The sequence below is a fragment of the Python bivittatus genome, unplaced genomic scaffold, assembly GCF_059951505.1.
Source record: "Python bivittatus isolate LINGU-HERP-01145 unplaced genomic scaffold, Pbiv_v1 ctg000670_np1212, whole genome shotgun sequence".
Classification (NCBI taxonomy): domain Eukaryota; kingdom Metazoa; phylum Chordata; class Lepidosauria; order Squamata; family Pythonidae; genus Python; species Python bivittatus.
The window spans coordinates 2706317-2828907 of NW_028277094.1; the positions used below are offsets into that span (position 1 = coordinate 2706317).

The 122591-nt window shown below is 45.4% G+C and overlaps 4 protein-coding genes and 1 long non-coding RNA gene across 10 annotated transcripts; 3 read left to right on the forward strand and 2 right to left on the reverse strand.

Annotated features, from left to right (window-relative positions):
• Nucleotides 1-1123: 1123 nt before the first annotated feature.
• Nucleotides 1124-34508, reverse strand: LOC148214424 (uncharacterized). Of its 3 annotated transcripts, none has more exons than XR_015798088.1 (4): nt 33232-34508; nt 11635-16134; nt 3307-3478; nt 1124-2670 (listed from the first exon to the last, which is right to left on the reverse strand). It is a non-coding gene; the product is annotated as an uncharacterized LOC148214424 (long non-coding RNA). The 3 variants fall into 3 exon arrangements; XR_015798087.1 differs by lacking the exon at nt 33232-34508 and adding an exon at nt 30016-30168; XR_015798089.1 differs by lacking the exon at nt 33232-34508 and adding an exon at nt 20551-20865.
• Nucleotides 34509-34982: 474 nt separating this feature from the next.
• Nucleotides 34983-64883, forward strand: XPNPEP2 (X-prolyl aminopeptidase 2). The gene is made up of 21 exons (XM_007422643.4): nt 34983-35131; nt 38743-38816; nt 39965-40075; nt 40502-40565; nt 42854-42958; nt 44163-44249; nt 44506-44652; nt 45214-45315; nt 46236-46317; nt 48111-48309; nt 49752-49841; nt 50808-50917; nt 51566-51643; nt 54068-54139; nt 55166-55226; nt 56741-56810; nt 58281-58385; nt 59604-59663; nt 62830-62906; nt 63901-63999; nt 64094-64883. The coding sequence occupies exons 1-21, from the start codon at nt 35071-35073 to the stop codon at nt 64292-64294; spliced, it is 2055 nt and encodes a 684-aa protein (XP_007422705.3). The 5' UTR covers nt 34983-35070; the 3' UTR covers nt 64295-64883.
• Nucleotides 64884-68240: 3357 nt separating this feature from the next.
• SASH3 (SAM and SH3 domain containing 3) lies at nt 68241-83377 on the forward strand. 2 transcript variants are annotated; one of them, XM_025162966.2, is made up of 8 exons: nt 68241-68369; nt 74501-74599; nt 74963-75106; nt 77236-77347; nt 78448-78596; nt 79478-79684; nt 81613-81763; nt 82224-83377. In XM_025162966.2, exons 1-8 carry the CDS (start codon nt 68313-68315, stop codon nt 82352-82354), a joined length of 1050 nt encoding a protein of 349 aa, XP_025018734.1. In that variant the 5' UTR covers nt 68241-68312; the 3' UTR covers nt 82355-83377. The 2 variants fall into 2 exon arrangements, with proteins under 2 accessions (XP_025018734.1, XP_007422706.1); XM_007422644.4 differs by having other exon boundaries at nt 82220-83375.
• A 1371-nt stretch (nt 83378-84748) lies between these two features.
• ZDHHC9 (zDHHC palmitoyltransferase 9) lies at nt 84749-100271 on the reverse strand. Of its 2 annotated transcripts, none has more exons than XM_088151752.1 (10): nt 100119-100271; nt 97965-98230; nt 88886-89046; nt 88609-88767; nt 87664-87801; nt 87457-87505; nt 87179-87281; nt 86381-86484; nt 86005-86167; nt 84749-85747 (listed from the first exon to the last, which is right to left on the reverse strand). In XM_088151752.1, the coding sequence occupies exons 2-10, from the start codon at nt 98129-98131 to the stop codon at nt 85643-85645; spliced, it is 1149 nt and encodes a 382-aa protein (XP_088007878.1). In that variant the 5' UTR covers nt 98132-98230; nt 100119-100271; the 3' UTR covers nt 84749-85642. The 2 variants fall into 2 exon arrangements, with proteins under 2 accessions (XP_088007878.1, XP_088007879.1); XM_088151753.1 differs by lacking the exon at nt 100119-100271 and adding an exon at nt 99570-99821.
• Nucleotides 100272-100407: 136 nt separating this feature from the next.
• Nucleotides 100408-116385, forward strand: UTP14A (UTP14A small subunit processome component). Of its 2 annotated transcripts, XM_025162965.2 has the most exons (15): nt 100408-100541; nt 100981-101238; nt 101747-101820; nt 101917-101981; nt 102533-102669; nt 103029-103184; nt 104907-105026; nt 105146-105240; nt 107213-107336; nt 107463-107540; nt 108438-108789; nt 109995-110326; nt 113270-113460; nt 113818-113917; nt 115244-116385. In XM_025162965.2, exons 2-15 carry the CDS (start codon nt 101167-101169, stop codon nt 115529-115531), a joined length of 2184 nt encoding a protein of 727 aa, XP_025018733.1. In that variant the 5' UTR covers nt 100408-100541; nt 100981-101166; the 3' UTR covers nt 115532-116385. The 2 variants fall into 2 exon arrangements, with proteins under 2 accessions (XP_025018733.1, XP_015746988.1); XM_015891502.3 differs by lacking the exon at nt 100408-100541 and having other exon boundaries at nt 100586-101238.
• The last annotated feature ends 6206 nt before the right edge of the window (nt 116386-122591 follow it).

A 122591-nucleotide genomic window follows, 5' to 3' on the forward strand; every position in this document is an offset into this window, starting at 1 on the left:
TCCATGTTTGAATTTAGAGGTCAGGTAAACGTTGAGGTTAGGATCATCTGTTTTTTCGCAAATGACTTTCCCCCCACCTTTTCCCTGTTGTGTTTTCAAACAGCTGCTTGGTGGGATTAAACCCAGAACAAAATATTTCCAGTTTCAAAGAAGAAAAAAATGACAGCCCTTATCTTGCTTTAATTGCAAGAAGTTTGAAGTTTCAGTAAAACTGCAGTAAGAGAGGACATATTAAGGCAGTTCATACATTCTTGTATGCAGCATCGGGCGTGACGGAGCCACATAACTAGGGTGCATAATTCTGCTCAAACTGTTCTTTCAGCTGCTCAAGCTACCAAATCTGGATTTCTTTATTTCTTAAGCTCTTGACCTGTCCCTACAAGGAATGCCACAATAATGCGACTCCAAAGACGGTTGAAGTAAGCTAAGCTTCGGTTAGTGATTCTCAACAGACAATAGAGGTGCATGTTTGAAACCTAGCTAAGCTGTACAGCTGAGCTGGTGGTGAATGAAGTCAGCACTCTAGACCAGTGTTTCTCAACCTTGACCACTTTAAGATCTCTGGACTTCAATTCCCAGAATTCCCCCAGCCAGCATGCTGGCTGGGGAATTCTGGGAACTGAAGTCCAGAAATCTTGAAGTTGCCAAGGTTGGAAAAACACTGGTCTAGACTTTTTTTTGAAGAAGGGAGAGGAACACCGTTGAGGACAAAACAGTAAAATTGCAAGCACAGCTTACAAGATTGCAGATAACTTGGCAGAGGAATATTTTACCTGAAATTCTACAGAGCTGTTGCTCAACTAGGCTCCTGCAGACCAGACTCTCTCATTACACCACACTGCGGTTTACTCAACCGTTATTTGTTGACTATAACAGAGTTCCTAAGCTGCTACCACATGGTTGGCCAAAAGTTACACACCGTAGTAGCTGGGTTCAAGCCACACCAGCCTCACAAATCAACCACGTCTAGCTGAAGGTGAAATGTGAAGCGGGGCCTTGGAGCTGGGGATGCCAGAGCTGGGGATGGCCCACTGCACCCTTGGCCTCCTTGATGAAGGGAGGAGAAGAAAGGAGGAGGAAATAAATACGGTCTACAACTCCAAACAACCCAAAAAAAAAAAGATTTTATTGTTTTCATATCTCTTTATTATAAAGCCATATTTACATAGAACAAATCTTTACAGATACGCACACTGGTAACCCAGTTACCAACAAGGGTTTAAACAATTAGATGCCCCTGGCTGGTATAAATTAGTGTTCTTTACAAAGAAAAGTAACAGCCACCTGAAAAAAGTTACACAGATGAGAGTTGCCACAAGCAGGCTTGTAGGCTCTCAGCACCTCCCTGTGACCCAACACCCCCGCATACACACACACACACACACACAAGTGCAAAATGAGAGCACAGGCAACCTGTCTTACAACCCAGGGGTGCTTTGCAAGTGCTGAAGCCCCAAGCAGAAGTCAGTAAGAAGGTTCCTCCAAACCAAAATGCGGTTGCAACAATAATACCACTTACAGAGCGCATTTCATGCATTGAAAGAGCTTCCACATCTGTTTCGGTCATCTGTACAACCTCCCGGTAAGGTAGGCTCATGTTATTAATCCAGCTTGGCAAGAGAGGAGGAAAGAGCAGGCTGCAGAAGGCCAACTGACCAAAGCACGTGATTTGAACCTAACTCCTCCCCTCTGACTTTAGCTGGGCCTTCCTTTGGACTGTGAGTGATGTTCGCTGCAGCTGCTACCGTAAAAAGGGGGAGGGAGTCAAGCAGGAGACCACATCCTGGCTCGCTGAAGGGTGGAGAAGACAATATGCAATGGGCCCGTCTCCGTTGGTCAAAACTCGTTTGGGGGAAAGGCACGTGGATGGTCTTGTGCGGGAAAGTTTTTAGAAAGCGGGGTATGATTAGAAAGGGGCCCTGGCAGGAGGTCCTTTGGGTACCCAGAAAGACTAGGCTTGAGACTTGGAAGAAGTCCAGCAGCGGGCAGGTGCAGGACAGAATGCCCCACTAGATCTGCCCCTTTCCCACCCCCTGTCAGCAGGTCTCCTGTATCTAAGGGCTGCAGGGCAGCAGAAATTTAGCAGCTCAGCTTAAGCATCCAAGGGAGAAAAGCTGTAGCTGTTGAACGCTGCATTTTGTGCAATTGACGAAACTCTGCTCTTGGGAATGCTGTGATGGGAGGAATGCCAGAAGAGACGCGGCAGGCACCAGGGAGGGGATGCTGATCGGACAAAGTGCTTCTCGCCGGCCAAAGGACCTTGGGCTCCAGGCACACCCTGGCAGAGGAAGGCCTTGCAACCGGCTGAGGGAGACCCGAAGGTGTTCTCCAATACGCCGCGCCCTTGACCTAACTTCTGTGGCAGCAAGACAGAGACCCAAGGCAACCCCTTCCTTCCTCTCTACCCTCCCCAGGTTCTGGGTCCTCCTCACATCCTTTAAGCTTTGCACGGCGTGGAGAGAGAGTCAGAGAAGTGTCACCCGCCTGAATAGGAGGCACTACGAGACAAGAGAAGGCGAAAATGCTGGACTCACACGCTCCCTCCCCCTCAGGGCTTCCCGGGGCAGGCAGCTCTGGATCAAGCTGCCATGGATGGAAGCCCTTCACAAGCAGAGTTGATCAAGCAGAGAGGACATGAGAGGGCGGGTCTTTCCCAGGCAGTCACCGATCCTGTAAAGATCAAAGGAAGAGCAAGTTAAGACCCAAAGCCTTCCTTGATGCATCTGGGGGCAATGTCTTCCCCGTCACCACCCTGTGGCCTGTATTGGGTGTTTAGAGAAGGCAACTTGGTAAATTGCAGTGACACTTCTTTTCCCCATGGATGTGCCAGGAGGAAAATAAAGACCACGAATGATCTCTTTGGAATCCAAGTTGTTACGCCAAATCATCAAGCAGTCCTCACTCAGGACTGCAGTTGCCACCAGCAAATGACTTCAAGAGATCTTACAAACGGATCCCCCAAAGGGAGGGCACACTTCGTTTGATTTTCTTTTGTAGCAGAAAGGCTATTATAAAATATTGCACCATCGGAGCCTATCCAAGATGAGTAAACTGCCTTGTTGTTGTTGGCTCTGCAAGTTTCCTCTGAGGCGTGTTCAGCTCTGGGTGACTTTATGGATACTTCCTTGTAGGACTTTTTGCAACCATATGGAATTGGTTTAGTAATGGCACCTTCTGGGAAGTTTCTTCAACCTTCTACTTTAGCCTACAACCCCGGGGTTCCTTGGTGATCTCCTATCCAGGTATTAAGTCCCAAATGCCCACCCTACTCTTCCATTCCCCGTCAAGAGTGCCCACCATCTCTACCTGCACTAGAAAGGCATGGGTCCTTTATGCGAAAGACGAGGGCGAGGACGCCGATACCTCCGCCAGCCACTGTGCCGGTGCCCCCCAACACTCCGGACCTCTTTGGGGTGCACCAGGTTCAAGGTGTGTCCTTCCATGGGTTCCTTCCCATCAGTTGCTTCAGAGAGTGGCCCTGCAGGAAGAAAAGGAAAGAGGTGATCATGGGTATGGTTTTCTTGCCTCGGAATCCATCAAGCTAGTCTCCCCCAACGCTAGAATTCCAAGTTTTGTTCAAGAACGGGCAGACCGTTGCGTGTCTGGAGGAAAGACCCTGGAACCCTGCTCATCCCTGTACACAGTGAGCTTTTATTCCATGCACAAGAGTACCCATTATTGTGTGGTAAATAGATTCTCGGTTATTTTATGGAAGAGGCTGCCCCAAATTTGCATATATTTTTTTCAATAATTACAAACAGTTGACAGATGAGACCATGTATTGGAACCACCATCATACACAGCAGACATTGCATGTTACTTTGATATAAGGGTCTCACGAGGTCTTCTGACGCCCAAGCACTAACCATAGCCCTGGCTGACACCGAGTTTCAAACATCTGTTTGACCTGCAACAACAATTAAATGATTTTTTTTTTTAACGTGCCTGCATATGCCAGCATTGACGCTTCATCTAGTCGTGCCATTTTCAGTCCCCAAAAAGCATCTGCCTGTAAGGACTGACAGCTAAAGTGAAAGACAGACCTTTGAGAGTGCTAGGACACTGCTATTTTGATTTTTTTTTTTTTTAAGTACATGAAACACGCATACCAGGCTACAATCAAAACCTCAGAAAACAAGCTAACCCCAGAAAGACATTGCCTTCAGTCCAAAATTAAGCTTAATGTTCTTCTGGTGTATCTTTAATCTTTAACTCTGCACGGTCTGGTGCAAAAGTATTTGCCAGTGCAAATGTTTGTCAGTTGCTGACGGTTGGCTAAAGATTCCTTGCACGTGTGAAATGGCCACTCGCTCCAAGGGGCTCCGAAGAGAACAGTTCTCTATCCGATCAGTCCAGCACTTTGATATCCCACAGTGGTAGTTAACACTCAAAACTGTAAGCCAAGCGCTAAGTGAGAGGCATGGCATGTGTCGTTGGCACTTTTAGGAGGGAAAAAAAGAGATTTTGTGGTTACCCTGATACAACTATGCACAAATCCACTTCTGTCTGTCCTACTGGGGATGGGAGGTGGGGGGGAAGAGCTACGAACAGTACTAAAGTTTGTCTCCTCCATTTGACCCCTTCTCCCAGTCTTTCCAATTTAGGGATTTCACTCCATTCCTCCTTCACAGCTTCAGGAATGACCAAGTGGCAGTCTTTAAACAAAGGAGAGTCCCCAGCGCTTTGATTTCGCGATGAGAAAAAAAAAGAGGATGCACGCCAGCATCTTTGAGTCACTGGGGTTCAGTCTTTCTATTAGCCAGCGCTAATTTGGACCCTGATGAGGCCCTTCCAAAAAAAAGCTTCTGCCGTGCCTAAACTGCAAGTGAGCACCCACCTGGGCGTGAAGCCACTCGTTTTATCCTTACATTGGCCACAAAACAAGCCAAGCTCTCCCAACGTGCAACACCTTTGGCCCTAGTGCAACAACATTAAGAAACTGGCCCTTGGTCTACCAGCAAGTCCCAGAATCTCTGGTCAAGGTAGAAGAATTTCTCTCCTAAAAATCAGGGAAGGCGGTAGGATTAATGGGGATCACGCCCAACAACCCACAAAACCAGAGACTTCTGTTACAAACGTGAAGATCAGAGGCCGTTTTTCAAGGAGAGCCAGAAACCCGCTCCGCCTCATTAAGAAGCCTGGATTTGTCATTACCTGTCCTACACTGGTCCCAGCCATGAAACGGGATTCAAATGAAGCTCTGCTAAATGAAAATTATAATTTCCTGTTCATGAATCTGCTGGGGGGCAGCACAGGCCTCCTTTAGCTGTCCCAGTCATGAATAGAAGAGCAAAAGTCCAGGGAAATTGCAAATTTGCACCCAGAGAAAGTTCTAAACTGCTTCTTCCCTTAAATAGAGAAGTGGCCGTCTTCACTGGATCCCAACTCCTACAGTCATAATGTTACATCTCTGTACTGTACTATCCTTCCTCCAGAAAGTTTGGGGCATTGTGTGTAATTCTCACCCCACCACCCTGCTTTGTCTATTCTATCCTCCTGCTAACCTATGCGGGAGATTAGCCCGAGATACCTCAGTAGTCCAAAGTCATCCACTGACTGGGCATTCAAACAAGGTTTGATTCCTCAGTCCTATAATCTGGTTAATCACCTTGACCATCAAAATAGCAGTAAGCTGTAATGTGTTTCCTTTACCTTTGGCCATGTCTCCACTGTGATTTGCAAGCCATGATTTGGGGTTAGTTCTACATGTGAGCCTAGTCACTGACAAGAGATCCCACAAGGAAATCTTGCCCCCTACTTGCCATCTTTACCCTCACTTTCACGCATATTTCTCACACCCAACCCAGCGGGGCTTGCTACATCCTTGAACCCAAACCCAGCTGTTTCAGGCTGTTGGAGACAAACCTTCCAATGGCCATGGCAGGAGGCCCAAGCCTCCTGGTCTGCTTCCTGAATTGCCCCCAACCGGACCAATTCAGCGATGAAGTATTTCCTGGAAGTTCTTTAGTCCGAATCAGACGATATTTTTCAGCTTTGGCCCTTCAACCACTGGATTTCCCTCAGCTTGTCCGAGATGTGCCAGCTATGTGAAATGCACATGAAATGCCAACCCTGCTATCCGTTGATCCAACTTCATAAATATACCTGGCCTTTTCCAGAGGTCAAGGTCTTTACAATCACCACCGAGGAAATTACAGATAAACACGAGGAGAACAGAAGGCAGGCTAGTCAGGAAAAATACACAAGATTGCACCAGCAGCCTTCCCCAACCCGGAGCTTCAGATCTGTTGGGAGTTCAACTCCCCAAATTCCCAGCCAACAGGATGTCCCTTTAATTCTAGGGGAGCCATCTCCCCAACCTGGGCATCTTAGAGATGCCTGGACCCAAACCCCCCGAGTTCTCAGCAATGGCTATCCTGGCTGGGGAGGTTTGTGGCTGCCCTGTGGCAGAGATGGCACTTGTCCTGGCAACGCTTCTCAGGCCCTGCTGCCTTGACAGGATGGGGTTTGTTATGGGCATGAAAAGCGCTTTGTCCAGGCTGTTATTGGTGGTGGGGGGAGAGGAGGAAGAGAATCCAATTCCTGTCAACAGAGGCCTATCGGCAAGACCCGTGTAGCGGCAAACATCCGGCTGACACACAGCCACATTCAACATGTTGCTGACAGCCCCATCAGAGCCTCTTTCTTTAAATGAGGGCCAGCGGGAACAGTCACAACCGAATCAGTGATGGGGGAAATGAAAGGGACGTAACTACAATGATACAGTCCTGCCTGCCTTTGAAGAAGACTTTGTCAATGAACTAGGTAATCTTTGATCCGATGCAGGAAACGGTGCTTAATTTCTACAGAACAGAAAAGGTTTATTTCTAGAGTCGAATTTCCAACTTCTTTGGGGGTGGGAGGTTGCTAACCCTTCCCTCTTTAAGTTCTCTGAAGGCACCTTGCCCTTTCAAGGCTCCTTACGAAAACCAGGCACTGATTCTTCATCCAACAGGAACGAGTTCTTCGAATTCTTTCAGGGACGGAGAAATTCTCCCAACAACTCTCAAGGGCAGGAATCCCTTTTAGGCAGTACTGCTGAAAAGCACTCCAGGAGGAAGTCTTCCGTGGAAAGCCAGGGAGCCTGCAGAGCGCTGGAGGGAGGGACTGAGCAGTGAAACATGGGACAGTCACACATATACCTTGGCCAGATTGCTAGACTCTAGGCAGGACTTTTCCAGACTTGGCTGGCAATGTCAAAGACCGACCCTGGAACTTTTTGCATGCCAAGCACTCATCTTCCACCAAGGACCTGCCCCTCTTCACGCGAATGGTCCATTCTCTCCTTTAAAAAATTGAAATCCAGCCGTTCTAGGGACTATTCTGCCACAGGCAGGTAGCTGTAGCCGCTAATGCTTTCTGCAGGGCACTTAACTCAGCTGCCAAGAGAATCTTCCCCCCAAGGAAATACTAACCTGGAATGTGGATTTTCACTGGAAAAAATGCAGAAGTTGGGGGGAAAGTTTCCAAATCTTTCCCTGAACCTAACTGAGGTTGGTTCCCCTCACCCACAGCTGCCATTTGGAGCGAAGCAAAGACCTATCTGCAACATGCAAGGTGGCCTCGCGCATTGTTTTAGCCCCAAATCTCACCCTTGTGATGAACAGCAAAACAAGGCTCTTTAGTTCATGCAAACCTATTTGTGTAGAGAAGATTCCCTTGCTGCCTTTCCTCTAGACTGAGGTTGCAAGCTTCTCTGAAGCATCGTACGCGGGTTGATGGCCATCATCATCACACAAGCGTCATACTGGGACTGAAGTCTGTACTTCAAAAGACTGACAACAGGGTGGGTTATACGGCTTTAAAACTGATTTCTTTGAAGGCCATTTCTTGATTTTAAGGGCGTATTATTGAGAACCGGCCATCGTATTTCAACATAACAAGGAAGCATGAAAGCAAGCATGTCGCCATACATACAAAGGCCAGATTCACACTAAGCAATGACTTAGCTGTGGTTGACTGAATAAGCTACCATTAGCTGAGTTTGCCCAACAGGTTTTCTGAAAGCCAAATAAGCCATATTAAAGTGCTGTGTGAATCCAGCCTGATCTCCTGCAATCCGATCACCCTCTTGTTCCATCCTAAGCTGCATTAGAATGTGCAGTTCCAATTATGCACACTTTTAATGACCTAAACTTTTAATTCTTGTAAGCTCCCTTGACAAGAGCGGCTTAAAGTACTGAGTGTTGCAATGCCTGAAGACTAGCCAGTTTCTAAAGGCGTTAAGCCTTCGTGTGGATTAGACTCCGCCATCCAGCATCTTTCCTGCCTTTAAAGAATTACAGATTTCTGTTATCGTTTTTGCAAACAGGGCTCGGAACTGGGACAAGAAGTCAAGCCGACAGCCTGCGCGTCCTCCTACGGCTGAAAGCAAGCACGGGACTCCAGTTTGGGGTCCCTGAGAAAGGTGATGCCCTAGAGCGCTCCGACAAATTCACAGCCAACGCGGCCCACAGAATTTCCTCCCTCCCCGCAACCCGCCTGGCACAAGCCAGAGTGACGACACACACGTCACATCATGCAAATTACATAATTTGTGCAACGGCATGAGATGTGGGACACCGCTCACCCTCCTTGCCCCCTGCAGAGGGCGGTGACCTGATTCACCTGCTCAGATGTGCATCACGTACACATGGAGAAGCTCCTTTGGGGAGGTTTCCTCACCTCCATCTGAAACCACAGGGGGAAACCTCTCAATTCAGCACATCACTCACCCCTTTTAATTAACGAACAGGAGGCCTTAGCGCACCCAATGCCGGCCCTCCCCAAACAGATCCCCGTGATGCTGCAGGAGTTAGACTTCCACATCCTCAACCCGCATGGCTGCTCTTGGCGCTGGGGGGAAGGCTGATCTGGAGAAGTCTGCCGCGACCTGTTCCAAGCCAGGTCACAGATACCAATGGCCGTTATTTCTGCTCAAAGCAGGCTTTACAATCCAAAACTACAACAGGGCAACTTTACTGAAAAACAGGGGCAGGCCCATGACCACACCCCTAGAGGAAGCACTGGGAGAAAACGCAGGTTTGCACAAGCCAGGGCCCTTCCTGCGCAGGCTGACCTGCAAGATTTGGAGAGCCCGTTGCGAGGGCTTGCTTATGCAAAAGCTTGCCGCCCCTCCTGCTCGCAAATCCATCGTTTTTCCTTGTTAAGCAGCAGATTGCATCACTTTCTTCCACCCTGGCCCATGCTCAGCACTTTTTCTCTTCCCCTTCAAATGTTTCTTCCTTTGTCTCTTCATCCCAGGCAGGTGATTCCTGGCACCAGTTACTTTGCACCACCTAGCTCAAATGCTGCAACTCCCAATTATTTTGTTCCAGAATCCCAAAATGCCACCTTTCTACCTGAACAGTGGCTATAAAGACCATTGAAGGGCTAGGGCTAAGACGTCGGTGGCCCAATCACTGCATCTAGTAGAATTTACACCCAAGTAAGCGCTTGCAGGAATACAGTAACCAAGGAGGTCCTGAGTTCAACTCTCACTTCTACTATTTGTTAACTTCCATATTTGTAATACAGGGATCTTAATACAGGTAGTCTTCATTTAGTGACCACAGCAACTCGGTCATTAAGCAAAGTGGTCACTAAGTGAAACATGATTTTACATTAGCTTTCTTTTGCTTTACAGACCTGCGAAGGTCATAAATGTGAGAACTGGTCATAAAGTTACTTTTTCATCACCGTCGTAACTGTGAATGGTTGCTAAACAAGGCAGTCACTAAAGGACTACCTGTATGAGTCTACTGTATAGTGCTGGTATGGAGATTCTTAAATAATCTAGGACACATCAGCATTAGTGCTATTTAATTCTAACAAGATTCCCCCCCTCCCCCCCATGCCTTTGGCTTCACATACACGCCCCAGTCCAGATTATCTTATCTGAGTTTAACATTAAGAAATAAACAAAAATCCTGCACTGTTCAATCTTTCCTGGCTTTCTAGGACCAGCGAGACAAAGCCGAAGCCTCCAATGATATCTCTCATTAACTACAGTATTCTATTTCATCCACACTAGGAAAATGGTTTCCATTGGGAACAGGCTAGGACTTTAAGCCAACTTCAAGCAGTGGTTTAAAATCTTTGCTTGTTCCAAATCTGATAATTTCTCACTTGGGGCAGAATGATAAATTGTAATCAGCTGAAGATGAATTTTGGTTCAGGCTGAGTAGAGAAACAGAAAAGTGGGGGGGGAGGGGGAGTCACCTGCACAGGCTAAATCATAGCTCAGCTTACAAAGCAAACATCAGAGGGTCCAAACTGGGTCAGTGTGAGAAATCCACAGCGACTGTAATGAGTTAGATTCTAACCGCGCATTTACTCAGCACATTTGAAATCTGACACATGGGCACATTCAACGGAGGTTTGCGATGCATCCTGCATGCCAGCTTGTGATCCGCCACCGTGATTGACAAGAGCCAGCAGAGGGAAAGGGCACACAAAGGCCTTCTCCACAAGGGTGCATGACCCACAAAACTTTCCAGCTCTTCCCCTCTGGAATGTGGGCACCCATCGGGGGCTTCTCCGTCGCCGCGAAGCTCCAGCGCCTCGCAAAAGGGTCATCGGGGATCCCAACATAGCAACCACGGGGAGGGACTCGGAGGCGGGAGGAGGTTTAAGCTGCGGCGTGAAGGTCACAAGAACAGAAAATGAGGCAGGCAGGCAGGGGGAAGCGAGGGCCGGCGTTCACCCCCGAAACACCTTCGGCCCTGATCGCCTCCCTCCAGAGCGTGCACGGGCAGGTACCGGGCAAAGCGCGCTCTGCTCACGCTCAGAGGCACCGTTTCTACACACGGGAAACGGGTCTCGCGAAGGCCACCCCGGCGGCCTGCCTGGGCTTCACCTTGCCCCGCCACCCTTATCTAGGAACGGCGGATCCAGACGCGTAGAGCTTTCCCACAACGGACGGCTTCCAGCTGCAACGCCTCGGGGAACAGCGAAGGAGAGCCGCCCCATTTCTGGCCCCCGCGGTCCGGCTTGCCAGGAAGAGGACGTGTCCGGCTCCGACGGGGCGGCGCCGCGCATCCCCCGGAACGGGCTTCCTCCGTTACCTGGCTGCGCCGCAGGTGCCTGCTGGAGTCCCCGCCGCCCGCTCGGGGACCCCTGCCCAGCCCGGCTCTCCTTGGGAACCCCTTCCTCAGGGCAAGCCTCTGCAGCCAGGATCCTGTGCTGCGAAAGGCAGGCATTCAACAGGTCGAGCCTCCCCTCCGGGCGCGCTCGGAGCGCAGCGCCTCCTGCCAAGGGCGCCTTTGAAGCAGCCAAGGAGGCAATGAGGGGCGGGCAGCGGGACGACCCCCCCAGCCCGGCCCTCCAGCGCTCCCTCGCCCTCAGCGGGACGGAGAGAGGCGGAGCGCGCCGGGCTGGGGCTGGCAGGCGCCGTCCGCGCCCGGCGCTGCCTTCGCTGGAGGGCAGTTCGGCCGGCCGGGCGCTGCGGCGGCCGCCCGCCCGCCCCGCCGCCCGCCCCGTCCCTGCCCGAGCCAGGCCGCCTTCACCGCGCCGCGCCGCGCCGCGCCGCGCCCTCCTCGCCGCTGGAGGAGGAGGCGACGTGCGCCTGGCACGGCCCCGCCGGGCAGAGCGCCCCGACGGCAGCGCGAGCGGGCCCGAGCGCGCGTCCCCCCGGCGCGGCAGCGAGCCACCCACCTCCGGAGGCCGAGCCGAGAGCCAGCCACAGCAGCAGCAGCGCCAGCAGCCAGCGCCGCACGCCCATCGCGGCCACGCCGCCGCCACGGCAGAGCTCGGGCCAGCGGCGGCAGCAACCGAGCCAGCGAGCGAGCGAGCAAGGCGGTCGCTCCCGCCGTGGCCGGGCTGCATTTGTAGCCGCGCGGGGGTGGAGGCGGCCCGCCCGGTCATGTGGCTGCCTCCACGCCCCCCCGCCCGTCCTCCCCCCGCCCCGGGCCCCACGCGGCAGCGCCTCCCGCGACCGCCAGGGACGCCCCCGCCAGGCGAGCAATCCCCGCCGCCCGCCCATCGGGATTGCCCCACCCCTCGGCGGGCCCCCGGCCAGGCGGGCTCGGCTCGCGCGCGCACGTGCCCGCCAAGGCAGCGCGCCCTCCGCCAGCCAGCCCTTCGCCCGGACGCGCCCCTTCCTGAGCCCCCCTTCACATCTGCCCATTTAGGGGCACCTCATCTGCTCCTGGGGTCCCGGCTCTCACCCTTGGGATTTCTCTGCTCTTCCTGACTGTGGACCTCTAAGCTGTTTCCTCCCCCTTCTTTGCACCCCCCCATTCGTTGAGCCTCTCCAGGCCAGGAGCATTCTCACCTGTGGAGAGGTGAGCCTCAGACGGTGCTCCCCGTGGGCTGGACCAGCCCCCTTTGCCCCCTGCGTCCTCCCCTCAACCCCACCGAGGCTTCCCCTGAGCACATGGGCTGCTGTAAGCAGCTTATGCATTGACCCCTTGCCCGGTGCAAAGATCCGCCCTCTGCCTGTACCTCCAACGAGGCACACGCTATAGGTTGTGTGATTTTGGGGGGTTTTTTGTTTAAATCACAAAGCAAGCAGAGAAGCCCTTTGCAGATAACCCGGCTTCTCCTTGGTTCAGGGCGAGCGTCAGCGGGAGACAATAGTGGTTTTTCCTTAGCCTGGGGAAACAAGTTCCCCACAGCTGCAATTTTTCTCACCACTGGATCCAGCCAAGCATCTCTCCAACGCAGCAGCAGCGTGGGGGAATGGTTTGGAGTTTGTAACCAGATTGAAATCCTCAGTCGGCCCAACGCTCGCTGAGCCAGCCTCTGCCTCTCAGCATTATCTGCCTCACAGGGTTGTTGTGAAATAGAAGTGGAAAGAGTGAGCGCATCTCACACCTTGAGCTCCTGGAGGAAAGTGGAAAAAACTCTTCTAAACTCTGTGGCAATCAAATGCAGAAACATGGTGCCAAGGATTCATTATACAGTATAGGAGAAACAAATTGCTTTCAACAAAGGCGATCCGTAGGCACCAAAATGATGAGAGCTATTCTCTTGGGAGAAATCAGCCCTGGGACTGGAGAGACGATGACTAGCTCTCCCGCGTTCATTGCTCTTGCTTCACATTCCCTTTTTTTGACAGCATCATGGTATTCTTTCTTCCTTTTTCTGCTCTTGTTTTTGGGCCCCCCAGAAGAAGACTCAGCGCCTAAGCATTACACCTCCCCATCCTCGTCTTTCAGTGTGCAGCCCTGTTAAGGTCAACCCCATCAGTTGCTATGCTTAGCAGTGAGAAGGTTGCCCCGTGGAGGAGACAGCAAGGACCAAACAGAAGGGCAGCCAGATGCACTGTAAAGTACATCAGGACCGATTTGCTCTGTGAGCCAACTTCCAACATTCTGCGTCTCGTGGTGACCAGTGGGTTGCCTTTAATAAAAGGGAAAAAGAAAAGAGTGCTGCCATTTCTTAAATTGTTGCCAGAGTGAGTCCTACAATCAGATTAGGAATGTACAACCTTTTGGTGATTGGGGGTGGCACTTAACTTGGAGTGGGGAGGGAAAAATGCTGCCGTGAATATGGCTGAGATTTTCTTTTTTCCCATTTTTTGCAAGGAAGAACAGGATATAAAAAGAACGTTGAGCCTGTTTTAGGATTTACACTCTTATTTTCAGGCGTTCGTTGCAGAAGAACAAAAATCCAGGCTCCCAGTTTTCAGCTACGTTGCTGCAATAATTTGATGCCATTGTTGGAGGACATTTCAAGATTTGCATGCAGAGTCCCCACTTTGCATTTGGCCGAAGGAGGCAGCCACACCCAGCAGCCGATCTGGGGATCAAAACAAAAAAAAAACCCCAGCTACTTTTGTTATTCTTGAAAAAGTCATTATAGCAAAGGAATGATAATGGTGGGGGGGGGGAGCCCTTTTAAAGGTATTTGTTCTACACTGTTCCACATTCCTTAGGAAGATGCAAATGAAATACTCTTCTGCAGATGTTTATTGAGCATCTGCTTGCAAGGAATTGGGTTAGATTTTGCAACTTGATAATACAATCCTTTATAAGTCTTTTTAGAAGTAAGGTTTGTTGTTTTCAGCAGAGTGCCTAGAGGTTACCCTCTTCAATCTTTGGGGAAGAAATACTGATATTTCAGAAATGGATCTAAATCTCCCATATGGATTTTGATGCCTATAATGCCAGGAGAAGCATCTATCTTCTCTCCCAAATGCATATGATTATTCCTATTGGCTGAAAGCAGATCTTAGGCTTAATCAGCTCTTCTCCAAAATCCTTCCTATCCCCAAGTTCCTGAACTTTCGGTTTCCAGCCTTTTGCAATCTGCATCTTGGCAGCTCCAAGCAATTTTGCCACTTGACTCAAGTTCCAAGTTGCTGAACTCGTAGAACATTTGGAGGCAAAGTCATGCTGTAATCAACATTTTGGTTTCAAAGGCGGTCTCCTGCCCCAGACCTCTACCTTCGGTGTCATCACCACAAAACATGCGAGTACGTGCAGGCTGCAACCACATCCTCTCCAACCGACTTCAGATTTGACCTTCGTAGAGTTGTTTTAGCCAGTCTGGTGTGAAATACCACTTAACCAGAAATTTACATGAAGCTCCTCTGTTTTCATAGAGGAGCATCTCATGCTTGAAAAGCATTAATCTCTCAGTTGTGGAGATTAAGGTAAAAGACAATCTCGAGCAATGTTTCTCAACCTTGGCCACTTGAAGATATGTGGATTTCAACTCCCAGCATTCCCCAGCCAGCCATCTTCAAGTGGCCAAGGTTGAGAAACACTGATCTAGAGCGAATTTTGGAGTTCTGAAGTTGGCTATGGAGTTTGGGTCAGGTTGCTTCTCATCTTCACTACGATGAAGCTGCAACCCAGAAGGAGCAACCAGTTTCTCTTCTTGAGGTCAAGCACACCTACTGGTTATCTATCCATTTCCAACTTCTTCCACTTAGCTCACTCCAGAGTTTGGGGAGACAGAAAGGACAAAGTCCATTTCTGAGTCTGTATACTCTGTCCCCATTAGATTTTTGAAACCTACATTTTCCATTCAAAGGATACAGAAATAGGGAGCCAGGGCGCGCTGCTGTTCCTCCTCCCACAGTAGATCCCTCCATATGCTTTCTGAACTCCTTACCTGCACACCCTATAAAGTGAAATTGTAGAAATGTAGATACCTACACTATCAGGAAATATTTTAAATCCCCCTATTGTTTATACCAGTGTTTCTCAACCTTGGCAACTTGAATACATGTGGACTTCAACTCCCAGAATTCCCCAGCCAGCATGGGGAATTCCCCAGCCGTACTGGTTTATACAGAATGGGATTGCTCAGTGCTTGCAAAACCTGGAGTGGATTACAAGCCCCTTCATTCCATTTGGTGCTGGCTGGAACGATGGCAATGTTGTCCAGTGCAGGAAGCTGGCTCCAGATTGCAAAAAACAGAGGTGGTGCTGGTAGACGAATGCTTCCTCGCCTCCCAACAAATGCTCTTATAAACAGGCAGCAAATCGAGCCTTCAATAAATGTTTACAGTAATCCAATTCTTTATCTAAATGCTGCTGGAGTTCCCAGGCAGGCAGAAACAAACTGAACCACTTGGGTGTCAAAGGCACGCCGTCAAGCTTGGATTGAAGAGAACCAGGGCAGAAGCAGGCAGGCCTCCGACGACCTCCAGGCTAAAATACGGTGCTTGATTTTCAATTCCATCCAACAGCTGCAATCAGTAGGGAATGAAGCTGAGAGGTAATGGCAGGAGAGAAAGCCGCCAGTCTCCATGGGCTCTGTTGACCAAAGGGGTGGAAAAGAAAACAGCCCCCTGTCAGAAGCCTCCTTACCCCAACCATATATCACCAAATGGAGAAGGTGGATTTTGAAGGAGAACTGATTTCTGAAACAGTCCATTGATTCTATCCGAGTCTCTTGTTGAACTTTTTAGCAGTAGCGTATCAACTACTTATGGGCCAGAGTCCACTTCAGCCATGGTTAGCCCAAAGGGGCACCCCCAATGTATTATTAAGATGCTGCTGATTTTACTGCAGTTGACAGCAACCTCCTTGGAAACAGACAGCAGATCTTTTGGAAGCTTTCTGCAGCCTAGAAACCAGTGTTCATGGTCCTTCCACTGTGGGAGAACGGCGCTGCTGCTCTGATGCTTCTCCATCCATTAAGCAGCCGATCAGATGCACTGGGGAATATTCAGATGTGCATCCTTGCAAGATGCATGACCTGTGGAAAAAAGGAAGAATGCCTTGTTTGAGATGTGTAACATGAAGGTTATAAATAGTAATACTAATAATAAAGTGGATGGCATTCCAGAGGAGTGCTGAAAAGTGAGCTTGCAGGAGCTGAAGGAAGAGTAGAAATTGGCCAGAAAAACAGGCCTTCTTGTTCTGTTTATGGGAGCTTCTGCCAGATCTAAAACTCATCCAAAATTGAGGCGTACCATGGCGTGCAATCCAATGGCTAGATTTCCACAATGCATAAAGCCCAATGGGAGTTTGATTAGTGTGTGAACCCAGCCAATAATGATTGGCTAGTTAAATCATGGCCAAAGAAATAATGACTCAGTGCAATACGTGGGGAAATAAACTTGTGGATCTCAGATGACGACATAGAGGGCTTTTATTTTTGCGCGCAAGACACCTGCCCGCCATGCAGAGAGGAAAGAGGTTATTGTTGTGAAAGCATTTTTGCAAGCTTAGCTGGCAAAGGCTGGCAGGTCCCTCCCGTGATGCAAACATCTGCAGGATGGCCAGAGCCAAGACAGCAGAAGTGGGGGGGGAGGGGGGAGAAGACAGAGCATCATTAAGTGCCCCAAGAGGTCTCTCCAAATGGCTCAGCATCTGGGGGATAAACAGGAAATTCAGAAGGAAATACTCTTGAAGGAAGGATGCAGGTTCAAGGCGCATCATGCGTTTGGAATGTCAGGACCAAGGGACCGAACTGTTGGAAAGTCTGGGCAGTGGCTGTTTCGGGGGGGGGGGTGTTACCCTCAGCACATCTGCCATGAAGGCTCTTTGACCCCCTGCAATTTCAGTAGCCCAGGAGTCCTTGGCTGGCTGAGCCCCGCCTCGTGCAAAGCCATACTGCGGTTCATTTGGTTGGGCTCCGGTCATTCTGGAGTGCAAAGCACCATTTGCACCTTGACATTGCACAAACTTGGCCAACCAGGGCTTATTCAACAAACAGTAGTTAAACAATCCAGGAGTTAGGGCAAAGTGTGGACCCATTCCGTTCTTGCCCCCGTTCCATCCTTGCTGCCCCATTGCTCATCCTGGGGTCCTCCAAATGTGTAGGAATGCAAGCTCCCGAATTCCCACTGAGCTCTGAGCTCTCTCATTTAGAGAGTGATGCTACTTTCTCATTAACCCCCACACACACACACACACCACATTCAGAAAAGCACATTTCTTGCACTTCAGTTGAATAGTAACATGCAGTGCAGGGTCAATACTCAGCTCCCCATAGCTTTCAGAAAAAGCGAGAAATCAAGTTCATTTAAGGTTGGGAAGAAAGGCGTTGAACGTACGCAGGCAATTCTGACTAACAAATCCAAAACCAACAGAACTGAATAAAGTTTTCCGGGGTTGTGGGATTGGATCTCAGTGCTGTCTCTCCAATTTTTTGAAGAACCAGAACCAGAACTTTGCAAAACAGCAACAGTAATTGAGGCCTGGGTTAAACCAAAATGAGAAATGAATATGCTGCTTGTTATGAATGTGCTTAATTTCTAAAAATTACAGGATCTGATTTTTTTTCCTGGTTCTTTATTTTAGCATTATGGGACAGAATGTCCTTGAAAAGCACAGACACACACGTTATAGACCGTTCTGACCATTTCTCACCTGTTCAACCAATGCATAACGCCTCTAAGACAACCATCTTTTCCTTCTGCCTGTACAATGCCTATAGCACGCCCTCCACCCTTCAGCAACTTTGGTTTTGCACACCAACCTCCACCACATTAAACTGGATTCAGATGGCTTGGACCTCCCACTGAACACAGTGGCCACTTAAAAGGCTTCTGAAGTCAACACTTTAACCACACATAGATCCAGACATGAATTACAATGATCAAACCCACCGTTATTCCTCTCCCCCATCCATCGCTGTTCTGAAATCTGGGGAAGTGGAGAATACTGACAAGGTAAACCTTTCCAAAAACCCTCTGTGGCTGTCTAGATCAGTGTTTCTCAACCTTGGCAACTTGAAGACATGTGGACTTCAATTCCCAGAATTCCCCAGCTACCCATGAATTCTGGGAGTTGAAGTCCACACGTCTTCAAGTTACCAAGGTTGAGAAACACTGGTCTAGGGTATGGACTGATCTGGGACTATTAGCTCAAAGTGTCTGCTTTAAATGATCCAGTTCTGAAAATTACCTATCCAACTCCTGGCCATTCGAAGTAATTCTGAAGTCTCCAATATATACAAAGATCTATTCTGCTGCTTTAAATTTGAATATTAACTTCATCCAGGGGCCAATCTTGATTTTAACTCAGCTCCCCCTTTGTCTGGAGGCCTCCAACTCGAATGGGACATGTCCAAGGCGACAATCAAGGCCTTCTAAATTATAAACACACATGGTAGGCCACACGCTGTGCATGAGTGCCATTGTTCTTCCTGACGCTTCCCCAGAGACTGCCACAAAGCACTTTTCACATACGAATTCTAGCTGAATCGGAGAATGAAAATTTAAACACTGCTCCAATGCTCCGCATGCTAATTTAAAAGCTAACGCCAGTGAAGTCAATAGGTCTTTAAGGCAAAATACATCTTTTCTCTTTCAGAATTCTGACAAGCAGGACCAAGTTTCCTCTGGCCCCTTTTTTCTCTTGTGTCCATTCTAATCTTTCCTAATCTTTTTCCTTGGCATTTCTAGCATCCAAATGACAAAGAAACCAACCCAAATAGTCCACCAACTTTCACACAGCACGCTAAGCCATAACATGGTTTGTTTGATTGATGGTATAATGAGTTGTATGAATCCAGCCTAGTTTGGGTAGATGTGCTAAAACACCGTTAAGCAGATGATGGCTTAGGGTGTTTGCTGAACCAGATCATCCCCTAATTTCCTAGACTGTTGAGCCATCTGTCCATGTCTAATGTCCAGGCAGGGATGCTCTTGCTGATGTAGCTACAACAATATCAGCGATGCCCAAGAGATTGGTATCAGCAGGCTTGAAGGAAGCCCATGGACTGCAAAAAATAATTATGAACAAGAACAAGAAAAAAACCCATAGAAGACGTTATCTGTGTGAATAGAACGATGGAGAGGCACAGTCCACATTGCAACAGTTTGCGGCCGGTCCCACTCATCCTCTCCTCTGCCTCTGTGCTCCCCATTGCTGTAGGGACTGCCACCGCTTTGTGTCCTCCTGCAAGCCAGGGCCTTCCCAGTTTCCCAGAGGAGCCCTCCTCCCCCTCCCAGCTTCCACATTCCTGCGTCCCTTGGCCCCAAGCGCAGGCCACCCCTCCGGTGAGCATCCTGTTTCCTAGAAGCATAGCGAGAGCCTGAGTCATGCCATCAGTAGCTCCTGCAGGTGACGGAAGGCTAACAATAGCCAACAAAAGGAGGATGTTTCACTTGCGCAGGATCCTTGGGCCAACCTGGAAAGTATCCTGCTGAGGGCCTTCGAAGAAACTCCCGCCGAAGGCCCAGCCCAGATAAGCTTGGCAACTCAGCCGACGTGCCTTTGCCAAGGAGATTCTTTTTCCTGTTTGCAAAAGAAGGTTTTGTTTAGGGGTGGAAAGAATGAGGCAGCGTTGGGAACAGGTGCTTGGCAGGGGTGGCCTCTCCAGCCTCGCGACTCCTCATTGCAGGGCCCACATCAACTACGGTTCATGCACTGACAGCACTGGTCCGTTTCTTTTTATAAAGGAGCCGGCATGGCTAACGAAGGAAATAGAGAGCCGACTGGACCAAACAAATGTATGACATTCAGGGATCGTCTGGAACACGCTCAACCTCTGTGGAAGTCGATGCGCTCCATGGAAGTCGACATTTTTTCTGGATGTTTCTTTCCTCAGAAATAAGGTCATAAGGGTGGTTCCTAATCTCGGAGATTAATTACAAATACACAAGCTCAATAAGGATAGAGATATGCAGCTTTGCATTCTAACAAACGGTAACTGTTTCTTGCTCCATCGTGGGCAGTCTATTCTCCAGATGGGTGGGACTTCCCTTCCCATAATTCCCAGCCAGTTCACCTGGGGCACAGTTGATTAGGACGGCTGCCCTAGATTAACTGACAGCCATTGCTAGGGCTACCATCATGTTCTAATAGCAATTTAGCTACAACCCAGGTGGACTCAACCTGTTTTTTCACAGGACCCAGAATGACAGAGAGTTCAGTCAGCAAATTGCAGTTAAACGAATCAAACTTAGCCTGTGAACTCCTCAACGGCATGACCCAGCCTTCACTGTTCTCAGTTTGATTTGTGGCCTATGTTAAGCGTCAGATTTTTTTTTTGATTTTTTTTTTTGGACCACGGGAAAAGCAGCCAAGAATGTATGTAAAAGCTATCCTGCTTCAGCTGGGATTTCCAATCTCAGCAGGCATGCCAGGAAGACCGAAAAGTGGATAATCTCCCTTTCTGAACCATCACCCCTCTTCCCCCCGAGACCCCAACTGTACAAACCATCTGAAGCCCCGAGATTGATGGAGATTAAACAGCAGCCAGCCAAGTTTCTCAGAAAGCCGGCTCCCAGCAGCTGGATCCATCCGAGGGAGGCTGAGATTAGCCTGTGCCCCAGCGGGCTGTGACCTCTGACCCGGCTGCAAGCGATGATGCTTTGCAGACCAAGGTGGACAGGCAGGAAACACCCCCCTGCCATTGCCTTGCCTTGCCCTGCTCCCCACTCGCTGCACGGCTGCAGCCAAGCCGCCGCGTCATACAGCTCCCAGGGAAACCCTGATTCGCCATCCTCCCGGCGTTGGAACTGGAAAATCTGATTGCATTCCCCTGGTGCAAACACATAATGAAACGGCCACTTACGCTGCCAGCCCGGAGCTAATTTATGTCAGTTTCACCCCTCTCCTGGGGCCATCGGTTGATGTTCAACCCAAGAGGGCATGTTCATGGCTCGGATCCCAGGCAGGTAAAAGATCAGCCGACAACGTGCAACCCTGATCCAGGGGCACCGAGAAAAGGACCCTGATCTCTCTCCGGTAGGAGGGTTTGCTTGTTGGGAACGATTTTTTTGATTGGAACAGAGCTTCCCAAGCAGGCCAAAGTGTCAGGGGCTGTTTGCTTGTAATTTGTAATGTATTCCTTCTATATCTGCTTCCTGACTTTCCCCTATGACAGTGTTTCCCAACCATGGCCACTTTAAGATGTGTGGACTTCAACTCCCAGAATTCCCCAGCCAGCATGGGCGTTGAAGTCCACACATCTTAAAGTGACCATGGTTGGGAAACAGTGCTGTAGGAGATCAAGATGGTAGAGATCTCCTTCCCATTTTATCCCTGGCACAGCTGAACAGGGGTGGATTCCCAGAACCACCAACTGTGGCTTAGCATGTTGGAGGAATCCAGCTACTAATGTTTACTGGTTAAACCACATTTAAACCATGATACAAACGCAGGCCTTAACTGATCCAAGACTACCTAACCTCAAGGCATTGTATATTAACAATTTCTAGTGGGTTTTTCCCCCTATCGTTTTAAAAGCAGAAGCCAACAGGTTACATTGGCTTTTAAGTCCTAGAAGACAGGCTATTGCTGAATAACTAATCACAACAGGAGATCTGGGATGGTGTAAGGGCTGGAAAATAAACGAATATTTGTGCTAATGCAATAGGCTTCTATTTGGCTTAGCCTGGTGGGTAAACTCAGCTATTAGGGTTTAGTCAATAAGCTATATTTAAACTAAACATGATACACAAACTCAGTTTCTCCTTCAAGTTGAGACAGATTCCTGGTGACTTTGTGGCCCCATCCATGCACAGTTCTTTTTGCCCACCAAACGATGTTTTGCCTTCTTCTGACTGATAGACAGAGAGACTTTTTTAGTTTCTGAATGCTCTTTCATCCAAGTACTAATCACATCCTATCAGCCATATTCAAAAGGGCAGAGGGTCTTCTGCATCGTTAATTGGATGCTTCCAGGGTGAAGGGTCTGAGAGCTACAAGGAAAAGGCTTTGCAGTGCTGCAGCCATGAAGCTCATGGAAGAATCTGGGCCAGGCATAGCCTCACTCAGTTCTACTAGTATTTTGTTGGGTTGTTGGGCATACATTAGTTTTCTCCAAGAAGATTGGACTCAGAATATAACAATATCCTAGGCCTCCTTGCATCAGGACTGTATACATCAACCATATCCTGCAAATGTCCGTCTTTCTTTCTTTCTTTCTTTCTTTCTTTCTTTCTTTCTTTCTTTCTTTCTTTCTTTCTTTCTTTCTTTCCCTTCCTTCCTTCCTTCCTTCCTTCCTTCCTTCCTTCCTTCCTTCCTTCCTTCCTTCCTTCCTTCATTCCTTCCTACCTTCCTTCCTTCCCTCCCTCCCTCCCTTCCTTCCTTCCTTCCTGAGCTGGAAAAGGAAAGGAGAAGAATCAGAGAGGACAGAAAAAGAAAAACAGCACCATCTGTCAAACTCAAGGGCAAAAGCAGAGGAGACAGTGCCCTTGTTGTGAGGACATTTCTGCTGAAATGTTTTCTTTCTATGCAGTTGTTAAAAGGGCAAGAGCCTACCTGATGGGGTTGTTGGGTGGGATAAAGCACAGCATTCCACCACTGCTGGGAATTTGAAGAGTTAGAAAAAAATGTCCAAAAGGGAACATAGGAAAAGCAAAGTTCTGCCCTAAATAACTTCTCCAGGAAAACTGTGGTGTAGGTTGCTGTTCAAAAGACTTCTGGAAGTGCTTTTGAAGTGTATAACAGAAATTAAAATAGGCCTAATTTGAGTGATTATTTTGGACAGAAGCCTGCCCCGCCTCCAGGGCCTTGCTTCATTTTTCCAGTAATTATATAAATTGAATCCCTGAAACAATCCAGCCTGCGTCTCTCTCCTAGGCTGAGATATTCATACACTTCAATATTTACTGCTGAACATAATCCGTTCTACTGGCATAAAATGAGCGCCAGAATATGCCAACGGGCTCACCTCTTTGCCGACACAAGTCAGCAAGGAGAAGGGGGAGAGAAGGAGGCAGAGAAGGGCTCAGCCTGCCGACAGGAGCATTAATATATCCAGCGGCAGCCTGGAGGAATGACCAGTTTCAGGGTGCTGTTTTAATTATGACAAGGAGGGGAAAGAGACATTTGTCTCCTTGTTGCTATGGCAATGCTGGTCCCTACCAACCTGGCGCTTCAGTTGCCATGGCAATGCCAGCTGCCCGGCCTTCTCTATCCATCCCTCCAAAACTGAATCAAGATGGCTTTTGCAGTTGAAACCAAGATTGCGGATGCCCACCTGCAGCATGATCTGCAGTCGGGAGGAGGGAGAGAGGAAGAAAGAAGTAGCAAGGCGGACTAGCCTCTCTGAATTCACACACGTTTCAGGCTGCGCCGCGCTTCAGTTCAGTTCCAAAAAAGCTGATTTGGACTGAAGAGGGGTGCAAACTTTGTGCAACCCTTGAAAGCAATCACGTTGCAATCCTGGCAAACAAACGTGTCAGCTTTAAAGAGTGGTAGGACGGGTGACCTTTCCTCCCGTGCCTGCTCTAAAATGACCCACTCCAAGATAATGCCTTAAAATCATGGCCAGCTGACCAGGCATCGTAATTCCCCCACTGGAGGCTCCCACTCCAGGGAAGAGGATCAGGCATGGACTTGTATCTCCTAGCATCTTTACCTAGTTATGAAAGCAGTACAGGGAGTCCCCAGTTTAAGAATGAGTTCCTTTCCCAAGGTCTGACCATAAGTCGAATTTGTACATAAGTCAGAACAGTATTATTGTATAGCAATGTATAACCAGCATTGTGTAATGAACTTGAACCATTGTGTATTTAACTCAAATCATTGTGTATTTAACTTGGATTTTGCTACAATAGGCTCCGTTCCCAACTATGAGTCATCTGTAACCTGGGTGTTCTTAACTTGGGGACTACTCCAAACAGCAAATAAGTCTCCTCTCCCTTTAAATTTCCCACAATGCCACGTAGTGAGGCTCGATCAGAGGCATTGTGGGTAAGTTGAAAGCTAAGCAGATACAGCTGGAAGGCTGGCCCAGGAAAAGGAATATAAAAAGAAACAGGAGTGGTCTTCTTGGGGCAGCTGGCCAAGGTGCTGATGTCAGTTCTGTTAGGAAGACACCATTCAAATTCCAGCTTAATCATGAAAGTTATGGAGAAACCATAGCCATTCTCAGTCCCACTCATTTTTGATTTACCCCTTGCAAGGTTGCTGTGCATAAATTAGTTCAGTGTTTTTCAACCGTGGCCACCTGGAGACGTGTGGACTTCAACTCCCAGAATTCCCCAGCCATCCGTACAGTTGAAGTCCACACATCTTCAAGTGGCCACAGTTGAAAAACATGGAATTAGGTCCTTCAAGATGAGCCTCCCAGTTTCTTTTTACAAAGGGTTTTATCAAGCAACCAGCACTGCAAAGTTGGACAATTGTAGGAGCAACTACAATGCAATTGGAGTGCCACCTAGTGTTATATCCTGCTGATAGATTGTCACGTTACTATCATTTATTGTTGGTTGCATTAAAACAAAAAAAGTGTTTCTCTTATGGCAATGCTTGCCTAACACTGTTTTGCTATGTCCTTTTTTGCAGCCGTTGATATGATTGTTCTCTTAATTACCTTCCTGCGGCTGCTGCTTTTTACCAATAAAATGTTTCCTAGCATTGGCACAGAATTTGGTTTCTCCTGAAGGAATAAACAGAACGGTTGGTCATTTACTGAGATCAGCGACTACTGTAAATGTTAAAAATGCAAGTGTCGAGATGTAATTAACCCTTTATCAGATGCCTTGCACACTCAAGCATTTAGCAGCTTGGCATTTTGGCCTGTCTCCAAACTCCAAACCATGCTTCTCCTCAGCTTCATCAGATCCATGGACCAACATCCTTCCATTTTACAGGTAGTCCTCATTTAGCAACTGCCTTGTTTGGCGACTGTTCATAGACGCTGATGAAAAAGTAACTTTGCGACCAATCCTTGCACTTACAACCTTCACAGGTCTGTAAAGCAAAGGAAAGCTGAAGTAAGATCATAAGCACAGTTGCGGTTTCACTTAGCAACCACTTTGCTTAACGACCGAATTGCCAGTCCCAATTGTGGTCACTAAACGAGGACTACCTGTATTTCTACAACTCACTGCCCACCTGTGTAGCTCTATCCCACCCAGATACTCATTTAGGGAATGGCTTGCAACCATAACCTTTTTAAGCCCTTGAGAAATCTGGAACAAACTATTGATCCCCCAGTATTTTCTTCTCCTGGGCCAATGCAATTCTTTCCCCCCACATTTTTGATCCATTGACATTCAACAGCCCAGTAAATGGGAATGCTTAGGGAAAGTCAAAATTAAGTTTCTTTGTGCTGATAATTCAGCTGCTTTATTTGACTGCCTAGAATGACAAGCATTGATCTGTTTGATCATTTCAAATATTGGACCATGTTTGGGATGGGGGCTTCATTTGTTCTTGGGGTGGTGGGGGCAATTGGCTTTATTACTCCCCTACCCAAAGACTCTGGCAAAGCAATAGCAAAGTCCTGCCAAACAAAATCTGAGTTTCATTTGAAACTGTTTGGCTCCTCTTTTTCCAATGACCTAACCACTCAGCTTCATTTTTGGCCTATCTCAAGATGAAAACATAAAAGGGGCCCCACACTGTTGGTCTTCCTCCTCCTCCTCCTCCTCCTCCTCCTCCTCCTCCTCCTTTTCAGATGATCTTTGCAAATCCGTTATGTTTCAGTCATTGGCTGTTCTTCAGTTTCAACAGATTGCTGAACAACTTGGCTTGTTTTCCAGAAACTCAGTGTTTGAGCCAATGTCATTCCTGCCCTGCCCACAGCTTTGGGGATTCTAGGAAAACAGAACACTAAACAACTCTGAGAGGGTGCAAAAGTTCCAGTTGCGACTGTTTTTCTCTCCAGCAACAGGCAGGGCTCCAGAGACGCAGGGGAGCACATAACGTTTTAATAGGAGCAAAATGTTGCAAAGTGCTGCTTTTGCTGCAGCGCCCGGTGGCACGTCGACCGCCATTCTTGGGAGAGAATGTCGAGCCACACATCCTGCAGCTGGACTTGTCTCTCTCTTGTCAAGTCCAGCCCTTCATCTCAAAAGCAGGTGGTCCAATGTCAGCCTTAAGGAAAGACACTGGAGAATAACCTTGTGAGACCTTGAACAAGCAGCTTTGCAGTTCTGCACACCGTCCCTCTGACTGAACCCGGGAGCCTTGCTCCAGAGCACAGGAAATCGGTTCCTGCAGAGAATGTGATTCATCTGCCAGAGCAACAGACATGCTGCCACAGCGACAACGTATATCAATATGCAGCAAGCAAGATCAGCCCTGTACTAGGCTTCTGGACGCGGGGTTTCTGATGACAGGGGTCCTCAACTTTTCAAGAGGCCTTGGTGTCTTTAGCAGCCCAGAGTTGTCCAGACAAAGTCAAAGACTCCCTTGGGCTAAACACAGCTCCTTGTGACAACATGGACATGTTGGTCTAGTTTTCTTGGCAATATTTCAGGAGTGGTTTGCCATTGCCTTCTTCCTGGCTCTTTCTCCAACACTGAGATTGCCTGTTTGTCTCCCATCCAAATTTTAACAAGGTCAGGTGGTGCTTGCTAGTTTCAAGATCAGCCAAGGCCGGGTGGGTGCTGCCACCTGCTGGACTGGCGTGAAATAAATCAGCAAGTGGTTATATTAGTCCATGCTTGCAGTGAGGGAGAAGAGCTCTTTTTAAAGGCAAAATGTATTTATTTTCCAGTTAATTATTTCACCCTTGTAAAGCTCCATTCCTAAAGGGTAGGAGACCTGTAGCCTCCAGATGTTGTTGACCCTATTTCCCATTGCTCTACTACCTGGGCCTTGCTCAGAAGGTTGGGAGTTGTCCAAGAATGTCTGGAGGGCCTTAGTTCTCTGCCCTCCAATCCTACTGCACCACAACTTCCGAGCACCACATTGCATGTTAATACCTGCAATGCCTTTCCCGCAGCTTTGATGTTGCCCGGGTAATCATCATCAAAGTCGAGCAATCAACAGGAAGGAAATAAAACTGCAATGCACAGTTGGTTGGTTCCTCTGAGTTGTAAACCTGTGAGAAGGCTTCCATGGACAATGATGCATCTCTTGGATTCCCAACATCGGGAATCAGTTTCTCTTGGAATTTGCATTTGGCTGGCTGTATGTTCTCCAGGGGCCAAGGGTCACCAGCAAGTAGCAGTCGTGGTAGAAAAACTATGAGGTAGGATGGCTGTTTTACAAATTACAAAAAAAAAGGAAGAGGAGGAGGAGGAGGAAGGGGAGAAACATTAAATAATAAAGTGCCTCTATTATTTAGGGCATAAGGGGATAGTCGATCAGTTTTCATGCTTCTGGTTGCATGAATTGTATGTTTGGTTTTCAGACTTATAGTATGTCTGGAGGTTGAGTCATGGCAACTGGACTTCTTTTCTTTTTTGGTAGAGACATTTCACTACTTGTCCAAGCAGCTTCTTCAGTCTAAAAAAGTTGGTTAGGGGGACCCCATAAAAGTCTTCCAGGGAGGCTGTGTTGCTTAGTCTATTATCAGGTACATATTTACTAATGGGCTTCCTCAAGACTCTTTCTCTCCTTCCCTCTAGTTTCTTCTGGTGCCACATGGAAAAATTTTCCAGATTTTTTTTCCTTTCAGTTTTCATTCATTTTGATGAAAGAGAAGTTGCTTTTGAAATGCCATTCAAAGGAGAAGAGAATTTTGGACACATTCTAGTCAGTGGAGATGTGTCTTGTACTGACCTAATGGCCAAGGGTAGATGGGTGTGAATCTCCTGTTTTTCATCGTACAATTTTCTCCCCAGCAACCTGCAGCCTCCCTGGCTTCTCCTGCTTCCATTCAGTTCCAAGAGATGCATCATGAGACTCCCCCCAGGGAGCTGTTTTGCTCTGGGAAGTGTGGGCAGCCAGGGAGGCTGCAAAGGGATGGAAAGATGTGGAACAGAAAGCAACCCCACAGTAGCACCATCTGCCACCAAGTCAGCTGAAGAACCCCACTGGAAGAAATGTCAGACATATCCTCAACCACCCTGAGAATAAGATAGCCAAGCAGAAGCTTCTTTTTGCAGGGGGAGAGCTGCCTGAGAAACTGCAAGACAGATTTCACAGACATTTCTTCATTCTCTTTAAACTGGACTTGGGCTGAACAGCTCTTTGTATAAAAGAAGACTTTCAGAAGAGGGCTGTTCTCTTCAGCAACACTTCAGGTGGCTTTTATTGCTGGGAGTAAGGAACTGTATATAAAGTTTGGGCTCCATTAAATAAATTCACTTGGCTTGTCTGGGTCAACTAAGAATGTTCTAGATGGATGACGGTGACTGGACATATTTTTAAGGTGCTGGGATGTGAAGCAAAATGTGGAATTAGTAAATTCATTACGATGATGATGATGATGATGATGATGATGATGATGATGATATGATGTCATATTGTCATCATAGGAAGGAATTAGTCTAAGACTGAAGACCTAAAGGGTTAGTACTTTAGAAGAAATCCCACATCAAACAAAAAATGCAAATGGAAGAAAACAGCAAATGAATCTAGCAAGTCTTGGGATGGAATGAAAGTTCCTTCAGTGAATAATAAGGTTTAATGTAACTTGGGGGCAAATCTATAGTGAAATCCTTGTAACCAAACTCACTTCTGCCAACCATGGAAAGTAGAGCACAGATAGAAAACACAATCTGGCACTTTGGGTTCAGCCCTACAAAAAAGTTGTACAGTCAGCATCCTGCCCCTGAATTACTGCAGAGGCTAAGCTCATTCCACACCAAAGGGAAATAAAATAACTTATTAGCATCTGCCCACCCATAGTTTCAGTATACTTGTGTTCCTTTGTCTAGCGGCTTATAAAACAAATTCTGAGCTGTTCCTATGAGAGGAGGCTTCCAGCCTGCAAATTCACCATTCAACTGTTGCATTTAATAGTCTCTTGCAAGCTGTGATGGTAAAATGAGTTCCTATAAACATTTTTGCAGCCAGGAGCTTTTCCCAATAACTCTAACTATAGTTGCAGGACGACTGCAGTAGCTGGAGCAGGGAAGAGGAGAGATACAATTAAAACAATATCTGCAGACAGACATTAGGAACAGGATGCTAAAGCTTGACTTTGAGTCTAGGACATGAGAGATCAAGATTCCTGCTAATGGGAAAACAGACCGCTTACAAGCTCTGCTGAATTGCCACAAATCAGGGAGTGAAACCAGATTTGTTGTACAGTAATTTCAATTAAATCAGTGTCAAGCCAGAAATCGATTAACTCAGCTCCCTAAATGGCTGACCGCATGAGATAGGGTAGGACCAGAGCTGAAGCACTTCATTTTACAGATGGAACCGAAGCATTCATGGCATATCTTTATATCCTGGGTTAAAGTGATTGTGGGTATAACATCTCCCTCTGGTGTCTGGTACTGAAAGTTCCTTAGAAAAACTATAATGACCCACGAACGATCAGAGTGAGATTGTACAGTAAGTGAAAGACCCTGAAATAACCTTCTGAAAAGTTGCCAGCAGTTCTTATCTCAGGCTAACTGGAACCTTTGAACAAGCAGCATGTTTGGCCCATGTTCCTGCCAGGCTCTAGCTGCTGTGGTGAAAAAACACCAGCGAGACTCTCTTGCCACAAATTTGTTGCTAAAGGCGGAATATGGTTGGGAGAAGCTCTTCTGCGGGTGTGTGCATTCCTGCACGTTAGCAAAGTCACAGACAGTTTTCCTCAGGGGAGGGAGGGAGGGAGGGAGGAGGATAGTGTATCTCAGGCGGGACCTCTGAGTAAGGCTTGCCATGCCTGGAAGGGGAAAAAGCACACCAGCTGTCTGCCGAGTGCCAGGACCTTGGCATTGCCCATGGAATGGGAAGCAGCTGACTCTCTCTGGCTTTGGGGGGGGGGGCGTTGATGGCCCTGGCCTGCAGGCAGAGATAGGTCGGTTGTTCTTTGATGAGTATTGATGATACTTACATAATCAAGGCGGGTCTTGGCTCTGCCTCCCAACTGCCTTCTCAAACATGGAACAAGGATGTGGAAAACCCAGGAGGGACCAGGAGCAGAGCAGATCTTCCCTCTCCCTCCCTCTCTGCTGCTCTGCAAGCAGACGTAGTAGAGTAGGAAGCTGCAAAGCTAACTATACCAAGCCTAGGAGCCAATAGAGAGCTGAGTGTTCAGTTCTCATGGTTACAGCATCCCTGAAGGAACTCAAAGCAAGACTGTTCCCAGAGGTGGACATGCACGGAGCAGTCCTGTGTTTGAGCAGATTAAATGCTTGCTATCTTGGATTAGGGGATTGCCTTGAAGATACTCGGGTCTCACAAACTTGGGCAGGCTTCCTCCCCAGATCTGTGTGATATAGTGTTGGATCTAAGTCTACAAGCCACTTGACTCCCAACCCAACAGGATAACTCTGGGTCAGCTACTTTCACTCAGCTCAATCTACTTGCCAGGGCATAAAATTAAGGGGAGGACCTTCAAAGAAGCTGACTCAAGCTTTCTAAGAAAACACAAATATAATACAGTGAGGAAATAAATATAACTCTTAGGTCTGGGCAAAACTGAGGTCCTCTTCTCCCTCAGTTTCACCTCCCTAGCCTACAGTTGCAGCTGACAATATCTGGGTTACCCCACATGACAATTTGTTTTGGACTAGCAATCTTCCACCTTTACATTGGTTGTTATCCAATGATTTTTAATGCTTTTATTTTAAAAATATTTTCTAAAACATTTTCTTTTTTCTTTGTTTAAAGTTTTTATTTTAGAAAAGATTAAAAAGACCAGCCGTTGGGGCAGCACGGTCATTTGTCCCCTACTTGTCACTCCCAGTGTATTCCAATAGGGAAACATTAGAACACCATATAGCAAAATATAAAATTAGAACAACTTGCTGACTCCCGATTAAAGTCTTTGCCCTGTGAGAGGACTCTGCTCTTATTTCATTTTTTTACCTCCTGAAAGTGCTGATATTTTTGAAAAAAAAAAAAAAGATAAGTGGTGCAATCAGCACAGCCATAAAGTACTATCAAGCTACCATCCCATGTTGCTTAACATGGTCACTGACATACCAGCAAATTCACTCTATCTTTATGGGAGTTACATATATTGCCACATATCTCCTTTTAACCCCACACCTGTGTTTTATTTTTCTCAACGGCTCTTTCTCGCATTAAAAGATCTTTTCTTTTGATTTTTACTGAAATATTGTCATTAAAAGGCTTCAGTGAGAAAGAACATTTGTGCAGACTTGAAAACGGATTTGAAGGGAAAGCAGGCTACGTTGCCTTGCGTGAAAAGAAATGGGCCACCCACTATCCTACAAAAAAATTTAAAAATGATCAAACAGAACCACCATGACGCAATTAAAATACATAAATAAATCAAAACCTACCACCAAACAGAATGGAAAAACAGTAGTCAATCTTAGTTACTAGAATTGATTGATTACGTGCCATCAAGTTGGTGTTGACTCTTAGCAACCACATAGATAGATTTTCTCCATGATGATCTGCCCCCAACCTGGTCCTTCAGGTCTTCTGATGTTGCACCCATGACCACTGTAACTGAGTCCATCCCCCTTGCTGCTGGTCATCCTCTTCTTCTCTTTCCTTCCACATTTCCCAGCATTAGAGCCTTTTCCAGAGAGCTGGGTCTTCCCATAATGTGTCTGAAGTAGGGTAACTGGAGCCTGAATTACAAAAAAGGGCCTGGTTATCTGAGGGGCCATCTATCTCTGACAGTTTCTGCCTGTCCTGTAAGATTGGGCAGAGTGGATACACTCCAGGACTCTTCAATTAAAGAATATCGCCTACTGTATTGAGACATAGGAAGCCTGACTTCGCTGCCCTGTGGAACAACGTCCCCCCAGAGATCCATATCGTTCCCCCCCCCCCAAAATGATGTTCAGGATGCTGCTGAAACCCTGCCTGTCCTCAGGGCCTTGGCTAGGGTTGGGTGCCAAACCCCTGCAGATTTTTTTTTATCTATGATGTCTCTGTTTTCTTCCAACGTATATGATCTGTGTTCTTAATTATTACTGCTTCTTGCTTTTAAAATTGCAAGCTGACCAGAGTCTTTTCCCCCCCGGTTTTATTTTTTTAATTAGATAAAGCAAAGAACGAAAAAGCAAAAGGAAAGAAAAGAAAAGGGGAACGAATGTGTATATATAAATGAAATACACTTTACACTAGAGTGAAGGTTGAAGTAAAAATATGATGACTATAAAAAAAATAATTAAAAAAGGGGGGGAAAAAGGAAAATGTTATACTGGATCCCCTCTCTTTTTCTTAGTTGCCCAGAGTCTTATGGAGTCAGATGGCTCTAAGTTGTATGAATAAATAAATACATGAATGCATTGTTTATCTTGTTTCTTTTACATGTGATTTCAATTAACTGTGATTTTTATTGTAGTGCAGGCAATAAGCATGTCTTTCTGTTCATCCTAATAAGGTCAGTAAAAGATAGATGGTTTGAGTTTTTCACATTATGAAATGCTATTGTGCAAATGCATCATCACCGCCCCCCCCCCATTTTTTGCAGCTTCCAGACCTGTTCAAAGTACAGCTGTTCAAAATCAGTGGCCCAGATCCCTAACATTTAGTCCTGAGACACCCCCCCAAAAACCTCCACAGTATAAAAGCTAAAGAAGGCAGGGTGTGAAATCTTGACATGATCTGATTCCCTACATTGGCAATTTGTCTAAAATGGACTGGCCCAATGGTGTTGGCAGGGTAAGTTTGAAAAAGTCAAGATAGCGGTCACGGAGGAGGAGGAAGAGGAGGAGGAGGAGGAGAAAATATATATGTATATGTAAAGAAAGGAAAGGAAGTGATTACATAGTTTCAGACTTGCTGAGGAGAGGTGGGTAGTACATATAGAGACATAGATTTGGCAGCCTGGAAAGATATGTCTGAAGACTGATTAGATAGGAGAAGTAACAAAGATGTCATGCTCTCCACCAGGAGAAATAAAAATTATCTGGAATTCCCTGTAGAAAAAGCAAGGAAGGAGTACATAGCTCAAAGACTCCACTAAACTGTCTCCACAAGAACATCATATGTTGAAGAAGAAGAATATTTTTGGAGCCCGCCCCCCAGGAAGACAGAAGACAATCCATCCACCTTGACCATAGTAAAGGCCCAGTGGAATTTCAGGACTGTGATAGATGAGAGATAGAAGGCTGGAACCTACCCATCTGAACCGACACCACATGCTGCAAGGTTGGAATCAGACTGAGGTCGATTTGGAGATCAGCGTCCCAAATAGGCTGTCCAAAAATACTTCTGGTATTGTCAAAACTGAATGGGCAAATTTCTCCGGTGAGCGAGTTTGCCAGTAACTTTAAACAGGTTGACTTACATGCAGCTTGGAAGTGAAGCTTGTCAATAACTTCAACCAGGTTGACTTCAGTGACCTCTGAGAACCACTGGGGAAAATAATTGTAGCCATAAGTTTAAAAGATGATACCAAGCTTTAGTTTCTATGGAGGTCAGGCCCCCACCTCTAGATAAAGTGCAGGGTTTTAATGCATCTTGGGGCTGCAAAGACAGCTCTGATAAATTTAGACCAAAGGGCTTCAAGGATGTCTCTCACAGGACCAGGAGGAGCTGAAAGGTGACCTTGGCTTCAAAGACTGCACAGGCTGCAGGGATGAAATGGGCTCCTTTCGAGTTGAAAGATCTCAGGATAGCTGAGGACCTTCGCTGAGCAACACTTGCCTGATAAAGAAATGCTCTCTCCAGCATAGTGAGGCCTGGAACATCCCTCCAGGGCATTTATAAATCCACATCTGCTTGATAGCATCCACATTCATTTGCCAATCATGAATTTTAGGATAATTTCGTGCATAGACTAAGCCTTTGGTTTTCTTACTTATAACTAGTTTTCCCTTTGAGCAGAAAGAGGCCAAAGTCAGCCAAAGAAGACTGTGGCATTTCGGATGTTTCTTTTAAGTGGCACAGCTTACATCTTGACGCAATTCCATCGCATCTCCATATCTCTCACTCTTAGGCCAAAGAACACTGAATCCACTTCTGAGGTTGTGAACTCACCGTTTGGTTTGTCCGCCGGCATTTCCGGGCTTTTTTATTGAACGAATTTTTACGTTTCAGTTTTTTAAAAAACCATCATTCGTTTCCTTTTTTCGTTTTTTAAACCCTTCCCCTTTTCAGGCTGACTGTTTTTATGAGAAATGCCATGCTGCTGGTTACCACAAACTTCCTTTTTTTAAACTTCAGCTGCATCAGAGGCGAAGTTCCTTTGTTTATTCTTAGCTCCTTTGAAGTCACCACCTCCCACTGAAAGCATTTTTCAGCCCAATACCAAAAGCAGTTCAACTGGAGTATATTACTCAGGGCAAGACCTCACTCAACCAGGCACCCTGGCTTGTGGCCCAGCTTGAAGCAAACATGGACTGCCCTAGTACTTAACTCTTGCTTTGCTTGTCAGTTGAATTTTCTTCTCCAACACCCATATCCACCCACTGCTGACATTCTTCCCCCTGCCCCTCCTTCAGGCTCCAAAAGCACAGCTTGTATGGTGAAAACCCCATTGGGCCAGGGAACAGCTGGACCATCTCTAGTCTGTTCTAGGGTTCCCAGAACTGGGCTGCAAAATTCTGGATGACCCCTAGATGTTTGGTATCTCCTTGCTGCCCCCTTCTGGTCTTCATGCTTTTGCACTCCAGATCAGGAAGTCTTGGTTCCACCCGTAGACATCTGGAGTGTAAAATAAGCAACAAAACTCATTTGGTTACTTCTCACATTTTGTTTTTAAAAAGCAACATAAAAGCACCAGAAGTTCCAGGATAAAATGCACTTTCCAATGCTGACATTTGGACTTTGCATCTCTATCACATGCTGTTTGCTTTATTGGAGAAGGAGAGGCATAACAAGCGGGATAATCTAGGAGGTTGTTTGGACTGTCCTCTGCAGCTGTTCCGCCCTTCAGACGTTGGCAAGGGTGGACTCTCACCTAGCTGATGGATTAATCTGTTTTTGAGATTATTCTTTTAGCAACATCACCCATCTGATGAAGGACATGGCCTCCGTTTCCTACATCCTACGAGCCTGGAGTTTGCTCTTCCTTCATGGTATGTATTGTGGTTTGAGACCTGAACACTCTTTCCTGGAACACAGAATCCAGGAGAAAGGATGTTCTTATTTGTATTACCTCCCAAGACCACTTTCCATGACCTCAGTGGTCTGGTGAGTACAGCAAAACTGAAAGGACTCATCTAGGTTGATTTGACAGACAACATAGCAACTAGCAATAAGAGTTCTTTACTGGGTATCTGCTGCACATTCCAGGTGGCAGTTTTTCATCACTTTCCTACTTTCCTTAGTTCTGGAGGGTCTAGTGATGTATCATCTGGGGACCACGGAAAAAGCCTTGCTTAAGTACACTCCCAAGGACAAAGCAGAAAGATATGGGGTTTTGGGAAATGCAATTCCACTCTCTGCAATATTAATATATTGTTAATGTAAGATGAGGGGGAGATCAATCATAGCCAATCAATGGGGGCATACGTCCAGAACCCGCTGGACAATGATAGGGCTAATTTATCCCATTTTGAAGTGAAGTGATGCAAATTATCTCTTAATTACATTAAGTCCAGAGTCTAAATTAATTATAGCTGGAGGGGATCCAACACGCACTAATTCTTGCCTATAATTCTGGCAGGGCCGGCCCTATCATTAGGTGAGATCTAATGGCTAATTAAGGTATTGATTCTAGGTATCAGCAAATTGGGGACTATTTGATGCATTAACATGGTGTTTGCCACTGCCAAGAAAGGAAATGAGAGAAGCACTTATGGAAAGTTCTGCCTTGACTGCTGCAATAAGTTGACCAACCTTGACCGCTGTATATCTTGACTTGAGTGTGGAGCGGCTTCTTAGTTTGTTTTGAAACCTTTACTAATGTTTTGTTATGCTAAAACTTTAGCCATTTTAAGATGTGCTAAGTCTTCAGACTGCAACTGACTCAATATGCTTCTAGGGACAAATGATGTTCAAATATCACATTAGCAAACAAGGTCAGATCAAAAGGGAGCAACATAGATTCGAACACGCCATAACATTAAACATGCAAAATGTGCATTTAACATCATGAATACCTTGGCCCTTTTTCACTGAATCGGATACTCACAGCCCTTGTCTTACAGCAGTTCTTGCAGTCAGAATCGAAGTTGGGTTTGATCTGAAAACAGAACTCCAGATTCTAAGAGGGTGTCAGGAAAGTTAGGATCCTATTAGATTTGGAGGTGGAATATAGCAATGAGAATGACACCCAGGTCTTAGGTCCTTTCCAACATTGCTGTCCACCACTCTTTGAGATGGCTGGATGCTATACCTTCGTTGTCCCTATTGCTAATCCCTCCTTACACCTATTTTGCTGTTTTGGCTCACCGATGAATGATGATGTCCTGATTTCAGGTGTGCAAGGCATATTAAGCAAAGTGTTTGGTTAATCCCTCTTGACTGATCCACCAAGCTAGACAGGGATGCTGGGATGGAGTGAGGATGGGACTAGAGCAAGGGGTGAAGGTCTAAGCAGAAGACCTAAATGTACACTCCAAGCAGGAGACCATGTCTGTCAAAACTCATCTGCTTCTCATGCTTGCCAGGTGGACAGTGGTCTTGTTAGGGGATCAGATTTCTTACTGTTTCAAAACTCTACACTTTCCCAAGCCCAGAGATTTTATTAGGAGCTTCCACTCAGGAAGCTTTTAGATGTTTTGTGTGAAACAGAAAAAAAAATGAATTTAAGATTTATGGTTTTGATAATCAGACAGGATAGATTATAGAAAGAAGAGAGTTCTGTTGTAGCCATAGAGTAAGAGGTAAATTTATCATTGTACTTATAATTGCTGTAAAGAAGATCGGAAGCTACTTCTTTGTCTCTTTTTTCTTTCTTTTCTGTTTTTCTTTTCCTTTTTTTCCGTTCTTGCCCTTTTAGCTCTCTCTTTGATTTCTTTCTTTGCCTTACTTCATATTAGTTTGCATTCGTTTTTATTTTCCTTTTTAAAAATCTTCCATAAAAAAAAGAGGTAAATTTATCATCGTACTTATAGCTGCTGTAAAGAAGGTCAGAAGCCACTTCTTTGTATCTCTTTTCTTTTTTTCTTTTCGCACTTTTCACTCTTTCTTTGTTTTCTTTCTTCTTATTCTTTTTCATACTCTATATTAGTTTCTGTTAGCTTTTATCTTTCTTAAAATGGTAAACAAAAATTATATTTTAAAAAATGATATCAAAAAAAAGGAAGTGAGTAAAGGATTTCAAGCTCAGAAGTGGACAACAGAACAATAACAAAGTAAAGTTTGTTTGATGTGGGGTAGACTACTGGCAGCCCAGGTTGTACATGCAACTGGACCCTTTTTGGCAAACCCTGGAACTAAGCAGGCGGCGCTGCCAAAATTCAGAAAACTTACTTTAAGTCTTGGGGGCGGGGTCAAAAACCCAGCAAATTTCCCTGCCCCAAATCAGCAGTTTTGCTACCAAACTCCAGCAGCGTGAACTGGAAGTCCTATGGTACAAAAATAGGCCAGGAAGCTGGAATACTGTAAAATGCTGTTTGGGCACTTTGAAGGCAATCTGGTTTCTGTGCATACTCTTTGGGTCGATGCATTTTGAGGCTGAAAACAGAGCGGGCAAAAGGAATTCTCTGTTTAATCTTCGCCTGTCACCAGGTGGCTGTTAATAGCATGGGACCGGGGCTATAAAAAAACAGACCTTGCTCATTTTTCCTCCCCGTCCATAACGATCCTCCCCAAAGATGTTTCTCGCTGTGACTCACTGCGTCTCTGCTGTTGCAATAGGTACATGTTGGGCTTGGTTTGTTCTTTTCCCCTTTAAAAAAAAGGAGCCATTTGGGTGCCAATTTCTAAAGTTTTCTTGCCATCCTTGCTGGTGGATTTGTCAAGGTTTTCACGCCAAATTTACACTTTTTACTGGAAGCTGGCCAGTGTTCGGACTGGACATCTTATCTAACTGGATCAGCTCTGCGCTGCCTCTTCTTTCTCATCAAGACCAGAAAGTTTGTATAGTTGCTTTGGTTATGTTTTCGGCACCCCCCTCCACAGACAGCAAGACAGATAATGACAGGAACTGAGCCACCCCCAGGCCAGACAAAAAGATGTCCGTTTCTTATTGGTAAAGTTTGTGAGATAGGATGCTGTGTGGTTACACACTATAGTCTCCTCACTAGAAAAATCTCCCCCCAAACTGACCAGCAGCTTTGAACAATACTGGGTAGGTAGATTCAAGTGCCCTACTGATTTCCCACAGTGCCCTGATGATGCTTCACGCCAGGGCATGGTGGGAAAATAAAATGGTACCAGACTCAGCCTCCCTATCCTGTGGATGCACCTTCACAAACTTAGCTGGTGACAATAAGATGTCTCAGAAGATAAGCGTCTCTTTTTGTCACCAGTGAAGCTTGAGAAGGTAGGTAGGGACAATCTGCCAGAGGGCACTTGGCCCTTTTTCCAACCAGGAACTGGTGCTGCTTCTGGCCTTTTGATTTACAGAGATGCAAGGGGAAATATGCAGGTGGTCTCCCCATCTCTGGCTTCCAGTGTTTTGACAAAAGGGAATAATAAAACAGACATGGCTCCTAAGCACTTAGCTGGCCAGCTGTTCAACCTCCCAGGCTACTCAAAGAAGACTTGCTTGAATGAGAAGTTTCTCCTTCCATCCTAGGCTGCATCACAGGTTATCCCAACCAAGCAAATTCTGAGCAGGAAGACACAAGAAACTGTATGATCAACCCACCGGTGAGTTCCTGAACTTTACTAAAAATGTGTGTTCTACTAATGGGTTAGAACTGCTTCTCCCCCAAAATAGCTTTCTGTTCTGGAAACTTCTGATGCCCAAGTGAAGCCCCAGTCCTTCCTGGTAGGAAGAGGCAACACCAGCCCCACTTTTGTAGCCCCCCAAGTCCTTCAGGGTCACACCACTGAAATTTGGGAGCAAAATGACCATTTTCAACCATAAAATTTCTCTCTGTGTCTTCCTCTTTATAGTTTATGGGGTAAGCAGATGTGTTAAACCAGTGGGAAACTTAACACACCTATTTTCTATAAATCATGCCAACCCAGGGGTGTCCACAGGCAGATGGACAGAAAAGTGAAGATGAGAGCCACAACAATGCAATCAAAGCCCCCTGCCCTCATGTCTGGGGAAGGAAGGAAGGAAGGAAGGAAGGAAGGAAGGAAGGAAGGAAGGAAGGAAGGAAGGAAGGAAGGAAGGAAGGAAGGAAGGAAGGAAGGAAGGAAGGCTGCCCTTTTTAAAAGGGTGGGACTTTGATCACATGGTTGGGGCCCACTATTTTCTTTTCTTTGACCCCCTCCCTGTGGATACCCTTGTCCCAACTTCTAAGAAAAAAAGGGGCAAAAATAACAATCATTCTGGTGAACTCACTACTTCATTACCATAACAAACATATATATATATATATATATATATATATATATATATATATATATTAATCCTCCAGGCAATCCTCCGGGCAATCCTCCTGGCAGCTGTTCACTCCTTCCCTAAAAATCAAGACCCTTTCTCAACTCCTAGCTCAGCTCCTAGACTTCATGGATGCCCTGCTGTATTCACCTATTGACAGCCATTGGCATGCTGCCTCCTACCCAACTGATCTGATGGGTCTTGCAGTTCTAAAGCCAGGTCATTTTTTGCGGCAATGAAACAGAACTGGTTCATCCTTTTCTAACTTCCCAATCCCTCTCTGGGATTTCCTCCTGATCTCTCCCCCTGAAGTAGTAACCACATCTGATCCTGTTTAGCTTTTCAGAATCAGCTGGGTGCTGGTTATACACAAAAGTAACCGTGCAAATGCTGACCTCTATATCCCTTTGTTCCTCCCTCCCCTCTCGTAATCCTCTGCTGCCATGTTCCATTATGCCATAAGTACCTGCCTCCCACGGTGACTATGACGGGCGATCGGCTGAAGACCCTCCGTGAGCACATGCAATCCAACAACCTTGCAGCCTATATTGTCCCTACCACAGATGCACACTTGGTAAGTTAAAGAATACAGGATCAGCTCCACTTGATCCAAGGGTGGAGCGCTGAGGCAAGGAGGTAGACCCCAACCATGGTTGAACTACCACCACAGGATGGACAATTTGCAGGCCCAGGGCTCCCTTTCTACACCCTTCAGAGTTGATCCTCCTTGCAGAACATAGTTTCTCACCATTCTCAAGTGGGAAATAAAGATATAAGCCCAGAATTCAAACTCCTACCCTAACTCAGCTTCACCCCTCTGTGAAGTCCATGCTGAGTGCTGTTCTTGGCTACAAAAGGTTGCTTACATGGTCTGCTAAGACAAAGTGTTGAGTTTTCTGAAAAGTGAAGCGTATAGATAGGTCTGGGATCCTTTTCACATAGGACAGCTATCTCTAGGGCCAGGGCCATCTCTTGGTCTGAAAACCTTCCCATTTTTCAGAGTGAATACATCGCTGAACGGGACAAGAGGCTCACTTGGATGTCAGGCTTTTCAGGATCAGCAGGTGAGTCCTATTCTAGACCTTCAGCAACCTAAATTTCGTAGTTGAGCCTCAGGTCATCAGGAATCAAAATAACATCTGTCCTGAATGCCAATTGGTGATCACAAAGTACCTCTGAATTCATTCTCAATCATCACAGGAAACAACCACATTTCACTCCCAGAGTCATAAGATAGGGCCTCAACAGTCAAAAGATACAATTTTCAAGGCCATCTCTTTGGCTGTATTCACTCAATAGGTTTGACCAAGACAATCAAAGACCTTGACCCGCATTTGAACAACATACTAAAGTTGGTAGAGTTAACTATTTTTACTTTGATTTTGTAGTTTAGTAGTAGCTTAGCCTGCTATGCAAACCCAGGTTGCTTGGTTAGTTTATGGCTCAACTGGATTGTGCAAACCCAGAAAAACCAGATTAATTTCATAATGAGGTTAAGTGTGTTGTGAATGTAGTAAACACCTTTGCCAGTGGTGTATCACCATCACCAGTGTTTCTTGCAGCACCCATGCATGGTAAGAGTAAGACCCACCTACATCCACTTGAGAGCCCAGTTCCCAGATGCTTGCAACAGAAGATGAGAAAAAGAACAATCCAAGGGGCCAAGTGGGAGTAGGACATCTGCTGCCATGCTTTCCCTAAAGCTTAGCCTATCAGGGAACCCAAGCAAGGTTCACGTGGGTGAAGATTGATGCTCCAAGTGGTCAATGACTGAATGGGTCTTGGGGTTGGGAGGTGAAGATGTTCATGCATCAAATATTGCAGACAGGGCTTTCTGAGACAGCTTTCAGAGGGACCAATTCGCTCCCTGAACTATGGGCTCATGTTCTGAGATCTTTTCTGACTATGTGTATCTAATATAGATGATATCCACGTTGCCTGGTGGTGCCAAAAACTGGAGTATCCCTGCCCTGAAGCCTAGACCCCAGCCCCAGTTCAGCACCACTAGAAATGCAGCCTGAGAAGGGCTAGGGAGAGAAAGAATGGAAAATGAGAATGGAAATGGCCCATGAATAGGAATAAAGGAGTGGGGGGGGGCTCCCCAGATGGCTGCCTCCCCCAAGGGCCCTCAACTCTAGCAGCCCCACTGACTTTTTCTGGTGAAAAGAGCCCCACTGATAATCAGCACATGAGCACTAGGAGCACAGAAAGCCACTGCATCAGCCTTGTGACCCTCTGAACACAACTACCCAAAGTTTGGACCTACTCAGTTTCCTCCGACAGTGTACTACATCAGTCCTCATCCATTTCCATTTGGCCAATTTTCCTTCTGGACAAATGTTATAGCTCTAAGTCATTTAGTTAGAATATACAGGACATAACAATCTTGGCTGCTTTTGCTGCTACAGACAAAGAGAACTCCTTCTGGGACTGTAGACAAGCATGATGCAAGTGGTATGGAGTCATGGTATCATCTTAGCCATGCTCATAAATCAGTTTATATGGGTTGGTTCCTCCTTTTCCTTGGGCATATGGTGGGTGTTGCTCAACCATGTCCTGAAATTAGGGGGCAACAGTATAATTCCCAAGGAAGTTGCAATGGCCGGGGTATTTGAGTGGGATGTAGGGATTATATTTTATTTTTTCGCTGTGTTGGATACACAGAAGCCATTCTGCTGGGGTTACAATGGGTCATCTCCAGCCCCAGGATAAATGCAGTATCAGATTACTCCACCCCCAGTTGAATTATGAATATATGCTAGAAAGAAAAAGAGCAAATGTATTTATACAAAATAATAGTAATAAAAGACTCTTTCTTACTAGATCTTGCAATCAGAACTGCAGTGCGATAGCTGGATTTAATGTATTCAAGATGCTTAAATGTGCTAGATGGATTCACACTGTATGCATTTTTTAAAAATCAACAAAAAGAGACATAAACCTCCCACATGTAATTTCCCACATCTGTCATCCAATTGCTGAACCTACATATGTATGTAAACTAAAAATGTCTAAAAAGCTTTCTCTAGTTTGATGTTAGCAGATTTCAGAAAAGATGCACTTGAGTTTTAAAACTCACTCATAGCATCAATTGGCAAAATATTTTCACCTTCTTTGAAAGTTGGATTTCAGGGAATTTAGGACCTACTCTCAATTTAAACCTAAAATCTTAATTTACAATAAAGATACACATGCTATGAGATGTCCTTTCTGCTGAGTGTCCTGCTGAGTGTCCTTTCTTCACCAACAGAAGAAACTGAACTGGGAAACAGAAGTGAAAGCTGAACATAAAAATATGTTTTTCAACTACATTTTGCCCTCAGCCTCTCTGATTTTAGAAATTAATCCTTAGGAACTGGCGTGATCACCCTACAGAAAGCTGCCCTCTTCACAGACAGCCGCTACTGGATCCAAGCTGAGCGTCAGATGGACTGCAACTGGGAACTGCAGAAATCGGGTTCGTCCTTGTCTTAACTTTGTCTTAGTGCTCCACATTCTCTCTTTCCAACTCCAGGGCTGCCCACTAGCTCTTGTCCATGAAAGTGATATCCTAAAGCAGTATTTCTCAGCCTTGGCAACTTTAAAATGCATGGACTTCAACACCCAGAATTCTGGGAGTTGAAGTCCACACATCTTAAAGTTGCCGAGGTTAAGAAACACTGCTCTAAAGCAATCTTCTCCAAACTTCCTTCCTCCAGATGTGTTGGGACCACAACTCCCAGAATCCCCTAGCCAGAAGGCCAGGTGGGCTGGGCACCATTGGATTTGCTGAGCCAACATAGCTGGAGGTAAAGCAAGTAGGACAAGAAAGTGGTCCTACGATGCTTTGCTGTAAAATAGATGGCTGGTTCCAATACAAAATGCATCTTTGAAGGCAGGAAGAGTTGGGGACCAGAAGCTGCAGGACAACATTGTCTCGGAGAAGAAACTGGGTCATGCTCAGTTCGAGAAATCATGGGCCAGATATTCTCCTTGCAGAGTCCTCTTGGACAAAGGGCCATCTCTTCCTCTTCCTTGCTGCTTTCCTCATTTATTTGCTGTACCCTCTGAGCCAAATCAAGTCCAACTCCCAGAAAAGAAGAAAGCAACAGAGTCTGGGGCAGCTCCTTCTCCTTCAGCAGTTGGCAGCCTCAGAAAGGGCAGATGGACAGTTAACACAGCCAGAAGAATGGGCAGCATCTGTAGGAAGAGGCTGCAGAGATCTTGGGAGGTGGACCTGGTGGTGCTGATAACCAATGCTGGCTTCGAACCTGTCTAACCCATCTTACCTTTTCAGGTCTGCGCTAAGAGCCACCACCGACTTGATGGCACATAATCAATCAAGAAGAGACTTAATTTCTATCTTTTTACCATAAGATTGTAGGAAACAGCCTCTTACTCTTGAATCAGACCATTGGTTTCTTTAACATAGTACTGTCTACATTGACTGGCAGTTTTCCACCTCTCCCTGGAAGTCCTGGAGATCAGATCTGGGCCTTCTGCCTACTCAGCAAGTGCGCAACCACTGTTCCATGGCCCTTCCAATGACTGACTCATGGGCTAGCTCTTGCGGCCACTGCAGTGGGAGTCAGCTCTTGCTGGGTTGGTCCATGATTGCAGCCATCCAATCCTTCAGCTAAAGCACAGAAAGAGGCATGGCTGACATGTCCTTTCTTTTGCAGCGTGGACTGACGCTATTGGACAATGGATACTCAATGAAGTTCCTACTGGGGAAAGAATTGGACTGGATCCCTTCCTCTTTTCTATTGGTATGAAGCATCTTTGAACTGAGTTTCTCGGGCACATCTGGGTCAGATTCAAGAAGCAGGTGACCAGTCCACCAAGGAAGATGATGCTACCTTGTTTTCTTTCTGTTGCTTGCCCTTCATTAGCAGCTTGCACTGAAATGCTTAAGTAACTGCATGCTGCCATGACTTCCCCTCTCTCCCATTATAGTCCCCTGGCTGAAGAAAGCAGGTCTGGTGTGATTTTCCAAGTTCTCTCCTTCCCATTCTCTTTCCTTAGATAATGGGGAAGACTATTACCAGATCCTGGAAGGTGAAAATAGGACCTTTGTTCCCCTTGAAGACAATCTGGTAGATCTCGTGTGGGGCACCCAGCGGCCTCCTCCACCCACCAACATAATCTACCACCTCTCAGACGACTTCATTGGTATATTTGGGGCACAAATGAAGTGACAAAGGGAGACTGGTGGGGAGGCTTGGCCATACTGGCTGGGGATGAAGGATGCTGTAGTTCAATATATCTGGAACACATCCATTTCAGAAGGATGGTCTTAGGGTAATCCTCCTCACCTTAAATTGGCTGCCTATCCGTTCTGCTGTTTAGTAGAAGCAGGATTGCAGATGATAAGAAAACGTTTTTCTTGCTATATTGGGGCCAAACTGGACACTATTTTATAGTGAAGGCCAGGAGGTGTAATTTCTCATCAGTCAGACCTCCCATTCCTTTTTGTGATGGAATGGAATTATGAAGGCCAGGCTCGGGGAGATAAGCATTTTCTTAGCTCACTGAAAGAGCGTGGGAACCCCAAGAGGATGAGGCTGGCACCTCCCTGAGGAATTCACGGTGTTGTGGCTGCCTGGCTTGGGAGCTGGGGTTTCAGTCTGGGAAGATTCTTGCTAGAGGTTGTAGCTAATAAACATAGCTGAACTGATTTTGCACTGTCTCTTGGAGTTCTTTGGGCTAAACCTGACACTTTTCTTCCTTTAGGAAGTATATGGCAAGAGAAGATTGCCAATATCCGGATGCAGATGGAACAACACAGCAAGAAGCCCACAGCAGTCTTGCTCTCTGGTCTTGAGGAGACGGCATGTAAGTCACTTACTATTTAACATGCATCCTCACATTTCCTTCTCTCCTAGAATTATGTCATCCTTTCTTGCCTATTTTCCTACTCCTTTCACCACTGGCTTCTGTGGTGACAGAAAGATGCTGGAACCCTTACCTAGGCAAAAGGGGCTGAAACATTTTTTTAAGTCCAGAACATCCAGATAACATTCGGAAGCAGTTCAGGCAGATGTTCTCCCTAATTCACTGAATTATAAGAAGGAGGGGAGGTAAAGCACAATCACACTTGCAAGATGCTGTTATTATAGCCAATCTCAGCAAAAATAGTTTTAGCCTTCCTGCGGAGTGGATTTCCTGGTCTGGTCTACCTAGCGGGGTTGACACTTCTCAGCTTGGCCTGCAAACGTTTTCTGATCAGTCTTAAGCTTAGCAAGTGGAACTACTAAGGCTTCTCAAGAACTCAAGCCTGACGTTCAGTTGTAGAGTACCACTTTGCTTGCAGAAGTTTCCGAGTTTACTTCGAAGCATGTCCCGATAAGATCTGGGTGAGTACAGAAAATGTTTTGGATGATTCCACCTCGGAATACCATTGCCCTACCTCTTCCAAAACCTCTGCTCATCCAACTCCCCTCTTTCCAGTTAATATCTGCCAGGATCCATCTGTATACTTAAAGACCACTTTGCAGATTAGAAACCTCTACAAATCCAACAGCTGATATGCCCAGCATGTTAAAGATTCAATCTTGCCTCTCGTTCCCCCATTACTCAAAGGCTCTAGTTACCTCTTCTTCCCACTTTTGTCTCAAATTCTCCTTCCTGGCTCCCTGTCATGCCCTTAGCCGCTTCCCTGTCCCTCTTCTGCTATCCTCTCTTCTTTTAATTGCTTAAAGACTCTCCTGATTTAAAGGAGGGAGATATTAGAAACTTCTTTTTGTTTCCCGTAGGGCTCTTCAATCTTCGAGGAGATGACATTCCTTACACCCCTGTCTTCTATGCTTACACTCTTCTCACCAAGACAGATATCAGGTACTTGATCTCCCTGCAACGGTTCAGACAACAGTCTGGTTCCCATCATAAAGTGGGAGCTTCCACAAAATGTGGTCAGGTTCCAACCAGGCAGTCAGCCACCTCCTTTCCATTCCATTCCATTCCATTCCATTCCTTTCCTTTCCTTTCCTTTCCTTTCCTTTCCTTTCCTTTCCTTTCCTTTCCTTTCCTTTCCTTTCCTTTCCTTTCCTTTCCTTTCCTTTCCCCTCCCATTCTCTTTTTCATTTGATTTTCCAACTCCACCCCCACAAATCAGCACGCTCAGACGTTGTTGGGCTGTCTTTAGGAGAGAGAATTGCTTTCTTCATCTTTTTGGGTTTTTTCCTAAAGATCTTTTGGTCCTGTGGTGTCTTTGGGGTTTCCTTAAGCTTCCTAATATCCATCTCACGTGCAGAGTCATGTGGGCTCTGACCATTGGAGTTGCTGAGGTCCTGGCAATCATCTTTGCTGTACTGTATAGTACGATAGAGAAGATAACAAAGCCCCAGGTGCAGGTCTGAAAGCCTTGTAAGATCCAGGACAACGTCATGGTGCTGTCATCAGCTTTTAGACCTGAGCCTTGAGTCCAAGTTAAATGTTGCTTTGCAAACAGGGTGCGGGAATGTCTTAATGAAGAGACTCATGGCCTTGGCAGCTACATGGCATGTCCATATTTAGGGACGGTAGTTCTCTGATCTGCCAGGGGACTGAAGTTGCAATTGCTATAGACACAAAAGTTTTGCCCACAAGCTTCTAGAGCCTCTTGGCTGGATGCCACAAAGGAATCTGAGTGCCAGCTGGAACTTTGAAGCCAGCTGGTACTTTGAAACAACCTCGAACTCTGATCTGATCTGACAAGACAAGGCTTAAGCTCTTAAGGAGGAAATCAGTTACTTGCAAAATCGTGGGGGGCGGGGGAATGGGAAAAGAGCCATGTTTATATGGAGTGTACTTTGTGTATTTGGAAGCAAACATACAGCTTACATTTGAATTCACAGGCATGAGAAGGAGCAGGAATGCTTTGGGTTGTGAAAAGCATGCAGTGGGTCTGTCTAATACAGCTTTGTGTTAAAATAACTTGACTGTTTAGGCTATTGCAGATGGGGAGATTTTAAAAGAAATGAATGATCCATAATAGTTGGTGTTATATTTGTGTATATTTTCAGTGAACAGCAAAACAAATGTGGGGGAGAGAGGCCTTTGCCAATGTGATGTCCTCCAGATGTGTTGCACTACAAGTTCCAAGATCCTTTGTCCAAATGGGAATTGTAGTTCAGCATATCTGGAACATACCAAGTTGAGGAAAGCTGACCTAAGCCATTTTCTTCATTGCACTGAGAAAAGTAACAAGGGGGCCTAAAAGAAATGCCTTTGGACCCGGGGAGGCCCGTTTCAGTCTTCCCTTTAGCCAGTGGGCAGTGGGTTGAAAGCTGCAAGATGTGGGCTGAAGTCTTGGCTTGGCCCAAATTCAGTGGGCTGATGTTAGGCCAATCATCCACTCTTAACCTAGCCTAATTTGCAAGGTTGTTACGGGGCTAAAAGGAGGGAGCGTGGCCAGGAAGTGCTATCCGCCAGCCCATGGGGCAATGGTGGGGTGAAAATGAAGAATTCCAGAGGTGTGAATGGGGCTGTCCTCTGAATGCTGAACCACCACTCCCAGCAGCCCAAACGTTCAATGGTGAAGGATGCTGGGAGATGTAGGTAGGCAACATTTGGGAAAGTCACATTTTCCCCACTCCTGGAAGAAACTCTTCTCCAGTTGGACATCTCAGTTTCCTTTGATTTGCCCCCAGTCTGTTTGTGAACCGGAGTCGCCTGAGCACCGAAGTAGTCCAGATGCTGACGACAGAATGCCCAGGATCTCTGTGTGTGAAGCTGGAAGACTATGGCCAGATAGGTGCCAGCGTGAGAAAATATGCCCAGCAGGACGGGGTGGTCATCTGGATCGGAACAGAGTACACAACTCTGGGACTGTATCAGGAGGTCCCAGAAGTAAGAGAGAAGAGAAAAAGGAAACATAAGATTCTTCTTCTTCTCCCCAACCTACCCTACGGTTTCCCCCATGATTACAGGGGGAGTGTCTCTTAATCACTCCTCCCTCCGCAGCTATGAGCAATCTCTTCAAACACCTATTGAGTCCAAGAACTTAAACCCATTTTAAAAAGACCAGAAATTAAGCCGAACCACAACACCATCTTAGAAGCTGTAAACAGGAATAGAGCAAACTGAGCAAGTAGAAGAAGATAACCATCAAAAATATTTCCATTGCTACGTCAGGCCATCAGCAATTCCAAAAAGAAAAAGAAAAAAGACTTGGATCTGTGCTACAGTTTGCACTGTGCTCCTAATAGCAAAGTCAGGCCAATGTAATTCTTAATTTCTAAAAGGGAAAAATAATAAATGCTCTATTTCCATTTTAGGAGAGATTTATGCCACTTCCTTCCTGCTAACTCTGATCCCATAAGTCTCTGCTAGCTCTTGTAGAGTCGTGACAAGGAAAGAGACCCTGTGCTTCTGTTCCCTGCAGAAACTTTTGTAGATGAAATGGACAGGAACTGAGGGCAGACAAATGCAATTGATGAATGGAATTTGCTGGTGGTATAGTTGGGTAATATTTAACGTTTAATATGCAGAGTTATTTAATCTCTGAATGGTTGCATGTCCTCACATATAGAATAGTCTATGCTGATGCCAATCTAATAAGCCAATCCTTCTCTATTTGGGCAACTTCTTCTTATTCCATTCAATGCAGCCTAAGACATCTGTCCTAAAAAGACCATCTGTTAGCCCAGATGTGGCCACAGCCAAGTCATTAGATGCTTTTCAAGTACATAAGGCAAATTCATAGAGGCCAAGTCTAGCATCAATTCTAGCTTGTGATGGTTACAGACCAGAAGTTGTCACTTGCTAGTCAAGGGTAGATTCATCTTCCAAGCATTTACAGCTGTTTGCTGATGATGGGAATTGTAATCCAACCGGGTCTGAAGGGCCAGTGTTCTCCAGCCTCTACTGGACTCTGCCCTGCTTTTCGTGCTCTTTGTGGGCTTCCCAACTCTCCAGTGGTCTCTCTCAACCCGTGGTGGGAAGCAGTATGCTGGATTCTGTAACCATCTGGTCCATTTCAGGAAAGCTCCTATGAACGTGCTTAACTTTTTCCCAGTTTTTCTTACTGAGTTCTTGGATCAAACTCAAGTTCTGTGGACAAGCCAGCAAGTTTTCCCCCTCCTATCCCACGTGAAACTCCAACGGAAGAGCTTCTGAGATTCATGGAGCAGCAGAAGCTCTTGTAGGAACTGCCCCATCCCAGAATCCGCCTGACCTGAAGTGAATTATGTCAAGGTCCCAGTGAATGATGCCAAAGGCCTATTCCCAGATGTGTATTTGCAGGTGCATCCCTCAAAAAGCTGTCCTAATTCCCATTTTCCTGTTCACAGGAAAAGCTCTTGAAAAATAATTTCTCTCCTGTCATGCTCGCCAAGGCTGTCAAAAACTCCAAGGAGCAGAAGCTGATGGAAGCAGCACATGTACGTAATCCCATTACAGGGACACCCACCCCGTGTGATGCAATGACCTTGAGCGCTGAGGTCCAAAAGGACCTTCAGGAGTCAACGAAAAGGAACTCCTTTCCCGACCCCACTGCAGCTGGCAAAATTTTGAGTGTTGCAGAACAGCTCCATTAAGCTGAGCTGAAGCAAAGTGGCCCAAAATCAAGGGACAGAGGGGCGGAGGTAAGAAGAGCACAAGGTATAGTGGGAAACTCTTGCCTGCAGGTTCTTGGAGTGTGTGTAACCAAGCTCCCATCAAAGTTTGGGATTTTTCCTTTCTTTAATGGGTGGTCTTAATTGCAGATGTATAGGATGGGTGTGTTATCTATGTGTATGTTAAATTCTTTCCCACTAGCTGGTTTCTCACCACACACACACAGACATAGGCGTAGAACTGTTCTTCCCCTTACAGCATTTTGGATCACTTTTAAAAGGATAGTTAAAATGTGTGAGAGGCTTTCTGTTAATATTTCACTCTCCACTGAGGTCTGAAGATAGAAATAGGCTCTGGAAGGCAGTGAGGCTAGACATTGGTTCTGGAACCACACTTCAGTAGCTATGCACACATTAAGTGTTTAACTTGTTACTGAATTAATCTATTTGGGGGGTTCCCCCAATAGCCTGAATCACACTGACCCAAAGAGCTAGATTTGCACATCAGGCTAAACCACAAAAAGCAAACATTATTCAAACTACCCAAGCCGACTGTTGTGTAAATAGAGCCCCAAGGGTTTTACTAACCCAGAGAAGTGCCCAGTGAGCAGAGCCAGTAAGTCGTCGTTTAAATTTTGTTCTGGCTGAAGCAAAAAATGACAGGACCATGGGTGTCTTTCTATCAAAACCTGCTATTGTAGCCTCTCCCTTCCAAGCTTGTCCTCATGCGGTGGCGTAGGGTGAATCACAGCGGCCCACGTGTGGGCCTCTCTTTGCTTTGCGTTTGCACAGATACGAGACGCCGTGGCACTGATCCGGTATTTGGTTTGGCTGGAAAAGAACGTGCCCAAGAACTCTGTGGATGAGGTGTCTGGTGCACACTACCTGGACTCATTACGTAGGTCAGTCTAAATAGGGCAATTTTAGGTGCCACTAGTAAACAGAGGAAAAACAGTACATCTAGAACAGCCTTCTCAACCTTGGCAACTTGAAAATGTGTGGACTTCAACTCCCAGAATTCCCCAGCCAGCCATGCTGGCTGGGGAATTCTGGGAGTTGAAGTCCACCCCTCTTAAAGTTGCCAAGGTTGAGAAACACTGATCTAGATAGTCAGTTAAAACATTAGCTGAATGATTGCACCCATTCACCAAATTGAATTTATTATTTATCAGGTGCTCCTGTGCAAAATTATGAGATTTTGTCCCAGATTGATTCAACAAATCAGTTGGCATCTTGACACTTTGAACTGTCAATCGAAGTCAAATTATTCTGATATTTCCAATCAGAGAACTCTCTTGAACCAATAGGAGATTACATTTTGAATCAATGATGCAGACCAGCTAGGGCATATCGCACAACCCTAGTAAGAAACTTGGCTCCGTTAACTCATTGCACCAAAGTATAATATGGACTGTTTTGTTTTGGCTTAGCACACTATGCAACCCAGCGGCTGGGAGGTTATTTGAGAAACCATGATCAAGCTATGGTTTGTTTCAATGCAAGGTGGGAATCCGGTCACAGAATACCAGGTGTCCTTTCTTCTTCCATAGGCAAGAGACACACTGCAAGGGGCCCAGCTTTCAGACGATCTCGGCTAGCGGCTTGAATGCAGCACTGGCTCATTACAGGTACCGGGGAGAAGACAGGAAGGTCTTGGTGGAGGGCAGAGAGCAGGCAAAACTCAGATGCTTTGCTACCTAGAAAGAAAAGCGTCCCATTTCAAGGGTCAGCGAGACTACAGAATCCTACGTGAGTAGCGTGCATACCGGTTAGGCAAAGGCAGTGGGGCCTCCCTCCTCTTTGTAACGAAGCCTTCCAATGACCGCCTTGCATCCTCTCGCTGGCTGGAAGACAACGTGGCTACCACCGAGGACGTGAGCCAAAGCATGCTGAAAGGTTGCTGGCTTGCAAAAGCTCTGAGCACATCAAGGAAAACTTGCATCTTGCAGGATTCTGAACAGTCGGGAGAGAAGGGAAACATACCACAAGGTGAGGTGCTGGCTACCAGCTTGGCAGGCTTCAGGAACAGGCTGGACCAAGTCATGGCAGTCCTGGGGATCTATGGCTCTTCGCTTTTTAAATATATATATATATATATATATATATATATATATATGCGTGCGTGTGTGTGTGTGTGTGTGTGTGTGTGTGTGTACACACACACACACACGCATACATACATACATAATTACTATTATTTATTTTCCTGAACAGTAACAAAAAAAAGAACAAGAACAAGACACAAAGAAAATGATGACCGAAATACCTACATTCACAAAGAAAAAAGCAACAGATAAAAAGTGCTTTAAAAAAAGTGGGGAAAAAACAGAAAAAAGAAACAAAGTAAAATATATCGTTATAACAGTTAACAGTTACAATCCTATATATACTTATCTAATGTCAATATTATTCAAGCGCATATGTATTTATTTCTAATGCACTTGTATAACTATCGTTCTTTTTTAACCTACCGCGCTTTGTATCAACGAGTCCTGTATTTCATGATACTTGTCCATGCAAAGTCTACATCTACAGGCAATTCACTCCCAGGTGGCAAGTGCAATCAAGTCTTCAGTCCACTGAGTAAATGGGGAGGGCTCTTCGTCTTGATGGCCGTGGAACTGCCTCTGAAGGCCATCTGCTGGGAGACTAGCCGGCTTCTTTGTGTAATTCACTGGCCACTGTGAGAACAGATTCCTGGACGAGATGGGCCAGGGGTCTGATCCAGCAGGGGCTGCTTAGGTTCTTCTGTTCATGTTCTGCCCAAGAACATGTGGGTTTGTTCACATGGATGCTTAAGCATGCAAGTCATATGAGTCTGGAACATAAGGACCCTCTTGTGGAATCCAATATCTCATTTCCCATGCTGGCCAGATAGCACTTCCCACTCTGAATGGCAGGAAAGCAGGATCCCCTTCTCCCTATTTTTGCCCCAGCAGCTGGCATGCAGAGTTTTACTGCCATGGAACATGGAAGTTCTACTCTTTCACTCAGTAGCACAAGATGCAGGGGTGGTCTCCAGTTTAGAGCAAACATTTCCAACCTACGGTTGGACAACGCTGCCTGTGATCTCTGGTATGGGTGTCAATTTAACAGCCAAAACTTTGGGAAATCACTCTATCTCCCAGGATTCTGGCATTCTTGCCTGAAATCTTGCAAGAGTGCAAGTGGCCATTTTTTAAAAAAATCAGCAATCACAAGATTTCAGCCATCTTTTTTTAAAAAAATAAGCAAACAAATAATAATAACAACAATAATAACAATTATATATTTTTTTAATTTGGGGATCTTATGGCATGTGGCTGGTACCCACAGTCAGTTGTTTATGTGGTGGTCCTCAAAGCTTTTGATAATCTGATTGTGGTATGTATAATGGAAAGTACAGGAGCTTTTCCTTCTTGAGCAAGTCGAGTTAGAGAAACATTTGAAGGATTACGGCTCTCAGAAGCTACTCGTCCTCATGTGGCTTATATATCAGTTCTGGGGAAAAAGAAAATGTGCTTCTGGAACACCAGATGCCAGAAGGAAAATCCTTATCCTCCTTTCCTGCTTGTAGGCTTCTAAGAAGCACCTGGTAAGTTACTGGGAAAAACAGGATGCTTTCTTGCAGAGAGAGTCATCCCCGATCCCTCCAGATGTTGTTGGACAGCAATTCCCATCATCTCAGAATTCCCACAGTGGCTGGGACTGATGGGAGTTAGAATTTGGCAACATCTGGGGGACCATAGATTGCCCAACCCTGCTGGATTTGAAGGAATTGGTTCCAATTATTGGCCAACCCATTTAACGAGAGCCATCAGGAAAACTAGGTGCTGGGACCAGTGAAGAGCTGGCCAAGTAGACATTCCACTCAACCCGTTGCAGTAAGATGTGTTGTCAATGTATTGTAGATATTTTGAAATCTTTATATGATATGCAGTAACAATAATACATTATAATCAAGTTTAATGTTACTATCAGATTTAACAAAGTGTGTGAATGCAATTATCTTTGATCCTCTCTGGCAATGGATCTCTTTGAAGGCAATGTACCTTTTCTTATTTCTCTTTCAGCCCATCCAATTTCACCTCCCGAAAGCTGTCTCGGAATGAAATGTACCTGGTGGATTCTGGGGGCCAGTATTTGTGAGTATGGGCATCAAGAGCCATGTTCTTGAGCCAAGGTCAGATGCCACCATTTGGCAGAAAATTTCAAAGCCTGGCTAAGGGTAGAAATTGGGGTGTGCTCAGAGAACAGCTGTTTAGTTTGACTGATTATGTCCCATCAAGTTGATGTTGAATCTTAGCAACCAGATAGGTAAATTTTTCTCCAGAAGGATCTGTCCCCAACCTGATCCTTCAGGTCTTCCAACAGTGCTATAATTGAGGCCATCCACCTTGCAGCTGGTTGTCCTCTTCTCTTTCCTTCCACAGCTTTTTAGTACAAGGTTGACCAACCAGCCACTTTTTGCTTAATTGAAACTTTGAGATTTAGGGGCACCAGAGAGGATCTATCAGAAGAAAATAAATAGTGATATTTGATCTTAACAGAGAGGGGTAGACATAAATACATAACAGAAGTCATTCCTTGGAGGAAGATCAGAATAGAGGTCTTAATGCATTTCAAAATATTCTCTTTCAGGATAAAAACAGACAGCTATCATCTATCTTAAAAAAAAAAAATACTAGAAGCCTTCAATTCACCAAAGAATTTGAGGCAAAAGTTATTCCTTTGGAATCAAAGAATTAAGTTTTGAGTAGCAGAATTGAAAGGAGCCTGGTTCACACACCCCTGTGGTTAGGGATGATTTATTGCGCAACACTGGTCGCTGGGGCAATTTGTTACCATTCTTAATAAATAACCCAGCATCAGAAATTTCTCCTGATCAGCTGTAAATAACCCAGGGACTGGATACTATCCTTCTCCCACCCTTGATTTAAAGGCAGTGCTAAAACAAAGACTTTGCTGGGTAAAGCAGACATGATGACCACAGTCTCGTGACTGTCCTGGGAAATCAGAAGCTTTGTTGGGGGGCTCAGTGGAGGAAGTTCCATCTTAAAGCAGCTTCTTCCTTGTTTGTGGAGTCCTCGGTGCCCTCTGAGCTTGGTTGTTTGCTTACAGACGTTTCATTACCCAACTAGGTAACATCATTTCCTTGTTTCTCTTGTTAGCGATGGGACAACAGACATCACCCGGACCATCCACTGGGGGGAGCCCACAGCTTTTCAAAAGGTAAGGCTGATTCCCAAACACACCTGAATGGTACAGTACACCTGATATCAACAGCTGCCTCTTCCCCCAAAGCTCCAGAGATGATTCACTTTTTATTTCCTTGCTGGAAGGATGATGTTGGCTTAGAAGGTGGCTCCAAACACACTGGTATGAGGTTACTTTGGGACTAAGCTTTTAGCTGGCTTTCTCCAGGAAATCTAACTCCATCCTTGGGGGGGGGGGCAGGAGAAGGAGGAGGAGGGTTCCCCCAAAGCAACCAAATCAGGCTTCCCTTGTGAAACCAATGGTGTCCTGGAGATCCATAATTGGCACCAGATGGGAGAAGGTACAAGCACTTCTCACTAAAATAATCAGGTGCCAAGTATTTTGTCCAGCAAAATGTAGAGTAGAATATTCACTAAAATGCACTGTGGTGTTTTCCAACAGTTAAGGGGGAAATGCTTTATTTGGAGAAGAAGGCAATATTAACTGTATTATCTTCAAGAAAATACTAGATAAATAATTGGAGAGATGGAGTATGGAGGTCTTGTGAAAGAGATGTGCTTCTCCAGCACAGACATGTTTATTTTAGTTAAACTTATTTTAGTCTGTAGTAACTGGGCTGTTGTTTTATAAGTCCTTCATACAAGACATTTGCCGGATAGTTATATATATTCTGGATTCACACATCACACTAAGCCATGGATTGTTGAACCAGCTATACTGCATGGCTGACAAACTGTGGGGTTGAGTTGAAATATTGTGCTAAGCAAAACCAAGAGAGGCTATGGCTTTGCATATGTGAATCTATCCACTGTGCAATTTGGTGTCTGAAGTGCTGTTCCTGAAGTTCTGGTTGGTTGAGGAGAACTTGGGATTGGGTAACTTCCTGCTATAAAAATCTAGTATATATTATTTTCCAGGAAATGTAATTGATGCTTATCTTGGTTGAGCTGGTTTGATCCATATGAATATGGGGCAATTTTTGTTATTACTAATGTGCACAGCATCCCTCCCATACTGGAGCATCAAGAGCAATACCTGGTTCTGGACAAGTATATTAAGCAGGATAACCAACTGATTGGGACAGGGAAGGACACTGAAGAAACTCATCAGGAAAAAAAACAAGTCTATGTTGGCCTTTGAAGAAAGGCAGAGGGAACTGGCCATGTTCAGGTTAGAGAAGAATGGAGGAGTGAAGAGATCTTGCATGGAAGAGGGCAAAAATTGCACATCCAAAGGCTGGACCTGATCTACTGGACATACTGTATGTAGATCTCAGCTAAACATTAAAAGAAATTTCTGGACAATAGGAGCAATTCAACAATGGGATAAATTGCCTAGGCTAGTGGTGGGCTCATTGTTACAGGAGGTCTTCAACATGAGGCTGGAGAATTCCGTGGGTCATATTCTAGTTCTGGATTTCCTGCAGGGTTGTGTTAAGGGTATCTAAACCCCAAGTTCTAGGGTTGCTATGAATTCAGCTCATCCTTTTTCCTTCCAAATATGATTTCAGAACATCTTTTCCTCTCTAGGAAGCCTACACACGAGTGCTGATGGGAAATATTGACTTGAGCCGGCTTGTCTTTCCACCCAAAACCTCAGGTGAGAATTTGGGAGAGAGGGGAATGCAAGAAAGTAAGAAAAGCTAGTATTCCTACTGGTGACTTCCCAGGTTTTCTTCTCCAATTGTAATCTCAACTCCATCAACTCTCACACTTTGGGCATAGATACAACTGGGGTTTTCCTCAAGAGGACAGAACCTGGAAAGTAATAATATATAGTCTACTTCAGCTGATCCCAGACTGATGGGCTCCAGATGTGCCCTTGAAATTTCTGGCCAGAATGACCTGCAGCTATCTGGCACATCTGGAAGACAGTATGTTGGGAAAAGCTGAGCTAGAATAATTGCCGACAAATGTTTCGTTTTACCACACATATTTTGGACTGTCCTCTCTACCTCCTAAATGTCTTAGTCTTTAGAGTACTTATGTGTCTTTGTTTTATTGCAACAGTCTAGAACTGCATCCCCTCCAAAATTCTACTTAGCATGCTAGGTCCATCCATCCCTTTACATCATAAGGTGGTCAGTTTGTAGCATAGAATGATACACAAATGTTTGATGTCAGTGTTATCTGTGAACCACGATCCCTAAGGCCTATTTAGCATCCCATGCTTGAAAGACCCTATGATATTGCGAGAATCCAGCACCATGAACTTTCAGAAAGAAATTTGTCAGGATGCATAACCACCTGGGGAACACTTTCTTTCCGGGATTTTCTATGAAGCATAGAATCATAGCAGTGGAAGCCACCTTGGAAATCTACGAGTCCAACCCCGTGCTCAGAGCAAGAGTCCTCAGACCATCCCAGATCATTGCTTTCCAATCTTTGTTTGAAAAACTCCAGTGATGCTCCAGCAGGCTGTCCACTGCTTAATAATCTCACACTCGGGAAATTTCTCCTTATTTAAACCTTGGCGCTCTCTGTGAAGTTTCCACCCACTGGTTCTTGTCCTACTTTCAGGCATTACGGAGAATAAATCCATACCTTCTTCCCTGTGATATCCCTTCAAGTCTTAGAAAAACTGTTATTATGTCTCCCCTTAGCCTTCTCTTCTTTGGGCTAAACATACCCAGTTCTTTGAACTGTTCTTTACAGGGTTCAGCCTCCAAGCTCATCATCATCTTTGTAGCTCTTCTCTGCACTCTTCCAGTTTCTCAGCATCCTTCTTGTATGATGGCAGTCAAAACTGGGTGCAGAATTCCAGTGCAATGTAGAGCGGAACTATCACTTCCTGGGATTTCAACATCTTCTGAACATTCTTTGCCTTTCGGAAAATGCTGCTGCCGGCATTGGGGGTTTCCTATGTGCCTATGTTCTGGTTGTCCCAGAGGGGAGCAAATGCTTGATTAGATTGGCCTTTGTCTTTCTGGGCTCTTTTTATATTCTAAGAACAAAGCTGACCAGCTGAACTTCAGTTTGGGAAGGAGCATAAATGGGGGGAAAGAAGAAAGAGAGAAACCTGAATATTTTCCCGGCAGACACTAAGCAAGATTTGACTTTTGCACTGCAGGAAGAATGGTGGAACTTTTCGCTCGCCAGCCCTTGTGGGAAGTTGGGCTGAACTATGGCCATGGCACCGGTCACGGCATTGGCAACTTCTTGTCTGTTCATGAGTGTAAGTGGCATGAAGACCAGGTTAGGCTGCATGTCTTTGGCTGTTCAGTGACAGCAGATCTGGTGGGGAACCACCACTGATCGGTATCAGCCAGGAGTGGAGAAGCTATGGCTTTCCAGATGTTGCTACAACTGCCTCAACGTGCTGGTAGGTCTGCTGAGAGTTGTAGTTCCACAACATCTGAAGGGTCTATTTATTTATTTGTTTAACTCAATTCAGTTTAGGCAGTGCCCAACTCCAATTGACTCAATAGTTTCTCCACTCCTAGAGCAGACAATATGGTTTCATGGAGAAAAGTCTGTTTTGCTTTGTTTTATACATATGTTTCCCAAGTTTCTCACCATTCAGCTCTACATTTTGCTAAGCACATTCCCAAAATACTTTCCTGGATGAACAAGCTTTCCTGGGAATTGGGGTATCTGTCCTTCAGGCTTCCTTAATAGCAAAGAGGGAACATACCTTTATGATGTGAGACGATGTGGTCACCTTTGCAGAAGAGCTTAGTGTGATAGAGTACCCACCTTGCACACGGAAAGTTCCAATTCAGTCTTTAACACCTTCACATAAAGCTGGAAAAATTCATAATCTAAAACTCAGAAGAAGTGAGTGAAGACAATACAAAGCTAGATGTAGAATTAGCATTTATGGGCTGCAAAAATCCAGACAGTCCCTAGAAATCAGCCAAAGTTTATTACTTTGCTGGCATCTAGTGGTAATTTGGATTTTTGCAGCCTGTTAGTCCTGATGTAAGGCAGCTTCCTAATAACCTGTGCAAATGAGGTCCAATCCAATTTGCTGAAATGATTTGATTGATTTAAAGATCCACATTAATTCACTTTGAATTGTCAGTTTGAACATACAATCAAGGTAATTTCATTTAAAAGTCCAGTTCAATCTGGATGAATCTTCTGGAGGTGCAGAAGAATTTCTATAAATTGAATCAGCTTGCTTGATCCAACTCAGCAAATTGATTTGATAATCAAATTGCTGAAATGTTGTTGACTTGATGTAAGGAAGATTTGCAGAGCCATACTTCCTAATATTTTATGATGCGCTTCAGGTGTGGCAGTGAAACACACTGCACAGTGCATTATGTCTTGTAATTGCCATGGAAAGTCACAAGAAAAAGCAACACAACTCACAAGTTTTGCTGTATAACGGCTTGGGGTTGCCAACTATTTTGATCTAACAAAAATAACACTTTTCTCCCTCCCCTAGGGCCTGTAGGGTTCCAGTCCAACAATATTCCTTTGGATAAGGGGATGTTCACCTCCATAGGTAGGTCAACCTGATCTTCCTACCACACCAACCTGTATTCCCCAGTAGTGAACAAAGCCAGTTCAGAGTTTCTTGTTCTGAGTTACAGACACTGGAAGGACATTTTTTTCATCTCATAAAATGCTAGCTGCATTACTGTGCAAGAACACAGACGAGACTCTTACAACATTTTAATTCTCTTGAACCAGGCTGAGAATCCTGAAAACTATAATACCAAAGTATTTGGGGGATGCTAACCTTCCACACGTGCTAGCTCTTTTACACTTGGAATGCAGATCCTGAGAGAAATGGGGAAAATACTGTGTTACTCCTCCCATCCTGTGGAAATAGAATGATCAGTATTTGATAACCCATAGTGGCTTTCCCCAACCTGGTGCCCTCCAGAGGTTTTGGACTATAACTCCCAGAATTTGGCTGATGTTGGTTGGGCCTCCTGCAACCTTTTCTGCATCTAAGAGGTTGAAGAAAGATGCCACAGATCACCAGCCAAGGCTGATAAACCTCATCCCTCTCCAGACATCATAGGGCCCTGGCTCCCATCAGTCTGTATCAGCATGCTGATAATTGGGATGTTGCAAGAGTGTAGTCCAAAATCTTGGGAAGATCACAGGTTTCTTGCTTGTGCTTTATGAAGGCTTTTCCTACTGGTCATATTTTTTTTTTTTTTTATAAATGTTTTTTTATTTTTACAACAAACACAAAACATACATGAACAAACAAAAACATAAAAAGGCATAAAAAAAGTATCTTCCATTTTATACCGTGTGTCAACCAGTTACCAACTCGTTGGTGCCCCTTTCATAATCTTAAATTCTCATATCATCTATTCAAAATATACTTGTATACTTATCAATAAACAATTATTAATCATTCATAGCTAATCTATAGAATCATTTATTACAAAAAATTTTAACTTTCAATAGGATTAGTAATACATTTTCATCTATCGATTATATGTGTATATATATAATAGTTAATATCAAATTTCTATTATAAAATTTCCTAATCCATTACATTACTATATTTTCTCATCTAATCATTAATAAAAACAAATCCTGTGTCATATAAAATTACTTATCTTCTTACTCTAATATCAAATCTCAATTTAACTCATCTCTGCACATTCCATAATTTTCAATAACTTCCTCCTGCATAAGTACTTTTTAATTTTTCAAATTCTTAAAAGTTACAGTTCTAACCAGTATCAGTTACAGTATCAATTACAGTTCTAACCAGGTTACAGTTCTAACCAGATTCTTCACTACATGTTTCAACAAAAATGTCTCTAGTTTAAAATCTATATGTTACTATATTCAACCATGTATAAATTTTAGTCTAATCTCTTAAGACGTTTACAATCAAATACAATTTTTAACTATACATCTCAGATTTATACTTTATTCCAGCGCTTGCATAATTTTGAGTTCACCCTTTTCATTCAATATCCCAAAATATCTAGCTGTTTATTCCTTTTTCTATGTTATTGGATAAGAGAAAGCAATAATAAATGTCCTTTCAAACATTCTGCTTTTTAAAGCTTCTGTCAGTTCCATCATTGTTGTATTCCCCTCGTTTTTTCTTTAAACATCTGAAGTAGTTTCTTTCAATGTTGTTTTACTTCTTCTTTTTGTGCTTTCTCTTAATACGATTTTCCATTATAATCTTGTATAATCTTTTTCTCACCCTCAGTGCCAAGAACAAGTCTGTCCCTCTTCATTTATCAGTTGACTAACCCTTTTAATTCTCAGTTTATAGGCCTCACAATAATTCTGTTTAATGCTTCTGATTTCTTGTACTGTTTCTTCCTTTTCCATTGATCCCGTTTTATGTTTAATTAAGTCCATTTTAGCTTTAATATCTTTTTTCTTTTTTTTTTGCGGGAATTTCTGCAGCTCTTCTTCCAGTTTTTTATAGTCATCCTCGATAGTTTAAAGATCTTTTTCTACATTGTGTTTCTCGTATAGTCTATTGTCTTGATAAACCTTCATTGAGTTAAAGGATTCTTTATCTTTGTTCTTGCCAAAAATAAGAGAAAAAAAGAAGCAAAGGGATAAAAATAAAATAAAAAATAAAAAAAAAAGGAGAGGAGGGGAGAGACTAAGTCTCTTTAAAAAAAATCCAACTGGGAGGGGGGAATGGAGAGCAAAGCAGAGCTTCTAGCAGAAAAAAGAGCTACTGCCACTAATCAAGGCTCTTGTGACTAGCTCAAACTTTCCATCTTGATATTTTCAAAATCGCTTTCAACTCCACTTTCTTGTTTATAGTTACGGATGGCACCTGTATAAACATGCACATCCCACTATCTTTTTAGAAAGCACAAAGTCCTTGAGCATGCGTCACAATGGAAGGAAAAAAGCACTAAGTCGCGCCTCTAGATGGCAGTGCAACTTTCTTTCATTTACTTTCTCTTAACTCCACTTTCCCCATTTCAAAATCAAAAAGTATAAATTTCTTATAACAATAAAGAAATCTTAGTCAAAAAAAAGGCTTAAAATAAAGAATTATTGAATATTAAAAAGAAAAAGCCAATCCAGTTAAAAATATATTTTTTTAAAAGAAAAACATCTTGTCAATTCCACTAAAAAGGGAAAGTTGAAAAGAAATTTTTTTTTTTCCCCCTTCTTTTTTTATAAGGTTCAATCTCGCCGCTTAATCCACTTTTCTTCACTTTTAAAAATCTCTTTAAGTTTCTTAAGGTGTTCTCTAAGAATAGTTGAATAATAAAAGTCCATCTCACCCAGTTGACACCCCTCTCTTCCTTCTTCCTTTGGAGCTGTCCCGGCTTTCGCAGCCATTTTTGGCTGGTTCTCCTCCGCCGGCTTCAAGAGCTTCTCCCGGGATCAATCTGGAACTTGCGGCGTCCCTGAGATCCGCGGGACGCGCCCTTTACGATCGCCATCTCTTCGGGATGGCTTAGGTCCATCGGGACCGTCCAGGGGAGGAGATATCAGCTGCGATCCTGGGAGCCCAGGATCGCCCGCCGTATCGCCGCGACGCCAGCTCCGCCCTCACCTACTGGTCATATTTTAGAGTGTGGAAGAGTGTGATGGGCTTGGGAATAAAAGACAACTTCTAGCCAATGTTGGCTGATTCACAAAGATGAGCAGATTATAGAGGCATCTCAGATTTTGTTCCCTGCTCCTTTTCTGCCTTTCTTTGTCTCTAGAGCCTGGTTATTACCATGATGGTGAATTTGGAATCCGTCTCGAGGATGTTGCGCTTGTGGTGCAAGCTACGACCAAGGTGAGACACCTTCCCTGCCTTTGATCAGTCCATCCACAGTATGCCATCCACCAAAGGGGCACTTCTGGGCAGGCAGTTGGATATTATGAGCTAGGAAATGCAGTCTTAGCACGTAGATATATTGCAATACAGAGAGCAAGTCTTGCAGGATCCGGAATATTATCTGTAGACCAGTGTTCCTCAACCTTAGCAGCTTTAAGACGCGTGGACTTCAACTCCCAGAATTCCTCAGCCAGCTGGGGAATTCTGGGAGTTGAAGTCCACATGTCTTAAAGCTGCTAAGATTGAGGAACACTGCTATAGATTCCTCCATGGCATGATGTAGGTGCTGGGGGTTCCTGAAGCAGGACCAACAGCACAAGAAAAAAAGAATCTGGGATTATCGCAACAATTATTGTGTTGAAAGGAGGATCCTCACCCGTCTTTCCCAGCTTGCTGCTCTCCAGATAACACTTGATTGAGAAAGGCTGTTATAAGAACAACAGCCAGGCCGTGATAGCTGCAGCAGGCCAATCTACTCATGCCTGGACCTCCTTCCTAAGATCCACATAAGCTTGACAATGGGGGTGTGTGAATTGACTCCCCAAGAGACAACATGGAGATGAGAATGAAATGCGTCACAGCAAGTAATAAAGATCTTTGGTTATTGAGCAGATTAGAAGTAATATAATGTATACTTGCAATCACAGATGTGCACAGTGGTTAGGATCCCAGCTGGCAAACAGGCAGGGGATAATCACTCCCCGTACACAGAATTCCGCTGAAAAAATCTATCCCCCCTTTTTATCATGTGCCTTTTTTTTTTTTTTTAAGAAACAATACATGCTTTCTAACAGATATTTAGTCTCCTGGATTGACTCAGAGAGATATCAAAGATTTCTCTCTGGACTCATTCCCAAATGCCAGTTGCCACTTGAAGTACAAAACAGCATACCCCGGCCTGGCCCGTGCATCTGCTACAAGAATAAGTCTCCCCTCTCTTTGTCGACTGCAGTATCAAGTGCACGAAGAGCCCTACCTGACATTCAAGGTGGTGTCCCTGGTGCCCTACACCCGGAACCTCATTGATGAGAGCCTTCTCTCCCAGGATCAGGTAAATGAGAGCAAGGGGGGTGAGAAGACCTAGCCAAGGGCAAACCCTCCACTGGAGGGACACCACCTCAAACGTCACTACTCTCTTTCTGCAGATCCGGTACATCAATCAGTACTATGAGACCATCCGTCAGATCATTGGGCCTGAGCTGCAGAGGCGTCAGCTGGAGGAGGAATACCGGTGGCTGGAGCAGAACACACAGCCTTTTTCTCATGCCACACTGCTGGCAGCTTCTCTAGGCACCTTGGCAGTGAGCACACTGGCCTCTACCATTCTGCCAGCAGCACAACATTGATCCAGGAGCACTCCCCAACCTCCTTCCTCCTCTTTGCCATATGACTCTACTCTCATTGTATGGTCCACCTTGACCCATATCTCACAGGCTGACATTTCAGGCCTCTATCAAGCCTTCTTCCCACCACAGTTGGGACCCCCACAATCTCCTGCATCTGTTTCCAGGCCAGGAACTATATAAATACATTCTCTGTTTCTCTCCTGGACCAAGCCTTGGTAGTCAAGGTGGAGTAGAGGCCAAAAGAAGGAAGGGGAGAGAGTATAATTTTAAGGTTCACAAAGTTGAGGTCTACTGGAGGGCAGTAGGTTGGGGAAGGCTGACTCAGAGGATTAATCATTATTTGGTGCACATACTAAGAACATATGAAGAGACAATGGTATGTCTGTTTGGTATCACACAGTGCCTTACACTCACAAACATGGACCTGCTACATTCACAAGCCTGGGTAGTAGTACTCCAGTTCCTATTGACAGGAGACCATTCAGGAGGAAATTGCCATTAATAGTCCACTCCTCCGTGAACTGATCCAGTCCTCTTTGAAAACCATCCCGATAGGTGCTTCTAATAAAGTAACATCTAAAGAATTTAACAGAGTGTTATCTTTTTATGGCTTGAGAACTGAAATGGAGGAAGAAAAAAAAATCCCAGGCAAATCTGCATTCCATCTGTGCCTGGGATCCTCATCGGCTAGTAAAAATATCATATACAAAATTAAAGTCGGAAGCTGAGCCCTTAAAGGCTACTGCTGACGAGAACAGTGGCTCCTTGGGGGTGAATGGGATAAGAGTTGACTCCATCTGAAGAGCAAGAAAAATAAGAGCCCAGCCTTCTGGGCTGAAACCAACAGTCCAATAAACAATAGTTTGGAAAGCGACTACAGTAAATGACTACCTCCATGACTCCTAGTGTGACTGCCATTTGCTGGGGTCCCAACCCTGGGACAGGAAGCAAGGTCTGACCGTTTGGAAAGCTGAAGCTCAAGACTCTTGCCCTGCTTTGCCACCCGTTGAGGTTGCAATTCAAAGGGAAGCCTGCAGCGATTGCCAGCTTAGAAAAGGGCTTGCCCCCAATTTGTGGCTTGGTAGGGGGTAACTTGGTGCTCTGCGTGCAGAAAGTCTGGAGTTCAGCCTTTGCCACCGAGGAATAGACCGCAAGTGGTCCTCTGCTGGAGAGATTAGGGAACTGCTAGCTGTCTGTATAGTCCAGTGTTTCTCAACCATGGCAACTTGAAGATGTGTGGACTTCAACTCCCAGAATTCCCCAGCCAGCATGGCTGGCTGGGGAATTCTGGGAGTTGAAGTCCACACATTTTCAAGTTGCCAAGGTTGAGAAACACTGATATAGTGGATTGTACTGAAAGTCCAGTCCAGTTCATGATATATCTATCAGATATTGCAAATATACTAGGTGAATTAAAAACAACAAGAAGACTGGACCGATCGGAAAATAAAAATCCCCTCCATTCAAAAATCCATATACAGTCATACCAGTTAATCCCCAAAAACCTGGGTATAAAACATACCCATTGTCACCACAAGAGGAGAAAAAAATTGAAAGGCCTCTTGAGATATTTTATCAGGGGGAAGCAGCTAGTTGCACTCAGCTGACTTTGAAAAGCTAAGGAGAGTTGGACCTTCTTCGTACTTGGATGGGAGACCACTAGCATTCAAGGACAGTAAAAAAAAAAAAAAAAAAACCAGAAGGAAACAATACGGGGGCGAGGGGGTCCTCAAGGGGCTTCAAAAAACTCAGGTTGCTGGGCCCAACCGTGTGATTAAAGTCCCACCCTTTTTACATGCGTCGCAAGTAAAGACTCCCAAGAATTCTCCATCAGTTGTGGTTGTTGGGTGTTAAAAGAGATTTCTCTCAACCAGGTTCTAATACAGGGGTATTATGTTCGGTCAGCTTGAGGGCAAAATGCCTTTACATGGCACGGTGCCAGCCACTCTCTAAGTGGATGGGATGGGGGCTCATTTGAGAAGCAGGTTCAGGAATTGTAAGGAGCGAAATGGGGACCCTTGTTGCAGAAAACTCTAAAACTTGGGGAAGCTCTACAGGCTGTCACAGAGATGTTGGTGAGCCACATCCACCTACTGGCCTCTCTTGTTTGCATTCAAACCCAAATCTATGCAAATGCTTTCCAAAAGAGGAAGATCCTCAGATGGCCTGAAGGTCTCTCACATCATAGACAGTTTCTCCCTACCTTTATTTACATTTAGACATGCCTCTTCTGCTTCCAGCTTGGCGGTACTTTTCACCTGCTCTGACTGATTTCATTTTTATTATTTCTCACTCCGTGCTTCAGATCACAAAAGTCCTGTGAACAGCTGGGGGCAGAAAGAAGATATCTGCAGAATAGCTGGGACAAGGCAGGTATTGCAGAGGCACCAACCTAAATGATTTGCCTAAATCTGTTGCATAAAACTAAAATGGTGCGGGTTGGTTGCCCACCAATTCTGGATGACTACAGAGTTTGTATCCAAGTGTGATGCAACCCCAAGCCCAAAGAATTGCTCACACACTTACTGAAATCAGCTTCTACATTCAGTCAGGAAATGACACGTTTTGTGGCCTTTAGGTCCTATCGTTATTCTGCATAAAGAAAAAAAAAGATGCCTCATTATAACTTTATTAATTATGGATGTTATTCAACTTTGATATTTAAGGGGGAAGGGAGGATACAAACAGGAATGTAATCCTGTTCTCATTATCTGGATCTCAAAGATTAAAGTCTGTTTCAAGTGAAGCTTGGCTCTTGGTGACTTTGGGATATGTCCATGCGGCTATCTTAGCAGCAAGGAAGTTCTACTACATTTTAAACAGTTTTGGGATTAAAGGATTAAAATCCATGGAACTCTAGGCTATAAACAGCAATATAACAGCAAGAACAATTATGTGGTTTCTCTTTAGGGATGACAAGACTTCTTGCTAGTTTGTGTGTGTGTGTGTACACACACAGAATATACAGAGAGAGAAAGAAAAAAAATCTGACACACAATTCTAACTTCCTCACATCCAAGTGGAACAAAACCTGGTTTGTAACTTTTAAAATACTAGCAAAAAGATCTTAGCCTTTACCATTTTAATTCAAATTCAACATTTTGCCAGGGGTTAAGACAGAAATATATTCAGTCAAACCTTGGTGAGCTTTCCCCCTCCCTCCCCCAATAAAAGCCAGTAGATACAGTTCCTGGTCCCATTTACAAAACGTTGAAGAATCTACAAGCCAACAAGCCTATAATTCTGTTGATCAGTACAAAGTGGGTTGGGGAACGTTATGAGGATAAAAGAAAGGGCAGAAGGGATCAATACCCTGCCCTGAACATGAAAAGCTGGCTAAAAATTAAGGAAAAGTTATAAAGAGGCATTGTTAGGTGCCCCAAATTCTCTGCTCCTACTTCTCTGTCCATCACCATAAATCTAAGGCACGTTTCTCAACCTTGGCAACTTTAAGATGTGGGGACTTCAGCTCCCAGAATTCCCCAGCCAGGTGAGTTGAAGTCCACACATCTTAAAGTTGCCAAGGTTGAGAAACACTGATCTAGAGATATCAGATCTCAGCTACAAAGATCCAGATGACCACAAGAGGGTATCAAAGGGTTGGACATTTCTGTCCCACTCTGTCTTTCTCTCTCTGCTGCCATCTGGTGGGTGTCCATACTTTCTGATAGTTCTGCAAACCTCAACAAAACCAAAGTTTGCCCTATATAAGAAAAGGCGTACCAAAACCTTTCTCCCTTCCTCCCAAAGTCATCTATCTTTTCTGTAGCTTCAGGCAAGGCCAGTCCTCATGAACATGTCAGGTTGCCACTTCCTTCCTGTGTCAAAATGTGCAAGCATAGGGCTGGGTCTCGCTTTCGTCGCTTGTGGAGGCCCACTTGCTGGGAAAAGGAGGCCCATGTGATGCAGTGATTTCCTGCCCACTTCCTGGCCTCTGGGGCTTCTCGTGTGTGTCTGCTCTCTCTGGCGTTCTCTGGCATTACCCATCAATGAATTAAAGCGCTTTGGAGAGGGCACCATGTTGCGTCGGAAGCCATCCAATGCCAGTGAGAAGGACCCAGTCCAAAAGAGGAAGGTGAGTGAGGGAGGGTCTGTCCTGAGCCCTTGCAAGGCAATCGCCTGGCTGACCCACTGGAGATGACTGCAGGACAAGGAAGAGGCACAGAAGGTAGCCTGGATTCCCTACCTTGGGTGCCAACCCTGCAGATGTAGAGTTTTGGGAAAGATGGAGGGGGGCACTTTGCCTAAAGTTGGAGGGGGGAAGGAATCAAAGAGCACATACAGGGAGTTTGAGCCCTGCCCCCTTACAGACATCCACACCATTTTTCCTCCCGCCATATTCTGAATACTGCCATCATCCCCTTGTGCTTCTTCTTGATCCTACTCACATGGGGCAGAAGTCCACCCAATCGGGGACACCATCACCACCACCCAAAGGGCTTTCAGGATCTCTTGCAGGGGAAACAGTAGGGGCGTGGGGGTCACACTAACGAAGAGGAGCAAGCAAGGAGAGAGATGTATTCAGAGAGAATGACAACCCTTGCAGGGGAGGGAGGAGAAGGGTATTGTAACTGCCTGAAGCTGTGAACCATTTTGAACAGATGCTCTTGGATGTGTTTTTGCTGGCTTGCTTTGTGATAGCAACGGCACTCACACAAGTCTTTGAGTAGTGAGACTGTATTAATGTCAGGAGCACTCCAGTAATCCATCAGAATCTACTGGTAGAACTCATGACGATCTGCCCTGAAATCACAATGATTCCTTACATGTGCCGTACCAAAATCTGACTCTCAACTTTTCACACGTGTTTTTTTTTTTTCTGTTTTTCTAACTTATTCTCAGGGCTTCAGAATTTGTTCCAGATTTCTCTGGGTCATATTTTGTCACTGATTTTATCCGTTGTGTTGTTTTTGTGACACATTGTTCCATCTCTCTGCAGCCTCCCTGGCTGCCCCCATTTCCCAGTTGGAAAAGGTCCTCTGAGAGGACTTTCTTCATGATGTCTCCCCTTGAGATTAAAGTGTGGGAAGCCAAGGAGGCTATAGATTACTGGAGAGCTGATTGTACAAAGAAAGACAGGGGATCCACATTCACTCTTTGGCCACCTTGTCACTAAAGTGCAGAAACACCCCGTTCCACCTATGAGAATTTCCCCAAAATTCTCTCTTCCTTTGAAAGAAAATGGAAAAGTAAATGATCTTTTATCAGACTGAATGTGTACTACTAGGGAAGAAAAAAGATTATTTTTTTTTGCATAGTGCTATTCTTGACTCTCAGGTTTTATGCAAACAATGAAATTACGTTTGTACCATCTGCAAAACATACTGCTGAAATTACGCCTTTCAGATTTGGGTAGGAAGGATTATGGGCTACATTCCATTCCACTAGCCAAAAGACACCTCAGAGTCCTTCAAAGTATGTCATTTGCCCTGTGAATCCTGCCTCTCCTTGATCTCTCAGCAGCCTTTGGACCCATCAGCCATGGTATCCTCTTGGACGGTCAGCCTTTCAAGCTAGTCCAGACAAGAAACTAAGACAATACTGTCCCTACTGTACCTTTATTGTAAGGGGACAGAATCGTGCACATTTGAAAGCACTTCTCCCCTGCCCTGCCTTTACTTTTCAGAGAACTAGGGAGGGTCCCTTCTGAGATGCTTCCCCCACCCCTATTTCTTCTGTGGCCTGAGATATCTTTTACCTGACCGTTGTCTAGGCTATGGTCCTCCTCCTGTCTCCCAAGGTTATTCTCACAGCCCATTACATGGACTGACTGCAGGAGTTGGGAGTGGAGGGCATGGTGTTGCAGCGGTTTTCCTCCTTTCTCTGGGCCAGTTAGTGTTGACAAGGCGCAGGGATCATGTCCAAAGGCCCTGACCTGTGGAGTGCCATAGAGCTCCACGCTCTCACCTCTCCTGCCTATGTGAAGCTGCTGGGTGAGGTCATCCATTAGTTAGCAGGATGCTGATGATAATCAGCTGTATATCTGAACCCCTGACCAACTGAGTGATGCTGTCAGCCTTAGGGTTAGGATTGTCCCGGAGCCTGGAGGCTATTTGGGTCTGGATGGGGGGGGAACAGACTTAACTCAACCACTGTAAGCTCAAACAGCTGTAGGTGCATGGAGCTTCCGGCTCTACTTCCTGATCTATAATTTCCTTTACTAGTTCTGAACGGAGTTACAGATGAAACTGATGCACAATTTGGGGGCCTTTCTGGATGCTCAGCTCCTGCTTGAAAAGGAGGTGGTGACTGTATCCAGGAAGGACTTCTCACAGATCCATCTTGTGCACCGAATGCACCCAGACCAGGAGGCCCTTCTCACTGTCCTACTTGGCTACCTGATGGGCAGAGGGCCCCAATGCACTTTACATGCTTTTGAAGAACACTCAGAAGTTTCAGCTGGTCCAGAATGTGTTATTGCAAGCAATTATGGGCACGCCTCGGTATGCCCGCATGACGCTTCTGTTTTACACACTGTACTGTAGACTTCTGGATGCAGTTCAAGGTGCTGGTGATCACCTGCAAAGTCCTACAGGGCATAGGGGTTAGTTATCCGAGAGACCATCTGTCTCCCATTGTTTCTTCCCATTACGTAACACCAGGCAGAGTCAGCATGCTCCAGGTCTCATCCATTAAACAATGCCATCTGATGGGACCCGGAAGCATGTCTTCCCTGTCTCAGTGCCTGCCTTTTGGAGCAGTATCCCTCCAGAAATTCAAATTACCCCAGTCGTGCTCTCCGTTTATGAGCCTTGAATCCCTAGCTCTTTCCTCAGGCTTTGGACTAGGAGGCGTGGCGGGCTCCCTTTGCGAGGAGTTTTACCTCTTTTTTGTTATCTGGTGCTGTTCTATTCCTTTGGTTTTCAGTTTGTACTGTACACCACCTAAAGTTGTTTAAAAGTTGGGCAGTTTGAGAAACATGAATGATAAAAACATAAATTCAAGAACATTAAGCTTATTGCCCTTGCTTTAAGTGGCCCGATGTGCAGAGAGAAATTTTCCTATGAGCGTGCGTTTCTACCTTATGGAAAACTGCATTCTCTGAAAACATCGGGGGCTGTGACATATACTAGGATGAGCCCCAGAAAAACAGGAACAAAACAGTCGAGTCTTGAAAACGAAAGGGGCCGTTTTCCATGCTCCCTTCATTAACTTTCCAAGATATTGGGAAATGCTTCAAAGATGCAGTTCAGTGAAACAAATCTGAATCCAAGATTAATAAAAGTTTGGATCAAATAACTTTCTTACATGCTTTTGCACATGGGCCATGTCGCTGTTTTAAGATGAAGCACAAGTGTACTTTCTTGGACAAAGCTTTCCACCAGAATTGTGAGAAGTGTGAGAAAGCCTTAGTTCAAACAGTGGTTAGATCCCCACATTGTACTGAGATGTGTAAAGTGACTTGGTCTTGGCTTAGCTCACTGTGCAAACCCAGCCATTGTTTGTAAATCATGGTTTGGGTAGAGGGTGGTATGGACCCAACCAGCTATGGTTTCAGTCAATTAGGCTTAAGAAAACAGTGGCTTAGCTGCATTTCTCAACCTTGGCAGCTTGAAGGTGTGTGGACTTCAACTCCCAGAATTCCTCACCTAGCATGCTGGCTGGGGAATTCTGGGAGTTGAAGTCCACACCCCTTCAAGTTGCCAAGGTTGAGAAACACCAGCTTAACATGATGCACATGAACTTAGCAAGCATTTGTCTCTTGCAGTTTTTATAAGCACTCTTTAAACTTTATTTTAAAAACAAGGATGAAGGGCTAAAAGAAACCAGTTTCCCTGCTGGTTGAGTCTTCCTTAAAATCCCTTTTTTTCTTAAACAGTCAATCACATTTTGCAGCAGCTAATGTTTTTCCTCTTCATTTTTGGGGCACTGTAGCTTTCCCTTGCCTTCCCCATCTGCTTGTATCACCCTTATCAACTCTCTCCATTCCCTCACCTTCTTTTCTAGGATCCCAATTCCACAATATGAAGAGAGGAGCTTAATGTCAACATGAAATAAGCTTGCCAAAAGGTTAATTTCAGGGAAGGCCTCCATTTCAGTCTACTTCACGCATAACAAGCCACAACCTGCAGCCTGGGAGTCTCTGAGTAGCCTGTCTTTTCAGAAAAAAGCAGCTACATACTTTGGAGACAGGCTTTGCAAACACCACAGGTCCTCCCTGCGGTGCAAGGTGCCTCCAGAAATGTGGCTGGTGCTGCCGCAAAGGCCTGAGGGTATATTTGGGTAGATTGGCTGTGGTTCCTGTTCTTCCAAGGAAGACGACTGATTTTTCACTTAGCTCTAGCAATAACCAATATTTGCATGAATGTATCTGAATGTGGAACTGGGGTTGAATCTCAGCATCCTGTACTTGCCCCTCCCGCCTCAGCATCCTGGACTCACCCTTCCAACTTAGCTAAATGCACCGAGGCACATATTCTGGCTTCTGGGCTTGAGCACGTCTCTTTTCAGAACCACAAAGTGTGCATGCACAGGTTGGCAGGGTTCCTCCTCTTGCTGGATTTTTTTTTTTTTTGGTGCCTTCACGTTGACTCCTGGCAACTGCCTGGATTAGTCCCGTTTTCCTGGAAAGGTTTTTTCAGAAGCAGTTTGCCCTTGCCTCCTCCTTCCTAGGGCTGAGAGAGAGGGACCGGCCCAAGGTCACCCAGCTGGCTTCATACCTAAGGCAGGACTAGAACTAACAGTCTCCTGGTTTCTAGCCTGGTGCCTTAATCACTACACCAAACTAGCTCTCGGTACGAACTGGGTTTCTACAGCTCCTTGTTTTTTTAAAAAAAACAAAAAACGGAAATCACACCCCCCTCACCTCGCCGCTGCCTTTACCGCTCTCCCAGGTGTTTGGATTTGGGGGGGTGCAATTGTTAGTCACCTGATGCTAACCCACTTCCTCTGCACGGTATCGATCTAAGTGTTGGTTTTGAGCAACTCTGCAAAAAAGAGAGACAGAGAAAGAGAGCTTGGGGGGGGGGGCAGGCAGGCAGGCAGAAAATAGCTAGATCAACTTTAGAAAGGCATCCAGACAACCCGGTCTTCTGTCTCCAGAAGTGAGCAGTGCTGACCAGGCTAACGAGTGATCTCAACTGTATGCTTAAGTAGAAGTATCCCCAGACCATTCTGCTACTGGATTGCATTCTTTGAGCACCTAGGTAGATAGGAACGCACGAGCACAAAAAATAACCCTTTTAATGAGATTGCAAAAACTAGAAATGGGTAGGCGGAGGCAAGCTGTCATGTGAACAGCCAGATTTGATCCTGGGGAGAAATAGCATAGAAGGGTTTTCCCTTTATGTATATATTTACTAAATTTCCATCCTGCCTTTCATTCAGGAGCTTAAGGCGTTGTACATAGCAACCCCTCCTCCATTTTTTTCTCGTTAACTCTTTGCAATAGTTTGGGCTGAAGGAGAACAAGTGGCCCAGGATCACCCAGTGGGTTTCTGTGGCTAAGAATGGGCTTGAACCCAAGTGTCCTGACTCCTAGTCCAACACCTTAACCTCCACACCACATTGGCTTATTTAATGACCGTTCATCCTTCCTCAGAACTCTTACTTCCTCCTCTGATACTGAACCACAATTCCACCCCTCGGTCAAAACCATCTCTCATTCTAGGCTAGTTTTTAACCTGTTCTTCGTTAACCATCACCATCATTATCATCATCCCTCCATCTGCAGGCCTGGTGGCATACAAGAGAACAGGACCTTGCCCCAAGGACTCTATAATCTGAAAATGTGACCTGTTCCACCAGAGGATGGAGTGGGAGTGGCAAATGGGAAGCAAAATGTGTTTATTTTCGGTTGCAGGAAGCGATCTAGAGAAAATAGAGATGGAAAGTAGAAGTTAGGACTTTTATGTAGTCTTCTGCATCAGCCAGCTCACGGACTGCCTACCTCCTCTTCTGCTGTGTGTACGTGCACGCGTGCATGGGCATATTTGCCTTCACACGTAAGAGGTAGTGAGGGATGGCGGACCAAAGGCAAAAAAACAATGGTCTCCTGCCAACTCCATTCACTTGTGGCTGCAGCTCCATCTGCCAACCCTATAACCTAGAATATCGTAAGCTGCCCGGAGTCACAAATGTGAGATGGGCAGCTATAGAAATAAATAAAATAAAATATAGAGATGTCTGCAAGATTCCCAAGACCCATTGGCTTTTTCTGCTCTGGAATACACGCTACTGACAACCATCTCTCCCTTCTCCCACCAGCTGTCACTGCAGCGGTCCAGCAGTTTCAAGGATTTTGCCAAATCCAAACCCAACTCCCCGCTGTTGAACGAAAAAGCATTCAGCCTGGAAGAGGAAGAGGTAACACCCCATCCATCCCCTCCCTTGATTCTTACCTTGGGCTCCTACTGGCCATCCTCCCAATGGCAGCCATGTTGCCTTCTCATTTTCCCCATCTCCAGCCTTTGCCACCATCCTTGGCTCAACATCACCCTCCCAACCCTATCTTTACCTTTTCCATTGCTCTCTCTTTAGTTGTAGTCCACTGGTTGGATGGAGATACTGTTTGCTTTCTGAAAGGCAGACGCTTCATCTGATACTGAGTCCCAAAAAAGTCCCAAGCTAGGAAGGTCCATTCCCGAACTCAATTCACCCAACCCCATACCAGTAAGGAGCCATCTTCTTCCTTCCTGGGAAGCCCAAGGTCCATGGCTCTCTCTGCAGGTTCCTGAAGGCAACGAGCCCAGCCCACTACCTAGCCCTGATGACTCGGGACGGTCAAAGCTGGGCAAGCGATGGAGAGCCGCCATTTCCCGCACCATGAACCGGAAGACAGGCAAGGCCGTGGCTAAAGCGTTGACAGATCAGGTGAGAGACAAGACTACGTCCACCCCACATTGTGTCTTCACGTGTATGTGCATGTGTGAGCGAATTGTATAAGATGCCTCCTTCCTAAACAGTCCCACCATCTCACCATTGCCCAGCACTTAACTTCTCCCTCCAAGCCCATTTGCACCACCTCTCTCTCTCTCTCTCTCTCTCTCTCTCTCTCACTCACACACACACACACACACACACACACACACACACACAGACCAACAGAGAGACACTTAGTTCCTTCTCCCTGTGGTTTTGTGAAAGCAGAAAAAAGAGCATGCAGCAGTGAGGACTAGTAGGTTCTGCTTGTGAGCTCTTCAGTAGGTAGCCAAGGCTGCTGACTTCTGTTGCTGCCCATATACCGAGCCCACTTGCACCCAACCGCAGCACAAACCTGCCCTGGCAGTATTTTTTCCCCATGGGGTTCCCATGAAATTGCTTTCATCTCATCCCAGCCCAAGAGTGAGACAGGCTTAAGTTGTCTTTAGCCATATCAGTGTTAAACCAGTATTTTCCCCTTCATTCAAACCCCATGCAAGGGCAGCCTAAAAATGGGAAAAAATCTGTTGTCACCCACTACAAAGGAACTGAGAGCTGATCTTGGGGTAAGTATGCCATTAATGGAGGACTTGGAGGAGAGATGACTCAGTCCAGAAAAAAAAATGAAAGGAACTCAAAATAACCCCACCTTGATTTTGTTTGGCATAAGATGGGTCAGAGAGGGACAGGCTTTCAAGATGGATACCAGCCCTTCAAGGTAGGCCAGGTCAAGTAACAGATACTGCAAGGATTCCAGAAATGCGACTTTCTTGTGGTAGGGTATAACAACAGGATCTTGAAAGCCTGTCCAAGTTCTTCACTGTGCCATCTTATGCTAGACAACATCTAAAAGAGTTGAATTTCTTTCTCACACTTCCTTCTATCTCTGGACTGGGTAATATTTTCCCTTTAATGAGCTGCTCATTCTTTTCCCAAGGTCAGCTCTAAAATCCTTCGCACCCATTCCCAAGCTAGGAGAGTGGGAACAGAGGGGAGGGATGGGCAACGAGAGCAGCAAATGTCACCCTATAGTTGGAAAAAACTATAGTGGTATAGTTTTTTCCAACTCACAGGATGGGAAAGGCTGTCAGAATCACCCCAGTGTGCTACGCATCACCTCCTGATCAGCTACTGTTGCTCAGAACAGACTGTAGTAAGGGCCTTCCCATTTGGGGCCAGTGAAAACACTTCACATTTTCAGAGGGAACGTGGAGAACGCACATTGAATGACCACTTGGGTGGCTTGGCTCTATGGCGTTGAGCCATGAGCATATTGCTGCTCGTGAATGGCGCCCTGGAGTCCTGCAGAAAAGGCCATATTGCTTCCAAAACAAAATAGGGGTTGCATTTACCCAACACATTTAACTCAGTCACTGCACGAACTCAGCGTTCACACAATGCACAGTCACAAACAAACCTAACCCTGTTGATCAGGCTATGCACACTCAGTGACTAGGTCTTACAGTGACCTGGTTAAGGAGGCTGCGCAGACACAGCTAATAGTTGCTTCAAGCCGAATGGGCCCCCAGAATTCCCCCCAACACTATCACCCAAATATTTAGCACCACTGTTTTATAAACCCTAAAACAGGTTTAAGGGTGGTTGTTTTTTTTAAGCAGCTCGCCACCATCCAAATAGGGGACAAAATGGAATATTCTTTCTACCTGGGTGATAGAGTTCCCTCTGTTTTGTGTCATCATTCCATCCCACACCCTCTCCCCCAATTCTCACTATCCCCCTCCCATGTTAAATGCAGCTAGCAAATGATTTGGCCAATCCTTATGAGAATGGATCTCAGAAAAGGGGAGGGTGAGAATCAAGTCTGGTGCTGCAAATAATAGCGGGGAGCTCCCAGGGAGGCACCCCCACAAGTAGGTTGCTCCCCAGCCCTACCTGTTGATGGTAGCATGAAATGTGCCATTCTTTTTAAACACTGTGTGTGCAACATGGCTCCTCTTCCCAAGAATCGTGCATGGGCTTTGTCGGTGCCATGCTCCACAAGGAAGCGAACCAAGCAGGGCCAACCTGCGCTTCTGCCTTGGGAAGAAAGCGTTCTCCATGGTTTCATGTTGCTCTTGCAGGGCCAGGTTGAACCCGAGACTCCTGTATCTCCAGCCCAAAGCCCTGTTGAAGATGAAGCCCCCATCTTTCCGGCAGCCACCCAAGAGACTAACAGCCCCTGTGCCTCTGACGGTAAAGGGATCATCCAACTTCAATGTAGCCTTCATTTAAGGCTTACTGTACATGGAAGTGGTAAAGCTGGGGCTAAATTATACCATTGCAAAATGGAGGGCGGGCAGTCCACTCCAAACAAGACCTCATTCGCTCTTTATAGAAAATGGGTAGACATTACAAAGAAAGGTTCGTGCTTCTCTTGCACTTGGGCATCTTTGCTTTCTGGGGGCAACTGTTTTCTGAGAAAGGGCAGGTAAAGATTCCCACAAGTTGAGCTCATCAGAGATGACTCCTCAGCCTTGCCAGTGTAGTTTTCTTGACAACAAAAGGGAAATGGTCTGCCACTGCCTTTTTTTAGGATGTTTTGCCATTTCCCAGTCTCACCTGTAGCCCAGGGAGCTTCTGGTGGTCTCCCATCCAGTTCCTTAACTTGATCGGACACCGGTTAGCCTTGTTTTGTGTTTTTAAAAGGTCAGTGGTGCCGATGACTGCATTCCCAACCGGGCAGGCTCTCGCAGCATAGAGGAGAAAGGGCCAGTTGTAACCTAACCTATCTCCTGCTTCGTGCAGGAATCCAAGACTGTCTAGTCTGTACGTGAACGTATTCAACAAAGAGGAGCCCACCATCTCTTGGGTAGTCCTCACTCTGGGTTAGAACAAAAGCCCTCGCAGTCAGTAGGGATCTGCCTTCCTGTTATTCTGTGTCCTGCAGTTTGGAGCGATAAGACAAGTCTCGACAGTCTTCAAATATTTGAAAAGATCCATCTGCCCCTCCCACCTTCTCAAGGCTATGCCTTCCCTGCACCCTCTGTCTTCTAGCCTCAGACTGTCCTTCTCTGAGCCTGTTCCCATTTGCCCGGTCCAGAACCAGACTTAATATTCAAGAGGTAGGGTCCAACCAACATAGAATGACATAGAACTATTACTTCCTGTGTTTTGAAAACTAATCTTCCGTTAACAAAGCCTAGAATTGCGTTTGCTGAGCAACCATGATGCTGGTTTCTAGATCAGTAGGATGGAGAAGCTCATCCTAAGATGAACTCAGGATTAAGCTACTACCCCCGAGCTGCCATAAAGTCAACTAATGTTTCTTTCTCCTGGCACTTGTCCCCCTCTAGAAAGGGAATTGTCCAGTTCCAGATTGAGCAGCCTCTGCAACAAGGAAGATATCAGCTCTACCCCATACAACGGCCCCTTTTGTGGAAAAGCCAAGGTTCACACAGACTTTATTCCCAGCCCCTATGATAAAGACTCTCTGAAGCTTCAGGTGGGTGCTTTCTCTGCACAAGAGAGCTTTCCAACAGAGTCCCTAATGCCATGAATCAAAAGGACAGAGCAGGTATTCCTTCTTCCCAAATTAATTTTCTTTAGCCAGAAAATAAACAAGAGGAGCAGTAGAAAATTGTGGAAAGATTACACACGGGGAAGAAGAATTACACAATATGAGCCTGGCTAAGCAGCACACCAACCCTGGAAAGAAGGTCCAGTCTAAGAATGCTCCCTCTCGCCAGTACGCAAACATATTTTCCAGTCAAATATTCACCAACATCCGGGGCCTTCAAAGGACCCTGTAGCCAATGAACAACGCCAGCCCACTTAGAATATTGGGGTTAATAAATAAAAGCCTTTGGTGGCCATTTGGAGGGCTTAATTTAACTTCCTATAAAATACTGCTCTGATTCCATTAGGAGAACCTTTGCAGAGTCTATTAATCCAACACACTGTACAGGAATAGCTATTAGAAGAACAACCACAAGTTCACATTTGCTCAGGAGGACAGAATGTAGAGGTTGAGAAAGAAGATTGGATTAGTTGTTACCATACTTTGAGTTCTCTTTGATGCTTAACGCCCACTGCCCTTCTCCAGAAGTCAACACTGCAATGCTACTTTCGCAAATTTGTTGTTTTCTTTTTTAGGAATTAGTGTCATGGGAACCCATAACGTGCTTTGATTTGGGCTTCCTGTGCTGGGTGAACCAAGCCGCTATGGCTTGTAAACCACAGCTTAGGACATAATGTGTTGTGCAAACCCCAGCTCCTTGTGACATGCAGAATGAACCATGATTGCGCTAAATTGTATGTGAAAATACAACCAGAGACCTAATAGGGTCTGGTTGAAAGAAGTTAACCATATGGCATTTGGTACAGAAAGGGGATATCATTCACATCATTGCAAAACCTCCCGTCGGCACCTGGACTGGCCTTCTGAACAACAAAGTGGGCTCCTTCAAATTTATCTACGTCAGCATCATCCCAGAAAAGACCCAGTCGGCTGCGAAGCCCTGTTCGCAGCACAGGAGCAAAAGGCCGAAGGCCAAAACCTTGCAGGAGCTGCTGCAGCGGATGAACCTCGAGGTGAGAATGTTGCCCAGACAATGAAGCTCTGAAAGGCAAAGGGGGGAATGACTCAGTATGACTTCCAGGCCACCTTTAGACAGGAAAGCCAACTGGGTGACTTTGGGCCAGTCTGTTTCTCGGCCCAATTCACTTCGCAGGGTGGGGGTTGTGGGGAAAATAAGAGATTGAGAGCATGAGGTAGTACTTATGTCTTGGCTACAGGAGGTTACATTCCTGACACCTCCCACTGAAACTACGGAAGACCCCCATCAGAAAGTCAGCAGGATCATCCTTAGCCAGCAAGGACTAGAGGGTGATGGCCACTGCCTTGCCCAGCTGCTGTGCGCTACGGTAGCAAAAGCCAACATATAGACACAGCAGAACTAAACGGGCCATGGGTTTGACCTGGGTGAGGGAGTCTCCAGCATTCTCCTGTTTCACACACATCAGATAGTGTTACTCACCGCTTTCAATACTCAGATGGTCTGTCTAGCCAGGACTCTACTTTATAAACAGGAAACGGCATTGGTCCATTCTCTGAACATCTCTTGTAATATTAAAGGGAACTGAAGCAGAGCCCGGAAGAGATGTGAACCTCATCCATGTTTAGAGTCCCTGGAGGGTAGGAGAATGTGTGCCTGCCTAAGTTTCATTTTGAGTCATGGCAGGAAGCAGGAGGAGGAGAATATGTTTATACCCATTTGTAGATACTGCGATTAGCAACAGGGCAAATTTTTCTTAAAAGGGAAAAGCTGTTTCTTCAGAAATACCTACTAAATATAGAAGCTTGCCTCATTTTTCCCTCCTCGTCCCCTCCACCCACCCACCCCCCCGCAAAAATGAGGCTTGGTATCTTAAAAGATAACGAAATCCTAGATAAGATGTATCAGGGGTTGATCAAACCACAACTATTTTTTTAAAAAGCTGTCTTGAATCATTAGAATTTCTGTCTATTTCTAATGCTGTGACAAACGTGGTAGCATTTAGCATCCAATCATACTCAATTTTTTTTTGCTGCAACCTCTTTTTTTTTTTTTGGCTTTTTAGTTGCAGTATTTAAAAAACAACTTTCTTCCACTAGAAGTGCACCCTGAAAAAGTGCTACTTCAAGCATTTGGGAAATCGTTCACAGAATCCTTATAGATTAGGGTAATCCTTGGCGCTCTGCAGAGTTGGCTAGCAAGCATCTGCAATTGCATAGCAAATACATAAGTAGATATCCTCATTTCTTCTCCCCAAAGCATAAAAGCATCTTGAATTCAATCATAGTTGAGATGGCCATTGTTAGTTTTTGTACTCAGCAGAAAAACAGAGCAATCCCACATAGAGCGAACAGCTCCTCTGCACTTGTTCCAAGAGACCACACCTGAGCAACGTTTGCTCAGATCACACCTACAGTACAGGATCCATACGACTGAGCTACTCAATTCCTTCCTCAATCAAAACTGAATCCGATTTTGAACAGAAACCAGCCACCAGACCTCTTCTCTTCCCTTCATACATCGTTTTAATATAGGACTCAACCCTTCAGCGCAGCCTTTCTCCTTGAGATGTTGTACAAAGGACCCAGGACCCTAGTAGACTAACATTACTTACCCTCCTAGTGCTCCATATAGTAGCTGGTAGCCAAATCCAGAACCCACCCACGTGCCATTCCTCACAGCAGGCTCCTACGAAGCATTGTGGGAATTGTAAGTAGCAGGTCTCAGGCTCTTCTTGATGGTGTGAATTGGGACAGGAAACTTAACTCCCAAGTGCAGATAGTTATGTTTAGCAATCTCTGGAGGACCACACCCTGTTCTAAATCCTTTAAGTGGGGTCTAAGTTACTTCTGTGTTCTTCAAGAGTTATCAAAGCACAGTAGCAGCAGCAAATAATCCCACCCACCTCCTCAGGTAATCTATCACAAGCATTACAATAGGACCGTCTCTCTTCCTCCTGTTCAGGAACACACCTCTACGTTGTTATTAAACGGTTATCAGACTCTGGAGGACTTCAAGGAGTTGCAAGAGAACCACCTGAATGAATTGAACATCACTGATCCACAGCATCGTATCAAGCTGCTTACAGCAGCAGATCTACTGCTGGATTATGACAGTAAGCCTCCCTCACCCTCCAAAAGAGCCTTCTTCCTTCCTCTCCCGTTGTGAAGCTCCTTTGTTGAAGTGAGACCTGTTCCAGGTGCAGAAAGTCCCACCTTGAATCCCCATCACATTTTGTATTAAAGACCAACTGTGACATGAAAGCAGATTGATAAATCAGGCTAGATAATGCAGGGGCAGATCATTACAACCTTGAAATAGTAGTTTCCTATAAGCACCACAGGTAAACATGGCCCTGCAAAGGGAACCCACACAGAGCAGGGTTCTTTAGTGGTTTCCCAACATAAATCATTAGCTCCTGCTCATCGCAAGCCAGGTTACTGAAACTATTGTTTCTCACCCAGGAACAAGTGAGGCAAGACTCAGGGTCTGGACCATCCCTCTTCCCTTTCCAGTGCCACTTTTAGCCCAGTCCAGCTTTCCTTTTAACAATTGGCTTCTCTCTTCCCAGCAAGCAGTGAAGCTGAAGATGAAGGAAGACCCTTGGACAGTCAGCTATTTCCTGGAGAACTCAAGGGAGACATTCCCCGTGATTCTGGCTGTTTCGAAGGGGCAGAGACATTGGACAGTGGGCGGGAAGATCTGAAGCTGGAGGAGGGGCTGCAGTCCTATTCTCTGTCCAGCTCAGGCTGAGATAAGACTCCTCTCTCTGTATCCTGACACCAGTTGGCTGGCAAGTACAAGCTCTTCTTACAGGAACACATGCCTCTGCCCCCCACCCCACAAAAATACTCTTCAGGCTGAGTAAGAATGTGGCTCCAAGTCCTGGTTGGTAAATAAGAGGAAGGCTGGGACCCAGAATCCTCACTGATTACTGGACCAAAGAGTTTGTTGCTGGACTGTTGCATTAGAGAGGCTCCTCCTTCAGATTTTTGCATGCTGTGAGCAGGCACCAGCAGAAGGCCTGCTAAGAAGCAACTGAACTTGCTTCTGCCTCCATGTGCCCAGTCCCCCTTGGGTGCAAAGAACGTTTGCTTGCTCCTGAAAGCTCTGCACAATCCAAAACAGCAGCAAAGATGGACAATGACCCTCTGAATGCAGCCTGGGTCTTCCTCCATCCTTCCATCGCTAAGAAGGTCCCAACTAGCTGAAGTCTGCAGTGTTGGGAGGGTCACAGGGGACTTTGCTCTGTTTCTTTTCAAATATATCTATAGTTACTTTGTTGTAAACAGCTAGGTTCTTGGAGTTTTTGGACAAGATCCTGATCAAGAGCAGGTAGGTGCAAATTTCTAAACTGGCTTAATCTAAGAAATGGCAATCACTAATCTCTGGTACAGATATTTCAATAAAGCACATTTATCTCCACAGTGTAGATCTGACCCTGCACGTCTGCATTATTTTTAGAAAAACTAAAAGGTGAAATTTTCCTGTGCTGCCAGATTAAAAAAAAGAAAAAGAAAAAGCAGCAGGCCCAGTACACTACTATGAAATACATCTAGCTCAACACCCCAACCCTTCATCCAAAAGGGTTCGAAGATCTCAAAGGCAGGTTTTTGGAGAGCACTGGACATGGAGTTAAGCAGGCCTGATCTTGAAAACTGGCAGAAGAGATAAAGTATTTTTTGCCTAGTTTTCTGCTCTGCACATCATGCTGGCTTGCTTAACGCAGCTTCTTTGTTTATACCAAAAGGGGTGCACCATAAGCAAAGAGGCAATTGAAGGGAATACCGAATCTTGCACAGAAACAGGAGCGGCCAGGCCTATCTGTAGAATGGAGATAAGCAACAGAGGCCATCTAGGCCAAGATCACACATACAAACATACACACAAATTCCAAAACCTTAAGTGAAATCAGAGGGGGACATACTAGGCAGCCAGCTTCATCCCACTTGCTGGAATAATCCATCACGGAACATGAGAAATGATACCTTAAACAACACGACTCCAGCAGAGCGGGGATTTGTTCAGCGCAAGGGGAAAGCATAAGCAGCGTTTTCTGCCCTTGACACACGGAAGAACAGAAACACTGGCAAAGAGTCCAGGAAGGCAGCCAGAGGTGTGTCTTCTTCCTACAAAGGGGAGTGGAGGAGAGAGGAAGCCACCCAGACTTCAGCTACCACGTTACAGGTGGATGCAGTAATTCTCCAGTCAAATAGCAGCCATTATGGAAACTGCTCCTATTCCTGTACAAATTGAGCCGGGAGGGGAGGGGCGGTGGTAGCATCCCAAAATATGACGGGAGTCTTACTAGTCTTCAGTCTTAATAGCTAAGAGACACAATTAAAGGTTGTCCCAAGACAAGCAGGAATGCAGAGATTTACCCACTGCAATACTCTTCCCAACAACCTTTTGTTATTGTTGCTTTGACAGGGATTCTCTGCACATCTGAACAAGGTTACATCTTAGGGACTAGGTTCAAAGATTTAGCCATTCTTGGTTTCCCATTTTAGGGACTGTCACTACTGCACTCAAGGAACAGGAATTCTTTTTAAAATACATTCCCCAAAACACTCTCTTGCAAGAAGAAAAAAACCACCTCACGGAGAACGATTCTAGCCAGCCTTCTCTCAATCACACATCATTTTTCCATGGCCAAGGAGATACACAGCCCTCAGAACTTTTATCTCCATTTTCCATCCGACTGGCAGTCATCACAGAAGCAATATGATTCTGTGGGGAAAGTTGGTCTGTAATGGCTCCCCCAGCCCACCCCTGATCAAATTCAGAGTACAGGAAGTCCCCAGTTTAAGGACGAGTTCCATTCCCAAGGTCCGTCCTTAAGTCAAATGTGTACATAAGCCCGAACAGTATTATGGTATAATAATGTATAAGTAGTATTATGTAATGAACTCAAACCATTGTGTATTTAACTTGAATCACTGTGCACTTAACTTGAATTTTGCTTCAATAGGCTCCATTCTTAACTATGGGCCGTCCATAAACCGGGCATTCTTAACCCGGGGACTGCCTGTACATATGGCTTCCCTGACTTACAGATTCTCAATGCACATACAGAGAAAGGACTGAGTAACACACAACGGTCTGGACTTAGCCATAATTTAGTCAGTTATTTCCCAAAGCAGCTTCCAACACTGGATCAAGTGAGTTTAGAGCACAGATATTATGGGCTATACAGAAGTCACAGACTGAGAGCCCAGAGCTCATCTCTCTGTACAGTAACAAACTCTCTAACCAAATACCATTGGCTCTTCTGCTTCCAGAGCATTTCGCTGCCCTTGTGACCCATTCCACAGCAGCCTTGTAGTAACTGCTGGTGAGAAGGAAGGATCAACCTTTCCAGGACATGGAAGAAGATCAGAAAGGGAGGGGGGAAGAGAGGGAGAAAAAGGAAAGATTGATACTGCACCACAGATTCCAATACCTGAACAGAGGTTGGGAGTGACAAAGGACTTAGAGGTCCTCTGGCAGGGTATTCTATAATTTAGGACCATTTGGGACTTCAAGCTGCCAATTGGCACTGTTTGTTAGGAACATTTAGGAAGGCTATGATTTATGAACCTGGCTGGTTCTAGCTTCCATAACCAGCCTGACTCCATTGGTGAATAAGACCAGTCAAACACACAATACTATAGTCACAGGGAGAAAGATGGCACAGATCACAATCATCAGTTCTGTCTTCTTCCCAGCACATTCCATGTTCCAGCGAACTCAGGGCTAGGGCCAGAGAGGCACTCACTTAATTGTATTAGAGACTACCGGCAGACAAAGAGTCCTTCAGCAGCACAATGAGTGCCCAGCCTCCATGAGAAAGGGAGCATTGGCAACTATCAGTTTGTAGATACTGTTCACAACCCCTGGCGAACAAATAGCCTAGGGAACAACACGCTGTCCAGCCGGCTGTTCCCATCCTTGCTCGCTCTGCAGCTTCACAAGAGGCAGCCGAGTACAAGCACTCTCAGGTCCACTTCAGAAGCTAAGGTGTCATCTGTGCAGTACCAAGTGTCGGAACAGATGATTCTTCTGCAGCAGCAGGTGGCTTCACAGTTTCCTGTGGCACCTTGTCTGTTGGCACAGGGAGCTGGGGAGGAAGAAAAGAAGGGAGAGGACGATTCACAGCAGAATCCAACAAACAGTTCCTTGAAAGCAACACTGTTCATTTATGGAGATTTGGAGGGATGTTACAGATGGAGCTCAGTATCTTGCTCATCGTAGAAATCCTTTCCAGAAATCCACCCACCCAGCCACTTGCCTCTGGACTACCAGAAAACAGTGCTGGTGCCAAACCTGGGAGGGGATAATTTTCATTCTAAATACATCTGTGTTTTCCACACTTACCAAGCTTCGCTCTGGGAAGGCACTGCCACCTTCTGGGGCACCACTGGCTTCCTGGGCACTGCATTCCTCTGTGCTTCTCTCTTCTTGCGTTCTGGGCTCAGGCCCAGCACTGTTCCCTGAGATAGCACTCTCTTGAAGCAAGATGCCCCGTCTATCCAGCACACTATAAAGTAGAAGTGGGAGGTCAGGAAAAGTAAAGACACTTTTGAGAAGAAAGATCGGAGACAAGGATAGCTAAATGGATCCCATCTCAGACTCTCGTTATTTAGATATGCAGGAAGGGGCTTCCATCCCAGTCCCTCTGAACCGCATATAATCATCCTCAGGACTGCTTTATATACACAGAATAACATCTAGGTACAGACTGAACCATCACCTGGGAGGCAAAGGACCACACAGAACTTCGCAGCAGTTCTTCACAACGTTGCCATGGCTATAGGGATTCTGCACACGGTTTTTCCCTGTCCAGGAGCCTTTAATCTGAAAGAACAAGAACAGCAGCCTCCAAAAATACAGAACCAATGTTAGCACGGATCTACATGATGATATGCATCCAGATCCCAAATGAAAAGCATCTTTCAAGTTATTTTGGCTTCTTCCAATAGATCTCTCTTGGAACTTGGCACCTGCTGTTTTTCTAATTATTTTGTCCTAATGGAATGCCTTCCTCATCCACAGAAGAGTTTTACTCCCCCAGAGTCTGATACATCAGTCAGTGGCTCTTTACTTCTTGCAACTGAAAAGAAGCAACTGCCCAGTTGGAAATACAGGCTCTGTTCTGCCTAACAATTTGAGAAAGTTATCTCCAGAAGCCTTGCTGGAAAGAAGAACTGTGGAAGGAAGAAAAAAAAACCCACTGCAAATTGTAACAAAAGGACAAAAGGTAGAGATGGACTTCCTCTTCACTTCAATAAATGAAGATTTCTAAAAAAAAATCCACTACATGTGTTCTTTAGAAGGAAATCCAGTGGCTCCAATCCATTCAAGGGAGAATGGATTTTCTTTCAAGGAGCTTAGTCACTCCTGTCTAGGGGCAAGGCCAAAGCAGAGACTTCTATAAGAATGCCTAACTAACATTGCCAATAGGCAGCATTCTCAAGGAATGTGTGTTAAATACATACATACATGCATATATATAATTTACAGGAAAGGATGTGCCACTGGAAGTACTTACATCTTCATTCGTTGTCTGGTTCAGGGCTACCAGGAATGTGTGGAAGCCAGTTAAGCCCACCACAGACCAAAGTGTGAAAAAGCAGATCAAAACCTCCAGAGCCGTGAAAAGCTTAGTTAAGGAACACAAACTCCTTATGGAATCCTTAGCTCCTCCCAACACTATAGACATCCTACTCTATTCCCCACTTCACTGGGGAGCAGTGGATAATGATTTCTCCCCTATTTCTCTCTTCTAACAGGCAAGTTAAAAGCAGCTACAACAAGAAGAAAAGATATGTCCCTGGAGTTTCTTTCAGAGTATTCAAAAAGCCAATCTTCAGGGATTCTGTATGGAATGAAAACATAATGTATTTAGTCTGCAATTATTAACCACACCAAGAAAAGTAAAGACTTATTTCCCCCCACCCTTCCTTCTCTTCTAAGATGCCTGTCAAAGCTTTTGTAACACAGTGCAAGTCCCCCTCCTTACTACAACATACTCACTCAGGGCAACGTAGACAATATTGAAGGAGAAGATGTAGATGGTGAGAAGTGACAAAGAAAGGATGAAGAGGTAGAAATAACGGTAGTTCCTCTTTCCCACACAGTTTCCTACCCAGGGACAATGATGATCAAAACGTTCTGTAAGAAACAGAGAAGCTTGCTGCTTTTCTCTTTGACGCCATCACATAAACTTCAGCAAGATGCCAGCATGTCCAGAGTTCCACTAACATACCAAACCCACACTGCAATCCTTCTGGCTAACTATGAAACTGATTCATGCACCCGCTTTTGAGGTGGGAGGATTGTCAAAGTAGCAACCTTTGCCTTCAAAAACCACATAGCTTAAGGGCGCCTCTGTGATAGCAAGTATAACAACCTAAAAGAAAGCAGCTTTCAGATATTTTATGTATACAGTAAATTAAACCTACCATTAGACTATTATGAGTGTGGGGAATGCAGAGGGAACAAAGGCTAAAGAAACAGTGTGGCACAATGTCTCCTTTATCTAAAGCTGAAGATGATAACAAAACATAAGCTCCAATGCTCTGCTTTCAGGAACTACCATAATCTGATACAGGGAGGTTCCAAATCACAGCAGATGTAGTCTGGGTGATGGCTTCCTCAGCCTCAAAATTACAGACTGAGGGGCGCTGCTTTCATTTCACTGAAAGCAAACCACATTTTTTGCCTTTATAGTTAAAGACAGGTCTGAAGACTGGGGACTGCAGCTGTAGAAATCCTGTGTTCAGTGAGTGGAGTTCCCATGTCCCCAATTTTATTGCCCCTCCTAACAGTAGCAAGACTGCTCATTGCCAGAGAATGTCTACTTTCTGCAGAACAGCATACAGCAGCCAGCTCATGGTCCACCAGGAAAACCTACTTAGGTGCTTTTTCCCAGCCCCAAATACAGCCTTGAAGAGACTGGAGCCCAGCTCTATCACTCACCCACACAGTTATCACAAATACTGCAATGTGAGGCACGGGGTGGACGGAAGATCTTGCAGGTATAGCAGTACTTCAGCTTCACAATCTGGTTATTGATCTGGAAGTTCTTAATGCGGGGAGGTGGCCGTTGGCCGGGAGGCACAGTTCCATTGGTTGCCTCTAAAATGAAAGCAAACCATTCACTGCCTAAGCTTTGCCCATCTCTCTGAGTGGAGCAGGGGGGGAAGTATTCCACATCCTTTGGCTTTGCCACTTTCACTAATCACCACCAACGTACCTATTTCCATTTCAATGAAAGCTGCTTCATCAGGTAGGGCACGTGGAATAACCCCTGGGTCACTGAAGCTTGTCCGCAACAGGGTTGCCATTGCAAACAAAAAGAGAACTACTGCAAAGACAGGGATAGCTGGGGAGAGATGGATAGCAAGATACCGGCACCTAGGATAGGAGAGAATTCAGGGTCACTGAAATCAAACACAAAGACTTTTGTGCAACGACTAAAAAGGTTCTATAAAGGGCTCAAGGCAAGAATCCAAGCTCCATGGATTTCCATCATTTCACTACAGGCTACAGAAGGGACTTCTGGCAGCATTTTGTATTTTAAGAATCTCTTTTCTAAAAATATTTTTAACCTCCAATTATTTTTAAAAACAATACTTTTCAATCCCACATTTGTTGAAAGATCTTGGAAATAGCTCAGCAGCTTCTAGTGCAAGCTTAAAACTAAATCAAATTTGTATAATGACCTGCACTAATTTCTGGCTTCCACCTCCTATGGCATTTACTGACATGCTATGCTGGCATTGTTTAACTGCACCAGGGTGTAAAAGTAAACGTTTAAAGTATAAAACAAGCAAAGGCACTGGTACTTGTTTACACAGTATTTTGTATCTGATAATTGTTTGATATAAGTCCCGAAGACAAGATCCTTGTAGTTCAACATATAGGCTAGGCTTCACTTTCCATACTTGAGCTGTAACACAGTGATATACAGGGGACCCACAGGGAGTTATTAAAGCTAGACTTGCAGATGTGAAGGGGGGGGCATTGTGTAAGAAATTCTTTCATGGGAACAAATGCATTGTAGCATTCCTCTTTCAAATACTGGCCCCTCTACCCCCACTCGAGTTTCTTACACTACTGTTATATCACCACTGGAACTCCTAAACATAGGAAGTCGTCTCATCTAGCTCAGCCCTACCTATGCCAACCAATAGCAGCTCTGCAGGATTTCAGACAAAATTCTTTCCCAGGGCTATCTGTAAACGTAAAGCATGTCACTCATCCAGCAACTGACCAGGCCATGAATAAAACAGAACAGGAAGCAGAGATGTATAAAATGCGAACAAACCCCTTCTACCCCTACCTAAACAGCATTCCTGCCTACAGAAGCAAAATCTCCAAGGTATCCCAGAAATGGGTAAACTATACATCAAGCAGGAGTTTAAAAAAACTTGGTAGGTACCGCACATCTTCTGGAAGCATGTAGAAGAAATTAAACAAGAGGGAACGACCAATTCTATCTGCAGCAGCTGCCAACTAAAAGAGTCCCCTCTGGTGCAAGAAGAGGAAATGGGATAGCTGACAGTTGCTCTGCGGACTTTACTTTCCTGCTGGAGCCAGGAGAGAACCATTTCTGCATATAGCACAACCTAAGATGTACTGTAGCTGACTCCATTTGTCTTCTCCTGCCCATCTTGTTATCTTCCCCTATTACTCCCAAGACACAATTACCGTGTCACAGAAAATAGGTTACACACCAGCCTGAATACTCACTTCTGTGCCAGTACACTCACATTCTGCACTCATACAGGCATACCTCGGAAATACTGCAGGTTCGGTTCCAGACCACTATAATAAAGCGAGTATCGCAATAAAGCGAGTCACAGATCTTTTGGTTTTCCAGTGCATATAAAAGTTATGTTTACATTATACTGTAGTCTGTTAAGTGTGCAATAGCATTATGTCTAAAAAAACAATGTACATACCTTAATTAAAAAATACTTTATGGCTAAAAAATGCTAATCATCCTCTGATAGACTTGCTCAATGCAGGGTTGCCACAAACCTTCAATTTGTAAAAAAAAAACAAAAAACCACAGTATCTGCAAAGCACAATAAAGCAAAGTGCAATAAAACAAGGTATGCCTACATACAAGTATGTCTAAATGCTTATTTTACCCAAATAATTATTCTTCTAGGGAGGTGGCTTCTACAATTATGTGCCTGCTTTGCAAATTACTAAAAAAAAAAAAAAAAAAGAGTAGTAATGATGGGGGGGAAAAGGCTCACACAGAAATTGGACTTAAAAGAGTCACAGAAAACAATCCCTGAAAAAGTAACAGCAGGTCAGCATCGTATAAAAGGCCACCACCACTGGAAGCACCACTTGACTTCCCCTTTAGTCTATCAAATGTGGCCCTGAGCGCACTGGTATACTTGTAAATGGAAAAATAAATACTTTGCACACAAAATGCTTCAATACCTCCAAATGTTCTTAGAGTAGAAAAGGTATTTTTATCAAGGTATTTTTTCAAGTAATCATAGATAAGACTGTTGCCATCTTTCAGGACCATGGTACAATGTTTTGCTAGTCTTATTTTTCAAAAAGTATTCTTAAAATTGATTAGCTTTGTTTTGAACAAACAGTAGTTGCAGGCTCTCCCAATCTGGAGTGCTGCACCACAACTTTTGCTTTGTTAAAAAGAGTGGTAATTTTAAGCACATTCTTTAAAAGGCAAGAATAGAGTAATATGAAATATTACCCAGAATTTAGCTATTTTAATCTGTGGAATTCAGAACCTACAGGTAGTCCTCATTTAGTGACCAGAATTGGGACCAGCAACTCAGCCATTAAGCGAAGCAGTCGCTAAGTGAAACTGACTGTGGTTACAATCTTCAGCTTTCCTTTGCTTCAGAGACCTGTGAAGGTTGTAAATGTGAAGATTGATCATAAAGTTATCTTTCACCATCATAGTAACTGTGAATGGTCACTAAACGAGGCAGTTGCTAAACAAGGACTACTTGTAGTTCTTTCCATTAAAAATCTATTCCAGCACCAACATTCCCCCAACATTACAGCTTTACTACACAACAGAGTTTGGCATTCCAAATACTCAGAAGCTTGTATAATCACTCATTGAATATGCTATTTTTCACTGACTAAAATTAAGCTTTCAGGATAAAGAAAGACCTTTGTGGCTAGGTGGATCAGGTATACCAGGCAGCTGATCTCATATTTCTATCAAAACAATCAGACATACTTAATGAGTTAAAATATCCTCATAATAAATAATAAAAGGAATAATGAGAGCAAGAATTTCTGGCTCATGGGTTATTTTATATATTTAGCTGTACCGTAGCCCAATTTAGAGGGCTTCCAAACAGGTCATCCCCATCCACCTCTCCTATATTGGGTATTCCATGATAAACAGATACATGCCACAATAAAAATGTCTGCACCCCAAGCAACATATACATTTCAGTATCAAATTGGCAACTACGCCCCTTGGAGAAAAGGCACATCCCCAATAATAGTGTTATATGCCAACATTTTTATCTGGTTGATCTAGAAGCGCTGGCAGGAAGTATATTCAAATGTAAACAACATTTAAGCATTCGTGGAAATAAATTCACATGACTTAGATAAATTTATTTATAGTACAATCAAGTTGTTTTGACAACATCTGCTTTTTTAAAGAAATGAACCACCTATCCAACTCTGAAAGTCAAAAATATTGCTAGGGTAAAAGACCACACAGCTCAAATAGTACAGTAGCCCAAATGAATCACAGTGGGGTTTTTTTTGAATTCCTCCTACAGCTGTCACCACTTTTGGAAGAAAGGTTCAGATGCTGAACATTCTGGATCTTTTTCAAAACTCTATGTGAATCAGAAGCAAAACGAGTTTACGTATTTTGTTTTGGAAGTGACACAATGATCCAATCAACCTTGTCTCACATGCTAAACACACATAATAAAATCAACATTAAGTTGCTATATACTTTTACTCTGAATTTATACAGTAGTCCTTGATGTTACCCTTCACCATGTCCTTTCTCACCATGTCCTTTCTCATCCTGTTCTCATATCTGCTTAAAGCGGAGAGTGCCAGGATCTTATTCAAACTTTAACAAACACAAGCAAAACTACTAGCAAGATTCAAAGTCCTCTTTCTTTATTTAGAAACATTCCCTAGCATCACAGCTGATCAGAACAGCATGGTCTTTTCAGATTTGCAAGAAGAAATTAGACAGGTAGAGTGGAGAACAGATTGAAGGTTCACACAGAGTAAATAATATGAAGATTACAAACTTTCATTTTCTATAATTGATTATATGATTAAAATAACCTTCTTAAAAGTTCACACGTAGCAATCTTTTCCATATTGTCTTTTCATACAATATGATACGTCTTCCCAGTTTTCAAGCATAACCTTTCACATATTGGCATAGCTATTTATTTCTATCCTGGCAAATAGAAGGGGTAGAAATGGAAGCAGTAACAGACTTCATTTATTTGGGCTCCAAGATCACCGCAGACGGAGACTGCAGCCATGAAATTAAAAGACGCTTGCTCCTTGGGAGGAAAGCTATGGCAAGCCTAGATAGCATATTAAAAAGCAGAGACGTCACCTTGCCGACAAAGATCCGCATAGTCAAAGCTATGGTTTTTCCAGTAGTAATGTATGGCTGTGAGAGCTGGACCATAAAAAAGGCCGAGCGCCGAAGAATTGATGCCTTTGAACTGTGGTGCTGGAGAAGACTCTTGAGAGTCCCCTGGACTGCTAGGAGGTCAAACCAGTCAATCTTAAAGGAAATCAACCCTGATTGCTCATTGGAAGGATCGATAATGAAGCTCAAGCTCAGATATTTTGGTCACCTAATGCGAAGACAGATCTCTTTGGAGAAGACCCTGATGCTGGGAAAGATGGAAGGCAAAAGGAGAAAAGGACGGCAGAGGATGAGATGGTTAGATAGCATCACTGAAGCAATGAGCATGAAACTGAGCAAACTCAGGGAGGCAGTGAAGGACAGGAAGGCCTGGCGCAATATGGTTCATGGGGTTACGAAGAGTCGGACACGACTTAACAACTAAACAACAACAATTTATTTCTAATATTTTGTATCATCAATCAGGCAGATACATATAAAGCGCTGGGGAAGAGCTCTGGTTACTTCCCACTTCCTGTTAGTGCTGATTCTCGCCAAAGTACAGACTGGGGTGATATTTTGCCTAAATTTCTCCATGAAAGATGCTAAATCATACGATTTATGGAATAGTCCTATACATCCACTGTTGTATCACATTCTCTTTCTAACCTGGGAGCAGCTTACTAATCAACACAGGTAGTCCCCGGTTTAAAAACAAGTTCCATTCCCAAGGTCTGTCCTTAAATTGAATTGTACGTAAGCTGGAACAGTATTATTGTATAATACTGTATAAGTAGCATTGTGTAATTAACTCGAATCATTGTGTATTTAACTTGAATCATTGTGTATTTAACTCGAATTTTGCTACAACAAGCTCCATTCTTAACTATAGGTCATCTGTAACCCAGGCGTTCTTAATCCAGGGACTACCTGTACTATGACAGTTCTGATATTTGTCACTCTTGACCCAAGGTGGAAGAGCAGTTTCTAAACATATTACCATAGGAAAATACCAATATGGTATAGGGACTAATATAAGAAAAGTGGTAGGGAGATTCAGGTTCAGTTTCCACGTCTGATGCCACACTTCTCCAACTTGGGCATCTGAAGGGTGCCCAGGATGAGGACAGCTCTTTTTGTCTAATCTACCTTCTATGATTTTGCAAGAATAAATAAAGGGAATGAGGAGAGAGAATCATGTATCACCCTGAGCTCCTTGGAGAAAAATCTGCATATAAATGTAGCTTATTCAGAGCTGAAGAACTGTTTCTGAAATTTTCTCAAAGGCAGAATTTGAAGGATCTCTCTGCTATCCAGTTAACACTGTTTAATTAATACAGCAGTATTAATTTATTAAGATAACGTGCCTTCCCCCCAAGACTTTAGACAACTCACAAGACAAAAGCATAAGCTACCATAAAAGACAAATAGTAAAATCAATAAATCAAAGCACATCACATAGCACCTAAGCCACAGAATAATTCTTCCATAGGTTGACTGCTTCCTTCTGCCCCCAAAAGCCACAAATCATGCATCATCAGTTCTTGAGCCTGGCCTTCCTCACTGCAATTTCCAGCTGTTGTTCCAAGCAGAAGTGGAGTGTCCAAAAGAACCTCCAAGTCCTACACCTGCTCTTTATAGACACAGCCACCCCATCCAGGGCTAAACAAGGAAGAATTCTGAGTAAATTCTGAGTTTATAGCAGAAGTTAAACTAAATGGCCAAATGCTGGGTCACAAGATTCAATTTTCAAGGATCAGAAGCAGACCAATCTGCCCCCTCTCTCACCAGCAACTGCTTGAATGCTTACCAAAGTGAGTTGAAGGAATGTGAGTGCCAACATACAATTTTTTGTGCAACAAGATTGATCACTCTATTATCCTCAGGAATGCAACACTCATAAAACCCTAAGGAACCCATTACAAATGTGAAGTAGCCAAGGTTGATAAGAGTGATGCAGAGTCACTAAATGAGATGGAGGTAGACAATGCCAGAATCACGATATACAGGATTGTTTTTGGATATACACACCAAGCACCCAGAGGATCATAAATCCTCTTCATCTTCAACAAGCTAGCTTATTACAGAATATTAGGACTTCCTTTCAAATAAGCACATATACCATCATATTGTAATAACTATAGAAAAGCTATATAGAAAAAAGACCCAATTTCAAATTTAAGTCAGAACTTAAGCTTCCTTATGTGATATCTTCTGCTTAGAATAAGTTTAGCTTACAGCACATCCTGCTCTGAAGTCATTTGCCAAGTATTTGCTGTATAAAATACTGTATTCAGGTTAAAGTTACACTTAGAAGTCTTCATACACACATTTAGGTCAAGAAATCATATTGCAAGTCCTACCTTGACATAATTTTAAATTCAATTCATATGAAATTCAACACACTAGGTTTTTTACAATAAAATGCACATTTTCAAAAGGACTAATTTCTGTTTCAGCAGTAAATTATTTATTTATAAAGAAGACGTTTAGCTGCCCTATAGATAAGTTTATGGTGGCAAAGTCAACATCCATATAAATTTTAAAAATGAACAAATCAAAAGTATTGATCAGTCCAAAGCAACAGGTGAAAATAGGCATGGCAGGATGGTCTAAAAATACTAGAGGTAAATCTTCTTTAAAAAGTATACAGAGCTTTTGGTAGAACCCTCTAAACAATTGTTCTACAACAGAGGCTGTGGGAGAAGACACTACTGAAAAGGCCTTTTTCTAACTGCACCTGTGGACTTCTGATGTGCCCAGAGCTTTAACAGAAAACATGAGAAAAGGTACTCATTAGATACTGTACCTCCAAGGTATGAAGAGATGGGGACAGTGCCATACATGCCAGTTTCCTCTGGTGCCCACATTCTTTCATACCAGCATTTAGTTCCCAAAGTTAATCATGAGCCAGTGAAGATAGTAGCCCTCCAGTATAACGTAACTAGAATGGACCATCTTCAAGGGCAATTTCATATACAATGCATGGTAATAATCAAAATAGAGATTATTAACCATGCATCATTGCAATCAAGCTGTTTGTATTAGGGATCAGCCCTGAAACATCTGGAACCACTTCCTGTTCCAGAACATTTACTACTAGAAAAATGCTAGATCACCTCCAGAACAGCTGTCTTTGCATAGTCCAGAAGATTAGAACATTCCAAATTTCCCAGAAACAACCAGTCTCTGGAGATGGAATATTTTGCATATCTACATTTTCTATCCATATACAGCAATAGCTGCTATCCTAATTAAAAGATGTTGCATTCCATAATTAACTATGTCTCTGTGGCAAACTGGATCTATAAGCAATCTCCCTAACCCTACCTATAAACTTGTATAACTAAACAAACACTGAATATTACACACCTATCCATACAAGCCATCTAATAACAATTCCTCCACCTTGTCTGGCCCATATCTAGTTTGTTATCACAGCAAGGTATTGGTTAAGCACTTACACTGCCTTATCTGAATCTAATCAAGAAAATATGCATATCATGGGCATACTGATGGTACTACACTCTAAGTAATTTCATACACTGTATATATTTATAGTGAAACCATTATATTCTTAGTGATTTCAGTAATAATTAAAAGTATGAGAAATAACATGGATGTCCTACCATGATTTAGAGAGCTTATCACAAGATTGCTTTTATTTCAACTCCCCCTCTTCTGCAAAAATTGACCCCTGAGTATGCTTGCTTTTATACAATAAGTATTAATCCACATATATCAGAATCCCTCTCCAGAAATAGTCTTCCTTTGACCAAGTTATAAACCTGAGCATTCAGTGAGGGAAGTGCATAAGTTTCAGAAAAAGACACATTAGCAGAGTGTTTCTCAACCTTAGCAACTTTAAGATATGTGGACTTCAACTAGCTGGGGAATTCTGGGAGTTGAAGTCCACATATCTTAAAGTTGCTAAGGGTGAGAAACACTGCATTAGCATATGGGCCATTCATAACTGAGCAGTTCCGAAAAGGCTCCCAGAAATTATGCTACAAGCATTATTGGCAGTAGACAACATCTTTTGATTATGCCATTTCCTAATTTATATTGTAATCCATCCTTATCAGAACATCCTCTCAAAGGTGATTCACATTCTGGGAAAGGAAGCATTCCAGTCAGTAACAAACCCTGCCCAATCCACAATAGGAGTCACATTCCTCTAACAAGCCAAATTCATCCAGTCTCTACCCTTCAAATATCTTTGAAACCTGACACAGTACTCCATACTGGTAAAGGATACAGGGATTTATAGGTCTAGAGTAGCTCCCCTTTTCTTCACTATTTACGTGGGATTAAAGCAAAGCATTACTCTATTAAATTCCCTTGTTTGTTCACCTCTTTCAAATAAGAAACCTCGAGAATGAAAACAAACCTGAATTTAAAGCAGAGTACCTTGGAAAATTATTTCAAGATGGAATTCTTGACATCATTTAGGAAGACTTTTTAAAAAAATAAATAACAGATATCAGTTGTTGTTATGTTTTACCCTGACAAAAGTCTTGGAAGAATGTACTGGTGGGGGAAAAAAGGAGGCAACTTTCATAGCATCATCTAAAGGGATCAAGAGAAAAAACATACCCATCTCCACAAGCAGCCAAATGGGCTGTAGCGTACAAGAATGTGGGCTGTAAATGAACTCCAGCTTTGTAAACAAAACAAACAAACAAACCAATCATTATGAACTTACTCAAAAGCAAAGAAGAGAGCACATGTCCCCACAATGAGGAAGAGTGTCAAATAGAAGATGCCTTTCTGACGGGCCATCATAATGCGCCCGTCGCAACAAAATGTGTTCCTTCCTGGCAGCTTCTCCCATTTCCGCATCACCTTCTTTCTTGCTATCATCACAGACATGGCTGCACCTTCACAGAAGGCAGGATAACTCGGTAATGGCCCGTCTCCACTCTGGCCACCGGGAAGCACACACCATCCTCAGCAATCCAGCCTCAGCCCCTGGAAAGGTAAGCAACAGAGGAAAGGTCAATGCAACACCTGACAAGACACTTAGATTAGGAAATTGTCCAAGCCATTATTATTGGGAGCAAATCCTTCTTAGCAAACCCACATCCTACTTTTAGCTTTAGTCACCATGCAACATTTCATAAGCAAGAGAAATGCCTGACAAACCCAACAAGAAGGAAAGAGTATGTGCCACGATTCTTGGTATGAAAGAAACCTGCTTGATCCAGTACTGTATTGGATAATCGATCATGACTTCCTTTGGCAAATGAGACTAGTTTCAAAAAATCCAAACTCACTTGGACTTCGCTGCATTCCTGACAAACCTTTCTTCTTATTGAGAGGAAAACAGACTCTAGGAGCTGCAGCATTTTACGTAAGCTTTGTTTTCCTCCGGATGACATGTCAAACTGTGCTACACAGAGTAAAGCCTTATCCAATCAAAATAACATTTCATCACTTACATTCCATTTGTAACCACAGAATGCTGCATGGATTTCCGGGCACTCATCATGAAGTTAACACCCTGCATCGCAGAGTACTCTCTAGCACGCAGCCTTTGGACCAAGCCCAGACGTCTGGCACAGCATAAAAGATCGCTGGCCTTAGTACTTAACTCCAGAATCCTCCAATGACAAAACCCACCTGCTTCCTACGGAGTCTAGTTCCAGAGATGTTAATAATCAACTCCCCTGTCTCTTTCTGCCCCACCTTTTCCCCTGCTGCTCAAGCTACCCAAACCAACAACGAGAAGCTAGCATTTAAAAACAAACCACCCTTTCTCGCTTTGGTTTCGCAAAGTCTCAACAGCCCACAGCACCCTGACTACCCAACCAAGACCCTGAGCGGATTGGCAAGTTGCTCGCAAAGGGGGCTGCCCCAGACCCTCTGAAATTCGGAGATGAGGCTCAAAACAACTTGGCTCTCCTCGGAAACATGCGCGAGACCACCTTTTGTGCTTGGCTCAGCAACCCTTCAAGGAAAACGGGGAGGAGGACTCTCCCATTTTAACGCGCGACAAAGGGCACGGAGAGTGAGTGGAGAGAAACATAGTCCACCGGTTAAGACGAAATGAAAAGCTGGCTCCCACCCCCCAGGACAGAGTCTGTATTCTTTATTTTTCAACAGCCGGAAGAGCAGGAGGTTCTTTTGTTTGCTTTGGGGGGGATGAAGGAAGGAGTGTATTGATCCGCACGTACATCCACACTTACATCCTCCCCGCCACCATCCAAGCAACCCCAGACAACGCAGAAACGTGGAGCGTTTCAGCCTCTTTCTTCCGGATTAAGAAACAGCCCCTCAGCTTCTATATTTCGGCGTGATTACTCCTCACCTCCGCAGCCACGCTCCTCCGGCTCCCTGCCCGCGTCTCCAAAAGCGCCAATTAAAGCCCCTCGCAGACAAAGGCAGGCGCCGCGACCGCGCGCGCCTCGCCCCCCGCCAGAGCCCGGCAGCGGCAGCAGAGGGGGCGAAGAGGCGGCGGCGGCAGCCCCTCAGCCGGGGCTCCCCCCCGCGACCTTGCCCGCTCCGCGAGGATCCCGACAGCTGCCCCGAGCTCACTCCACACCCCGCCGGCGGCCAGCCCCGCTCGACGCGCGTCTGGGCATTCCCACGTACACCGCGAAAGGGACCCGCCCGGGGAGGCGCAGACCGGTTCGCGGGGCTCCTGCTGACAAGGGAAGGGAGGCCTGTCGGGCGCCGCACCCCACGTGCGGCCGGGCAGCCACACCCCCAGGCGCCCGGGCGAGAGTGCGGCCGAAGGTCTGAGAAGCGCCGCTCGAGGTGTCGGCACGACGCTCCCCCGCAGCGGCCGAGACGGGCGCGCCGCTTCCCCTTCCCTTCCCTTCCCTTCCCGACGGGCGCGGCGCGGCGCGGCTCTTACCTGCCGCTCGGCGCTGCCGGGGCTGAGGCCGGGCTTGGCTGAGGCCTTCCTGCTCCGTAGTGGCGCGGCTCTGAGGGGGAGAGAAGCTCGCTTCTTATTGGCCGAGCCGCGCCTCCGCGCCGCCTTCTGGCTCAAATGGGCGCCGCGATTGGCCAAGCTGCCCCTCACTCACAGTAAAGGGATGCGCCGGGCGGGGGAAGGAAAGAGGGCGAGGCTGGTTTTCTTCGGCTGGTTTCTTTCCCCCTCGGTCGGATTCTGGGGGAGGGAAGAAACAGGGGTCGCCCCACTCGGAGGACTCTCCTAAAGACCCAGAAGGCGGTTTCTTACGAAAACGGTGGCGGGATAAAGAGGTGGACTTCGTCCCCGCAGGCAGCGCCTGGTGTTCTATCGGGACTCAGAACCGCCCGCTTGGCCCGAATGCAGGTTTTTATTGGTCATGTGGCCCGTCATTTGGAAAGAGCTGGGGGCCGACCCGTCTGGTGGGCGGGGCTAGCGGGCGAGACCTGAAACGGAGCTGTCAGGTTTTCTTACGTCAATTAATCGAAACGGGTGGGCGGGGAAACGTTGAATTCCTGCAGCTCATTGGATCTGGTAAGCCGCGCCCCCACGGTGGCCCAGATTCCAGAGGGAGGCGCGGTCAGCGGTCAGCCCACCCGGTTAAATTGCCAGAGACCTCGCCCTGCGCCTGAACAATGCTGGGGAAGCGGGTGGGTCGAGTCTTGTTTGCCTCCCGACGTTACCAGCTTCCTTTCCAAACACGCGGCGTGGGTCGTTGCCAGTTTGCATGGTTTTTAAATCATTAGCATAGGTAAATACTCGTAGGGCACACCCGCACAGGGCAAGAGCGTCCCCTGTACTGTAGTTACAGGGACGAAGAGGGGAAGAAGGGCGGAACTGCCGCAAACGTCTGGCTTCAAAGGCGGAACTGCCGGAGTGCTTTACGACCGCGGGGGCTCTTGCACGTGTTACGTAGCCCGTTCGGACGAGCGGGAGAGTCGATCGCTCGCGTGAGTGGCTGGAAGCGGGACGTCTCGGCGGCTGTCTCCGCATGGCGGCTGTCGAAGAGGAAGATCCCTGCGGGAGGGAGCTGGCCCTGAGCGAGGAGGACGAGGTGGAAGAGGTGAGCCCCCGAAGAGGGTCCCGGGGTCTTCTTGATAATCTCCCCCGACTCTCTCCTAATCCTCGATGTGCGGCCGAAGTTTGATTTACCCGACCATTCTCTGCACGGGGTCAGATGCGTAGCAGGGGTGCATTTCCACGACCGGCGGCAGAGGGCTGCCTTTTCCTATACTTAGCGCGCGTGTCGATTGGGAAGACTCTGCGACTGTGAAAAAGACGCCCTGTTACACAAAAGTTAGCATGGTGCCTCCTTATAACGGTTTTAAATACTCTGAAACCCTCTACTGGCATATTGTGACCCCCCCTTCTCCTTCCTCTGCCTCTTTTCCGTTCCCGTTTTGGATCTACAGTAGCCTGCTGGATTCAGAACCACGTAGGAGTCCCTTTGCTTTCCTAGCAGGTCCTTTTTTCCTTCAGGTAGACCGTTGATGCGGGGATAATTTTCCACAACTGGTTGCTTTCATCTGGATTTATGAGGTCTCGCTCACTGGGGGTCTTTTGTTCCCCAGGTGGACCAGGAAGGGGCAGCCAAGAAGCACCGACAACTGGTGGATGCCCTCACCGCCTTGGTCGGTGGGAAGCGGTAAGAGAGAAGGTCCCTGGTGAGGGAGACTGAGATCCTCAAAGGTTATCGTGCAATCCTTTTCCACTAACAAGTTGGTTACTATCATTCCTGCAGACGACGAGCGGTTGAACGTACTGAGGCCAGCGCGCAGATTTCAGAATTCGATGTGGGTGGTGGAGGTGAGATTTTTGGCCTGTCACTGGCTATGTCCATACAACATCTTTTGATTCATTATGTGCCATCAAGTCATGTTCAGCTCTTAGCAACCACGTAGATAGATTTTTCTCCATGATGGTCTGCCCCCAACCTGGTCCTTCAGTTCTTCCAACGTTGCACCCATGACCGCTGTAACTGAGTCCATCCACCTTGCTGCTGGTGGTCCTCTTCTTCTCTTTCCTTCCACTTTTCCCAGCAGTAGAGCCTTCTCCAGAGAGCTAGATCTTTGCCTAATGTGTCCCAAGTAGGACAATTTGAGCTTGGTCATTTGTGCCTTGAGTGAGCACTCTGGGTGATTTGTTTTGATGATCCATTGGTTTGTTTTTTGGCTGTCCAATACAACACCTTTATCCATAGTTAATTTAACCCCTGTATGCTCGGTTGAAACTATTTTTTTGGGTTTCCAACACATTGAGCCATAACCCAACCACGCGGGCCAGGTATGCATAGAATAACATTATGGAACTCGACATTCCCTCTGTTCCAGCCTCAGGAATGTCATTGTCTACTGCAGGTGATAAAGTTCAGCTCTCGGAGCTGCTGCAACCGGTTTCTGCCTCACCAGCTCTACGCCCCATTCAGAAACAGCTGAAAAAAGCCCAGCAGAAAAAAGCAACTGAAATCCCACTTAGTAAGGAAGAGACTGAACGGGTAAGTTCAGAAGGAAGGATTGGGGAGTATTATTAGTGGTAGTATCTGGTATTGGTAGGAATTTGCATTCTGCATGAAGGCTTCATCTGTATGTTCGGGTAGGGAATGTCAGAGTTCTAAAGAGATATTTTTCTGTACTGTAGAAGTTATCACATTTAAACAGATTCTAGCCTCTTGTTGCTCTCTAAAAAGCAATTTTTGGACTAATATCTGCACTGAATTGTGACTAGCCTTACCACTGTGGTATCTGTAAAGTGCCACCAGGATTGGGTTTCCATAATTTGTGCTTGACAATTCTGGTGCCTCCTTAATGGGATGTTTTGACCAATGGGGCTCATGGTTGTCCTGTTTGTCTGCAGGTGGTAAGGGAAGCAGCGTACACTCAGACAGCCGAAGCTCTGAACAAGTGGGACCCAGTAGTGAAAAAGAATCGACGCGCTGAGCAGCTGGTCTTCCCGCTGCAACAGGAGAGCATGACCATTGTGCCGATCGAGGAGGTGATGTCGGGCTGGCAGGTCAGTGTTATTTGGTCTCTGTGATAACTGAAGTTGGCCTGGGCTAGCTGCAGTGGTGTAGTGCTCTCCTGCGATACAGGCTCTGCTGTGTTGACCATTTACCGTGCTCTTCCTAGCCCATGGTCCAGCAAATTAGAGAAGTTGGCTGTGTTCACACAATGTGTTGAGCTGTGATTTGTGGTTCTGTCTGTCTGTCTTTCTTTCTTTTCCTTCAAGTCAGTCTTGACTCCTGGCAACTACCTGGAGAAGTCCCTGCAGTTTTCTTGACAACATTTTTGGAAGTGGCTTGCCCTTGCCTCCTTCCTAGGGCTGAGAGAGAGTGACTGACCCAAAGTCACCCACCTGGCTTTGTGCCTAAGGCAGGACTAGAACTCCCGATCTCCTGGCTTTTATCCCAGAGTATTTTACCACTATTCCAAACCAGCTTTCATGATTTGCTTGGCCATAGTTTATTCAATAAATTATTGTTGGGCTCACACGACAGCGTAATGCATAAGGCATAGTAAATGACACTTGGCTGGATTTCCACATCACACTAATCCATAAACAAATATGCCACCTTATAGCTTACATATTGAGTAACTGGACATTTCAGTTCTAACTTCTGGCCTGATCTCTGTGTGTATTCATTGCATGGGGTGGCTCACTTAGTTTGACTCAGTTCTTCACTGTGAGATAGGAAAAGTAGAGACACTTAAGACATTTGTTGTGAGAGAAAATGCTGTCAACATTATGTGGCAATTGTATTTTAATGCCATCTTAATTCCTATTGATCCATTAACTTTTGCATGTGATTAACAATATTGCCAAAAATACGGCACATGTAGCATGGGGACTATATTGAACAACCACTACCGCAGAGAAGAAAATTTCTTCTCTGTCCTGATTTGAATGAACATTGACTAGAATGGTAATATTTAAGACTGTAACTCTATTGTTCATTTTTTAAAACTTATTGAAAATTTTATGGCATTTTGAAGATTGGAAATGCAGCAGAAAAAGTGGAATCAGCAGGTGTCCAGTTCTGCTCAATTATTGGGTCCATTCCACCTTCTGCTCTTTAACTGCCTTTCTTGTCTGTTTTTCAACCCAAGACCTTCTCTTGTATACATTGACCAACTTAATCACAGGACCCGCTTTCATGCAGTGTTTGTGGGACAGAGGGAAGGGCAAATGGTCCTTGACATATGAAGTCATGAACCATGCTTTACGAGTCAAAATTAAACCAACTACATTATGGTTTAATGTAGTGGGTGACTCCATGTATACAGTGAGCAGGGTCTAGCTGTTGGTTGAAAATTAAATGCTTCACCCCTTTTGTTGACTGCATGATGTAATCTTGCTGAAGCTAAGCCAGTCTGTGCCAAGATGGAAGACTGGTCTGGCACTGTGTTATATACCCCCCGATATGGCACTGGAATTTCAAGTATCAGTGGATGAAAAATACGTCCTTGGTATTTAATGTATAGAAAGATGGTGTTTTGATTATCTCCAGGTTTCTTCATTTCAGTCAATTTAAGGGATAACAGTTGGGAATCAGATGCTCTTCTTCAGTCAAGTACATCCTGATCCTCCTTTAACCTAACTTTAAGCCACAAGGATGTTCCCCCCACATTCTGTAGTCTGCCTTCCAGCAATAGCAGCCACCTTGCTGGTTTCATCATCCTCTCTTAAATCTAGCCTGAACTTATGTGGTTTATGTTCTACATGCCCACTCGGCAGGCACGGACCCCCTTGGAGCAAGAGATCTTCAGCCTCCTCCACAAAACTCAGCAGCCAGTGAAGGATCCGCTTCTGACCCCACAGGAAAAAATCTCATTGAAGGCCATGAGCCTGGAGGAGGTAAATCATGGCCCAGCTGGTCCCATTCCATTCTTCACCTTGCCCGCCCTGTCATGCTTGACTTTACTGTGACCCATCAGTGCATCCAGCCAGCTGTCCTCTGCTTCCATGTCTTCCAGGCTAAGCTGCGCCGCATGGAGCTGCAGAGAGCTCGGGCCTTGCAGTCCTATTACGAAGCAAAAGCCCGACGTGAGCGGAAGGTTAAGAGTAAAAAGTAAGAGGTGTTGGAATGCCACGGGCGGGACTGTGTCGTAACATAAGAAACAGGTGCTTTCCTTGCAAGGGGTAGAGCATGGGCAGTTATGTTCTCCCTCCCCTCTCCCCAAATATTTGGAAAGGATTGGAATATGTGACTCACTAATTTAACAGAGGGTGAGCTGAGCACGAAGATGTACTACAGCCTAAATAGGGTAGAGTTCAAGAGATTTCTTAGTAGTAGAAGAAACCCTGAACCCCTTTGGAATGATATCAGGGTAGACAGGAATTCTCAGCTGTTCAGCCAGTAAAAGGAAATTTGAATTAGGCCTGAAGGAGGTGTGGGTTGGCTCCAGACATGCGTAGAGGAAACCCTAACCCAGGCCTGGATGCAAACCCCCCTCCTGGCCCTGGAGATTCTCCAAAAGTTGATGCAAAGTTGTAACCGTTTCTATTTTCTTCTGTGATAAATGGAACATTAACAAGGCATTGAAGATCAAAAAGAGAATTGTAAAGGGAAGAAAAAAAACAGGCAATAAAAAAAAAGGAATTGGAAATGCGTGTGTGTAATATATGGGTATGTAAGTGGGTATATGCATATTTTTGTAACAATATATTTTAAGGAGAACACAGATTTTTAATTTGTAATTTTTAATGGAGCAAGAGGAAGACGATGAAATGTGGGGAGTAACTGCATTAACAGTAATAAAGTTCAGTTATGTTTTCCTTTAATTACATCAAAATTGGCTTTTGTTTGGCCCTCACCCATGTAAGAATATGAAATTCTAAACTGGGCATCAAATATTTATAGACCTGTCTCTCTGTCTGTCTGTCTATCGATCAACAGTTTGAACAAACTGTCTAAATAACATCCATGGGTTTAGGGGGCTTAAGTGAGGGTTTGCTCCTTAAAATCCTTAACCTTCTTCCCAAAGAGAAAAAGCAGACTCAGATTTCAGCTTCACCCCCTCCAGTGACCTCAGGCCATAACTGACCACATTCCTTATGGTCCCAGACAAGTGAGAGAGCAGAGAGCAGGAAGATGGCCAACAAAGGGGGGTCCATCTTTGGGTCCATATGCTCTCTGAATCTTTGTAGTTGGTAAGCCATGGTTTATGGCTTAGCATGTTGTGTGTACCTAGCCAGTTACAATGTATTCAGTAAACCAGAATTTAAGGAAGCATGGCTTGTCTTCTGCCTATCACCTTCATTTTGCTCTTTGAGATTGGCTAAGGGGTTTTTGTTTTTTTTTATCTGCGCTCAGTCGTTACTGACTCTGCAGTGACTGCTTGGACGAGTCCTTGCAGTTTTCAAGGCAATTGTTTCGGAAGTGGTTTGCCAGAGCCTCCTTCCTAGAGCAGAGCCCAGCTGGCGAGCGCAGGAGCCGGGGTTTCCATTGCTTCGCGCCCTTTTCAGGCGCGCACGGTTTTTCGTGCTTACCGGCAACTGCTCCCGACTCCTTTTTTGCAAGGCGCCGCCAGGATTTTTCCTCCCACCAGAGTGAGAGTACCCATTTATCTATTCACGTGAGTTTTCGAACTGTTGGGTTTACAGGAACTGGGGAGGAAAGAGGAGCTCACCCTGCTAACGCGAAGGCTGGACTCGAACTGCTGAAGCGTCGACCATTTCTGGCCGGCAACTTTCAGCGTCATTAAGCCGCTGCGCCACCACGTCCCCCTGGCTAAGGGATGCACATAACTTTAGTTTGCTGGTTTAATGTCACAGTCTTTTAAGAAAGTGGCTGTCTACATATGGTTGGACTCTGTTTTCGATCAGGCCAGCTGGCATGGTCAGCAGTCAGGTATGATGGAGTTGTAATATAAACACATCCAGGGGACTAGAGGTTCCAGGTTCTCCTCCAATAGTTGTTCCGTTGGCTCCCTGTTGGCATGTGTTGCCTTCCTTGAATCCAAAAGTGGCTATAACTGTGTGTCCTTTCTTCATAACCTGGATGATTACATCCATGACATTTCTCTCCTTCTCACCCCAAGGTTTCACAAAATGCTTAGGAAGGGTAAAAGTCGGAAGGTGCTGCAGGAGTTTGAAACGCTGCGGAAATGCAACCCCGAGGCTGCCCTGGAGCAGCTGGAGAAAATTGAGAAAGCACGGATTGAGGTGGGGCTGGTCCTCTTACAGATGAAGCTGAAATGGAGCCTCTGTGCTTTCAGATGCACATACAAGCATTTTGCCTTGAGGAGCGCATGCTCCATTGTGTTGACAGTTCTTTCTTTCTCTCTGCAGGAGAGGATGAGCCTCAAACACCAGAATAAGGGCAGGTGGGCCAAGTCAACTGTCATTATGGCAAAGTATGACCTCCAGGTGAGAGGGCATTGGAGAAGGCTAGTTTGGCCGAGAACATCTTAAATGGAATTAGTCCAAGGCAGGCACTTGAATAATATTTGTGGAAGTTGAATTATCTTGATGCAGTCTTCCCCACTCAGTTGCTCTCCAGATATGTGGGAACTGGAGGCCCTATGACAATGGTATGCTGTGGGAGGGTCATAACAATTGAGGAGGATGACACTGAAGTCTTGAGACACCTGGAGGTTACCAGGATGTGGAAAGTTGTCAATTATGGCCCCAGCAGTACTTTTACAAAGTGCGCCCTTTGTCCGGAAAAGAAAGCTCGGCTTATTTAATTTTTACATTCAGCTCAAGAAAAAGATGAAAACCCATTCTAAAGAAGAAAAGTGTCTAGGAAAGAGTACTTATGTGTCCTGCTTCAATCATTTATTTTTGCTTTGCTTTTTACTTTCCCTCTGTAGGGAAGAAAAACAATTGTTTGTGTTTTTAAAATCTGCTGCAGGCTGAAATTGTAAATTGTATGTTGGGATGAGCAGAATATAAATGTGGATTAATCGTTCACAGGAAGATTTGCAGGAGTTTCTGACTTCCAAAGGTTTAGGAATAGCAGATGTCAAAAGTAGCTCCTCCCCAAATTACACTGTTTAAACACCTCATCTACTCATCCCTAGTAGATTCGGGCACAAAGATGTACTTTATGCATTACAGGTTGGCCTAGTGTATGAGCTGGGGTACGTTATTAGGTGTCCAGCACAGCTTATGTTTTGCTGCTTGCTCCTTTTTTGTTCCTGGTTTTGGTTGGGGAACTCTGAGGCTTTAGATAAAAATAAAGTAAAAGTGGGACCTGCCAGTTTTGTGTTTGTCTACTCATATTGTCAGTTGCTAAGTGCTGATTTTTGCCTTTTTTGCCAGGCCAGACAGGCGATGCAAGAGCAGCTGGCTCGGAACAAAGAACTAACCCAGAAGGTCTGTCCTGCCTCAGAAAGCGAAGAGGAAGAAGCGGGTGACAACCCTGAAGCAGAGAAGGATCTTGTTCCAGATGTCGTCAATGAGAGGCATATTGGAATGGATTCCAGCAACCCCTGGATGTTAGGAAGAACCCCTGCGGAATCCAAGGAGGAGCCAAATGTTCCAGCAGAAGACAGTGGGGAGAGTGAGGGAGAGGGAGAGGAACTGCTCATGGCCAACGAGAAAGATTTGTTGCAAGAGTCTGACGGGCAGTGGCAGAGCCTGAAACATCAGCGAGGCAGTGCTGGGCTTCAAGGTGAGCTGCCAAAGCTTGGGGGCACAGAAGCAAGGGAGCTTTAATCATATCTGGGAGTCCTGCATTTGGCTTGGAGATGGAGACTGCTGCTGATGTGCAAAGGTTCCACAGAGAACTACGTAGATGAAGAGGTCTGGATGGCAGTTGCTTTAGAGAAGGGAGAAGGGAACTGAATGGGTTTGGTCCAGAGCAGAGAACAGTCTCAAGACACCCAGGACCGCACTGCCAAAACATTTTAAGTCCCGCTCTCTCCAGGGATTTTATCTCTGTGGCTCCTAGATGCCAAGAGAAACTGCAGCACCTGGGGCACGTCTCGTGGTCGTGTTTGCACTTGGATTCTGTAGAAGCACAAAATGTTGTTTTGAGCCCAGAATTTGGATCCCTAGGAAGTCCCAGCTTTCATCCTGGGTTAGTTGCTTGGTAACACCATCAACTTTCACCTGGGCTGGAGAATCTGTTGGCCTCCAGATGTGGATGAGCTACAGTTCTTACCAGCTTGACCGTAGGTGAGGAGTGCTGGTTTAATGACAACTGAGACCTGCAGATTCCCCATCACCGATACATGTGCACTCTTTGGCTTAGTTTGCACATTGTATGACCCCCTAGTTTACTGTACAAACTGAGCCAACTGGTTGCTATACAGAGCCATAAATCAGGTATTCTGATTGAGTTTGCATGGCACAGTAGGCTAAAACGTAGCTGGCTAGTTTGGAGTTTTGAGTGTTTGCACATCCAGCCAGTGTACTTGTGTCAACCTTACAAGGTAGTCCAGACAAGAAGCACACCCAGATGAACTAATTCTACCCCATTGTAAGGTTACGTTAACAGAATCTTGCAAGTCTGAAAGTACATTTCTCCCCCATTGCCTTTACAGCCCAAGAAACTAGGGAGGGTCCCTTCTGAGATGTTTGCCATGCCCACATTCCTTCTGTGGGCTCAGCTGCCTCTTATCCAACCATTGCCTAGTCTGCAGCTCTTCCCCCTGTCTCCCAAGGTCATTCCCACATACCATTACATCTTGGTTCATACTTCAGCATGCTGGGTGAGCCCGGACAGGGTGATTCCACTAACTAGGGGTGTTTGTCATGCAAACACAGGCAATTCCCATTTTATTCTAGCATGTGTGAACCTAGTTTAGGTGGAGCTTTGCTTTGGTCCAGTCTGGCTCTTCTCCTGTCATGCAAACTATCTTTATTCTGACGCAGGACCTAGCAAAGAAGAGGGGCCAGCGGATGCTCCGCCCAGCCCCCCATCAAGGGAGCAGCCCTTCCTGAGTGAGAAGCTGAAACGGGTTCGTACCTTGGAGGACCTGGAGGAGGACCTGGAGCCAGAGGCTATTCCACAGGAAGATGAAATGCTGCAACCCAAAGAGGCCCAGCCCTCCCAGTCGGTGGGAGCCGAGCCCCCGCTGCAGCCCCAGGCCGGCAAGTCCAAGAAGTCAGCCAAGCACCAGGCTCTGATTGATCTTGAGACAGTCCTTGCGGGGGCACCATATCCCACACAGTGCCCGCTGGTGCCTGCTGTTGTGCAGGATGAGGTGAGCACCAGTGGGGAAGGAGGTCAATCTATTCAGGTAGAGAGCAGGAAGAAGACATGCCTGCTTGGTAGATTGATTTCCTGATGTGCTTAATGCTCTTTCCTTCATTTATCTCCACAATAGTCCTGTAGGGCAGGGTTCCTCAACCTCAGCCACTTTAAGATGGATGGACTTCAACTCCCAGAATTCCCCAGCCAGCCATGTTGGTGAGCCATGTTAAAGTGGCTGAGGTTGAGGAACCCTGCTGTAGGGTAGGCTGCGCTGAGAGAGGGGACTGGCCCAAAGTCACCCAGTGACTTTTCATGGCAGACTGTAGACCTGCCACTTCAGCAACCATATCTTTACACCAAATTGCTGGGGGCTACAAAACAGTTTTTGGGTGGTCAGGGGCTGCAGTAAAGTTGGTCAGAACAAGATATTTTGCATAAGAGTTCTTTGTTGTTTTGGGAGACCACCGCTGCTCTTTCTTCTCCTTTTTCATTTTGTGTTAAGCCTGTTTTATATCCTTGTCCTACAATCTTGGATCGTTTCTCCCCTCGCACTGGCCAAAACCTGTGCCACCAGTTTTCAGCAGCTCCAGTCAGAGGTGGCTTTGAGGGCTGTGAAAAGAGGTCTGAGGACATCCTGTTCTCTTGGGGCCATAGGATGCCCATCCCTCTTGCACATTTCACTAGTTTTCGTTTACGTCTCCTTCCCGTTTAGAGAAAACAACTCTTAATTGAGGAAAGGAGCATGGGACGGAGAACGCTGCGTTATGCTCTCCAAAACGTTCATTTCGTTACAGGGGAGACATTGTCCCCAATCACCATATGTTACTGAAGAAGGCAGTGGTAGTTCATGTGCTTTAGACAGAGAGGATCTTCCTAAATCTGTTCCTTGTTTTAACTCCAGTCAAAAATGGATCTGAATAATAGAGAAGGAAGAACTTCTGCCTGAGTCTTTAGAGCAGTGTTTCTCAACCTTAGCCACTTTAAGGTGAGTGGACTTCAACTCCCAGAATTCCCCAGCCAACCCTGCTGGCTGGGGAATTCTGGGAGTTGAAGTCCATTCATCTTAAAGTTGCCAAGGTTGCGAAACAGTGCTTTAGGGTCACTGCTCTAAGCAGAAAGCTCCATCAGTCCTGCTTGTCTTCTTCTGCTAGAGGTGACCAAACAAACTAATGATTGATTTACCATTAACATCTGAACCAGGACTCCTAAATTGTTCTTCCTTTAACAAGTTAGAAGCCAGGAAATTTTATTTGGTTTCTGATCATGGTATATTGCAGAGGAACAAGCCAGGGATCTCAGCTGGGATGTAATGCTGAACAAACCACAGATGGAAGTTACCTGGCTCATTTAACTGATCTCACTAGTGGCAGGAACCAACCAGAAGCTACTGATGCATGTTTCCTTGGGTCTAGTAACTCCAGCATCTTCCCTCTAAATAAGCTCAGTTGAAACTGACCAGAGTGGGCTATAACAGTTCCTCCATATGTGCTGCTTCTTTCACTCACAGAAAATTTTACCCAGTCTAGATCACATTAGCCCAAATTAGAAAGACAGACAGGTCATGGCCTATTACAAGAGTAAGCCAGAGGCTCCTATGGGCTCTTCCATGCATGCACTAGAGGAAGACACTGAGATATGGTTTGGTTTTTGAACTGGACACATTTCTCAGTTTCTTCTAGCTGTGGACACTCTGGTTTGAAGGGCATTAAGGACATCTTAGGGTCAGACCACAGCTCCCTAAGATCAGACTTAATGGGGAAGCAGGCTTTGCCTGGGATCAACATGTGATTACTGGCATCTCCAGATAAAACTGGAATGATCTTTTGACTCAAAATGCCTGGCAGTCTTTGTAAACCTAGACTAGATAGAGCAGTGGTTTGAGTTGGGGTAAGAGAGATTGTTATGTTCCTTTCCACCTTTATACACATAGGGGAAGATGTGTCCTGCAGACCTTTTTCTGACATCCGTTTGTCACGGCCTCTCAACTATGAGTGGAAATCTCCAGGAGGGAATTTAAAGAGCTGATAACATCAGAGAATTCCAGCAGGGGAAATTCATCCCAAGCTGTTAAAAAGCAAGGGGATTCAAAAATGTATCAGTGAGCCAGAACTCCTGAGCTGTATTTTGGGGTATGCTTTCTAGTCCAGATTCTGAAATTGGGTCAGGGAGAGGATTCGTGCATTGCAGTAAGTTATAATGGGCCTTGTTCAATGTGGGCTCAGTTCAAAGATTAAACTTGGCCATTGCAGCTAGTAAGCTGATTTGTGATTATGTTGGGGAACCATGTTCGTAAGAGTTGCATGAGAGCCAGTTTGATGTGATGGTTAAAGGCACCAGGCTAGAAACTGGGGGACCGTGAGTTCTGGTCCCACGTTTGACACAAAGCCAGAAGGGTGGCCTTGGGCCAGTCCCTCTCGCTCAGCCCTAGGAAGGAAGCAAGGATAAACCACTTATGAAATCTTGCCAAGATTTGCAGGGACTAGTCCAGGCAGTTCCCAGGAGTCAACGGTGATTCAAAGGCACCAAAATGGATGGATGGATGGATGGATGGATGGATGGATGGATGGATGGATGGATGGGAGGGAGGGAGGGAGGGAGGGAGTCTGGTCAGGTTTTCAGAATAAAACCAGGTAAATGAATGCCCCCAAGAGAAATTGGTTCATGCTTCTTAACCTTTATTTTTTAGCTGTCGTGGGATGGAGGTGCTGGGAGAGAGAAGTCAAAAAATCACTGTTTATTTCCTCCATTCCATTACTGGTTTATCTCCTTTTAGGGTCATCTTCAAAGCAGGTTCTAAGCTTCTCATAATGTAATCACTGATCTTTTTTTTTAATTCACATTTAAAATAAACCAGAGAGCCACAGGTTATAATCTTCACCTGCTGTCTTGCTCATTGTCTAGAAACCCAAGGAGGTTCTTGTTCACCCAGGCCTGTTTTTATTTCCTTTGGCAGCTGGAGTCAGGCATAAGCCAGCGGCAGGTGATCCAAGAGGCTTTTGCCAGCGACAACGTCATTGATGACTTTTTGAAAGAGAAGCGTGAAGCTGAAGAGGCCAGCAAGCCGAAAGCAATTGATTTGGTGCTTCCAGGATGGGGCGAATGGGGAGGTGTGGGGCTGCAGCCAAGCAAAAAGAAAAAGAAAAGGTACGTTGGGGGATGAGGTTGGATGGGTGTCATGGGGTAATAGGGAAAAGCGAGGGGGTTTTGTGTAGTCATAGAGCAAGAGATAACTTTGTAATCATGCTTATATTTGCTGCAAAGGAAATCAGAAGCTTCTTTCTATTTTTTTTTTAATTCTCTCTTTTTGTACTTTTGCTTTTTCTCTTTTCTTTCTCATTTTCTTTCTTTGTTTTCTTTATTCTGAATTAGTTTGTGTTAGTTTTTATGTTCTCTTTAAAACGTTTTATAACGTTTATAAAAAAAGAAAAAAAAAGAGGTGGGTGGCTGTCAAGGCCCACCCTGTTCTCTGCTTGATCTCTTGCTTCGGTTGTGCTCCCTTAGGTTCCTCATCAAGCCAGCCCCTGGACCCCCAAGGAAAGACCGGCACCTGCCCCACGTCCTGCTGAACGAACAGCGGAATATTTTAGCTGCAGCTCACCAGGTGAGAACAACATTCTGATGCAGGATGGTTCTTCCAATTAAATTTTATTCATTTAATTTGATTTATTGATTTGATTGATATAGCCACCCATCTCACAACAGTGGCTCACATTTAAAAACAAGCCAGAATAGCCTGGTCAACACGCAGAACTAAGCAGTAACAGACAGGTTCCCAAATCATGCTAATGACAAACCAAATAAACCACACACTTGCTGGTTTTACACAAGACACTTAACTTGGTCATTGAATTAACCTGTTTTCTGAGCTCAGCCAATACACTGAATTGTAAATGAATCAAATGGCCTGAGTTTAACCAACGTGCAAAGCTACCAAAAATATAACCACATTTAGAATAAGAATGCCACTCCAGGTAGTCCTCGCTTAACAACCATTCATTTAGTGACTGTTCAAAGTTACAATGGCACTAAAAAAAGTGAGTTATGTCCGTAGTCTGAAATTACAACTGTCACAGCGCCCCCACGGTCATATGATCATAATCCGGGTGCTTGGCAAGCAGCTCGCCCTTATGACAGTTGCAGTGTCCCAGGGTCATGTGATTGCCATTTGCGACCTTCCCAGCTGGCTTCCAGCAAGCAAAATCAATGGGGAACTGTGTGATTCACTTAACAACTACATGATTCACTTAACAACTGCCACAAAAAAGGTAAAACCGGGTCCACTAATGTGATTATTTGCTTAATGACCGCATCACTTAGTGACCTAAATTCCAGTCCCAATTGTGGTTGTTAAGCGAGGACTACCTGTACTCCATCTTTAACTAACCTGGTTTAAGTGTGTTGTGCATACTCAGCCAGTGGTTTAATGCAGGGATCAGGAATATGGCACCTACAATATAGTTACATACAATCTGTGGGAATCCAATATTAAAGAAAAAACTACATTTAAAAGGTTCTTTTACTCCTGAGAATCTTGAATAATTTCCAGAAATCACACTAAAGTCACACTCAAGATTGCATGGGTGAGATTGTGGAAATAATACAAGACTTTGGGCAATTTTTTTTTTTTTTTTTTGCTATGCAAGTACCTGAAACAAGTTCTAAATCTTTTCTTAACAGGATTTATAAAGCAGGCCATTATTTTCTGTAGATATAAAACCTTAGATTCACTATGTATGTTGCTGAGTATCCATGTTTTACAAATCATGAACTTTGGAAGATACACGAAGATACTAGTTTTACAAATGACCCCTAGTTCAGAAGGCCTCTGCTGCCTTATTCTGATGCCGGCTTGCTAGTGCAGACCCAGAGAACATGATGCTCTCCTTTTCAATCTTGGCCACTGACAGCGATCCCTTTCTTCCCCCAGGTGAATCACCTCCCCTTCCCCTTTGAGAACAGTCAGCAGTTTGAACGCAGCATTCAAGTGCCTGTGGGCTCCACTTGGAACACGCAACGGGCTTTTCAACAGCTGACAGCCCCCCGGGTGATCACTCAGCCCGGCCAGATTATCCATCCCATCACTGCAGAAGACGCCAACCTGAACCGTCAGGGAGACAGGTCAACAGCTAAGGTTGGACAGAAACCAGATTTAGAGTTAAGCCTGCCTCCCCGCCAGCCTCGTCCTCCCCATATCTCAAAGAAGAAAGACCGGTAGGAGTGAGTTTGTCCTGGTACTGCCATGAGCACAACAGCATCTTGTTGGCGCTGTCCAGAACTCATTGGACTTTTCTTTACTTCGATCCTGACTCTTTATATGAGGATCTTATATACGAGTGTTTCTCAACCTCAGCAACTGGGTGGCTGGGGAATTCTGGGAGTCGAAGTCCACACATCTTAAGTTGCTGAGGTTGAGAAACACTGTTCCATACCAAGGGTAACACTGCTCAAATGAAAGTTATGGTTGCTTTCATTCAAGTGATTTGATTTTATTCTGTATTCCTCACTCGCCCGTCCCTTTTTTTTCAAGGCTAAAGAAGCTAGCTCTTCTTGTTAAAACTTCCCTCTTGATTAACAGACTAACTCAAGGGGCAAGCAGTCCTATATCCTCAAGTCTCTTGCAGCCACTGTAATAAAGTCTGAAACAGATGCCTTAGGTCTTATAGAAGCTTAAGGCATCATTTTCACCAACCCCACCTCCAATAATTGGGTTGATTCTTCCTGTCTTGCGGGAGGTTAAGGTGCAAGCCGTGTAAGGCGTACACGGAAAAAAGACTCAACATTTCAGTCAGTTGCCTGTTTGAGACCTCTGAATTACTGGTCGTAATTCCACTGTCCTTAAGCAGGACATAAAAGAAAAGTGTAACACATATACACACCAAAAACAAATTTGCAGTTTAAATGGAGGAAGAGAAGGGAAGAACATGGGCCGTTTTCTTGCAGAAGGCCAGGTCTGTTAGCAACTATCCAACAGAAAGGAAAAATGATTGTTGTTTCTCCTCCTTTTTCATTAAAATCTTAACCCTCATCAATGACTGGAATTGGCCAACTAATAAATGGATTTGTATATTTCTGAAAGGTGTTCTATTGTGCTTTATTTTTTCATTGCGAATGCCCGAGTGTGTTTTCGTTCAGTGTAAACTTGCGACTTTTTCTTTTCCCCTAATTTTCTCAACAAGAAGCAAAAAAATAAATAAATGGTGAATTCCAACTAAAATGTGCAGGCACAACTTAAAGAATTTTGTTTTTTGCCGCAGCCTGAGCTCGTAGACATCAAAAATGAATTAGACTGCTTGCTTATAAGACTTGTCTAAAGTTGTTCCAGTTCCTCTGCTTGGTGATACCATTGATCTACAAAAAAGAGAGTCTTTTTTTCAAGTTTCCAGTCCTTACAACTGAGAAGATGGATTTAAGCAGCTTAGGAAGGTGAGTGGATGTCACTGAACAGCATTTCACTCATCAGCAGGTGATGTTTTCACATCTTTAGCTGCTTCCCCCTTCTCTGTGACAGGAACAGGATAAATTTTGCAAGCAAAACAGTTGCATGTAAATTGACCGTATTGCATCATTTTATATGTGTTGCTTCATCAAAAGAACGAAATATTTTTGTTAAAGCCTATTAGCGTCAATGATGGGTAAATGGCTAGCTGGTCCTGCCTCCATGTGGGGTACAAGAGCATAATCTGTAGCCCCTTGGGTGCAGAATGCAGGGTCCTTCCAAAAATTGCTTCCGATGTGCAATTTGTAACGTGGCAGTGGGGAAATCATTAACTAGAGTTTGTAAAGCAATCCTGCTTTGTTTTCTTCCACGTTCGCATTCAGTTTGCTGAAAGAGAACTTGTTTTTGAAAATATATTTGAAGAAAATGTTCTGGCGAATGGAGTAGCCATGTGCTTACTAATTAGCGGCCAAGAGGCGCGTCCTCTCGTTACAAAAGAATCTGGAGCCTCTTTGCTTTCTCACGTTTCCATTAAATCCTGCAGCAAGCCATTGGAAGGGAACTCACTTTCACCACTAAGCCGACCTTAAGAAATTCTTAGGGAATTTCTCCTATCCCTAGAAAAACCTGGGAGATCACCCTCCCGCTATCCCTGCCCACAAACGAGGGAGAATTTTGAAAGGCACCCTGTTCTACTCTTCACCATAAAGTGGCTGCTGACCCTGATAATTTTTAACCAGAATTTTGAACGGGGCATCACCCATCCTCCTTGGCAGGTGTCCTACTCCCTAATGAAAACTATTTAACATCAGTGAGATGCGCTTGATTTTCAGATTGGATCTGAGAGGAGAAGGCAACTATGTTCACCGCTTGCTCCAAGCCGTGGTATCTTGGGTCAACCATAATTGGATTCTTTCTTTCTTTATTATGCAATTTATCTACTGCCTGAATCCAGACAGGCTCTAAGCAGTTTACAGATGCTAGGGATACATAAAACAATCGTAAATCATACAAAACGCAGTACATTAATTCGTTAATATGGATGACTCCACAGTCAGTCCCCAAAGGTCTCCTGGAAAAGCCAGGGCTTCTAAGAAGGCCGTAAGATTGGGGCCAGATGCACCTTGGGGGGGGGCTGGCTGGGGAATTCTGGGAGTTGAAGTCCACCCATCTTCAAGTGGCCAAGGTTGAGAAACACTGTGCTAGAGGCTGCCTTCCAGAAATGGGTTTGGCCCTTCATTTCCCCCCCTATCCTTCCCTTTTTTTTTTTTTTGGTTTAATTATATAAGTTTATTACTCTTTGGGGGGAATTGTCATAGCCACTCCCCATAGGCAGTTTCCCCATAGTTGCCCCCCTTCCTTTGTAGTTTCTCTGGGGAATTCTGGGAGTTGAAGTCCACACATCTTCAAGTAGCCAAGATTGAGAAACACTGCTGTAGCCAGACTGATTGCGATCCTTGGCTCAGTTTTAATGTCTCACCGCCCACCCCACCCCAGATCTGTTCAGACCTCTGGTCAATCTACTGCAGCCTACTACTCAAAAGCCCGATGACCACAGCCGCCCTCCTTGCTCCTGTCTAGTCACCAGGAACGATCTCAACCGAAAAACGGAAGTGGACCCCATTGCTTTCATCATCAGATCCATTGGGTGCAGAATCTTTTTTTTCCCCCTGCCTTGGAGTCGCCCCACCTAGCCCCCCCCCCCGCTGTTGAATTGCAGGGGATAAAGGCAGGATAGCAACCAAACAGCTGGGGGGCTTCATGTTAACCTGGATTAGCCTTCATTTGACCCATGGGGGGGAGTGGGATGTGAATCTGGAGCCAAGTTGGCTCATTTATGGTTTCATGCACGAATGAATGGGAAGCTGATGGCGTTGTGTGAAAGGCATTCCCTCCCTGCTCTTCTCCAGGTAGACTGCTCCAACCTAGGGAAGCTCAATCTACCTAAACAGGCCCAATAGCCGGCAATACAGGGGCAGCCTTGTCCCCCTCAGATGTTCTGAGTTGCAGCACATCCACCCCAATGAGCAATCATAATTTGGAAGGTTTAGAAAGTATGTTACCGGGCCCCACACACCTTGTGGCTTTGGGATGAAAATGCTCCTCCCGACGTGCAAGGAGCCTGCCCCCAACGCTGCTTTGTCTACCTGTCGGTAGATATTTAGGATTAAGCGTTATATTCTTCGTGATGTGTTGGGTCCCTGCCCCGCCCTTTCCCCGCGGGGCTGGGCTGAGCGAAACCGGCCTGAACTTCTCGCGGAGTTGGCACAGCTGAGGGTGCGCCAGAGCCTGGGTCCCCGGTGCCCGTCCCACCCCTAACCACTACCCCGCTCGGTCCCTCCCAGGATCGGGATTTCCGGGGCAGATGACGCGGTTCCCAAGCCCCCTCGCCCCTCTTCTCCGCCCGGATCGGCCGCGCTCGGGTCCTCTGCAGCCGCGGACCGATGCCTCTCGCGTCGCCCCGCGGGTGCGCAGCGGCCGCAGGGCGGCGCGGCGCAGACAACCTCCGGCTCTCGCAGCCGCGGCGGGAGCCGAGCGGGGTTCGGGCGTCGCGCGCCGAGCCGCCCCGCGCCTCCTTTCTGCCGCGGCCCCGGCTTCTCCGGCGGCGGGCGCCGCGCTCTGCCCCGCAGCCTTTGCTACCGGGCCGGAGGAAAGCCCTGCTCCGAGCCCCGCAGCAGGCCCTCCGGCGGGCCGGGCAGCAGGCGAGCGGCCGGAGCGGCGCCCTCCCGGCCTACTTCCCGCGAGCCAGGTGGTGCGCGCCCAACGCGCGGCGCAGCTCCGGGGAACGAGGGGCGGCGAGCGCGGGCGCCGTGCCGTGCCGAGCCGAGCCGAGCCGAAGGACGCGCCGCCCGGACTTCGGCACTCGCCCCGCGCGGGCCCCTCGCTTCACACGTGAATTCTCAGCCAGCCCGGCGGCCTCCTTGCTGCCCGCGGGCGGGGAAACCCGCGTGCTGACCGCCCGCTTCGTGGCCGGGTTGCAATGCGGGGTGGGGGGCAGCAGTGGCCGTTCGGAGGAGCAGCCCTCTGCCCCTTCCCCGAGGGGGCTCCTCCCACCGGGTGGCAGGAAAGATGTGCGAATCAGCTCTCCGCCGCCCCGTTCTTCCTGTCTTCAGGCCTGGCCTGGCCGTTTCATCTACTATACACGTGTCGCCAGCGCGTCTTGCAGCCGAAGCGTTTCAAACGTGCACGTGCACGCGTGTGTCCTCCGGGCTCGGTGCTGAGACAAGGGCATGAAAGATTCCCACCCGCTCGGTTCGCGCAGCCCTCTCTCGGAGGATCCCCTTAACGTCTGAAGATCGTTGCGGCCACTTCCGGAATGAGGCTGTCGGAGGCAAGGAAATCGAAATTTAGCGTTTTACGCTCGCAGCCTCGTGCGTCGGTGAGGCTCGGCCCGGGTGGGGCGCAAAACACGCGTCGGTTTCCCCGCAAGCGAGTCCGGTCCCAAACCTCCCTTGGCGGCGGCGTCTCCAGCAGGTCGAGAAACGCGCCCGTGTTTTGGCGCTGGTGGCCTCCCTCTGCCTTGCGAGCGGTTCGCAAGAAGCGAGTCTCGAACGTGTGAAGTGATCCCCAGCCTCTAATGGGGCAACGCCGGGAAAACGCATTTGTAGATGTAAAGGGGCGGCAGAGGCTATCATTATCCCAAACCAGGGACGATCAACGTGCTTATATTTTAAAAGTATTATGATGTGATTCCTGCTTGGAATTTCGGGAGCAGAGTGGAATATAAATGTTCGTGTATGGAAAGTAAATCCGGTAATAAATAAATGAAAACAGAAGGCAGGTGGGATCGTTAGAGATTCTTCAGAGCGACACCGAAGACCCCTTGCTGTCTCTTACAGTCGTCCCTGGCCCTAATGTGTTGTGTGAGCCAAACAAGGCGTTAGGACTGCTTGTGTGTTTTGCAAGATCTTCCCTGGCTGCCTTGACAGGCGCAGGTTCTTTGGAGAGGGTGACAGTAGGGAGAGGCAAGGGCCAAGCGTTCCTGGCCTTGTGACATTGGGGTGTTGCATGCTGGCACCCCCCCCCCCCAGTTCAGACCAATGAGAGGTTCCCTGCAGAACATCTGGCTGGATTGTATCATCTGCCTTTTTCCAGGCTTCTTTGCAAAATATCTCAAATATCCCAGAACACAGCCTCTAAGAAAATGGGTTTGGTGTTGCTTTGGTAAAAAAAAAAAAAAAAGTTGTTGCTGCTTTAGAAGAAGAAGAAAAACAGAGAGAGAGATTATTTCTACTGGTTATGACCAAAGGAAAAATGCTGTTTGCAACATATTTGGAGGTTAGTCCAGATTTAGCTCCAAATAATCCTTGTTGCTATAAAAGTCTGGACCAGGAAACTATGAATGAAAGAATCTGAAGTTTCTCTCTGGATAAATTAACCTCCTGTTTTCTAAAATGTGCATGCCTGAAGAGACAGTGGGCAAACAAGTTAGGGGTATTGACATCCTTGGATCATATTTCCTCTGCTGCCTGTCCCTCTCTTGGAACGAGTGTCCCAACTTGATGCCTTTCCCATTTGCAGCCAACATGGCCATTGATGGGAGCCATCTTGCCAGATAATCTGGGAACATATTTAAGTCCTCCTAACAACATTCTTTGATCTGGTGCCTCCCAATGTGTTGGTCACACGTTCTAACATCTTCCAGTCCATGGCTGTGCTGAGGATGATGGGAATTGTAGGCAAGCACATCTGGAAGGCCATTGGCTGTAGAAGGCAGTTTTACTTCATTACAGACCACAGCTATCCTTTGTCATGATTTTTGGTACTGTAAAACCATATGTAGGATTTACAGAAGAGCTTAGGCTAAAACAACCCAGCTAGGAGTCAGTCACAATGTGTTGTGTGAAGATAACCAGAGTGGTTTATTGTTCAACATGTCATCCAAACTTAGAAAACAAGCTTCAGTCTTCTAATAGCTGTGATCAAGCATGTGTGAACACAACCCACAAATCACTACTCTGTACTGCCATCTTTAACTTCCATAAAATGATATATAAGATGCATATCCAAGAGAAATCAGGAATGAAGATACAGTTTTTCATAGCTCCGTCCAGTCTGTTGTCCAGGCAGAAGATTCATTCCAAACACGCAGCAATGATGTCGTTATTAAATTTCCTGTTTCTACACTAGTTCAAGGTGGTCTAGAAGCTTCTCTCTGTGTTCTGTCTTTGTAGTGGAGAAGTTTGTGGACTCTTCATCCCTATTGTGAGATTCTTAGCCAGGGGTAGAGAACACAGTCCCAGCTATAGCAGGCCAGATGTTTTCAGGAGGTAGAACTTTGGAGAGGGAATAGACCAGCCTGAAGCCAGGTGTCCCTTTCTCAGAGCTTTCACTTCTCCATGAACACATTAAGTTATACCAGATCATCTCTCCATCAGGTTCATTACTAACCACATCAGCCTTCCCCAGGGTGATCTGTTGGCCTAGAATGTAATTTGTAGGAACTTTTCAACTCCCCAGGTAAAGGGAAAGGATGAATAGATAAGACTTCCCTAATTTTATCTCCACTACAACAACCATGTGAGATGGGCAGGGCTGAACGCAACTGGCCCAACATCACACAGGGAGCTCCATGTTCAAGTAGGGATTTGAAGCCGGATCTCCCTCACCCCAAGCCCAGCGCCTTAATCACTGCACCGTCTTGGCTCTGCAGACCCACAGTGCAAAGAGGGTGGTTGCTTCTTCTGTGCTATAACCACTTCAAACTCTTGCCTTCATTACATCCTCAACAGGTATGGAGTGAGGCCCTCAACAGATTGGTCTTGTAGGATTCAGCCCTCAAAAGAGAAACAAGCTATATTTGTATTATAGGACAGAATTCAGTGTTTCTCAACCTTGG

Excerpts from the sequence above, each read along its gene's own strand:
- XPNPEP2 (XM_007422643.4), top strand. The coding sequence starts at position 35,071 with ATGAAGGACATGGCCTCCGTTTCCTACATCCTACGAGCCTGGAGTTTG. Across the intron at positions 38,817-39,964 it reads ACTGTATGATCAACCCACCG|TACCTGCCTCCCACGGTGAC; the intron begins GTGAGTTCCTGA and ends TTATGCCATAAG. Across the intron at positions 62,907-63,900 it reads TGGTGCAAGCTACGACCAAG|TATCAAGTGCACGAAGAGCC; the intron begins GTGAGACACCTT and ends TGTCGACTGCAG.
- ZDHHC9 (XM_088151752.1), bottom strand. The coding sequence starts at position 98,131 with ATGTCTGTGATGATAGCAAGAAAGAAGGTGATGCGGAAATGGGAGAAG. Across the intron at positions 88,768-88,885 it reads TTTCATTGAAATGGAAATAG|AGGCAACCAATGGAACTGTG; the intron begins GTACGTTGGTGG and ends CTTTCATTTTAG. Across the intron at positions 86,168-86,380 it reads TGTGGTCCTTTGCCTCCCAG|TGTGCTGGATAGACGGGGCA; the intron begins GTGATGGTTCAG and ends TCTACTTTATAG.
- UTP14A (XM_025162965.2), top strand. The coding sequence starts at position 101,167 with ATGGCGGCTGTCGAAGAGGAAGATCCCTGCGGGAGGGAGCTGGCCCTG. Across the intron at positions 101,239-101,746 it reads AGGAGGACGAGGTGGAAGAG|GTGGACCAGGAAGGGGCAGC; the intron begins GTGAGCCCCCGA and ends TTTGTTCCCCAG. Across the intron at positions 101,821-101,916 it reads GCCTTGGTCGGTGGGAAGCG|ACGACGAGCGGTTGAACGTA; the intron begins GTAAGAGAGAAG and ends TCATTCCTGCAG.
- SASH3 (XM_007422644.4), top strand. The coding sequence starts at position 68,313 with ATGTTGCGTCGGAAGCCATCCAATGCCAGTGAGAAGGACCCAGTCCAA. Across the intron at positions 75,107-77,235 it reads CTAAAGCGTTGACAGATCAG|GGCCAGGTTGAACCCGAGAC; the intron begins GTGAGAGACAAG and ends TTGCTCTTGCAG. Across the intron at positions 79,685-81,612 it reads TGCAGCGGATGAACCTCGAG|GAACACACCTCTACGTTGTT; the intron begins GTGAGAATGTTG and ends CCTCCTGTTCAG.